Below are 144,179 nucleotides of genomic sequence, written 5' to 3'. Positions count from 1 at the left end.
TGAATTTCGGGAGTCTCCTGGAAAATCCAGGAGGCTTGGCAAGTATGCCTAAACTACACATAAAAATGGCTAATAATGCCTGAAATAAGGCATTCTTGTGAGTTTTACTCGAAACATATGCTTTTTTAAGGCTTGCAAACACAAAAAGTATTTGTTTTCCTCAGTATGACAGTAAAGATCTTAAAATCCTGATATAATGCGAAATAAGCAATAACAATGTATTCCATCATAATTCCTACACCAAATAAGCAAAATGTCTAAAAATTCCTGTAATATTGAATCTGTGTGAGTTTTACTAAAATCAGTTGTTTTGGTAAGGTTTACAAATACAAAAATGAGGTTTTACTCTTTATGACAGTTATTTAAACATAACTCCATCCATCCATCCATCCATTTTCTTCCGCTTATCCGAGGTCGGGTCGCGGGGGCTGCAGCCTAAGCAGGGAAGCCCAGACTTTTTTCTCCCCAGCCACTTCGTCCAGCTCCTCCCGGGGGATCCCGGGGCGTTCCCAGGCCAGCCGGGAGAGATAAGCTTCCCGTTTCCTGGGTCTTCCTGGGCCTCCTACCGGTCGGACGTGCCCGAAACACCTCCCTAGGGAGGCGTTCGGGTGGCATCCTGACCAGATGCCCGAACCACCTCATCTGGCTCCTCTCGAAATGGAGGAGCAATGGCTTTACTTTGAGCTCCTCCCGGATGACAGAGCTTCTCACCCTATCTCTAAGGGAGAGCCCCGCCACCCGGCGGAGGAATCTCATTTCGGCCGCTTGTACCCGTGATTTTGTCCTTTCGGCCATGACACAAAGCTCATGACCATAGGTGAGGATGGGAACGTAGATCGACCGGTAAATCGAGAGCTTTGCCTTCCGGCTCAGCTCCTTCTTCACCACAACGGATCAATACAGCGTCCGCATTACTGAAGACGCCGCACCGTTCCGCCTGTCGATCTCACGATCCACCCTTCCCTCACTCGTGAAGAAGACTCTGAGGTCCTTGAACTCCTCCACTTGGGGCAAGATCTCCTCCACCCTTTTCCGGGTGAGAACCATGGACTCGGACTTGGAGGTGCTGATTCACATCCCAGTCACTTCACACTCGTCTGCGAACCGCTACAGTGAGGGCTGAAGATCTTGGCCAGATGAAGCCATCAGGACCACATCATCTGCAAATAGCAGAGACCTAATCCTGCAGACACCAAACCGGATCCCCTCAACGCCCTGACTGCGCCTAGAAATTCTGTCCATAAAGGTTATGAACAGAATCGGTGACAAAGGGCAGCCTTGGCGGAGTCCAACCCTCACTGGAAACGGGTCCGACTTACTGCCGGCAATGCGGACCAAGCTCTGACTCTTGCAAAGGGAGCGAACCGCCACAATAAGACAGTCGTTACCCCATACTCTCTGAGCACTCCCCACAGGACTTCCCGGGGTAAATGGTCAAATGCCTTCTCCAAGTCCATAAAGCACATGTAGACTGGTTGGGCAAACTCCCATGCACCCTCAAGGACCCTGCCGAGAGTATAAAGCTGGTCCGCAGTTCCACGACCAGGACGTAAACCACACTGTTACTCCTGAATCTGAGGTTCGACTATCCGGCGTAGCCTCTTCTCCAGTACACATGAATAGACCTTACCGGGAAGACTGAGGAGTGTGATCTCACGATAGTTGAAACATACCCTCTGGTTCCCCTTCTTAAAGAGAAGAACCACCACCCAGGTCTCCCAATCCAGAAGTACCACCCCCGATGTCCACGCGATGTTGCAGAGTGTTGTCAACCAAGACAGCCCCACAGCATCCAGAGCCTTAAGGAACTCCGGACGGATCTCATCCACCCCCAGGGCGTTGCCATTGAGGAGCTTTTTGACCTCAGCCCCAGAAATAGGAGAGCCCAACACAGATTCCCCAGGCACTGCTTCCTCATAGGAAGACATGTTGGTGGGAATAAGGAGGTCTTCGAAGTACTCCCTCCACCGATCAATAACAGCTGCAGTAGAGGTCAGCAGCGCACCATCCTCACCATACACGGTGTTACAGTGCACTGCTCCCCCCCCTTGAGCCGGCGGATGGTGGTCCAGAATCGCTTCGAAGCCGTCTGGAAGTCGTTTTCCGTGGCTTCTCCAAACTCCTCCCATGTCCGAGATTTTGCCTCTGCGACCGCTGAAGCCGCACTTCGCTTGGTCTGTCGGCTGCCTCTGGAGTCCCATGAGCCAAAAGGACCCGATAGGCTCTTTCTTCAGCTTGACGGCATCCCTCACTGCTGGTGTCCACCAGCGGGTTCTAGGATTAGCGCCACGACAGGCACCAAACTCCTTGCGGCCACAGCTCCAATCAGCCGGCTCGACAAGAGAGGCACGGAACATGGTCCACTCAGACGCAATGTCCAGCGCTTCCCTCGTGACATGGTCAAAGTTCTTCCGGATGCGTTCCCAGCAAACCCTCACAATGCGTTTGGGCCTGCCAGGTCTGTCAGGCATCCTCCCCCACCATCGCAGCCAACTCACCACCATGTGGTGATCGGTAAAAAGCTCCGCCTCTCTCTTCACCCGAGTGTCCAAAACATAAGACCGCAAATCCGATGGCACAACTACAAAATCGATCATGGAACTGCGGCCTAGGGTGTCCTGGTGCCAAGTGCACATATGGACACCCTTATGTTTGAACTTGGTGTTTGTTATTGGCAATCTGTGACGGGCACAAAAGTCCAATAACAAAACACCACTCGGGTTCAGATCCGGGCGGCCATTCTTCCCAATCATGCCTCTCCAGGTTTCACTGTTGTTGCCAAGATTAGCGTTGAAAGCCCCCAGTAGAACGAGGGAATCACCCGGTGGAGCACTTTCCAGTACTCCCTCGAGTGAATCCAAAAAGGGTGGATACTCTCAGCTGCCATTTGGCGCGTAAGGCCAAACAACAGTCAGGACCCGTCCCCCCACCCGAAGGCGGAGGAAAGCTACCCACTGGTCCACTGGGTTGAACTCCAATGTGCAGGCTTTGAGCCGGGGGGCAACAAGAATTGCCACCCGAGCCCGTCGCCTCTCAACGCAAGCATTATAACTCCAAAACAACAAATGCTAATAATGCTTGGAAAAATGTATCTTTGTTAGTTTTACTAGAATAATAATCTATTGTAAGGTTTGCAGACACAAGTTTGTTTTTTTACTCAATATGACAGTATAACTGTCATACTAAATCCATCCATTTTCTTCCGCTTATCCGAGGTTGGGTTGCGGGGGCAGCAGCCTAAGCAGAGAAGCCCAGACTTCCCTCTCCCCAGCCACTTTGTCCAGCTCTTCTCGGGGGATCCCGAGGCGTTCCCAGGCCAGCCTGAGACATAGTCTTCCCAATGTGTCCTGGGTCTTCCCCGTGGCCTCCTGCCGAGCGGACTTGCCCTAACGAAAAAAGCAATAAAAATGTATTCAAACATGTGAAATGTCTAAAAATGCCTGAAATATTGAATCTATGTGAGTTTTACTAGAATCAGTTGTTTTTGTAAGGTTTGCAAATACAAAAATTTGGTTTTACACATAATAACTGTATAACTGCCACATTCAATATGACAGTTATGTAAACATATTTCCTAAACCACACATGAAAAATGTCTAATAATGCCTGGAAAAAATTATTTTTGTGAGTTTTACTGGAAAAACATAGTTTGTAATGTTTGTAAAGACACAAGTTAGTTTTACTCAAGATGGCAGTATAACTGTCACAATACATATGAAAGTTATATAAACATAATTCCAAAACCAAACATGCATTATGTCTAAAAATACCTGTAAAATTGTATCCATGTGAGTTTTACTAGAATCATTTTTTTTTGTCGTTACTAAATCCATCCATTTTCTTCCGCTTAACCGAGGTCGGGTTGCGGGGGCAGCAGCCTAAACAGAGAAGCCCAGACTTTCCTCTCCCCAGCCACTTCTTCCAGCTCTTCTCGGGGGATCCTGAGGCGTTCCCAGGCCAGCCGGGAGACATAATCTTCCCAATGTGTCCTGGGTCTTCCCCGTGGCCTCCTGCCGGTCAGATTTGCCCTAAACTTCCTTTGGGAGGCGTTCGGGTGGCATCCTGAGCAGATGCCCGAACCACCTCACCTGGCTCCTCTCAATGTGGAGGAGCAGCGCTTTACTCTGAGTTCCTCCCGGGTGACAGAGCTTCTTATCCTATCTCTAAGGGAGGGACCCGCCACCCGGCGGAGGAAACTCAATTTGGCCGCTTGTAGCCGTGATCTTGTCTTTTCGGTCAAAACCATGACCATGGGTGCAGGATGGGAATGTAGATCGACCGGTAAATTTAGAGCTTTTAATTCTTGCTCAGCTCCTTCTTCACCACAATGGATCGATATAGCGTCCTCATTACTGAAGACGCCGCACCGATCCGCCTGTGGATCTCATGATCCACTCTTCCCTCACTCGTGAACAAGACTCCTAGGTACTTGAACTCCTCCACTTGGGGCCATCTATGTATGTGCCATCGCCTCCTCAACCTGGAAATGGCACCCCACCCTTTACCGGGCGAGAACCATGGACTCGGACTTGGAGGTGCTGATTCTCATCCCAGTCGCTTCATACTCGGCCATCCAATGAGAGCTGGAGATCCTGGCCAGTTGAAGCCATCAGGACCACATCATCTGCAAAAAGCAGAGACCTAATCCTGCAACCCTCAAACCGGATCCCCTCAACGCCATGACTGCGCCTAGAAATTCTGTCCATAAAAGTTAACAACAGAATCGGTGACAAAGGGCAGCCTTGGTCCGCCAAGGCTGCCCTTTGTGTGGTTTAGTCCAACCCTCACTGGAAAGAGGTCCGACTTACTGCCGGCAATGCGGACCAAGCTCTGACACTGATCATACAGGGAGCGACCCGCCACAATCAGACAGTCCGATACCCCATACTCTTGTCTTTGAGCCGGGGGGACAACAAGAATTGCCACCCAAGCCTCTCATTGCTTGCAACGCCATAGTGGAAGAGAGTCCAGCCCCTCTCGAGAGAACAGGTTCCTGTGCGTCGAAGTGAGTCCAACTATATCTAGCCGGAACTTCTCCACCTCGCACACCAGCTCAGGCTCCTTCCCTCCCAGCGAGGTGACATTTCACGTCAGAAGAGCTAGCTTATGTAGCCGATGATCGGACCGCCAAGTGCCCTGCCTTCGGCTGCCGCTCAGCTCACACTGCACCCGACCTCTATAACCCAGCCCATGAGTGGTGAGCCCATTGGAGGAGGGAACCACGTTGCTTCATTGAGCTGATCCAGCCAACAGGCCTTCGCCATCGTGACCCACCTCTGGGCCTGGCTCCACAGGGGAGCCACGGTTACCCGCGTCCGGGCGAGGAAAAATCTAGGACCTCGATTTGTACTTTTTATAAAGGTCTTTGAGCTGCTCTTTGTCTGATCCCTCACCTAGGACCTATTTTTCTTGGGAGAGCCTACGAGGGGGCATAGAAGCCCACAGACAGCATAGCTCCTAGGATCAGTGGGACACGCAAACTCTTCTACCACGATAAGGTGGCGGCTCAGGAAGGAGGTTATATAAACATAACTCCAAAAAAAATTGCGAAAAAAGCAATAAAACTGTATTCCAACATAATTCCTAAACCAACAATGCAAATTGTCTAAAAATGCCTGTAATATTAAATCCATGTGAGTTTTACTAGATTCAGTTGTTTTTGTAAGGTTTGCAAATACAAAAATTAAGTTTTACTCTATGACAGTATACTTTAACACTCAATATGACAGTTATTTAAAAATAACTCCTAACTACTTATGCAAAATGGCTAATGATGCCTCAAATAATGCATTCTACGGAGTTTTACTCTAAACACATCCTTTTTTAAATCTTGCAAACACAAAAAGTGTTTTTTACTCAATATGACGGTAATCTTCTTAAAATCCTGAGATAATGCGAAAAAAGCAATAAAAATGTATTCCATCATAATTTCTAAACTAAACATGCAAAATGTGTAAAAATGCCTGTATTATTGAATCCATGTGAGTTTTACTAGAATCAGTTGTTTTTGTAAGGTTTGCAAATAAAAAAAATAGTTTTTTTTCACCATGACAATGTACACTCAATATGACAGTAAATTAAACATAACTCCTAAACTACACATAAAAATGAGCTGATATTGCCTGAAATAATGCATTTTTGTGAGTTTTACTCGAAACATATGCTTTTTTAAGGCTTGCAAACACAAAAAGTAGTTTTTTACTCAATATGACAGTAATGTTCTTAAAATCCTGAGCTAATGCGAAAAAAGCAATAAAAATGTATTCCAACATAATTCCTAAACCAACAATGTAAAATGTCTAAAAATGCCTGTAATATTAAATCCATGTAAGTTTTACTAGAATCAGTTGTTTTAGTAAGGTTTGCAAATACAAAAATTAGGTTTTACTCTGTCAAACTCAATATGACAGTTATTTAATCATAACTCCTAAACTACACATGCAATATGGCTAATAATGCTTGAAATAATGCATCCTTGTGAGTTTTACTCGAAACATATGCTTTTTTAAGGCTTGCAAACACAAAAAGTAGTTTTTTACTCAATATGACAGTAATGTTCTTAAAATCCTGAGATAATGCGAAATAAGCAATAAAAATGTATTCTAACATAATTCCTTAACTAACAATGCAAAATGTCTAAAAATGCCTGTAATAATAAATCCATGTGAGTTTTACTAGAATCAGTTGTTTTTGTAAGGTTTGCAAATACAAAAATTAAGTTTTACTCACTATGACAGTATACTGTCACACTCAATATGACAGTTATTTAAAAAAAACTCCTAACTACACTTGCAAAAAGGCTAATGATGCCTCAAATAATGCATTCTACGGAGTTTTACTCTAAACACATGCTTTTTTAAATCTTGCAAACACAAAAAGTAGTTTTTTACTAAATGGACAGTTATATTCCTAATATCCTGAGATAATGCGAAAAAAGCAATAAAAATGTATTCAATCATATTTCCTAATTTAAAAATGCAATATGTGTAAAAATGCCTGTAATATTGAATCCATGTGAGTTTTACTAGAATCAGCTGTGTTTGAAATTTTTGCAAATACAAAAATTAGTTTTTTTTCACCATGACAATGTACACTCAATATGACAGTAAATTAAACATTACTCCTAAACTACACATAAAAATGAGCTAATATTGCCTGAAATAATGCATTCTTGTGAGTTTTACTCGAAACATATGCTTTTTTAAGGCTTGCAAACACAAAAAGTAGTTTTACTCAATATGACAGTTTAATTCCTAAAATCCTGAGATAATGTGAAAAAAGCAATAAAAAATGTATTCCATCATAATTTCTAAACCAAACAGGCAAATTGTCTATATTATATATATATATATATATTGAATGCATGTGAGTTTTACTAGAATCAGTTGTTTTTGTAAGGTTTGCAAATATAAAAAATAGGTTTTACTTACTATGACAGTTATTTAAACTATATGTATCTTGAGTTTTACTAGAAAAAATATATTTTGAATGTTTACCAAAACAAAAGTTAGTTTTTTTTTACTCAATATGGTAGTATAACTGTCATACTAAATCCATCCATTTTCTTCCGCTTATCCGAGGTCGTGTTGCGGGGGCTGCAGCCTAAGCAGAGAAGCCCAGATTTCCCTATCCCCAACTACTTCTTCCAGCTCTTCTCGGGGGATCCCGAGGCGTTCCCAGGCCAGCCAGCTGATATAATCTTCCCAATGTGTCCTGTGTCTTCCCCGTGGCCTCCTGCCGTTTGGACTTGCCTTAACAAAAAAAGCAATACAAATGTATTCAAACACAACTCCTAAACAAAACATGTAAAATGTCTAAAATGCCTTTAATATTGAATCTATGTGAGTTTTACTAGAATCAGTTGTTTTTGTAAGGTTTGCAAATACAAAAATTAGGTTTTACACTTAACTTTATAACTCAATATGTGTGGCAGTTATACTACCACACTCAATATGACAGTTATTTAAACATAACTCCTCAACTACACATGACCATTTTCTAATAATGCATGAAGAAATGTATCTTTATGAGTTTTACTAGTAACATTTTCTTTTGTAAGGTTTGCAAAGACACAAGTTAGTTTTTTTACTCACTTTGACAGTATACTGTCACACTCAATTTCAGTTATTTAAACATAACTCCTAAACCAAACATGCAAAATGGCTAATAATGCCTGTAAAATAGTATCTCTGTGAGTTTTACTGGGAAAACATATTTTGTAAGGTTTGTAAAGACAAGTTTTTTTGTTTTTTTTTACTGAATAAGACAGTATTACTGTAATACTAAATATGAAAGTTGTATAAACACAACTCCAAAACCAAACATGCATTATGTCTAAAAATGCCTGTGATATTGTATCTGTGAGATTTACTAGAATCAATTGTTTTTGTAAGATTTGCAAATACAAAATTTAGGTTTTACTCACTATGACAGTTATTTAAACATAAATCCTAAACAACAAATGCAAATAGCTAATAATGCTTGGAGAACTGTATCTTTGTTATTGAGAGCCTGCTGACCAACCATCTCTGTCTGGACTGGAGCCTGCAGTGCCTCAGACTGGAAGTCTCTCCAGAGAGTGGTGAGGACGGCGGAAAAGATATTCAGGAATCCTCTTTCTCCTATCCAGGAGATCGCAAAAAGCGCTGCCTGACCAGGGCTCAGAAAATTTGCAAAGACTCCTCCCACCCCCACCGAGGACTGTTTTCACTGCTGGACTCTAGAAAGAGGTTCCGCAGCCTCCGAAGCAGAACCTCCAGCTTCTGTAACAGCTTCTTCCCTCAGGCCGTAAGACTCTTGAACGCATTATAATTAAATTATCCCCTCAATTCCCCTCAAAATGGATTAACTTGCTGGAATAAAAAAACACAATATAACATACACCCATAAACGTGGGCGCATGTGGAAAAAGTGCAATATATTTATCTGCACAGTAATCTTTTTATTTATTTATTTATATATATTTAAGTATATTTATTTATTTTATATATATATATTTATATTTATTTATTTATATATGCACCTTATTGCTTTTTTATCCTGCACTACCATGAGCTTATGTAACGAAATTTTGTTATCTGTGCTGTAAAGTTAAAATTTGAATGACAATAAAAAGAAAGTCTAAGTCTTTACCAGAATAATGATCTTTTGTAAGGTTTGCAAAGACACGTTAGTTTTTTTTTTTACCCAATATGACAGTATAACTGTCATACTAAATATGAAAGTTGTAAAAACATAACTCCAAAACCAAACAAGCAATCCGTCTAAAAATGCATGTAATATTGAATCTATGTGAGTTTTACCAGAATCAGGTATTTTGGTAAGGTTTAAAATGACAAAAATTAGGTCATAATGACAGTATTACTGCCACATTCAATATGACAGTTATTTAAACATAACTCCTAAACCACACATGCAAAATGGCTAATAATGCCTGTAGATATGTATCTTTGTGAGTTTTACTATAAAAAAATATATTTTGTAAGGTGTGCAAAGACACAAGTTAGTTTTTTTTACTTAATATGACAGTATAACTGTCATACTAAATCCATCCATTTTCTTCCGCTTATCCGAGGTCGGGTTGCGGGGGCAGCAGCTTACGCAGAGAAGCCCGGACTTCCCTCTCCCAACCACTTCGTCCAGCTCTTCTCGGGGGATCCCGAGGCGTTCCCAGCCCAGCCGGGAGACATAGTCTTCCCAATGTGTCCTGGGTCTTCCCTGTGGCCTCCTGCCCGTCGGACTTGCCCTAATGAAAAAAAACAATAAAAATGTATTCAAACACAACTCTAAACCAAACATGTAAAATGTCTAAAAATGCCTGTAATATTGAATCGATGTGATGTGTATTGTGGTAAGGTTAACATTTACAAAAATTAGGTTTTACTCATAATAACAGTATAACTGCCTTATTCAATTTAACATTTATTTAAACATAACTCCTAAACCACCTTTGTGAGTTTTACTGGAAAAAAATATTTTTTAAGGTTTGTACAGATACAAGTTAGTTTTTTTTATTCAATATGACAGTATTACTGTCATACTAAATATGAAAGTTATATAAACATTACTCCAAAACCAAACATGCATTATGTTTAAAAATGCCTGTAATATTGTATCCATGTGAGTTTTACTAGAATCAGTTTTTTTTTTTTAAGGTTTTCAAATACCAAAATTAGGTTTTATTTACTTTGACAGTTATTTAAACATAACTCCTAAACAACAAATGCAAAATGGCTAATAATGCTTGGAGAAATGTATCTTTGTTTGTTTTACTAGAATGATTATATTTTGTAAAGTTTGCAAAGACACAAGTTAGTTTTTTTTACTTAATATGACAGTATAACTGTCATACTAAATCCATCCATTTTCTTCCGCTTATCCAAGGTCGGGTTGCGGGGGCAGCAGCCGAAGCAGAGAAGCCCAGACTTCCCTCTCCCAAGCCACTTCGTCCAGCTCTTCTCGGGGGATCCTGAGGCGTTCCCAGGCCAGCCGGCTTACATAGTCTTCCCAATGTGTCCTCTGTCTTCCCCGTGGCCTCCTGCTGTTCGGACTTGCCCTAACGAAGAAAGCAATAAAAATGGATTCAAACACAACTCCTAAACCAAATATGTATAATGTCTAAAATGCCTGTAATATTGAATCAATGTGAGTTTTACTAGAAGTGAAGTGAATTATATTTATATAGCGCTTTTCTCTAGTGACTCAAAGCGCTTTACATAATGAAACCCAATATCTAAGTTACATTTAAACCAGTGCGGGTGGCACTGGGAGCAGGTGGGTAAAGTGTCTTGCCCAAGGACACAACAGCAGTGACTAGGATGGCGGAAGCGGGGATCGAACCTGCAACCCTAAAGTTGCTGGCACGGCCGCTCTACCAACCGAGCTATACCGCCCCCTATACAAGTTAGTTTTTTTTATTCAATATGACAGTATTACTGTCATACTAAATATGAAAGTTATATAAACATTACTCCAAAACCAAACATGCATTATGTTTAAAAATGCCTGTAATATTGTATCCATGTGAGTTTTACTAGAATCAGTTGTTTTTGTAAGGTTTGCAAAAACAAAAATTAGGTTTAACACTTAATGACTGTATGACTGCCACACTCAATATGACAGTTATTTAAACATAACTCCTAAACTACACATGAACATTTTCTAATAATGCATGAAGAAATGTATCTTTGTGAGTTTTACTAGAAAAAATATATTTTGTAATGTTTGCAAAGACACAAGTTAGTTTTTTACTTAATATGACAGTATAACTGTCATACTAAATCCATCCATTTTCTTCCTGCTTATCCGAGGTCAGGTTGCGGGGGCAGCAGCCGAAGCAGAGAAGCCCAGACTTTCTTCTCCCCAGCCACTTCGTCCAGCTCTTCTCGGGGGATCCCAGGCGTTTTCAGGCCAGCCAGGAGACATAAATAGATAGATAGATAGATAGATAGATAGATAGATAGATAGATAGATAGATAGATAGATGGATAGATAGATAGTACTTAATTGATTCCTTCAGGAGAGTTCCCTCAGGAAAATTTAAATTCCAGCAGTAGTGTACAAAATTTTAAAAAGTGAAGAGTAAATAATGGGGGTATAAATTGAAACAAAATAGAAACATATTACAATAGAATAAAAATAAAAAGCAACAATGAGAATAAAAATATAACAGTAAAATAAGAATATAACATGAGAAACTAGGCAGTAGTGACCATGTTTTGAAAAAATATTGCACTCTTATTGATTTGCATCCCCTGTCATCCTAGTAGCCCCCTCCCCCCAGAGGAGAGTTGTACAGTCTAATGGCGTGTGGGACAAAGGACAGCCGCCTCAGGAAGTACAGCTCTGTCCTTTCCTGTACAAGTGGTCTGTGCTAACAGTCCAGTCCAGCTTATTGTCCACCCACATCCCAAGGTACTTGAATGATAGTCTTCCCAATGTGTCCTGGGTCTTCCCCCTGGTCTCCTGCCGGTCGGCCTTGCCCTAACGAAAATAGCAATACAAAATGTATTCAAACACAACTCCTAAACCAAACATGTAAAATGTCTAAAAATGCCTGTAAAATTGAATCCATGTTTTACTAGAATCAGTTGTTTTTATTAGGTTTGCAAATACAAAATTAGGTTTTACACATAATGACAGTATAACTGCCACACTCAATATGACAGTTATTTAAACATAACTCCTAAACCACACATGAAAAATGTCTAATAATGCGTGAAGAAATGTATCTTTGTGATTTTTATTAGAAACGTTTTCTTTTGTGAGGTTTGCAAAGACACAAGTTAGTTTGTTTTACTCAATATGACAGTGTAACTGCCACACTCACTATGACAGTTATTTAAACATAACTCCTAAACTCATACTTGCCAACAATGAGACCTCCGATTTCAGGAGGTGGGGGTGGGGAAGGCGTGGTCGGGGGTGGGGTGGGGGCGTGGTTGGGGGTGTGGTTAAGAGGGGAGGAGTATATTTAGAGATAAAATTCACCAAGTCAAGTATTTCATATATATATATATATATATATATATATATATATATATATATATATATATATATATATATATATATATATATATATATATATATATATTAAATATATATATATATATATATATATATATATATATTAAAAAAAAAAAAAAAAAATATATATATATATATATATATATATATATATATATATATACACACACACATGTATAAGAAAAACTTGACTTTCAGTGAATTCTAGCTATATATATATATATATATATATATATATATATATATATATATATATATATATATAAAATAAATACTTGAATTTCAGTTTTCATTTATTTACACATATACACACACATAACACTCATCTACTCATTGTTGAGTTAAGTGTTGAATTGTCCATCCTTGTTCTATTCTCTGTCACTATTTTTCTAACCATGCTGAACACCCTCTCTGATGATGCATTGCTGTGTGGCACGCACAAAAGTGCTTTCATCAAATGCACGAGAGTCTGGAATTTTCCACCCCTCCTGAGCATGGCCAAAAACCGGTCAATCTTTGCTTCCTGAGGAAGATCTTCACTGCCAAGCACTTGGTACTCCACTACTTCTTCCCGGAGGCTATCCAGGTCCAATCGCAGCTGCGGCTTGGAACTTATAAGCGTGTTTCTTCATCTTACTCGTCGTCGGCGTCGCCATGGCTGTATCTTCCGCGTTCTTCTGCTCCGTCTCCTTGTTGTGTGCGCAGTTGTGCACTGCACTCTCTAAAAGCCCTGGATGTTATTGTCACATATGCATGTACAGTAGATGGCAGTATTGCCCTGTTTAAAGAGTGTCACAACATTGCTGTTTACGGCAGACAAACTGCTTTACGGTAGACGAAAACGTGACTGCTGTTGTTTAGTGTTGTTACCGCGCTAGGAGGACGTTAATGAAACTACCTAACAATAAACCCACATAAGAAACCAAGAACTCGCCCTCGATCATTCTACAGTTATAACGTGATTGGGCAGGCATGCTGTTTATATCGTGGGAAAGCAGACGTGAATACAGGCTGTCCTCACTCAGGTCAGCCTGAATTTCGGGAGATTTTCGGGAGAAAATTTGTCCCGGGAGGTTTTCGGGAAAGGCGCTGAATTTCGGGAGTCTCCTGGAAAATCCAGGAGGCTTGGCAAGTATGCCTAAACTACACATAAAAATGGCTAATAATGCCTGAAATAAGGCATTCTTGTGTGTTTTACTCGAAACATATGCTTTTTTAAGGCTTGCAAACACAAAAAGTATTTGTTTTCCTCAGTATGACAGTAAAGATCTTAAAATCCTGATATAATGCGAAATAAGCAATAACAATGTATTCCATCATAATTCCTACACCAAATAAGCAAAATGTCTAAAAATTCCTGTAATATTGAATCTGTGTGAGTTTTACTAAAATCAGTTGTTTTGGTAAGGTTTACAAATACAAAAATGAGGTTTTACTCTTTATGACAGTTATTTAAACATAACTCCATCCATCCATCCATCCATCCATTTTCTTCCGCTTATCCGAGGTCGGGTCGCGGGGGCTGCAGCCTAAGCAGGGAAGCCCAGACTTTTTTCTCCCCAGCCACTTCGTCCAGCTCCTCCCGGGGGATCCCGGGGCGTTCCCAGGCCAGCCGGGAGAGATAAGCTTCCCGTTTCCTGGGTCTTCCTGGGCCTCCTACCGGTCGGACGTGCCCGAAACACCTCCCTAGGGAGGCGTTCGGGTGGCATCCTGACCAGATGCCCGAACCACCTCATCTGGCTCCTCTCGAAATGGAGGAGCAATGGCTTTACTTTGAGCTCCTCCCGGATGACAGAGCTTCTCACCCTATCTCTAAGGGAGAGCCCCGCCACCCGGCGGAGGAATCTCATTTCGGCCGCTTGTACCCGTGATTTTGTCCTTTCGGCCATGACACAAAGCTCATGACCATAGGTGAGGATGGGAACGTAGATCGACCGGTAAATCGAGAGCTTTGCCTTCCGGCTCAGCTCCTTCTTCACCACAACGGATCAATACAGCGTCCGCATTACTGAAGACGCCGCACCGTTCCGCCTGTCGATCTCACGATCCACCCTTCCCTCACTCGTGAAGAAGACTCTGAGGTCCTTGAACTCCTCCACTTGGGGCAAGATCTCCTCCACCCTTTTCCGGGCGAGAACCATGGACTCGGACTTGGAGGTGCTGATTCACATCCCAGTCACTTCACACTCGTCTGCGAACCGCTACAGTGAGGGCTGAAGATCTTGGCCAGATGAAGCCATCAGGACCACATCATCTGCAAATAGCAGAGACCTAATCCTGCAGACACCAAACCGGATCCCCTCAACGCCCTGACTGCGCCTAGAAATTCTGTCCATAAAGGTTATGAACAGAATCGGTGACAAAGGGCAGCCTTGGCGGAGTCCAACCCTCACTGGAAACGGGTCCGACTTACTGCCGGCAATGCGGACCAAGCTCTGACTCTTGCAAAGGGAGCGAACCGCCACAATAAGACAGTCGTTACCCCATACTCTCTGAGCACTCCCCACAGGACAGAAATGGTCGAATGCCTTCTCCAAGTCCATAAAGCACATGTAGACTGGTTGGGCAAACTCCCATGCACCCTCAAGGACCCTGCCGAGAGTATAAAGCTGGTCCGCAGTTCCACGACCAGGACGTAAACCACACTGTTCCTCCTGAATCTGAGGTTCGACTATCCGGCGTAGCCTCTTCTCCAGTACACATGAATAGACCTTACCGGGAAGACTGAGGAGTGTGATCTCACGATAGTTGAAACACACCCTCTGGTTCCCCTTCTTAAAGAGAAGAACCACCACCCAGGTCTCCCAATCCAGAAGTACCGCCCCCGATGTCCACGCGATGTTGCAGAGTGTTGTCAACCAAGACAGCCCCACAGCATCCAGAGCCTTAAGGAACTCCGGACGGATCTCATCCACCCCCAGGGCGTTGCCATTGAGGAGCTTTTTGACCTCAGCCCCAGAAATAGGAGAGCCCACCACAGATTCCCCAGGCACTGCTTCCTCATAGGAAGACATGTTGGTGGGAATAAGGAGGTCTTCGAAGTACTCCCTCCACCGATCAATAACAGCACCAGTAGAGGTCAGCAGCGCACCATCCTCACCATACACGGTGTTACAGTGCACTGCTCCCCCCCCTTGAGCCGGCGGATGGTGGTCCAGAATCGCTTCGAAGCCGTCTGGAAGTCGTTTTCCGTGGCTTCTCCAAACTCCTCTCATGTCCGAGTTTTTGCCTCTGCGACCGCTGAAGCCGCACTTCGCTTGGTCTGTCGGCTGCCTCTGGAGTCCCATGAGCCAAAAGGACCCGATAGGCTCTTTCTTCAGCTTGACGGCATCCCTCACTGCTGGTGTCCACCAGCGGGTTCTAGGATTAGCGCCACGACAGGCACCAAACTCCTTGCGGCCACAGCTCCAATCAGCCGGCTCGACAAGAGAGGCACGGAACATGGTCCACTCAGACGCAATGTCCAGCGCTTCCCTCGTGACATGGTCAAAGTTCTTCCGGATGCGTTCCCAGCAAACCGTCACAATGCGTTTGGGCCTGCCAGGTCTGTCAGGCATCCTCCCCCACCATCGCAGCCAACTCACCACCATGTGGTGATCGGTAAAAAGCTCCGCCTCTCTCTTCACCCGAGTGTCCAAAACATAAGACCGCAAATCCGATGGCACAACTACAAAATCGATCATGGAACTGCGGCCTAGGGTGTCCTGGTGCCAAGTGCACATATGGACACCCTTATGTTTGAACTTGGTGTTTGTTATTGGCAATCTGTGACGGGCACAAAAGTCCAATAACAAAACACCACTCGGGTTCAGATCCGGGCGGCCATTCTTCCCAATCATGCCTCTCCAGGTTTCACTGTTGTTGCCAAGATTAGCGTTGAAGGCCCCCAGTAGAACGAGGGAATCACCCGGTGGAGCACTTTCCAGTACTCCCTCGAGTGAATCCAAAAAGGGTGGATACTCTGAGCTGCCATTTGGCGCGTAAGGTCAAACAACAGTCAGGACCCGTCCCCCCACCCGAAGGCGGAGGAAAGCTACCCACTGGTCCACTGGGTTGAACTCCAATGTGCAGGCTTTGAGCCGGGGGGCAACAAGAATTGCCACCCGAGCCCGTCGCCTCTCAACGCAAGCATTATAACTCCAAAACAACAAATGCTAATAATGCTTGGAAAAATTTATCTTTGTTAGTTTTACTAGAATAATAATCTATTGTAAGGTTTGCAGACACAAGTTTGTTTTTTTACTCAATATGACAGTATAACTGTCATACTAAATCCATCCATTTTCTTCCGCTTATCCGAGGTTGGGTTGCGGGGGCAGCAGCCTAAGCAGAGAAGCCCAGACTTCCCTCTCCCCAGCCACTTTGTCCAGCTCTTCTCGGGGGATCCCGAGGCGTTCCCAGGCCAGCCTGAGACATAGTCTTCCCAATGTGTCCTGGGTCTTCCCCGTGGCCTCCTGCCGAGCGGACTTGCCCTAACGAAAAAAGCAATAAAAATGTATTCAAACATGTGAAATGTCTAAAAATGCCTGAAATATTGAATCTATGTGAGTTTTACTAGAATCAGTTGTTTTTGTAAGGTTTGCAAATACAAAAATTTGGTTTTACACATAATAACTGTATAACTGCCACATTCAATATGACAGTTATGTAAACTTATTTCCTAAACCACACATGAAAAATGTCTAATAATGCCTGGAAAAAAATATTTTTGTGAGTTTTACTGGAAAAACATAGTTTGTAATGTTTGTAAAGACACAAGTTAGTTTTACTCAAGATGACAGTATAACTGTCACAATACATATGAAAGTTATATAAACATAATTCCAAAACCAAACATGCATTATGTCTAAAAATACCTGTAAAATTGTATCCATGTGAGTTTTACTAGAATCATTTTTTTTTGTCGTTACTAAATCCATCCATTTTCTTCCGCTTAACCGAGGTCGGGTTGCGGGGGCAGCAGCCTAAACAGAGAAGCCCAGACTTTCCTCTCCCCAGCCACTTCTTCCAGCTCTTCTCGGGGGATCCTGAGGCGTTCCCAGGCCAGCCGGGAGACATAATCTTCCCAATGTGTCCTGGGTCTTCCCCGTGGCCTCCTGCCGGTCAGATTTGCCCTAAACTTCCTTTGGGAGGCGTTCGGGTGGCATCCTGAGCAGATGCCCGAACCACCTCACCTGGCTCCTCTCAATGTGGAGGAGCAGCGCTTTACTCTGAGTTCCTCCCGGGTGACAGAGCTTCTTATCCTATCTCTAAGGGAGGGACCCGCCACCCGTCGGAGGAAACTCAATTTGGCCGCTTGTAGCCGTGATCTTGTCTTTTCGGTCAAAACCATGACCATGGGTGCAGGATGGGAATGTAGATCGACCGGTAAATTTAGAGCTTTTAATTCTTGCTCAGCTCCTTCTTCACCACAATGGATCGATATAGCGTCCTCATTACTGAAGACGCCGCACCGATCCGCCTGTGGATCTCATGATCCACTCTTCCCTCACTCGTGAACAAGACTCCTAGGTACTTTAACTCCTCCACTTGGGGCCATCTATGTATGTGCCATCGCCTCCTCAACCTGGAAATGGCACCCCACCCTTTACCGGGCGAGAACCATGGACTCGGACTTGGAGGTGCTGATTCTCATCCCAGTCGCTTCATACTCGGCCATCCAATGAGAGCTGGAGATCCTGGCCAGTTGAAGCCATCAGGACCACATCATCTGCAAAAAGCAGAGACCTAATCCTGCAACCCTCAAACCGGACCCCTCAACGCCATGACTGCGCCTAGAAATTCTGTCCATAAAAGTTAACAACAGAATCGGTGACAAAGGGCAGCCTTGGTCCGACAAGGCTGCCCTTTGTTTGGTTTAGTCCAACCCTCACTGGAAAGAGGTCCGACTTACTGCCGGCAATGCGGACCAAGCTCTGACACTGATCATACAGGGAGCGACCCGCCACAATCAGACAGTCCGATACCCCATACTCTTGTCTTTGAGCCGGGGGGACAACAAGAATTGCCACCCAAGCCTCTCATTGATTGCAACGCCATAGTGGAAGAGAGTCCAGCCCCTCTCGAGAGAACAGGTTCCTGTGCGTCGAAGTGAGTCCAACTATATCTAGCCGGAACTTCTCCACCTCGCACACCAGCTCAGGCTCCTTCCCTCCCAGCGAGGTGACATTTCACGTCAGAAGAGCTAGCTTATGTAGCCGATGATCGGACCGCCAAGTGCCCTGCCTTCGGCTGCCGCTCCGCTCACACTGCACCCGACCTCTATAACCCAGCCCATGAGTGGTGAGCCCATTGGAGGAGGGAACCACGTTGCTTCATTGAGCTGAGCCAGCCAACAGGCCCTCGCCATCGTGCCCCACCTCTGGGCCTGGCTCCACAGGGGAGCCACGGTTACCCGCGTCCGGGCGAAGAAAAATCTAGGACCTCGATTTGTACTTTTTATAAAGGTCTTTGAGCTGCTCTTTGTCTGATCCCTCACCTAGGACCTATTTTTCTTGGGAGAGCCTACGAGGGGGCATAGAAGCCCACAGACAGCATAGCTCCTAGGATCAGTGGGACACGCAAACTCCTCTACCACGATAAGGTGGCGGCTCAGAAAGGAGGTTATATAAACATAACTCCAAAACCAAACATGCATTATGTCTAAAAATGCCTAAAATATTGTATCTGTGTGACTTTTACTAGAATCGGTTGTTTTTGTAAGGTTTGTAAATACAAACATTTGGTTTTACTCACTATGGTAAATGGGTTATACTTGCATAGCGCTTTTCTACCTTCAAGGTACACAAAGCGCTTTGACACTATTCACACACACATTCACACACAGATGGCGGGAGCTGGCATGCAAGGCCCTAACCACAACCCATCAGGAGCAAGGGTAAAGTGTCTCCCTCAAGGACACAACGGACGTGACGAGGTTGGTAGAAGGTGGGGATCGAACCAAAAACCCTCAAGTTGCTGGAACGGCCACTCTCCCAACTGCGCCACGCCTTCCCCATGTATACTGTCTCTGTCTCTGTATCTGACAGTTATTTAAACATAACTCCGAAACCACACATGCAAAATGGCTAATAAGAGAAATGTATCTTTGTGAGTTTTACTGGAAAAAAATATTTTGTAAGGTTTGCAAAGACACAAGTCATACTAAATATGAAAAGTTATAAACCTAACTCCAAAACCAAACCTGCATTATGTCTAAAAATGCCTGTAATATTGTATCTTTGTGAATTTTACTAGAATCAGAAGGTTTATAAGGTTTAAAAATACAACAATTATGTTTACTCATGACAGTGTAACTGCCACACGCAATATGACAGTTATTTAAAAACTCCTAATCCACACAAGCAAAATGGCTATTGATGCCTGGAATAATGCATCCTTGGGAGTTTTACTCAAAACATATGCTTTTTTAAATCTTGCAAACACAAAAAGTAGTTTTTTACTCAATATGACAGTATCCATCCATCCATTTCCTACCGCTTATTCCCTTTGGGGTCGCGGGGGGCGCTGGAGCCTATCAAATGTTCTTAAAATCCTGAGATAATGCGAAAAAAGCAAAGAAAAATGTATTCCATTATAATTCCTAAACCAAACATGCAAAATGTGTAAAAATGCCTGTAATCTTGAATCAATCCATGTGAGTTTTACTAGAATCAGTTGTGTTTGAAAGGTTTGCAAATAGAAAAATTAGGTTTTTTTCACCATGACAAAGTACACTCAATATGACAGTAAATTAAACATAACACCTAAACTACACATAAAAATGAGCTAATATTGCCTGAAATAATGCATTCTTGTGAGTTTTACTCGAAACATATGCTTTTTTAAGGCTTGCAAACACAAAAAGTATTTTTTTACTCAATATGACAGTAATGTTCTTAAAATCCTGAGCTAATGCGAAAAAAGCAATAAAAATGTATTCCAACATAATTCCTAAACCAACAATGTAAAATGTCTAAAAATGCCTGTAATATTAAATCCATGTAAGTTTTACTAGAATCAGTTGTTTTAGTAAGGTTTGCAAATACAAAAATTAGGTTTTACTCTGTCAAACTCAATATGACAGTTATTTAATCAAAATTCCTAAACTACACATGTAATACGGCTAATAATGCTTGAAATAATGCATCCTTGGGAGTTTTCCTCGAAAACTATGCTTTTTTTTAAGGCTTGCAAACACAAAAAGTAGTTTTTTACTCAATATGACAGTAATGTTCTTAAAATCCTGAGCTAATGCGAAAAAAGCAATAAAAATGTATTCCAACAAAATTCCTAAACCAACAATGCAAAATGTCTAAAAATGCCTGTAATATTAAATCCATGTAAGTTTTACTAGAATCAGTTGTTTTAGTAAGGTTTGCAAATACAAAAATTAGGTTTTACTCTGTCAAACTCAATATGACAGTTATTTAATCATAATTCCTAAACTACACATGTAATACGGCTAATAATGCTTGAAATAATGCATCCTTGGGAGTTTTCCTCGAAACCTATGCTTTTTTTAAGGCTTGCAAACACAAAAAGTGTTTTTTACTCAATATGACGGTAATCTTCTTAAAATCCTGAGATAATGCGAAAAAAGCAATAAAAATGTATTCCATCATAATTTCTAAACTAAACATGCAAAATGTGTAAAAATGCCTGTATTATTGACTCCATGTGAGTTTTACTAGAATCAGTTGTTTTTGTAAGGTTTGCAAATAAAAAAAATAGTTTTTTTTCACCATGACAATGTACACTCAATAGGACAGTAAATTAAACATAACTCCTAAACTACACATAAAAATGAGCTAATATTGCCTGAAATAATGCATTCTTGTGAGTTTTACTCGAAACATATGCTTTTTTAAGGCTTGCAAACACAAAAAGTAGTTTTTTACTCAATATGACAGAAATGTTCTTAAAATCCTGAGATAATGCGAAAAAAGCAATAAAAATGTTTTCCAACAAAATTCCTAAACCAACAATGCAAAATGTCTAAAAATACCTGTAATATTAAATCCATGTGAGTTTTACAAAAATCAATTGTTTTTGTAAGGCTTACAAATACAAAAATTAAGTTTTACTCACTATGACAAGTATACTGTCACACTCAATATGACACTTATTTAAAAATAACTCCTAACTACACTTGCAAAAAGGCTAATGATGCCTCAAATAATGCATTCTACGGAGTTTTACTCTAAACACATGCTTTTTTAAATCTTGCAAACACAAAAAAATAGTTTTTTACTCAATGGACAGTTATATTCCTAATATCCTGAGATAATGCAAAAAAAGCAATAAAAATGTATTTAATCATATTTCCTAATTTAAAAATGCAATATGTGTAAAAATGCCTGTAATATTGAATCCATGTGAGTTTTACTAGAATCAGCTGTGTTTGAAATTTTTGCAAATACAAAAATTAGTTTTTTTTCACCATGACAATGTACACTCAATATGACAGTAAAATAAACATTACTCCTAAACTACAAAGAAAAATCAGCTAATATTGCCTGAAATAATGCATTCTTATGAGTTTTACTCGAAACATATGCTTTTGTAATGCTTGCAAACACAAAAAGTAGTTTTTTACTCAATATGACAGTAATGTTCTTAAAATCCTGAGATAATGCGAAAAAAAGCAATAAAAATGTATTCCAACATAATTCCTAAACCAACAATGCAAATTGTCTAAAAATACCTGTAATATTAAATCTATGTGAGTTTTACTAGAATCAGTTGTTTTTGTAAGGTTTGCAAATACAAAAATTAAGTTTTACTCTTTGACAGTATACTTTCACACTCAATATGACAGTTATTTAAAAATAACTCCTAACTACAGATGCAAAAAGGCTAATGATGCCTCAAATAATGCATTCTACGGAGTTTTACTCTAAACACATCCTTTTTTAAATCTTGCAAACACAAAAAGTGTTTTTTACTCAATATGACGGTAATCTTCTTAAAATCCTGAGATAATGCGAAAAAAGCAATAAAAATGTATTCCATCATAATTTCTAAACTAAACATGCAAAATGTGTAAAAATGCCTGTATTATTGAATCCATGTGAGTTTTACTAGAATCAGTTGTTTTTGTAAGGTTTGCAAATAAAAAAAAATTTTTTTTTCCACCATGACAATGTACACTCAATATGACAGTATATTAAACATAACTCCTAAACTACACATACAAAAGAGCTGATATTGCCTGAAATAATGCATTCTTGTGAGTTTTACTCGAAACATATGCTTTTTTAAGGCTTGCAAACACAAAAAGTAGTTTTTTACTCAATATGACAGTAATGTTCTTAAAATCCTGAGATAATGCGAAACAAGCAATAAAAATGTATTCTAACATAATTCCTTAACCAACAATGCAAAATGTCTAAAAATGCCTGTAATAATAAATCCATGTGAGTTTTACTAGAATCAGTTGTTTTTGTAAGGTTTTCAAATACAAAAATTAAGTTTTACTCACTATGACAGTATACTGTCACACTCAATATGACAGTTATTTAAAAATAACTCCTAACTACACTTGCAAAAAGGCTAATGATGCCTCAAATAATGCATTCTACGGAGTTTTACTCTAAACACATGCTTTTTTAAATCTTGCAAACACAAAAAGTAGTTTTTTACTCAATGGATTAAAAAAAATTAGTTTTTTTTCACCATGACAATGTACACTCAATATGACAGTAAATTAAACATTACTCCTAAACTACACATAAAAATGAGCTAATATTGCCTGAAATAATGCATTCTTGTGAGTTTTACTCGAAACATATGCTTTTTTAAGGCTTGCAAACACAAAAAGTAGTTTTACTCAATATGACAATTTAATTCCTAAAATCCTGAGATAATGTGAAAAAAGCAATAAAAAATGTATTCCATCATAATTTCTAAACCAAACAGGCAAATTGTCTAAAAATAACTGTAATATTGAATGCATGTGAGTTTTACTAGAATCGGTTGTTTTTGTAAGGTTTGCAAATAAAAAAATAGGTTTTACTTACTATGACAGTTATTTAAACTATATGTATCGTTGTGAGTTTTACTAGAAAAAATATATTTTGAATGTTTACAAAAACAAAAGTTAGTTTTTTTTTACTCAATATGGTAGTATAACTGTCATACTAAATCCATCCATTTTCTTCCGCTTATCCGAGGTCGTGTTGCGGGGGCTGCAGCCTAAGCAGAGAAGCCCAGACTTCCCTATCCCCAGCTACTTCGTCCAGCTCTTCTCGGGGGATCCCGAGGCGTTCCCAGGCCAGCCAGCTGATATAAACTTCCCAATGTGTCCTGTGTCTTCCCCGTGGCTTCCTGCCGTTTGGACTTGCCTTAACAAAAAAAGCAATACAAATGTATTCAAACACAACTCCTAAACAAAACATGTAAAATGTCTAAAATGCCTTTAATATTGAATCTATGTGAGTTTTACTAGAATCAGTTGTTTTTGTAAGGTTTGCAATTACAAAAATTAGGTTTTACACTTAACTTTATAACTCAATATGTGTGGCAGTTATACTACCACACTCAATATGACAGTTATTAAACATAACTCCTCAACTACACATGACCATTTTCTAATAATGCATGAAGAAATGTATCTTTATGAGTTTTACTAGTAACATTTTCTTTTGTATGGTTTGCAAAGACACAAGTTAGTTTTTTTTCCTCACTTTGACAGTATACTGTCACACTCAATTTCAGTTATTTAAACATAACTCCTAAACCACACATACAAAATGGCTAATAATGCCTGTAGAAATGTATCTTTGTGAGTTTTAATGGAAAACAATATTTTGTAAGGTTTGTAAAGACACAAGTTAGGTTTTTTTTACTCAATATAACAGTATAACTGTCGAACTATATATGAAAGTTATATAAACATAACTTCAAAACTACACATGAACATTTTCTAATAATGCATGAAGAAATGTATCTCTGAGTTTTACTCGTAACATTTTCTTTTGTAAGGTTTGCAAACACACAAGTTAGTTTTTTTTACTCACTTTGACAGTATACTGTCACACTCAATATCAGTTATTTAAACATAACTCCTAAACCAAACATGCAAAATGGCTAATAATGCCTGTAAAAATGTATCTCTGTGAGTTTTACTGGGAAAACATATTTTGTAAGGTTTGTAAAGACACGTTAGTTGTTTTTTTTACTGAATAAGACAGTATTACTGTAATACTAAATATGAAAGTTGTATAAACACAACTCCAAAACCAAACATGCATTATGTCTAAAAATGCCTGTGATATTGTATCTGTGAGTTTTACTAGAATCAATTGTTTTTGTAAGATTTGCAAATACAAAATTTAGGTTTTACTCACTATGACAGTTATTTAAACATAAATCCTAAACAACAAATGCAAATAGCTAATAATGCTTGGAGAACTGTATCTTTGTTATAGAGAGCCTGCTGACCAACCATCTCTGTCTGGACTGGAGCCTGCAGTGCCTCAGACTGGAAGTCTCTCCAGAGAGTGGTGAGGACGGCGGAAAAGATATTCAGGAATCCTCTTCCTCCTATCCAGGAGATCGCAAAAAGTGTTGCCTGACCAGGGCTCAGAAAATGTGCAAAGACTCCTCCCACCCCCACCAAGGACAGTTTTCACTGCTGGACTCTAGAAAGAGGTTCCGCAGCCTCCGAAGCAGAACCTCCAGCTTCTGTTACAGCTTCTTCCCTCAGGCCGTTAGACTCTTGAACGCATCATAATTAAATTATCTCCTCAACTCCCCTCAAAATGAATTAACTCGCTGGAATGAAAAAAACAATGTAACATACACCCATAAACGTGGGCGCATGTGGTAAAAGTGCAATATATTTATCTGCACAGTAATCTATTTATCTATTTATATCTATTTATATTTATTTATTTATTATATATATATATTTATATATTATTTATATTTATTTATTTATATATGCACCTTAATGCTTTTTTATCCTGCACTACCATGAGCTTATGTAACGACATTTTGTTATTTGTGCTGTAAAGTTCAAATTTGAATTAAATAAAAAGAAAGTCTAAGTCTTTACCAGAATAATGATCTTTTGTATGGTTTGCAAAGACACAAGTTAGTTTTTTTTTACTCAATATGACAGTATAACTGTCATACTAAATATGAAAGTTGTAAAAACATAACTCCAAAACCAAACAAGCAATCCGTCTAAAATTGCATGTAATATTGAATCTATGTGAGTTTTACCAGAATCAGGTATTTTGGTAAGGTTTACAATTACAAAAATTAGGTTTTACTCACAGTATACCTGCCACATTCAATTTGACATTTATTTAAACATAACTCCTAAACCACACATGCACAATGGCTAATAATACCTGGGGAAATGTCTCTTTGTGAGTTTTACTAGAAAAAATATATTTTGTAAGGTTTGTAAAGACACGTTAGTTTTTTTTTACTCATTATATCTAAAAATGCCAGCAATATCTGTGTGAGTTTTACTAGAATCAGTTGTTTTTGAAAGGTTTGAAAATACAAAATGTAGGTTTTACTCACTATGACAGTTATTTAAACATAACTCCTAAACAACAAATGCAAAATATCTAATAATGCTTGGAGAGATGTATCTTTGTTATAGAGAGCCTGCTGACCAACAACATCTCTGTCTGGACTGGAGCCTGCAGTGCCTCAGACTGGAAGTATCTCCAGAGAGTGGTGTGGACGGCAGAAAAGATCATCAGGACTCCTCTTCCTCCTATCCAGGAGATCGCAAAAAGTGTTGCCTGACCAGGGCTCAGAAAATGTGCAAAGACTCCTCCCACCCCCACCAAGGACAGTTTTCACTGCTGGACTCTAGAAAGAGGTTCCGCAGCCTCCGAAGCAGAACCTCCAGCTTCTGTTACAGCTTCTTCCCTCAGGCCGTTAGACTCTTGAACGCATCATAATTAAATTATCTCCTCAACTCCCCTCAAAATGAATTAACTCGCTGGAATGAAAAAAACAATGTAACATACACCCATAAACGTGGGCGCATGTGGAAAAAGTGCAATATATTTATCTGCACAGTAATCTATTTATCTATTTATATCTATTTATATTTATTTATTTATTATATATATATATTTATATATTATTTATATTTATTTATTTATATATGCACCTTAATGCTTTTTTATCCTGCACTACCATGAGCTTATGTAACGACATTTTGTTATCTTTGCTGTAAAGTTCAAATTTGAATTAAATAAAAAGAAAGTCTAAGTCTTTACCAGAATAATGATCTTTTGTAAGGTTTGCAAAGACACAAGTTAGTTTTTTTTACTCAATATGACAGTATAACTGTCATACTAAATATGAAAGTTGTAAAAACATAACTCCAAAACCAAACAAGCAATCCGTCTAAAAATGCATGTAATATTGAATTTATTTGAGTTTTACCAGAATCAGGTATTTTGGTAAGGTTTACAATTACAAAAATTAGGTTTTACTCATGACAGTATACCTGCCACATTCAATTTGACATTTATTTAAACATAACTCCTAAACCACACATGCACAATAGCTAATAATACCTGGGGAAATGTCTCTTTGTGAGTTTTACTAGAAAAAATATATTTTATAAGGTTTTTAAAGACACAAGTTAGTTTTTTTTACTCAATATAACAGTATAGCTGTCATACTATATATGAAAGTTATATAAACATTACTCCAAAACCAAACATGTATTATGTCTAAAAATGCCTGTAATATTGTATCTGTGTGAGTTTTACTAGAATCAGTTGTTTTTGTAAGGTTTTCAAATACCAAAATTATTTAAACATAACTCCTAAACAACAAATGCAAAACAGCTAATAATGCTTGGAGAGATGTATCTTTGTTATAGAGAGCCTGTTGACCAACAGCATCTCTGTCTGGACTGGAGCCTGCAGTGCCTCAGACTGGAAGTATCTCCAGAGAGTGGTGAGGACGGCGGAAAAGATCATCAGGACTCCTCTTCCTCCTATCCAGGAGATCGCAAAAAGTGCTGCCTGACCAGGGCTCAGAAAATTTGCAAAGACTCCTCCCACCCCCACCAAGGACAGTTTTCACTGCTGGACTCTAGAAAGAGGTTCCGCAGCTTCCGAAGCAGAACCTCCAGGTTCTGTAACAGCTTCTCCCTCAGGCCGTAAGACTCTTGAACGCATCATAATTAAATTATCTCCTCAACTCCCCTGAATTAACTCGCTGGAATAAAAAAAAACAAGACAACATTCATCCATAAACTTGGGTGCATGTAAAAAAGTGCAATATATTTATTTGCACAGTAATCTATTTATCTATTTATATATATGTATTATATATATATATATATATATATATATATAGATAGATATATATATATATATATATATATATATATATATATATATATATATATATATATATATATATATATATATATATATATATATAGATATATATATATTATTTATATATTATTTATATATATTTATTTATCGAAATATGCACCTTATTGCTTTTTTATCCTGCACTACGACATTTCGTTCTTATCTGTGCTGTAAAGTTCAAATTTGAATGACAATAAAAAGAAAGTCGAAGTCTTTACTAGAATAACGATCTTTTGTAAGGTTTGCAAAGACACAAGTTAGTTTTTTTTTTACTCAATGGTAATATACAGTATAACTGTCATACTAAATATGAAAGTTGTATAAACATAACTCCAAAACCAAACATGCAATCCGTCTAAAAATGCATGTAATATTGAATCTATGTGAGTTTTACCAGAATCAGGTATTTTGGTAAGGTTTACAATTACAAAAAACTCATAATGACAGTATAACTGCCACATTCAATTTGACATTTATTTAAACATAACTCCTAAACCACACATGCACAATGGCTAATAATGCCTGGAAAAATGTCTCTTTGTGAGTTTTACTGGAAAAAAAATATTTCGTAATGTTTGTACCGACACAAGTTAGTTTTTTTAACTCAATATCACAGTGTTACTGTCATACTAAATATGAAAGTTATATAAACATAACTCCAAAACCAGAGGTGGGTAGTAACGCGCTACATTTACTCCGTTACATCTACTTGAGTAACTTTTGGGATAAATTGTACTTCTAAGAGTAGTTTTAATGCAACATACTTTTACTTTTACTTGAGTATATTTATAGAGAAGAAACGCTACTTTTACTCCGCTACTTTTATCTACATTCAGCTCGCTACTCGCTACTAATTTTAATCGATCTGTTAATGCACGCTTTGTTTGTTTTGGTCTGTCATAGTGCCTGCGTTTCAACAAATACAGTCACTGGTGACGTTCACTCCGTTCCACCAATCAGATGCAGTCACTGGTGACGTTGGACCAATCAAACAGAGCCAGGTGGTCACATGACCTGACTTAAACAAGTTGAAAAACTTATTGGTGTGTTACCATTTAGTGGTCAATTGTACGGAATATATACTGTACTGTGCAATCTACTAATAAAAGTTTCAATCAATCAATCAAAAGTGTGAAGGAAAAAAGACCCTTTTTTATTTCAACCGTATATCCCGTCAAAAGCCTAAAGACTGACTGCACAGTTCCTGTCTTCACAATAAAAGTGCCGCTCCATCACGCCTGCGCTTTCAAAACAAGAGTCTCCGAAAGCCAGCGCAAACAAGCTAGCAAGCTACGGAGTGTGCCGCCAATGTATTTCTTGTAAAGTGTATAAAAACGAATATGGAAGCTGGACAAATAAGATGCCAAAAACCAACCACTTTCATGTGGTATTAGACAGCAAGGAGGAACTTTATTTCTCCTCCATTTGAAAACGTGGACGCTATCAGCACTACTGTCTGATTACAGTCAATGCAAGTCATCAGAATCAGGTAATACACCAACTTATATTCTTGTCTTCATGAAAGAAAGGAATCTATATGTGTTAAACATGCATGTATATTCATTAAAACACCTTTAACATGTAAACAAAAACGGCAAAATAAATAAATATAAATTATATACTGTATATATATATATATATATATATATATATATATATATATATATATATATATATATATATATATGTATATATGTATATATATATATATATATATATATGTGTATATATATATATATATATATAAATGTATGACCCTGGATTTCAGGAAACAGAGTGGACCGACACCAGCAGATGACATGGCACCCCAAACCATCACCCAACCATGCAAATTTTGCATTTCCTTTGGAAATCGAGGTCCCAGAGTCTGGAGGAAGACAGGAGAGGCACAGGATCCACATTGCCTGAAGTCTAGTGTAAAGTTTCCACCATCAGTGATGGTTTGGGGTGCCATGTCATCTGCTGGTGTCGGTCCACTCTGTTTCCTGAGATCCAGGGTCAACGCAGCCGTCTACCAGCAAGTTTTAGAGCACTTCATGCTTCCTGCTGCTGACCTGCTCTATGGAGATGGAGATTTCAAGTTCCAACACGACTTGGCGCCTGCACACAGCGCAAAATCTACCCGTGCCTGGTTTAAGGACCATGGTATTTCTGTTCTAAATTGGCCCGCCAACTCCCCTGACCTTAGCCCCATAGAAAATCTGTGGGGTATTGTGAAAAGGAAGATGCAGAATGCCAGACCCAAAAACGCAGAAGAGTTGAAGGCCACTATCAGAGCAACCTGGGCTCTCATAACACCTGAGCAGTGCCAGAAACTCTTCGACTCCATGCCACGCCGCATTAACGCAGTAATTGAGGCAAAAGGAGCTCCAACCAAGTATTGAGTATTGTACAAGCTCATATTTTTCATTTTCATACTTTTCAGTTGGCCAACATTTCTAAAAATCCCTTTTTTGTATTAGCCTTAAGTAATATTCTAATTTTGTGACACACGGAATTTTGGATTTTCATTTGTTGCCACTTCAAATCATCAAAATTAAATGAATTAAACATTTGAATGCATCAGTCTGTGTGCAATGAATAAATATAATGTACAAGTTACACCTTTTGAATGCAATTACTGAAATAAATCAAGTTTTTCAAAATATTCTAATTTACTGGCTTTTACCTGTATGTGTGTATGTATATATATATATATATATATATATATATATATATATATATATGTGTGTGTGTGTGTGTGTGTGTGTGTGTGTGTGTATATATATATATATATATATATATATATATATATATATATATATATATATATATATATATATATATATATATATATGATATGTGTGTGTATGTTACTCATCAGTTACTCAGTACTTGAGTAGTTTTTTCACAACATACTTTTTACTTTTACTCAAGTAAATATTTGGGTGACTACTCCTTACTTTTACTTGAGTAATACATCTCTAAAGTAACAGTACTCTTACTTGAGTACAATTTCTGGCTACTCTACCCACCTCTGTCCAAAACCAAACATGCATTATCTCTAAAAATGCCTGTAATTTTGTATCCATGTGAGTTTTGCTAGAATCAGTTGTTTTTGTAAGGTTTGCAAATACAAAATATGGGTTTTACTCACAGTATACTGTCACAGTCAATCAGACACTTATTTAAACATAACTCCTAAACCACACATGCAAAATGGCTAATAATGCCTGGAGAAATATCTCTTCGTGAGTTTTGCAGGAAAAAAAATATTTTGTAAGGTTTGTAAAGACACAAGTTAGTTTTTATTACTCAATATGACAGTATTACTGTAATACTAAATATAAAAGTTATATAAACACAACTCCACAATCAAAGATGCATTATGTCTAAAAATGCCTGCAATATTATATCCATGTGAGTTTTACTAGAATCAGTTGTTTTTGTAAGGTTTGCAAATACAAAAAATAGGTTTTACTCACTATGACAGTTATTTAAACATAACTCCTAAACAACAAATGCAAAATGGCTAATAATGCTTAGAGAAATGTATCTTTGTTAGATTTACTAAAACAATGATCTTTTGTATGGTTTGCAAAGACACAAGTTTGTTTTTTGTACTCAATATGATAGTATAACTGTTATACTAAATATGAAAGTTGTATAAACATAACCCCAAAACCAAACATGTAATCTGTCTAAAAATGCCTGTAATATTGAATCTTTGTGAGTTTTACCAGAATCAGGTATTTTGGTAAGGTTTACAATTACAAAAATTAGGTCATAATGACAGTTTTACTGCCACATTCAATATGACAGTTATTTAAACATAACTCCTAAACCACACATGTAAAATGGCTAATAATGCCTGTAGATATGTATCTTTATGAGTTTTACTAGAAACAATATATTTTGTAAGGTGTGCAAAGACACAAGATAGTTTTTTTTACTTAATATGACAGTATAACTGTCATACTAAATCCATCCATTTTCTTCCGCTTATCCGAGGTCGGGTTGCGGGGGCAGCAGCCTAAGCAGAGAAGCCCGGACTTCGCTCTCCCCAACCACTTCGTCCAGCTCTTCTCGGGGGATCCCGAGGCGTTCCCAGCCCAGCCGGAAGACATAGTCTTCCCAATGTGTCCTGGGTCTTCCCCGCGGCCTTCTGCCCGTCGGACATGCCCTAATGAAAAAAGCAATAAAAATGTATTCAAACACAACTCTAAACCAAACATGTAAAATGTCTAAAAATGCCTGTAATATTGAATCTATGTGAGTTTTACCAGAATCAGGTATTGTGGTAAGGTTAACATTTACAAAAAATAGGTTTTACTCATAATAACAGTATAACTGCCACATTCAATTTGACATTTATTTAAACATAACTCCTAAACCACATGTGCACAATGGCTTATAATGCCTGGAGAAATGTCTCTTTGTGAGTTTTACTGGAAAAAAATATTTTTTAAGGTTTGTACAGATACAAGTTAGTTTTTTTTATTCAATATGACAGTATTACTGTCATACTAAATATGAAAGTTATATAAACATTACTCCAAAACCAAACATGCATTATGTCTAAAATGCCTGTGATATTGTATCCATGTGAGTTTTAGTAGAATCATTTGTTTTCATAAGGTTTGCAATTACAAAATATGGGTTTTACTCACTATGACAGTATACTGTCAAACTCAATCTGACGGTTCTTTAAACATAAGTCCTAAACCACACATCCAAATGGCTAATAATGCCTTAGTTATGTATCTTTGTGAGCTTTACTAGAAAAAATATATTTTTTAATGTTTGCAATGACACAAGTTAGTTTTTTACTTAATATGACAGTATAACTGGCATACTAAATCCATCCATTTTCTTCCTGCTTATCCGAGGTCAGGTTGCAGGGGCAGCAGCCTAAGCAGAGAAGCCCAGACTTTCCTCTCCCCAGCCACTTTGTCCAGCTCTTCTCGGGGGATCCCAAGGCGTTTTCAGGCCAGCCAGGAGACATAAATAGATAGATAGATAGATAGATAGATAGTACTTTATTGATTCCTTCAGGAGAGTTCCCTCAGGAAAATTTAAATTCCAGCAGTAGTGTACAAAATTGTAAAAAGTGAAAAGTAAATAATGGGGGTATAAATTTAAACAAAATAGAAACATATTACAATAGAATAAAAATAAAAAGCAACAATGAGAATAAAAATATAACAGTAAAATAAGAATATAACAAGAGAAACTAGGCAGTAGTGACCATGTTTTGAAAAAATATTGCACTCTTATTGATTTGCATCCCCTGTCATCCTAGTAGCCCCCCTCCCCCCAGAGAAGAGTTGTACAGTCTAATGGCGTGTGGGACAAAGGACAACCGCCTCAGGAAGTACAGCTCTGTCCTTTCCTGTACAAGCGGTCTGTGTTAACAGTCCAGTCCAGCTTATTGTCCACCCACACCCCAAGGTACTTGAATGATCGTCTTCCCAATGTGTCCTGGGTCTTCCCCGTGGCCTCCTGCCGGTCGGCCTTGCCCTAACGAAAATAGCAATAAAAAATGTATTCAAACACAACTCCTAAACCAAACATGTAAAATGTCTAAAAATGCCTGTAAAATTGAATCTATGTTTTACTAGAATGAGTTGTTTTTATAAGGTTTGCAAATACAAAATTAGGTTTTACACATAATGACAGTATAACTGCCACACTCAATATGACAGTTATTTAAACATAACTCCTAAACCACACATGAAAAATGTCTAATAATGCGTGAAGAAATGTATCTTTGTGATTTTTATTAGAAACGTTTTGTTTTGTGAGGTTTGCAAAGACACAAGTTAGTTTTTTTTACTCAATATCTGTGACGAGCACAAAAGTCCAATAACAAAACACCACTCGGGTTCAGATCCGGGCGGCCATTCTTCCCAATCACCCCTCTCCAGGTTTCACTGTTGTTGCCAAGATGAGCGTTGAAGGTCCCCAGTAGAACGAGGGAATCACCCGGTGGAGCACTTTCCAGTACTCCCTCCAGTGAATCCAAAAAGGGTGGGTACTCTGAGCTGCAGTTTGGCGCGTAAGGCCAAACAACAGTCAGGACCCGTCCCCCCACCCGAAGGCGGAGGAAAGCTACCCACTGGTCCACTGGGTTGAACTCCAACGTGCAGGCTTTGAGCCGGGGGGCAACAAGAATTGCCACCCGAGCCCGTCGCCTCTCAACGCAAGCATTATAACTCCAAAACAAGAAATGCTAATAATGCTTGGAAAAATGTATCTTTGTTAGTTTTACTAGAATAATAATCTTTTGTAAGGTTTGCAGACACAAGTTGTTTTTTTTTTAACTCAATATGACAGTATAACTGTCATACTAAATATGAAAGTTGTATAAACATATCTCCAAAACCAAACATGCAATCCATCTAAAGATGCCTGTAATATTGAATCTATGAAAAATAGTTTTTTTTACTCATTATGACAGTATAACTGTCATACTAAATCCATCCATTTTCTTCCGCTTATCCGAGGTCGGGTTGCGGGGGCAGCAGCCTAAGCAGAGAAGCCCAGACTTCCCTCTCCCCAGCCACTTTGTCCAGCTCTTTTCGGGGGATCCCGAGGTGTTCCCAGGCCAGCCTGAGACATAGTCTTCCCAATGTGTCCTGGGTCTTCCCCGTGGCCTCCTGCCGATCGGACTTGCCGTAACGAAAAAAGCAATAAAAATGTATTCAAACATGTGAAATGGCTAAAAATGCCTGTAATATTGAATCGATGTGAGTTTTACTAGAATCAGTTGTTTTTGTAAGGTTTGCAAATACAAAAATTTGGTTTTACACATAATAACAGTGCAACTGCCACAATCAATATGACAGTTATTTAAACATATTTCCTAAACCACACATGAAAAATGTCTAATAATGCCTGGAAAAAATTATTTTTGTGAGTTTTACTGGAAAAACATAGTTTGTAATGTTTGTAAAGACACAAGTTAGTTGTACTCAAGATGACAGTATAACTGTCATAATACATATGAAAGTTATATAAACATAATTCCAAACATGCATTATGTCTAAAAATACCTGTAAAATTGTATCCATGTGAGTTTTACTAGAATCTTTTTTTTTTGTCGTTACTAAATCCATCCATTTTCTTCCGCTTAACCGAGGTCGGGTTGCGGGGGCAGCAGCCTAAACAGAGAAGCCCAGACTTCCCTCTCCCCAGCCACTTCTTCCAGCTCTTCTCGGGGGATCCTGAGGCGTTCCCAGGCCAGCCGGGAGACATAATCTTCCCAATGTGTCCTGGGTCTTCCCCGTGGCCTCCTGCCGGTCGGACTTGCCCTAAACACCTCCCTCGGGAGGCGTTCGGGTGGCATCCTGAGCAGATGCCCGAACCACCTCATCTGGCTCCTCTCAATGTGGAGGAGCAGCGCTTTACTTTGAGTTCCTCCCGGATGACAGAGCTTCTTATCCTATCTCTAAGGGAGAGACCCGCCACCCGGCGGAGGAAACTCAATTTGGCCGCTTGTACCCGTGATCTTGTATTTTCGGTCAAAACCATGACCATGGGTGCAGGATGGGAATGTAGATCGACCGGTAAATTTAGAGCTTTTAATTCTGGCTCAGCTCCTTCTTCACCACAATGGATCGATATAGCGTCCTCATTACTGAAGACGCCGCACCGATCCGCCTCACTCGTGAACAAGACTCCTAGGTACTTGAACTCCTCCACTTGGGGCCATCTACTATGTGCCATCGCCTCCTCAACCTGGAAATGGCACCCCACCCTTTACCGGGCGAGAACCATGGAGGTGCTGATTCTCATCCCAGTCGCTTCATACTCGGCCATCCAATGAGAGCTGGAGATCCTGGCCACTTAAGCCATCAGGACCACATCAACTGCAAAAAGCAGAGACCTAATCCTGCAACCACCAAACCGGATCCCCTCAACGCCATGACTGCAATTCTGTCCATAAAAGTTAATAACAGAATCGGTGACAAAGGGCAGCCTTGGTCCGCCAAGGCTGCCCTTTGTGTGGTTTAGTCCAACCCTCACTGGAAAGAGGTCCGACTTACTGCCGGCAATGCGGACCAAGCTCTGACACTGATCATACAGGGAGCGACCCGCCACAATCAGACAGTCCGATACCCCATACTCTTGTCTTTGAGCCGGGGGGACAACAAGAATTGCCACCCCAGCCTCTCATTGCTTGCAACGCCATAGTGGAAGAGAGTCCAGCCCCTCTCGAGAGAACAGGTTCCTGTGCGTCGAAGTGAGTCCAACTTTATCGAGCCGGAACTTCTCCACCTCGCACACCAGCGCAGGCTCCTTTCCTCCCAGCGAGGTGACATTTCACGTCAGAAGAGCTAGCTTATGTAGCCGATGATCGGACCGCCAAGTGCCCTGCCTTCGGCTGCCGCTCAGCTCACACTGCACCCGACCTCTATAACCCAGCCCATGAGTGGTGAGCCCATTGGAGGAGGGAACCACGTTGCTTCATTGAGCTGAGCCAGCCAACAGGCGCTCGCCATCGTGCCCCACCTCTGGGCCTGGCTCCACAGGGGAGCCACGGTGACCCGCGTCCGGGCGAGGAAAAATCTAGGACCTCGATTTGTACTTTTCATAAAGGTCTTTGAGCTGCTCTTTGTCTGATCCCTCACCTAGGACCTATTTGTCTTGGGAGAGCCTACGAGGGCCCACAGAAGCCCACAGACAGCATAGCTCCTAGGATCAGTGGGACACGCAAACTCCTCTACCACGATAAGGTGGCGGCTCAGAAAGGAGGTTATATAAACATAACTCCAAAACCAAACATGCATTATGTCTAAAAATGCCTAAAATATTGTATCTGTGTGACTTTTACTAGAATCGGTTGTTTTTGTAAGGTTTGTAAATACAAACATTTGGTTTTACTCACTATGGTAAATGGGTTATACTTGTATAGCGCTTTTCTACCTTCAAGGTAGCGCTTTGACACTATTTTTACATTCATTCATTCACACACACATTCACACACTGATGGCGGGAGCTGACATGCAAGGCCCTAACCATAACCCATCAGGAGCAAGGGTAAAGTGTCTCCCTCAAGGACACAACGGACGTGACGAGGTTGGTAGAAGGTGGGAATCGAACCAAGAACCCTCAAGTTGCTGGAACGGCCACTCTCCCAACCGCGCCACGCCTTCCCCATGTATACTGTCTCTGTCTCTGTATCTGACAGTTATTTAAACATAACTCCGAAACCACACATGCAAAATGGCTAATAAAAGAAATGTATCTTTGTGAGTTTTACTGGAAAAAAATATTTTGTAAGGTTTGCAAAGACACAAATCTTTTTTTTTTTTTTTTACTTAATATGACAGTATAACTGTCATACTAAATATGAAAAGTTATAAACCTAACTCCAAAACCAAACCTGCATTATGTCTAAAAATACCTGTAATAGTGTATATTTGTGAATTTTACTAGAATCAGGAGGTTTATAAGGTTTACAAATATAAAAATTAGGTTTTACTCATAATGACAGTATAACTGCCACACGCAATATGACAGTTATTTAAAAACTCCTAATCCACACAAGCAAAATGAGCTAATATTGCCTGAAATATTGCATTCGTGTGAGTTTTACTCGAAACATATGCTTTTTTAAGGCTTGCAAACACAAACAGTAGTTTTTTACTCAAAATGACAGTAATGTTCCTAAAATTCTGAGATAATGCGAAAAAAGCAAAAAAAAACGTATTCCAACATAATTCCTAAACCAACAATGCAAAATGTCTAAAAATGCCTGTAATATTAAATCCATGTGAGTTTTACTGGAATCAGCTGTTTTAGTAAGGTTTGCAAAAACAAAAATTAGGTTTTACTCTTTATGAATGTAAACTGTCACACTCAATATGACAGTCGTTTAATCATAACTCCTAAACTACTCATGCAAAATGGCTAACAATGTTTGAAATAATGGATCCTTGGGAGTTTTCCTCGAAACATATGCTTTTTTAAGGCTTGCAAAAACAAAACGTTTTTTTTTACTCAATATGACAGTAATAAATGATAAATGATAAATGGGTTGTACTTGTATAGCGCTTTTCTACCTTCAAGGTACTCAAAGCGCTTTAACACTACTTCCACATTTACCCATTCACACACACATTCACACACTGATGGAGGGAGCTGCCATGCAAGGCGCTACCAGCACCCATCAGGAGCAAGGGTGAATTGTCTTGCTCAGGACACAACGGACATGACGAGGTTGGGGATTGAACCAGGGACCCTTGGGTTGCGCACGGCCACTCCTCCACTGCGCCACGCCATCCCTAATGTTCTTAAAATCCTGAGATAATGCGAAAAAAAGCAATAAAAATGTATTCAATCATAATTTCTAAACTAAACATGCACAATGTGTAAAAATGCCTGTAATATTGAATCCATGTGAGTTTTACTAGAATCAGTTGTTTTAGTAAGGTTTGCAAAAACAAAAATTAGGTTTTACACTTTATGAAAGTAAACTGTCGCACTCAATATAACATTTATTTAATCATAACTCCTAAACTACAAATGCAAAATGTATAATGATGCCTCAAATAATGCATTCTACGCAGTTTTTTTTCGAAACATTTGCTTTTTCAAATCTTGCAAACACAAAAAGTAGTTTTTTTACTCAATATGACAGTAATACTCCTAAAATCCTGAGATAATGCGAAAAAAGCAATGAAAATATATTCAATCATATTTCCTAAATCAAACATGCAAAATGTGTAAAAATGCCACTCTCCCACTGCGCCACGCCGTCCCTAATGTTCTTAAAATCCTGAGATAATGCGAAAAAAAGCAATAAAAATGTATTCAATCATAATTTCTAAACTAAACATGCACAATGTGTAAAAATGCCTGTAATATTGAATCCATGTGAGTTTTACTAGAATCAGTTGTTTTAGTAAGGTTTGCAAAAACAAAAATTAGGTTTTACACTTTATGAAAGTAAACTGTCGCACTCAATATGACATTTATTTAATCATAAATCCTAAACTACACATGCAAAATGGCTAATAATGCTGGAAATAATGCATCCTTGGGAGTTTTACTTGAAACCTATGCTTTTTTAAGGCTTGCAAACACAAAAAGTGTTTTTTACTCAATATGACGGTAATCTTCTTAAAATCCTGAGATAATGCGAAAAAAGCAATAAAAATGTATTCCATCATAATTTCTAAACTAAACATGCAAAATGTGTAAAAATGCCTGTATTATTGAATCCATGTGCGTTTTACTAGAATCTGTTGTTTTTGTAAGGTTTGCAAATACAAAAATTAAGTTTTACTCACTATGACAGTATACTTTCACACTTATTTAAAAAAAACTCCTAACTACTTATGCAAAATGGCTAATGATGCCTCAAATAATGCATTCTACGGAGTTTTACTCTAAACACATGCTTTTTTAAATCTTGCAAACACAAAAAGTAGTTTTTTACTCAATTTGACAGTTATATTCCTAAAATCCTGAGATAATGCGAAAAAAGCAATAAAAATGTATTCAATCATATTTCCTAAATCAAACATGCAATATGTGTAAAAAAGCCTGTAATATTGAATCCATGTGAGTTTTACTAGAATCAGCTGTGTTTGAAATTTTTGCAAATACAAAAATTAGTTTTTTTTTCACCTTGACAATGTACACTCAATATGACAGTAAATTAAACATACTCCTAATCTACACATAAAAATGAGCTAATATTGCCTGAAATAATGCATTCTTGTGTTTTACTCGAAACATATGCTTTTTTAAGGCTTGCAAACACAAAAAGTAGTTTTTTACTCAATATGACAGTAATGTTCTTAAAATCCTGATATAATACGAAAAAAGCAATAAAAATGTATTACAACATAATTCCTAAACCAACAATGCAAAATGTCTAAAAATGCCTGTAATATTAAATCCATGTAAGTTTTACTAGAATCAGTTGTTTTAGTAAGGTTTACAAATACAAAAATTAGGTTTTACTCTGTCAAACTCAATATGACAGTTATTTAGTTATAACTCCTAAACTACACATGCAAAATGGCTAATAATGCTTGAAATAATGCATCCTTGGGAGTTTTCCTCGAAACCTATGCTTTGTTAAGGCTTGCAAACACAATTAGTGTTTTTTACTCAATATGACGGTAATCTTCTTAAAATCCTGAGATAATGCGAAAAAAGCAATAAAAATGTATTCCATCCTAATTTCTAAACTAAACATGCAAAATGTGTAAAAATGCCTGTATTATTGAATCCATGTGAGTTTTACTAGAATCAGTTGTTTTTGTAAGGTTTGCAAAAAAAAAAAAAGATTTTTTTCACCATGACAATGTACACTCAATATGACAGTAAATTAAACATTACCTCTAAACTACACATAAAAATGAGCTAATATTGCCTGAAATAATGCATTCTTGTGAGTTTTACGAAACATATGCTTTTTTAAGGCTTGCAAACACAAAAAGTAGTATTTTACTCAATATGACTTTAATGTTCCTAAAATCCTGAGCTAATGCGAAAAAAGCAATAAAAATGTATTCCAACATAATTTCTAAACCAACAATGCAAATTTTCTAAAAATGCCTGTAATATTAAATCCATGTGAGTTTTAGTAGAATCAGTTATTTTTGTAAGGTTTGCAAATACAAAAACTAAGTTTTACTCACTATGACAGTATACTTTCACACTCAATATGACAGTTATTTAAAAATAACTCCTAACTACTTATGCAAAATGGTTAATGATGCCTCAAATAATACATTCTACGGAGTTTTACTCTAAACATATGCTTTTTTAAATCTTGCAAACACAAAAAGTATTTTTTTACTCAATAGACAGTTATATCCCTAAAATCCTGAGATAATGCGAAAAAAGCAATAAAAATGTATTCAAACATAATTTCTAAACTAAACATGCAAAATGTGTAAAACTGCCTGTATTATTGAATCCATGTGAGTTTTACTAGAATCAGTTGTTTTTGTAAGGTTTGCAAAAAAAAAAAAAAAGATTTTTTTCACCATGACAATCTACACTCAAAATGACAGTAAATTAAACATTACTCCTAAACTACACATAAAAATGAGCTAATATTGCCTGAAACAATGCATTCTTGTGAGTTTTACTCGAAACATATGCTTTTTTAAGGCTTGCAAACACAAAAAGTAGTTTTTTACTCAATATGACAGTAATGTTCTTAAAATCCTGAGATAATACGGAAAAAGCAATAAAAATGTATTCCAACATAATTCCTAAACCAACAATGCAAATTGTCTAAAAATGCTTGTAATATTAAATCCATGTGAGTTTTACTAGAATCAGTTGTTTTTGTAAGGTTTGCAAATACAAAAATAAAATTTTACTCACTATGACAGTATACTTTCACACTCAATATGACAGTAATTTAAAAATAACTCCTAACTACACATGCAAAATGGCTAATGATGCCTCAAATAATGCATTCTACTGAGTTTTACTCCAAACACATGCTCTTTTAAATCTTGCAAACACAAAAAGTAGTTTTTTACTCAATATGACAGTTATATTCCTAAAATCCTGAGATAATGCGAAAAAAGCAATAAAAATGTATTCAATCATATTTCCTAAATCTAACATGCAATATGTGTAAAAATGCCTGTAATATTGAATCTATGTGAGTTTTACTAGAATCAGCTGTGTTTGAAATTTTTGCAAATACAAAAATTAGTGTTTATTCACCATGACAATGTACACTCAATATGACAGTAAATTAAACATTACTCTTAAACTACACATAAAAATGAGCTAATATTGCCTGAAATAATGCATTCTTGTGAGTTTTACTCGAAACATATGCTTTTTTAAGGCTTGCAAACACAAAAAGTAGTATTTTACTCAATATGACTTTAATGTTCCTAAAATCCTGAGCTAATGCAAAAAAAGCAATAAAAATGTATTCCAACATAATTCCTAAACCAACAATGCAAATGTTCTAAAAATGCCTGTAATATTAAATCCATGTGAGTTTTAGTAGAATCAGTTATTTTTGTAAGGTTTGCAAATACAAAAACTAAGTTTTACTCACTATGACAGTATACTTTCACACTCAATATGACAGTTATTTAAAAATAACTCCTAACTACTTATGCAAAATGGTTAATGATGCCTCAAATAATACATTCTACGGAGTTTTACTCTAAACATATGCTTTTTAAAATCTTGCAAACACAAAAAGTATTTTTTTACTCAATAGACAGTTATATCCCTAAAATCCTGAGATAATGCGAAAAAAGCAATAAAAATGTATTCAAACATATTTCCTAAGTCAAACATGCAATATGTGTAAAAATGCCTGTAATATTGAATCCATGTGAATTTTACTAGAATCAGCTGTGTTTGAAATTTTTGCAAATAAAAAAAAATTTTTTTTCACCAGGACAATGTACACTCAATATGACAGTAAATTAAACATAACTCCTAACATACACATACAAATGAGCTAATATTGCCTGAAATAATGCATTTTTGTGAGTTTTACTCGAAACATATGCTTTTTTAAGGCTTGCAAACACAAAAAGTGTTTTACTCAATATGACAGTTTAATTCCTAAAATCCTGAGATAATGCGAAAAAAGCAATAAAAAATGTATTCCATCATAATTTCTTAACCAAACAGGCAAATTGTCTAAAAATAACTGTAATATTGAATGCATGTGAGTTTTATTAGAATCAGTTGTTTTTGTAAGGTTTGTAAATACAAAAAATAGGTTTTACTTACTATGACAGTTATTTAAACTATGTGTACCTTTGTGAGTTTTACTAGAAAAAATATATTTTGAATGTTTACAAAAACAAAAGTTAGTTTTTTTTTACTCAATATGATAGTATAACTGTCATACTAAATCCATCCATTTTCTTCCGCTTATCCGAGGTCGTGTTGCGGGGGCTGCAGCCTAAGCAGAGAAGCCCAGACTTCCCTATCCCCAGCTACTTCGTCCAGCTCTTCTCGGGGGATCCCGAGGCGTTCCCAAGCCAGCCAGCTGATATAATCTTCCCAATGTGTCCTGTGTCTTCCCCGTGGCCTCCTGCCGTTTGGACTTGCCTTAACAAAAAAAGCAATACAAATGTATTCAAACACAACTCCTAAACAAAACATGTAAAATGTCTAAAATGCCTTTTATATTGAATCTATGTGAGTTTTACTAGAATCAGTTGTTTTTGTAAGGTTTGCAAATACAAAAAATAGGTTTAACACTTAATGACAGTATAACTGCCACACTCAATTTGAAAGTTATTAAAACGTAACTCCTAAACTACACAAGAACATTTTCTAATAATGCATGAAGAAATGCATCTTTTGTGAGTTTTACTAGTAACATTTTCTTTTGTAAGCATTGCAAAGACACAAGTTAGTTTGTTTTACTCACTATGACTTTACTGTCACACTCAATATGACAGTTATTTAAACATAACTCCTAAACCGCACATACAAAATGGCTAATAATGCCTGTAGAAATGTATCTTTGAGTTTTCTGGGAAAAATATTTTGTAAGGTTTGTAAAGACACAAGTTAGTTTTTGTTTTTTTTACTCAATATGACAGTAAATGATAAATGGGTTGTACTTGTATAGCGCTTTTCTACCTTCAAGGTACTCAAAGCGCTTTGACACTACTTCCACATTTACCCATTCACACACACATTCACACACTGATGGAGGGAGCTGCCATGCAAGGCGCTAACCAGCACCCATCAGGAGCAAGGGTGAAGTGTCTTGCTCAGGACACAACGGACATGACGAGGTTGGTACTAGGTGGGGATTGAACCAGGGACCCTCGGGTTGCGCACGGCCACTCTGCCACTGCGCCATGCCATAATTAGTATTACTGTAATACTAATTATGAAAGTTATATAAACACAACTCCAAAACCAAACCATTATGTCTAAAAATGCCTGTGATATTGTATCTGAGTTTTACTAGAATCAATTGTTTTTGTAAGGTTTGCAAATACAAAATTTAGGTTTTACTCACTATGACAGTTATTTAAACATAAATCCTAAACCTCACATGCAAAATGGCTAATAATGCCTGTAGAAATGTATCTTTGTGAGTTTTACAGGGAAAAATATTTTGTAAGGTTTGTAAAGACACAAGTTAGTTTTTTTTTTTTTACTCAATATGACAGTATTACTGTAATACTAAATATGAAAGTTATATAAACAGAACTCCAAAACCAAATATGCATTATGTCTAAAAATGCCTGTGATATTGTATCTGTGTGAGTTTTATAGAATCAATTGTTTTTGAAAGGTTTGCAAATACAAAATTTAGGTTTTACTCACTATGACAGTTATTTAAACATAAATCCTAAACAACAAATGCAAATAGCTAATAATGCTTGGAGAACTGTATCTTTGTTATAGAGAGCCTGCTGACCAACAGCATCTCTGTCTGGACTGGAGCCTGCAGTGCCTCAGACTGGAAGTCTCTCCAGAGAGTGGTGAGGACGGCGGAAAAGATCTTCAGGAATCCTCTTCCTCCTATCCAGGAGATCGCAAAAAGCGCTGCCTGACCAGGTCTCAGAAAATGTGCAAAGACTCCTCCCACCCCCACCAAGGACTGTTTTCACTGCTTGACTGTAGAAAGAGGTTCCGCAGCCTCCGAAGCAGAACCTCCAGCTTCTGTAACAGCCTCTTCCCTCAAGCCGTAAGACTCTTGAACGCATTATAATTAAATTATCCCCTCAACTCCCCTCGAAATGGATTAACTCGCTGGAATAAAAAAACAAACAATATAACATACACCCATAAACGTGGGCGCATGTGGAAAAAGTGCAATATATTTATCTGCACAGTAATCTTTTTATTTATTTATTTATATATATTTAAGTATATTTATTTTATATATATATTTATATATTTATATTTATTATTTATATATGCACTTTATTGCTTTTTTATCCTGCACTACCATGAGTTTATGTAACGACATTTTGTTATCTGTGCTGTAAAGTTCAAATTTGAATGACAATAAAAAGAAAGTCTAAGTCTTTACTAGAATAATGATCTTTTGTAAGGTTTGCAAAGACGCAAATTAGGTTTTTTTTACTCAATATGACAGTATAACTGAAAGTTGTAAAAACATAACTCCAAAACCAAACAGGCAATCCGTCTAAAAATGCATGTAATATTGAATCTATGTGAGTTTTACCAGAAATAGGTATTTTGGTAAGGTTTACAATTACAAAAATTAGGTTTTACTAATGACAGTATACCTGCCACATTCAATTTGACATTTATTTAAACATAACTCCTAAAACACACATGCACTATGGCTAATAATACCTGGGGAAATGTCTCTTTGTGAGTTTTACTAGAAAAAATATATTTTGTAAGGTTTGTAAAGACACAAGTTAGTTTTTTTTACTCAATATAACAGTATAGCTGTCATACTATATATGAAAGTTATATAAACATTACTCCAAAATCAAACATGTATTATGTCTAAAATGCCTGTAATATTGTATCTGTGTGAGTTTTACTAGAATCAGTTGTTTTTGTAAGGTTTTCAAATACCAAAATTAGGTTTTATTTACTTTGACAGTTATTTAAACATAACTCCTAAACAACAAATGCAAAATGGCTAATAATGCTTGGAGAAATGTATCTTTGTTGGTTTTACTAGAATGATTATATTTTGTAAAGTTTGCAAAGACACAAGTTTTTTTTTTTTTTTACTTAATATGACAGTATAACTGTCATACTAAATCCATCCATTTTCTTCCGCTTATCCGAGGTCGGGTTGCGGGGGCAGCAGCCTAAGCAGAGAAGCCCAGACTTCCCTCTCCCAAGCCACTTCGTCCAGCTCTTCTCAGGGGATCCTGAGGCGTTCCCAGGCCAGCCGGCTTACATAGTCTTCCCAATGTGTCCTCTGTCTTCCCCGTGGCCTCCTGCCGGTCGGACTTGCCCTAACGAAAAAAGCAATAAAAATAGATTCAAACACAACTCTTAAACCAAATATGTATAATGTCTAAAATGCCTGTAATATTGAATCAATGTGAGTTTTACTAGAATCAGTTGTTTTTGTAAGGTTTGCAAAAACTAAAATTAGGTTTAACACTTAATGACTGTATTACTGCCACACTCAATATGACAGTTATTTAAACATAACTCCTAAACTACACATGAACATTTTCTAATTATTCATGAAGAAATGTATCTTTGAGTTTTCCTAGTAACATTTTCTTTTGTAAGGTTTGCAAAGACACAAGTTAGTTTGTTTTACTCACTATGACTTTACGGTCACACTCCATATGACAGTTATTTAAACATAACTTCTAAACCACACATGCAAAATGGCTAATAATGCCTGTTGAAATGTATCTTTGTGAGTTTTACTGGGAAAAAATATTTTCTAAGGTTTGTAAAGACACAAGTTTTTTTTTTTTAATTAAATATAACAGTATAGCGGTCATACATATAAAAGTTATAGAAACATAACTCCAAAACCAAACATGACTTATGTCTAAAAATGCCTGCAATATTGTATCTGTATGAGTTTTACTACAATCAGTTGTTTTTGAAAGGTGTGCAAATACAAAATTTAGGTTTTACTCACTATGAAAGTTATTTAAACATAACTCCTAAACAACAAATGCAAAATAGCTAATAATGCTTGGAGAGATGTATCTTTGTTATAGAGAGCCTGCTGACCAACAGCATCTCTGTCTGGACTGGAGCCTGCAGTGCCTCAGACTGGAAGTATCTCCAGAGAGTGGTGAGGACGGCGGAAAAGATCATCAGGACTCCTCTTCCTCCTATCCAGGAGATCGCAAAAAGTGCTGCCTGACCAGGGCTCAGAAAATTTGCAAAGACTCCTCCCACCCCCACCAAGGACAGTTTTCACTGCTGGACTCTAGAAAGAAGTTCCGCAGCCTCCAGCTTCTGTAACAGCTTCTTCCCTCAGGCGGTAAGACTCTTAAACGCATCATAATTAAATCATCTCCTCAACTCCCCTCAAAATGAATTAACTCGCTGGAATAAAAAAAACAATATAACATACACCCATAAACATGGGCGCATGTGGAAAAAGTGCAATATATTTATCTGCACAGTACTCTATTTATCTATTTATATATATCTATATATATGTATTTATATATATCTATATATATATATATATATATATATATATATATATATATATATATATATATATATATATATATATATATATATATATATATATATATATAAATATATATACATATATATATATATATATATATATATATATATATATTTATATATTTATTTATTATTTATATGTATTTATTTATATATGCACCTTATTGCTTTTTTATCCTGCACTACCATGAGCTTATGTAACGAAATTTTGTTATCTGTGCTGTAAAGTTCAAATTTAAATGACAATAAAAAGAATGTCTAGGTCTTTACCGGAATAATGATCTTTTGTAAGGTTTGCAAAGACAAAAGTTAGTTTTTTTTTTACTCAATGTGACAGTATAACAGTCATACTAAATATGAAAGTTGTAAAAACATAACTCCAAAACCAAACAAGCAATCCGTCTAAAAATGCATGTAATATTGAATCTATGTGAGTTTTACCAGATTCAGGTATTTTGGTAAGGTTTACAATTACAACAATTAGGTTTTACTCATGACAGTATACCTGCCACATTCAATTTGACATTTATTTAAACATAACTCCTAAACCACACATGCACAATGGCTAATAATACCCTGGGGAAATGTCTCTTTGTGAGTTTTACTAGAAAAAATATATTTTGTAAGGTTTGTAAGGACACAAGTTAGTTTTTTTTACTCAATATAACAGTATAGCTGTCATACTATATATGAAAGTTATATAAACATTACTCCAAAACCAAACATGTATTATGTCTAAAAATGCCTGTAATATTGTATCTGTGTGAGTTTTACTAGAATCAGTTGTTTTTGTAAGGTTTTCAAATACCAAAATTAGGTTTTATTTACTTTGACAGTTATTTGAATATAACTCCTAAACAACAAATGCGAAATGGCTAATAATGCTTGGAGAAATGGATCTTTGTTTGTTTTACTAGAATGATTATATTTTGTAAAGTTTGCAAAGACACAAGTTAGTTTTTTTTACTTAATATGACAGTATAACTGTCATACTAAATCCATCCATTTTCTTCCGCTTATCCGAGGTCGGGTTGCGGGGGCAGCAGCCTAAGCAGAGAAGCCCAGACTTCCCTCTCCCAAGCCACTTCGTAAGGCTCTTCTCGGGGGGATCCTGAGGCGTTCCCAGGCCAGCCGGCTTACATAGTCTTCCCAATGTGTCCTCTGTCTTCCCCGTGGCCTCCTGCCGGTCGGACTTGCCCTAACGAAAAAAGCAATAAAAATGGATTCAAACACAACTCCTAAACCAAATATGTATAATGTCTAAAATGCCTGTAATATTGAATCAATGTGAGTTTTACTAGAATCAGTTGTTTTTGTAAGGTTTGCAAAAACAAAAATTAGGTTTAACACTTAATGACTGTATGACTGCCACACTCAATATGACAGTTATTTAAACATAACTCCTAAACTACACATGAGCATTTTCTAATAATGCATGAAGAAATGTATCTTTGTGAGTTTTACTAGTAACATTTTCTTTTGTAAGGTTTGCAAAGACACAAGTTAGTTTGTTTTACTCACTGTGACTTTACGGTCACACTCCATATGGCAGTTATTTAAACATAACTTCTAAACCACACATGCAAAATGGCTAATAATGCCTGTTGAAATGTATCTTTGAGAGTTTTACTGGGAAAAAATATTTTGTAAGGTTTGTAAAGACACAAGTTAGTTTTTTTAATTAAATATAACAGTATAGCTGTCATACATATGAAAGTTATAAAAACATAACTCCAAAACCAAACATGCATTATGTTTAAAAATGCCTGCAATATTGTATCTGTGTGAGTTTTACTACAATCAGTTGTTTTTGAAAGGTTTGCAAATACAAAATTTAGGTTTAAATCACTATGACAGTTATTTAAACATAACTCCTAAACAACAAATGCAAAATAGCTAATAATGCTTGGAGAGATGTATCTTTGTTATAGAGAGCCTGCTGACCAACAGCATCTCTGTCTGGACTGGAGCCTGCAGTGCCTCAGACTGGAAGTATCTCCAGAGAGTGGTGAGGACGGCGGAAAAGATCATCAGGACTCCTCTTCCTCCTATCCAGGAGATCGCAAAAAGTGCTGCCTGACCAGGGCTCAGAAAATTTGCAAAGACTCCTCCCACCCCCACCAAGGACCGTTTTCACTGCTGGACTCTAGAAAGAGGTTCCGCAGCTTCCGAAGCAGAACCTCCATGTTCTGTAACAGCTTCTCCCTCAGGCCGTAAGACTCTTGAACGCATCATAATTAAAATATCTCCTCAACTCCCCTCAAAATGAATTAACTCGCTGGAATGAAAAAGACAAGATAACATACATCCATAAACGTGGGTGCATGTAAAAAAGGGCAATATATTTATCTGCACAGTAATCTATTTATCTATTTATATATATTTATTATATATATATATATATATATATATATATATATATATATATATATATATATATATATATATATATATATATAGTATTTATATATTATTTATATATATTTATTTATCGAAATATGCACCTTATTGCTTTTTTATCCTGCACTACATTTCGTTCTTATCTGTGCTGTGACAAAAATTAGGTTTAACACTTAATGACTGTATGACTGCCACACTCAATATGACAGTTATTTAAACATAACTCCTAAACTACACATGAACATTTTCTAATAATGCATGAAGAAATGTATCTTTGTGAGTTTTACTAGTAATATTTTCTTTTGTAAGGTTTGCAAAGACACAAGTTAGTTTGTTTTACTCACTATGACTTTACGGTATCACTCCATATGACAGTTATTTAAACATAACTTCTAAACCACACATGAAAAATGGCTAATAATGCCTGTTGAAATGTATCTTTGAGAGTTTTACTGGGAAAAAATATTTTGTAAGGTTTGTAAAGACACAAGTTAGTTTTTTATATTAAATATTACAGTATAGCTGTCATACATATGAAAGTTATAGAAACATAACTCCAAAACCAAACATGCATTATGTCTAAAAATGCCTGCAATATTGTATCTGTGTGAGTTTTACTACAATCAGTTGTTTTTGAAAGGTGTGCAAATACAAAATTTAGGTTTAAATCACTATGACAGTTATTTAAACATAACTCCTAAACAACAAATGCAAAATAGCTAATAATGCTTGGAGAGATGTATCTTTGTTATAGAGAGCCTGCTGACCAACAGCATCTCTGTCTGGACTGGCGCCTGCAGTGCCTCAGACTGGAAGTATCTCCAGAGAGTGGTGAGGACGGCGGAAAAGATCATCAGGACTCCTCTTCCTCCTATCCAGGAGATCGCAAAAAGTGGTGCCTGACCAGGGCTCAGAAAATTTGCAAAGACTCCTCCCACCCCCACCAAGGACCGTTTTCACTGCTGGACTCTAGAAAGAGGTTCCGCAGCTTCCGAAGCAGAACCTCCATGTTCTGTAACAGCTTCTCCCTCAGGCCGTAAGACTCTTGAACGCATCATAATTAAATTTTCTCCTCAACTCCCCTCAAAATGAATTAACTCGCTGGAATGAAAAAGACAAGATAACATACATCCATAAACGTGGGTGTATGTAAAAAAGGGCAATATATTTATCTGCACAGTAATCTATTCATCTATTTATATATATTTATTTTATATATATATATATATATATATATATATATATATATATATATATATATATATATATATATATATATATATATATATATATATATATAGTATTTATATATTATTTATATATATTTATTTATCGAAATATGCACCTTATTGCTTTTTTATCCTGCACTACATTTCGTTCTTATCTGTGCTGTAAAGTTCAAATTTGAATCACAATAAAAAGAAAGTCGAAGTCGAAGTCTTTACTAGAATAACGATCTTTTGTAAGGTTTGCAAAGACACAAGTTAGTTTTTTTTTTACTCAATGGTAATATACAGTATAACTGTAAAGAAAACTGGCAATGATTACCTAATTTTAGTGAGTAATGTAAAGTAATGCAACCAAAATGTCAAGCAAAAGAAAATAATTAAAATCTACTGAATTACTTCATAACAGCAAATACTACAGATATATAAAATTTACTTAAAATTTTGAGTAAAATGATGTTCCTGCCGATGAAAAACAAGTAGACTTTACTTAATTTGTTTAAATAAATATAACTTAAAACTTGGATGTAATTAAGTAACTGTTACTTAATATTTTCACAACTGTTATGTTATATGGTAAGTAGAATTTACTTGATACTGGCAAGTGAGTGTTACTTGATATTGCAGCATTACATTTTACTTAATTCATTTGCGTGCAAATAATACAATAATTTTTTTAAGTAAATCTTAGGAGTTATTTTTTTCAGTGTACTGCCACATTCAATATGACAGTTATTTAATTATAACTCCTAAACCACACATGTAAAATGGCTAATAATGCCTGTAGATATGTATCTTTATGAGTTTTACTAGAAAAAATATATTTTGTAAGGTGTGCAAAGACACAAGTTTGTTTTTTTTACTTAATATGACAGTATAACTGTCATACTAAATCCATCCATTTTCTTCCGCTTATCCGAGGTCGGGTTGCGGGGGCAGCAGCTTAAGCAGAGAGGCGTTCCCAGCCCAGCCGGGAGACATAGTCTTCCCAATGTGTCCTGGGTCTTCCCCGTGGCCTCCTGCCCGTCGGACTTGCCCTAATGAAAAAAACAATAAAAATGTATTCAAACACAACTCTAAACCAAACATGTAAAATGTCTAAAAATGCCTGTAATATTGAATCGATGTGATGTGTATTGTGGTAAGGTTAACATTTACAAAAATTAGGTTTTACTCATAATAACAGTATAACTGCCTTATTCAATTTAACATTTATTTAAACATAACTCCTAAACCACCTTTGTGAGTTTTACTGGAAAAAAATATTTTTTAAGGTTTGTACAGATACAAGTTAGTTTTTTTTATTCAATATGACAGTATTACTGTCATACTAAATATGAAAGTTATATAAACATTACTCCAAAACCAAACATGCATTATGTTTAAAAATGCCTGTAATATTGTATCCATGTGAGTTTTACTAGAATCAGTTTTTTTTTTTTAAGGTTTTCAAATACCAAAATTAGGTTTTATTTATTTTGACAGTTATTTAAACATAACTCCTAAACAACAAATGCAAAATGGCTAATAATGCTTGGAGAAATGTATCTTTGTTTGTTTTACTAGAATGATTATATTTTGTAAAGTTTGCAAAGACACAAGTTAGTTTTTTTTACTTAATATGACAGTATAACTGTCATACTAAATCCATCCATTTTCTTCCGCTTATCCAAGGTCGGGTTGCGGGGGCAGCAGCCGAAGCAGAGAAGCCCAGACTTCCCTCTCCCAAGCCACTTCGTCCAGCTCTTCTCGGGGGATCCTGAGGCGTTCCCAGGCCAGCCAGCTTACATAGTCTTCCCAATGTGTCCTCTGTCTTCCCCGTGGCCTCCTGCTGTTCGGACTTGCCCTAACGAAGAAAGCAATAAAAATGGATTCAAACACAACTTCTAAACCAAATATGTATAATGTCTAAAATGCCTGTAATATTGAATCAATGTGAGTTTTACTAGAAGTGAAGTGAATTATATTTATATAGCGCTTTTCTCTAGTGACTCAAAGCACTTTACATAATGAAACCCAATATCTAAGTTACATTTAAACCAGTGTGGGTGGCACTGGGAGCAGGTGCCCAAGGACACAACAGCAGTGACTAGAATGGCGGAAGCGGGGATCGAACCTGCAACCCTAAAGTTGCTGGCACGGCCGCTCTACCAACCGAGCTATACCGCCCCCTATACAAGTTAGTTTTTTTTATTCAATATGACAGTATTACTGTCATACTAAATATGAAAGTTATATAAACATTACTCCAAAACCAAACATGCATTATGTTTAAAAATGCCTGTAATATTGTATCCATGTGAGTTTTACTAGAATCAGTTGTTTTTGTAAGGTTTGCAAAAACAAAAATTAGGTTTAACACTTAATGACTGTATGACTGCCACACTCAATATGACAGTTATTTAAACATAACTCCTAAACTACACATGAACATTTTCTAATAATGCATGAAGAAATGTATCTTTGTGAGTTTTACTAGAAAAAATATATTTTGTAATGTTTGCAAAGACACGAGTTAGTTTTTTATTTAATATGACAGTATAACTGTCATACTAAATCCATCCATTTTCTTCCTGCTTATCCGAGGTCAGGTTGCGGGGGCAGCAGCCGAAGCAGAGAAGCCCAGACTTTCTTCTCCCCAGCCACTTCGTCCAGCTCTTCTCGGGGGATCCCAGGCGTTTTCAGGCCAGCCAGGAGACATAAATAGATAGATAGATAGATAGATAGATAGATAGATAGATAGATAGATAGATAGATAGATAGATAGATAGATGGATAGATAGTACTTAATTGATTCCTTCAGGAGAGTTCCCTCAGGAAAATTTAAATTCCAGCAGTAGTGTACAAAATTTTAAAAAGTGAAAAGTAAATAATGGGGGTATAAATTGAAACAAAATAGAAACATATTACAATAGAATAAAAATAAAAAGCAACAATGAGAATAAAAATATAACAGTAAAATAAGAATATAACATGAGAAACTAGGCAGTAGTGACCATGTTTTGAAAAAATATTGCACTCTTATTGATTTGCATCCCCTGTCATCCTAGTAGCCCCCTCCCCCCAGAGGAGAGTTGTACAGTCTAATGGCGTGTGGGACAAAGGACAGCCGCCTCAGGAAGTACAGCTCTGTCCTTTCCTGTACAAGTGGTCTGTGCTAACAGTCCAGTCCAGCTTATTGTCCACCCACATCCCAAGGTACTTGAATGATAGTCTTCCCAATGTGTCCTGGGTCTTCCCCCTGGTCTCCTGCCGGTCGGCCTTGCCCTAACGAAAATAGCAATACAAAATGTATTCAAACACAACTCCTAAACCAAACATGTAAAATGTCTAAAAATGCCTGTAAAATTGAATCCATGTTTTACTAGAATCAGTTGTTTTTATTAGGTTTGCAAATACAAAATTAGGTTTTACACATAATGACAGTATAACTGCCACACTCAATATGACAGTTATTTAAACATAACTCCTAAACCACACATGAAAAATGTCTAATAATGCGTGAAGAAATGTATCTTTGTGATTTTTATTAGAAACGTTTTCTTTTGTGAGGTTTGCAAAGACACAAGTTAGTTTTTTTTACTCAATATGACAGTGTAACTGCCACACTCACTATGACAGTTATTTAAACATAACTCCTAAACTCATACTTGCCAACAATGAGACCTCCAATTTCAGGAGGTGGGGGTGGGGAAGGCGTGGTCGGGGGTGGGGTGGGGGCGTGGTTGGGGGTGTGGTTAAGAGGGGAGGAGTATATTTAGAGATAAAATTCACCAAGTCAAGTATTTCATATATATATACATATATATATATATATATATATATATATATATATATATATATATATATATATATATATATATATATATATTAAATATATATATATATATATATATATTAAAAAAAAAAAAAAGAAAGAAAAAAAAAAATATATATATATATATATATACACACACATGTATAAGAAAAACTTGACTTTCAGTGAATTCTAGCTATATATATATATATATATATATATATATATAAATAAAATAAATACTTGAATTTCAGTTTTCATTTATTTACACATATACACACACATAACACTCATCTACTCATTGTTGAGTTAAGTGTTGAATTGTCCATCCTTGTTCTATTCTCTGTCACTATTTTTCTAACCATGCTGAACACCCTCTCTGATGATGCATTGCTGTGTGGCACGCACAAAAGTGCTTTCATCAAATGCACGAGAGTCTGGAATTTTCCACCCCTCCTGAGCATGGCCAAAAACCGGTCAATCTTTGCTTCCTGAGGAAGATCTTCACTGCCAAGCACTTGGTACTCCACTACTTCTTCCCGGAGGCTATCCAGGTCCAATCGCAGCTGCGGCTTGGAACTTATAAGCGTGTTTCTTCATCTTACTCGTCGTCGGCGTCGCCATGGCTGTATCTTCCGCGTTCTTCTGCTCCGTCTCCTTGTTGTGTGCGCAGTTGTGCACTGCACTCTCTAAAAGCACTGGATGTTATTGTCACATATGCATGTACAGTAGATGGCAGTATTGCCCTGTTTAAAGAGTGTCACAACATTGCTGTTTACGGCAGACAAACTGCTTTACGGTAGACGAAAACGTGACTGCTGTTGTTTAGTGTTGTTACCGCGCTGGGAGGACGTTAATGAAACTACCTAACAATAAACCCACATAAGAAACCAAGAACTCGCCCTCGATCATTCTACAGTTATAACGTGATTGGGCAGGCATGCTGTTTATATCGTGGGAAAGCAGACGTGAATACAGGCTGTCCTCACTCAGGTCAGCCTGAATTTCGGGAGATTTTCGGGAGAAAATTTGTCCCGGGAGGTTTTCGGGAAAGGCGCTGAATTTCGGGAGTCTCCTGGAAAATCCAGGAGGCTTGGCAAGTATGCCTAAACTACACATAAAAATGGCTAATAATGCCTGAAATAAGGCATTCTTGTGAGTTTTACTCGAAACATATGCTTTTTTAAGGCTTGCAAACACAAAAAGTATTTGTTGTCCTCAGTATGACAGTAAAGATCTTAAAATCCTGATATAATGCGAAATAAGCAATAACAATGTATTCCATCATAATTTCTACACCAAATAAGCAAAATGTCTAAAAATTCCTGTAATATTGAATCTGTGTGAGTTTTACTAAAATCAGTTGTTTTGGTAAGGTTTACAAATACAAAAATGAGGTTTTACTCTTTATGACAGTTATTTAAACATAACTCCATCCATCCATCCATCCATTTTCTTCCGCTTATCCGAGGTCGGGTCGCGGGGGCTGCAGCCTAAGCAGGGAAGCCCAGACTTTTTTCTCCCCAGCCACTTCGTCCAGCTCCTCCCGGGGGATCCCGGGGCGTTCCCAGGCCAGCCGGGAGAGATAAGCTTCCCGTTTCCTGGGTCTTCCTGGGCCTCCTACCGGTCGGACGTGCCCGAAACACCTCCCTAGGGAGGCGTTCGGGTGGCATCCTGACCAGATGCCCGAACCACCTCATCTGGCTCCTCTCGAAATGGAGGAGCAATGGCTTTACTTTGAGCTCCTCCCGGATGACAGAGCTTCTCACCCTATCTCTAAGGGAGAGCCCCGCCACCCGGCGGAGGAATCTCATTTCGGCCGCTTGTACCCGTGATTTTGTCCTTTCGGCCATGACACAAAGCTCATGACCATAGGTGAGGATGGGAACGTAGATCGACCGGTAAATCGAGAGCTTTGCCTTCCGGCTCAGCTCCTTCTTCACCACAACGGATCAATACAGCGTCCGTATTACTGAAGACGCCGCACCGTTCCGCCTGTCGATCTCACGATCCACCCTTCCCTCACTCGTGAAGAAGACTCTGAGGTCCTTGAACTCCTCCACTTGGGGCAAGATCTCCTCCACCCTTTTCCGGGCGAGAACCATGGACTCGGACTTGGAGGTGCTGATTCACATCCCAGTCACTTCACACTCGTCTGCGAACCGCTACAGTGAGGGCTGAAGATCTTGGCCAGATGAAGCCATCAGGACCACATCATCTGCAAATAGCAGAGACCTAATCCTGCAGACACCAAACCGGATCCCCTCAACGCCCTGACTGCGCCTAGAAATTCTGTCCATAAAGGTTATGAACAGAATCGGTGACAAAGGGCAGCCTTGGCGGAGTCCAACCCTCACTGGAAACGGGTCCGACTTACTGCCGGCAATGCGGACCAAGCTCTGACTCTTGCAAAGGGAGCGAACCGCCACAATAAGACAGTCGTTACCCCATACTCTCTGAGCACTCCCCACAGGACTTCCCGGGGTAAATGGTCGAATGCCTTCTCCAAGTCCATAAAGCACATGTAGACTGGTTGGGCAAACTCCCATGCACCCTCAAGGACCCTGCCGAGAGTATAAAGCTGGTCCGCAGTTCCACGACCAGGACGTAAACCACACTGTTCCTCCTGAATCTGAGGTTCGACTATCCGGCGTAGCCTCTTCTCCAGTACACATGAATAGACCTTACCGGGAAGACTGAGGAGTGTGATCTCACGATAGTTGAAACATACCCTCTGGTTCCCCTTCTTAAAGAGAAGAACCACCACCCAGGTCTCCCAATCCAGAAGTACCGCCCCCGATGTCCACGCGATGTTGCAGAGTGTTGTCAACCAAGACAGCCCCACAGCATCCAGAGCCTTAAGGAACTCCGGACGGATCTCATCCACCCCCAGGGCGTTGCCATTGAGGAGCTTTTTGACCTCAGCCCCAGAAATAGGAGAGCCCACCACAGATTCCCCAGGCACTGCTTCCTCATAGGAAGACATGTTGGTGGGAATAAGGAGGTCTTCAAAGTACTCCCTCCACCGATCAATAACAGCTGCAGTAGAGGTCAGCAGCGCACCATCCTCACCATACACGGTGTTACAGTGCACTGCTCCCCCCTCTTGAGCCGGCGGATGGTGGTCCAGAATCGCTTCGAAGCCGTCTGGAAGTCGTTTTCCGTGGCTTCTCCAAACTCCTCCCATGTCCGAGTTTTTGCCTCTGCGACCGCTGAAGCCGCACTTCGCTTGGTCTGTCGGCTGCCTCTGGAGTCCCATGAGCCAAAAGGACCCGATAGGCTCTTTCTTCAGCTTGACGGCATCCCTCACTGCTGGTGTCCACCAGCGGGTTCTAGGATTAGCGCCACGACAGGCAGCAAACTCCTTGCGGCCACAGCTCCAATCAGCCGGCTCGACAAGAGAGGCACGGAACATGGTCCACTCAGACGCAATGTCCAGCGCTTCCCTCGTGACATGGTCAAAGTTCTTCCGGATGCGTTCCCAGCAAACCCTCACAATGCGTTTGGGCCTGCCAGGTCTGTCAGGCATCCTCCCCCACCATTGCAGCCAACTCACCACCATGTGGTGATCGGTAGAAAGCTCCGCCCCTCTCTTCACCCGAGCGTCCAAAACATGAGAACGCAAATCCGATGGCACAACTACAAAATCGATCATGGAACTGCGGCCTAGGGTGTCCTGGTGCCAAGTGCACATATGGACACCCTTATGTTTGAACTTGGTGTTTGTTATTGACAATCTGTGACGGGCACAAAAGTCCAATAACAAAACACCACTCGGGTTCAGATCCGGGCGGCCATTCTTCCCAATCATGCCTCTCCAGGTTTCACTGTTGTTGCCAAGATGAGCGTTGAAGGCCCCCAGTAGAACGAGGGAATCACCCGGTGGAGCACTTTCCAGTACTCCCTCGAGTGAATCCAAAAAGGGTGGATACTCTGAGCTGCCATTTGGCGCGTAAGACCAAACAACAGTCAGGACCCGTCCCCCCACCCGAAGGCGGAGGAAAGCTACCCACTGGTCCACTGGGTTGAACTCCAATGTGCAGGCTTTGAGCCGGGGGGCAACAAGAATTGCCACCCGAGCCCGTCGCCTCTCAACGCAAGCATTATAACTCCAAAACAACAAATGCTAATAATGCTTGGAAAAATGTATCTTTGTTAGTTTTACTAGAATAATAATCTATTGTAAGGTTTGCAGACACAAGTTTGTTTTTTTACTCAATATGACAGTATAACTGTCATACTAAATCCATCCATTTTCTTCCGCTTATCCGAGGTTGGGTTGCGGGGGCAGCAGCCTAAGCAGAGAAGCCCAGACTTCCCTCTCCCCAGCCACTTTGTCCAGCTCTTCTCGGGGGATCCCGAGGCGTTCCCAGGCCAGCCTGAGACATAGTCTTCCCAATGTGTCCTGGGTCTTCCCCGTGGCCTCCTGCCGAGCGGACTTGCCCTAACGAAAAAAGCAATAAAAATGTATTCAAACATGTGAAATGTCTAAAAATGCCTGAAATATTGAATCTATGTGAGTTTTACTAGAATCAGTTGTTTTTGTAAGGTTTGCAAATACAAAAATTTGGTTTTACACATAATAACTGTATAACTGCCACATTCAATATGACAGTTATGTAAACATATTTCCTAAACCACACATGAAAAATGTCCAATAATGCCTGGAAAAAATTATTTTTGTGAGTTTTACTGGAAAAACATAGTTTGTAATGTTTGTAAAGACACAAGTTAGTTTTACTCAAGATGACAGTATAACTGTCACAATACATATGAAAGTTATATAAACATAATTCCAAAACCAAACATGCATTATGTCTAAAAATACCTGTAAAATTGTATCCATGTGAGTTTTACTAGAATCATTTTTTTTTGTCGTTACTAAATCCATCCATTTTCTTCCGCTTAACCGAGGTCGGTTTGCGGGGGCAGCAGCCTAAACAGAGAAGCCCAGACTTTCCTCTCCCCAGCCACTTCTTCCAGCTCTTCTCGGGGGATCCTGAGGCGTTCCCAGGCCAGCCGGGAGACATAATCTTCCCAATGTGTCCTGGGTCTTCCCCGTGGCCTCCTGCCGGTCAGATTTGCCCTAAACTTCCTTTGGGAGGCGTTCGGGTGGCATCCTGAGCAGATGCCCGAACCACCTCACCTGGCTCCTCTCAATGTGGAGGAGCAGCGCTTTACTCTGAGTTCCTCCCGGGTGACAGAGCTTCTTATCCTATCTCTAAGGGAGGGACCCGCCACCCGGCGGAGGAAACTCAATTTGGCCGCTTGTAGCCGTGATCTTATCTTTTCGGTCAAAACCATGACCACGGGTGCAGGATGGGAATGTAGATCGACCGGTAAATTTAGAGCTTTTAATTCTTGCTCAGCTCCTTCTTCACCACAGTGGATCGATATAGCGTCCTCATTACTGAAGACGCCGCACCGATCCGCCTGTGGATCTCATGATCCACTCTTCCCTCACTCGTGAACAAGACTCCTAGGTACTTGAACTCCTCCACTTGGGGCCATCTATGTATGTGCCATCGCCTCCTCAACCTGGAAATGGCACCCCACCCTTTACCGGGCGAGAACCATGGACTCGGACTTGGAGGTGCTGATTCTCATCCCAGTCGCTTCATACTCGGCCATCCAATGAGAGCTGGAGATCCTGGCCAGTTGAAGCCATCAGGACCACATCATCTGCAAAAAGCAGAGACCTAATCCTGCAACCCTCAAACCGGATCCCCTCAACGCCATGACTGCGCCTAGAAATTCTGTCCATAAAAGTTAACAACAGAATCGGTGACAAAGGGCAGCCTTGGTCCGCCAAGGCTGCCCTTTGTGTGGTTTAGTCCAACCCTCACTGGAAAGAGGTCCGACTTACTGCCGGCAATGCGGACCAAGCTCTGACACTGATCATACAGGGAGCGACCCGCCACAATCAGACAGTCCGATACCCCATACTCTTGTCTTTGAGCCGGGGGGACAACAAGAATTGCCACCCAAGCCTCTCATTGCTTGCAACGCCATATAGTGGAAGAGAGTCCAGCCCCTCTCGAGAGAACAGGTTCCTGTGCGTCGAAGTGAGTCCAACTTGTCTAGCCGGAATTTCTCCACCTCGCACACCAGCTCAGGCTCCTTCCCTCCCAGCGAGGTGACATTTCACGTCAGAAGAGCTAGCTTATGTAGCCGATGATCGGACCGCCAAGTGCCCTGCCTTCGGCTGCCGCTCAGCTCACACTGCACCCGACCTCTATAACCCAGCCCATGAGTGGTGAGCCCATTGGAGGAGGGAACCACGTTGCTTCATTGAGCTGAGCCAGCCAACAGGCCCTCGCCATCGTGACCCACCTCTGGGCCTGGCTCCACAGGGGAGCCACGGTTACCCGCGTCCGGGCGAGGAAAAATCTAGGACCTCGATTTGTACTTTTTATAAAGGTCTTTGAGCTGCTCTTTGTCTGATCCCTCACCTAGGACCTATTTTTCTTGGGAGAGCCTACGAGGGGGCATAGAAGCCCACAGACAGCATAGCTCCTAGGATCAGTGGGACACGCAAACTCTTCTACCACGATAAGGTGGCGGCTCAGAAAGGAGGTTATATAAACATAACTCCAAAACCAAACATGCATTATGTCTAAAAATGCCTAAAATATTGTATCTGTGTGACTTTTACTAGAATCGGTTGTTTTTGTAAGGTTTGTAAATACAAACATTTGGTTTTACTCACTATGGTAAATGGGTTATACTTGCATAGCACTTTTCTACCTTCAAGGTACACAAAGCGCTTTGACACTATTCACACACACATTCACACACAGATGACGGGAGCTGGCATGCAAGGCCCTAACCACAACCCATCAGGAGCAAGGGTAAAGTGTCTCCCTCAAGGACACAACGGACGTGACGAGGTTGGTAGAAGGTGGGGATCGAACCAAAAACCCTCAAGTTGCTGGAACGGCCACTCTCCCAACTGCGCCACGCCTTCCCCATGTATACTGTCTCTGTCTCTGTATCTGACAGTTATTTAAACATAACTCCGAAACCACACATGCAAAATGGCTAATAAGAGAAATGTATCTTTGTGAGTTTTACTGGAAAAAAATATTTTGTAAGGTTTGCAAAGACACAAGTCATACTAAATATGAAACGTTATAAACCTAACTCCAAAACCAAACCTGCATTATGTCTAAAAATGCCTGTAATATTGTATCTTTGTGAATTTTACTAGAATCACAAGGTTTATAAGGTTTAAAAATACAACATTTATGTTTACTCATGACAGTATAACTGCCACACGCAATATGACAGTTATTTAAAAACTCCTAATCCACACAAGCAAAATGGCTATTGATGCCTGAAATAATGCATCCTTGGGAGTTTTACTCAAAACATATGCTTTTTTAAATCTTGCAAACACAAAAAGTAGTTTTTTTTACTCAATATGACAGTAATGTTCTTAAAATCCTGAGATAATACGAAAAAAGCAAAAAAAAATGTATTCCATTATAATTCCTAAACCAAACATGCAAAATGTGTAAAAATGCCTGTAATCTTGAATCAATGTATGTTTTACTAGAATCAGTTGTGTTTGAAAGGTTTGCAAATAGAAAAATTAGGTTTTTTTCACCATGACAAAGTACACTCAATATGACAGTAAATTAAACATAACACCTAAACTACACATAAAAATTAGCTAATATTGCCTGAAATAATGCGTTCTTGTGAGTTTTACTCGAAACATATGCTTTTTTAAGGCTTGCAAACACAAAAAGTATTTTTTTACTCAATATGACAGTAATGTTCTTAAAATCCTGAGCTAATGCGAAAAAAGCAATAAAAATGTATTCCAACATAATTCCTAAACCAACAATGTAAAATGTCTAAAAATGCCTGTAATATTAAATCCATGTAAGTTTTACTAGAATCAGTTGTTTTTGTAAGGTTTGCAAATAAAAAAATTAAGTTTGACTCACTATGACAGCTTTCACACTCATAATGACAGTTATTTAAAAAAAACTCCTAACTACTTCTGCAAAAAGGCTAATGATGCCTCAAATAATGCATTGTAGGGAGTTTTACTCTAAACACATGCTTTTTTAAATTTTGCAAACACAAAAAGTAGTTTTTTACTCAATATGACAGTTATATTCCTAAAATCCTGAGATAATGCGAAAAAAGCAATAAAAATGTATTCAATCATATTTCCTAAATCAAACATGCAATATGTGTAAAAATGCCTGTAATATTGAATCCATGTGAGTTTTACTAGAATCAGCTGTGTTTGAAATGTTTGGAAATAGAAAAATTGGTTTTTTTTCACCATGACAATGTACACTCAATATGACAGCAAATTAAACATTACTCCTAAACTACACATAAAAATTAGCTAATATTGCCTGAAATAATGCATTCTTGTGAGTTTTACTCGAAACATATGCTTTTTTAAGGCTTGCAAACACAAAAAGTAGTTTCTTACTCAATATGACAGTAATGTACTTAAAGACTGAGATAATACGAAAAAAGCAATAAAAATGTATTCCAACATAATTCCTAAACCAACAATGCAAATTGTCTAAAATTGCCTGTAATATTAAATCCATGTGAGTTTTACTAGAGTCAGTTGTTTTTGTAAGGTTTGCAAATACAAAAATTAAGTTTTACTCACTATGACAGTATACTTTCACACTCAATTTTACAGTTATTTAAACATAACTCCTAACTACTTATGCAAAATGGCTAATGATACCTCAAATAATGCATTCTACGGAGTTTTACTCTAAACACATCCTTTTTTAAATCTTGCAAACACAAAAAGTAGTTTTTTACTCAATATGACAGTTATTTTCCTAAAATCCTGAGATAATGCGAAAAAAGCAATAAAAATGTATTCAATCATATTTCCTAAATCAAACATGCAATATGTGTAAAAATGCCTGTAATATTGAATACATGTGAAATTTACTAGAATCAGCTGTTTGAAATTTTTGCAAATAAAAAAAATTAGTTTTTTTTCACCATGACAATGTACACTCAATTTGACAGTAAATTAAACATTACTCCTAAACTACACATAAAAATCAGCTAATATTGCCTGAAATAATGCATTCTTGTGTTTTACTCGAAACATATGCTTTTTTAAGGCTTGCAAACACAAAAAGTAGTTTTTTACTCAATATGACAGTAATGTTCTTAAAGTCCTGAGTTAATACGAAAAAAGCAATAAAAATGTATTCCAACATAATTCCTAAACCAACAATGCAAAATGTCTAAAAATGCCTGTTTTAGTAAGGTTTGCAAATACAAAAATTAGGTTTTACTCTGTCAAACTCAATATGACAGTTATTTAATCATAACTCCTAAACTACACATGCAAAATGGCTAATAATGCTTGAAATAATGCATCCTTGGGAGTTTTTCTCGAAACCTATGCTTTTTTAAGGCTTGCAAACACAAAAAGTGTTTTTTACTCAATATGACGGTAATCTTCTTAAAATGCTGAGATAATGCGAAAAAAGCAATAAATTATGTTTTCCATCATAATTTCTAAACTAAACATGCAAAATGTGTAAAAATGCCTGTATTATTGAATCCATGTGCGTTTTACTATAATCAGTTGTTTTTGTAAGGTTTTCAAATACAAAAATTAAGTTTTACTCACTATGACAGTATACTTTCACACTCAAAATGCCTGTATTATTGAATCCATGTGAGTTTTACTATCATTCCTAAAGCAACAATGCAAAATGTCTAAAAATGCCTGTAATATTAAATCCATGTAAGTTTTACTAGAATCAATTGTTTTAGTAAGGTTTGCAAATACAAAAATTTTGTTTTACTCTGTCAAACTCAATATGACAGTTATTTAATCATAACTCCTAAACTACACATGCAAAATGGCTAATAATGCTTGAAATAATGCATCCTTGGGAGTTTTTCCTCGAAACCTATGCTCTTTTAAGGCTTGCAAACACAAAAAACTGTTTTTTACTCAATATGACGGTAATCTTCTTAAAATCCTGAGATAATGCGAAAAAAGCAATAAAAATGTATTCCATCATAATTTCAAACAAAACATGCAAAATGTGTAAAAATGCCTGTATTATTGACTCCATGTGAGTTTTACTAGAATCAGTTGTTTTTGTAAGGTTTGCAAATACAAAAATTAAGTTTTACTCACTATGACAGTATACTTTCACACTCAATTTTACAGTTATTTAAACATAACTCCTAACTACTTATGCAAAATGGCTAATGATACCTCAAATAATGCATTCTACGGAGTTTTACTCTAAACACATCCTTTTTTAAATCTTGCAAACACAAAAAGTAGTTTTTTACTCAATATGACAGTTATTTTCCTAAAATCCTGAGATAATGCGAAAAAAGCAATAAAAATGTATTCAATCATATTTCCTAAATCAAACATGCACTATGTGTAAAAATGCCTGTAATATTGAATACATGTGAAATTTACTAGAATCAGCTGTTTGAAATTTTTGCAAATAAAAAAAATTAGTTTTTTTTCACCATGACAATGTACACTCAATTTGACAGTAAATTAAACATTACTCCTAAACTACACATAAAAATCAGCTAATATTGCCTGAAATAATGCATTCTTGTGTTTTACTCGAAACATATGCTTTTTTAAGGCTTGCAAACACAAAAAGTAGTTTTTTACTCAATATGACAGTAATGTTCTTAAAGTCCTGAGTTAATACGAAAAAAGCAATAAAAATGTATTCCAACATAATTCCTAAACCAACAATGCAAAATGTCTAAAAATGCCTGTTTTAGTAAGGTTTGCAAATACAAAAATTAGGTTTTACTCTGTCAAACTCAATATGACAGTTATTTAATCATAACTCCTAAACTACACATGCAAAATGGCTAATAATGCTTGAAATAATGCATCCTTGGGAGTTTTTCTCGAAACCTATGCTTTTTTAAGGCTTGCAAACACAAAAAGTGTTTTTTACTCAATATGACGGTAATCTTCTTAAAATGCTGAGATAATGCGAAAAAAGCAATAAATTATGTTTTCCATCATAATTTCTAAACTAAACATGCAAAATGTGTAAAAATGCCTGTATTATTGAATCCATGTGCGTTTTACTATAATCAGTTGTTTTTGTAAGGTTTTCAAATACAAAAATTAAGTTTTACTCACTATGACAGTATACTTTCACACTCAAAATGCCTGTATTATTGAATCCATGTGAGTTTTACTATCATTCCTAAAGCAACAATGCAAAATGTCTAAAAATGCCTGTAATATTAAATCCATGTAAGTTTTACTAGAATCAATTGTTTTAGTAAGGTTTGCAAATACAAAAATTTTGTTTTACTCTGTCAAACTCAATATGACAGTTATTTAATCATAACTCCTAAACTACACATGCAAAATGGCTAATAATGCTTGAAATAATGCATCCTTGGGAGTTTTTCCTCGAAACCTATGCTCTTTTAAGGCTTGCAAACACAAAAAACTGTTTTTTACTCAATATGACGGTAATCTTCTTAAAATCCTGAGATAATGCGAAAAAAGCAATAAAAATGTATTCCATCATAATTTCAAACAAAACATGCAAAATGTGTAAAAATGCCTGTATTATTGACTCCATGTGAGTTTTACTAGAATCAGTTGTTTTTGTAAGGTTTGCAAATAAAAAAAAAAAAGTTTTTTTTCACCATGACAATGTACACTCAATAGGACAGTAAATTAAACATAACTCCTAAACTACACATAAAAATGAGCTGATATTACCTGAAATAATGCATTCTTGTGAGTTTTACTCGAAACATCTGCTTTTTTAAGGCTTGCAAACACAAAAAGTAGTTTTTTACTCAATATGACAGTAATGTTCTTAAAATCCTGAGATAATGCGAAAAAAGCAATAAAAATGTTTTCCAACATAATTCCTAAACCAAAATGTCTAAAAATACCTGTAATATTAAATCCATGTGAGTTTTACCAAAATCAATTGTTTTTGTAAGGTTTACAAATACAAAAATTAAGTTTTACTCACTATGACAGTATACTGTCACACTCAATATGACAGTTATTTAAAAATAACTCCTAACTACACTTGCAAAAAGGCTAATGATGCCTCAAATAATGCATTCTACGGAGTTTTACTCTAAACACATGCTTTTTTAAATCTTGCAAACACAAAAAGTAGTTTTTTACTTAATGGACAGTTATATACCTAATATCCTGAGATAATGCAAAAAAAGCAATAAAAATGTATTCAATCATATTTCCTAAATCAAACATGCAATATGTGTAAAAATGCATGTAATATTGAATCCATGTGAGTTTTACTAGAATCAGATGTGTTTGAAATTTTTGCAAATACAAAAATTAGTTTTTTTTCACCATGACAATTTACACTCAATATGACAGTAAATTAAACATTACTCCTAAACTACACATAAAAATGAGCTAATATTGCCTGAAATAATGCATTCTTGTGAGTTTTACTCGAAACATATGCTTTTTTTAAGGCTTGCAAACACAAAAAGTATTTTTTTTACTCAATATGACAGTAATGTTCTTAAAATCCTGAGATAATGCGAAAAAAGCAATAAAACTGTATTCCAACATAATTCCTAAACCAACAATGCAAATTGTCTAAAAATGCCTGTAATATTAAATCCATGTGAGTTTTACTAGAATCAGTTGTTTTTGTAAGGTTTGCAAATACAAAAATTAAGTTTTACTCAATGACAGTATACTTTCACACTCAATATGACAGTTATTTAAAAATAACTCCTAACTACTTATGCAAAATTGCTAATGATGCCTCAAATAATGCATTCTACGGAGTTTTACTCTAAACACATCCTTTTTTAAATCTTGCAAACACAAAAAGTGTTTTTAGTCAATATGACGGTAATCTTCTTAAAATCCTGAGATAATGCGAAAAAAGCAATAAAAATGTATTCATCATAATTTCTAAACTAAACATGCAAAATGTGTAAAAATGCCTGTATTATTGAATCCATGTGAGTTTTGCTAGAATCAGTTGTTTTTGTAAGGTTTGCAAATAAAAAAAATAGTTTTTTTTCACCATGACAATGTATACTCAATATGACAGTAAATTAAACATAACTCCTAAACTACACATAAAAATGAGCTGATATTGCCTGAAATAATGCATTTTTGTGAGTTTTACTCGAAACATATGCTTTTTTAAGGCTTGCAAACACAAAAAGTAGTTTTTTACTCAATATGACAGTAATGTTCTTAAAATCCTGAGATAATGCGAAATAAGCAATAAAAATGTATTCTAACATAATTCCTTAACTAACAATGCAAAATGTCTAAAAATGCCTGTAATAATAAATCCATGTGAGTTTTACTAGAATCAGTTGTTTTTGTAAGGTTTGCAAATACAAAAATTAAGTTTTACTCACTATGACAGTATACTGTCACACTCAATATGACAGTTATTTAAAAAAAACTCCTAACTACACTTGCAAAAAGGCTAATGATGCCTCAAATAATGCATTCTACGGAGTTTTACTCTAAACACATGCTTTTTTAAATCTTGCAAACACAAAAAGTAGTTTTTTACTCAATGGACAGTTATATTCCTAATATCCTGAGATAATGCGAAAAAAGCAATAAAAATGTATTCCAACATAATTCCTAAACCAAAATGTCTAAAAATACCTGTAATATTAAATCCATGTGAGTTTTACCAAAATCAATTGTTTTTGTAAGGTTTACAAATACAAAAATTAAGTTTTACTCACTATGACAGTATACTGTCACACTCAATATGACAGTTATTTAAAAATAACTCCTAACTACACTTGCAAAAAGGCTAATGATGCCTCAAATAATGCATTCTACGGAGTTTTACTCTAAACACATGCTTTTTTAAATCTTGCAAACACAAAAAGTAGTTTTTTACTTAATGGACAGTTATATACCTAATATCCTGAGATAATGCAAAAAAAGCAATAAAAATGTATTCAATCATATTTCCTAAATCAAACATGCAATATGTGTAAAAATGCATGTAATATTGAATCCATGTGAGTTTTACTAGAATCAGATGTGTTTGAAATTTTTGCAAATACAAAAATTAGTTTTTTTTCACCATGACAATTTACACTCAATATGACAGTAAATTAAACATTACTCCTAAACTACACATAAAAATGAGCTAATATTGCCTGAAATAATGCATTCTTGTGAGTTTTACTCGAAACATATGCTTTTTTTAAGGCTTGCAAACACAAAAAGTATTTTTTTTACTCAATATGACAGTAATGTTCTTAAAATCCTGAGATAATGCGAAAAAAGCAATAAAACTGTATTCCAACATAATTCCTAAACCAACAATGCAAATTGTCTAAAAATGCCTGTAATATTAAATCCATGTGAGTTTTACTAGAATCAGTTGTTTTTGTAAGGTTTGCAAATACAAAAATTAAGTTTTACTCAATGACAGTATACTTTCACACTCAATATGACAGTTATTTAAAAATAACTCCTAACTACTTATGCAAAATTGCTAATGATGCCTCAAATAATGCATTCTACGGAGTTTTACTCTAAACACATCCTTTTTTAAATCTTGCAAACACAAAAAGTGTTTTTACTCAATATGACGGTAATCTTCTTAAAATCCTGAGATAATGCGAAAAAAGCAATAAAAATGTATTCATCATAATTTCTAAACTAAACATGCAAAATGTGTAAAAATGCCTGTATTATTGAATCCATGTGAGTTTTGCTAGAATCAGTTGTTTTTGTAAGGTTTGCAAATAAAAAAAATAGTTTTTTTTCACCATGACAATGTATACTCAATATGACAGTAAATTAAACATAACTCCTAAACTACACATAAAAATGAGCTGATATTGCCTGAAATAATGCATTTTTGTGAGTTTTACTCGAAACATATGCTTTTTTAAGGCTTGCAAACACAAAAAGTAGTTTTTTACTCAATATGACAGTAATGTTCTTAAAATCCTGAGATAATGCGAAATAAGCAATAAAAATGTATTCTAACATAATTCCTTAACTAACAATGCAAAATGTCTAAAAATGCCTGTAATAATAAATCCATGTGAGTTTTACTAGAATCAGTTGTTTTTGTAAGGTTTGCAAATACAAAAATTAAGTTTTACTCACTAGGACAGTATACTGTCACACTCAATATGACAGTTATTTAAAAAAAACTCCTAACTACACTTGCAAAAAGGCTAATGATGCCTCAAATAATGCATTCTACGGAGTTTTACTCTAAACACATGCTTTTTTAAATCTTGCAAACACAAAAAGTAGTTTTTTACTCAATGGACAGTTATATTCCTAATATCCTGAGATAATGCGAAAAAAGCAATAAAAATGTATTCAATCATATTTCCTAATTTAAACATGCAATATGTGTAAAAATGCCTGTAATATTGAATCCATGTGAGTTTTACTAGAATCAGCTGTGTTTGAAATTTTTGCAAATACAAAAATTAGTTTTTTTTCACCATGACAATGTACACTCATTATGACAGTAATTTAAACATTACTCCTAAACTACACATAAAAATGAGCTAATATTGCCTGAAATAATGCATTCTTGTGAGTTTTACTCGAAACATATGCTTTTTTAAGGCTTGCAAACACAAAAAGTAGTTTTACTCAATTTGACAGTTTAATTCCTAAAATCCTGAGATAATGTGAAAAAAGCAATAAAAAATGTATTCCATCATAATTTCTAAACCAAACAGGCAAATTGTCTAAAAATAACTGTAATATTGAATGCATGTGAGTTTTACTAGAATCAGTTGTTTTTGTAAGGTTTGCAAATACAAAAAATAGGTTTTACTTACTATGACAGTTATTAAACTATATGTATCGTGAGTTTTACTAGAAAAAATATATTTTGAATGTTTACAAAAACAAAAGTTAGTTTTTTTTTTACTCAATATGGTAGTATAACTGTCATACTAAATCCATCCATTTTCTTCCGCTTATCCGAGGTCGTGTTGCGGGGGCTGCAGCCTAAGCAGAGAAGCCCAGACTTCCCTATCCCCAACTACTTCGTCCAGCTCTTCTCGGGGGATCCCGAGGCGTTCCCAGGCCAGCCAGCTGATATAATCTTCCCAATGTGTCCTGTGTCTTCCCCGTGGCCTCCTGCCGTTTGGACTTGCCTTAACAAAAAAAGCAATACAAATGTATTCAAACACAACTCCTAAACAAAACATGTAAAATGTCTAAAATGCCTTTAATATTGAATCTATGTGAGTTTTACTAGAATCAGTTGTTTTTGTAAGGTTTGCAAATACAAAAATTAGGTTTTACACTTAACTTTATAACTCAATATGTGTGGCAGTTATACTACCACACTCAATATGACAGTTATTTAAACATAACTCCTCAACTACACATGACCACTTTCTAATAATGCATGAAGAAATGTATCTTTATGAGTTTTACTAGTAACATTTTCTTTTGTAAGGTTTGCAAAGACACAAGTTAGTTTTTTTTACTCACTTTGACAGTATACTGTCACACTCAATTTCAGTTATTTAAACATAACTCCTAAACCACACATACAAAATGGCTAATAATGCCTGTAGAAATGTATCTTTGTGAGTTTTAATGGAAAACAATATTTTGTAAGGTTTGTAAAGACAAAAGTTAGGTTTTTTTTTACTCAACATAACAGTATAACTGTCATACTATATATGAAAGTTATATAAACATAACTTCAAAACTACACATGAACATTTTCTAATAATGCATGAAGAAATGTATCTCTGTGAGTTTTACTCATAACATTTTCTTTTGTAAGGTTTGCAAAGACACAAGTTAGTTTTTTTTACTCACTTTGACAGTATACTGTCACACTCAATATCAGTTATTTAAACATAACTCCTAAACCAAACATGCAAATGGCTAATAATGCCTGTAAAAATGTACCTCTGTGAGTTTTACTGGGAAAACATATTTTGTAAGGTTTGTAGACAAGTTTGTTTTTTGTTTTTTACTGAATAAGACAGTATTACTGTAATACTAAATATGAAAGTTGTATAAACACAACTCCAAAACCAAACATGCATTATGTCTAAAAATGCCTGTGATATTGTATCTGTGAGATTTACTAGAATCAATTGTTTTTGTAAGATTTGCAAATACAAAATTTAGGTTTTACTCACTATGACAGTTATTTAAACATAAATCCTAAACAACAAATGCAAATAGCTAATAATGCTTGGAGAACTGTATCTTTGTTATTGAGAGCCTGCTGACCAACCATCTCTGTCTGGACTGGAGCCTGCAGTGCCTCAGACTGGAAGTCTCCCCAGAGAGTGGTGAGGACGGCGGAAAAAATATTCAGGAATCCTCTTCCTCCTATCCAGGAGATCGCAAAAAGCGCTGCCTGACCAGGGCTCAGAAAATTTGCAAAGACTCCTCCCACCCCACCGAGGACTGTTTTCACTGCTGGACTCTAGAAAGAGGTTCCGCAGCCTCCGAAGCAGAACCTCCAGCTTCTGTAACAGCTTCTTCCCTCAGGCCGTAAGACTCTTGAACGCATTATAATTAAATTATCCCCTCAATTCCCCTCAAAATGGATTAACTTGCTGGAATAAAAAAACACAATATAACATACACCCATAAACGTGGGCGCATGTGGAAAAAGTGCAATATATTTATCTGCACAGTAATCTTTTTATTTATTTATTTATATATATTTAAGTATATTTATTCATTTTATATATATATTTATATTTATTTATTTATATATGCACCTTATTGCTTTTTTATCCTGCACTACCATGAGCTTATGTAACGAAATTTTGTTATCTGTGCTGTAAAGTTAAAATTTGAATGACAATAAAAAGAAAGTCTAAGTCTTTACCAGAATAATGATCTTTTGTAAGGTTTGCAAAGACACGTTAGTTGTTTTTTTTTACCCAATATGACAGTATAACTGTCATACTAAATATGAAAGTTGTAAAAACATAACTCCAAAACCAAACAAGCAATCCGTCTAAAAATGCATGTAATATTGAATCTATGTGAGTTTTACCAGAATCAGGTATTTTGGTAAGGTTTAAAATGACAAAAATTAGGTCATAATGACAGTATTACTGCCACATTCAATATGACAGTTATTTAAACATAACTCCTAAACCACACATGCAAAATGGCTAATAATGCCTGTAGATATGTATCTTTGTGAGTTTTACTACAAAAAAATATATTTTGTAAGGTGTGCAAAGACACAAGTTAGTTTTTTTTACTTAATATGACAGTATAACTGTCATACTAAATCCATCCATTTTCTTCCGCTTATCCGAGGTCGGGTTGCGGGGGCAGCAGCTTAAGCAGAGAAGCCCGGACTTCCCTCTCCCAACCACTTCGTCCAGCTCTTCTCGGGGGATCCCGAGGCGTTCCCAGGCCAGCCGGGAGACATAGTCTTCCCAATGTGTCCTGGGTCTTCCCCGTGGCCTCCTGCCCGTCGGACTTGCCCTAATGAAAAAAACAATAAAAAAGTATTCAAACACAACTCTAAACCAAACATGTAAAATGTCTAAAAATGCCTGTAATATTGAATCGATGTGATGTGTATTGTGGTAAGGTTAACATTTACAAAAATTAGGTTTTACTCATAATAACAGTATAACTGCCTTATTCAATTTAACATTTATTTAAACATAACTCCTAAACCACCTTTGTGAGTTTTACTGGAAAAAAATATTTTTTAAGGTTTGTACAGATACAAGTTAGTTTTTTTTATTCAATATGACAGTATTACTGTCATACTAAATATGAAAGTTATATAAACATTACTCCAAAACCAAACATGCATTATGTTTAAAAATGCCTGTAATATTGTATCCTTGCGAGTTTTACTAGAATCTTTTTTTTTTTTTAAGGTTTTCAAATACCAAAATTAGGTTTTATTTACTTTGACAGTTATTTAAACATAACTCCTAAACAACAAATGCAAAATGGCTAATAATGCTTGGAGAAATGTATCTTTGTTTGTTTTACTAGAATGATTATATTTTGTAAAGTTTGCAAAGACACAAGTTAGTTTTTTTTACTTAATATGACAGTATAACTGTCATACTAAATCCATCCATTTTCTTCCGCTTATCCAAGGTCGGGTTGCGGGGGCAGCAGCCGAAGCAGAGAAGCCCAGACTTCCCTCTCCCAAGCCACTTCGTCCAGCTCTTCTCGGGGGATCCTGAGGCGTTCCCAGGCCAGCCGGCTTACATAGTCTTCCCAATGTGTCCTCTGTCTTCCCCGTGGCCTCCTGCTGTTCGGACTTGCCCTAACGAAGAAAGCAATAAAAATGGATTCAAACACAACTCCTAAACCAAATATGTATAATGTCTAAAATGCCTGTAATATTGAATCAATGTGAGTTTTACTAGAAGTGAAGTGAATTATATTTATATAGCGCTTTTCTCTAGTGACTCAAAGCGCTTTACATAATGAAACCCAATATCTAAGTTACATTTAAACCAGTGTGGGTGGCACTGGGAGCAGGTGGGTAAAGTGTCTTGCCCAAGGACACAACAGCAGTGACTAGGATGGCGGAAGCGGGGATCGAACCTGCAACCCTAAATTTGCTGGCACGGCCGCTCTACCAACCGAGCTATACCGCCCCCTATACAAGTTAGTTTTTTTTATTCAATATGACAGTATTACTGTCATACTAAATATGAAAGTTATATAAACATTACTCCAAAACCAAACATGCATTATGTTTAAAAATGCCTGTAATATTGTATCCATGTGAGTTTTACTAGAATCAGTTGTTTTTGTAAGGTTTGCAAAAACAAAAATTAGGTTTAACACTTAATGACTGTATGACTGCCACACTCAATATGACAGTTATTTAAATATAACTCCTAAACTACACATGAACATTTTCTAATAATGCATGAAGAAATGTATCTTTGTGAGTTTTACTAGAAAAAATATATTTTGTAATGTTTGCAAAGACACAAGTTAGTTTTTTACTTAATATGACAGTATAACTGTCATACTAAATCCATCCATTTTCTTCCTGCTTATCCGAGGTCAGGTTGCGGGGGCAGCAGCCGAAGCAGAGAAGCCCAGACTTTCTTCTCCCCAGCCACTTCGTCCAGCTCTTCTCGGGGGATCCCAGGCGTTTTCAGGCCAGCCAGGAGACATAAATAGATAGATAGATAGATAGATAGATAGATAGATAGATAGATAGATAGATAGATAGATAGATAGATAGTACTTAATTGATTCCTTCAGGAGAGTTCCCTCAGGAAAATTTAAATTCCAGCAGTAGTGTACAAAATTTTAAAAAGTGAAAAGTAAATAATGGGGGTATAAATTGAAACAAAATAGAAACATATTACAATAGAATAAAAATAAAAAGCAACAATGAGAATAAAAATATAACAGTAAAATAAGAATATAACATGAGAAACTAGGCAGTAGTGACCATGTTTTGAAAAAATATTGCACTCTTATTGATTTGCATCCCCTGTCATCCTAGTAGCCCCCTCCCCCCAGAGGAGAGTTGTACAGTCTAATGGCGTGTGGGACAAAGGACAGCCGCCTCAGGAAGTACAGCTCTGTCCTTTCCTGTACAAGTGGTCTGTGCTAACAGTCCAGTCCAGCTTATTGTCCACCCACATCCCAAGGTACTTGAATGATAGTCTTCCCAATGTGTCCTGGGTCTTCCCCCTGGTCTCCTGCCGGTCGGCCTTGCCCTAACGAAAATAGCAATACAAAATGTATTCAAACACAACTCCTAAACCAAACATGTAAAATGTCTAAAAATGCCTGTAAAATTGAATCCATGTTTTACTAGAATCAGTTGTTTTTATTAGGTTTGCAAATACAAAATTAGGTTTTACACATAATGACAGTATAACTGCCACACTCAATATGACAGTTATTTAAACATAACTCCTAAACCACACATGAAAAATGTCTAATAATGCGTGAAGAAATGTATCTTTGTGATTTTTATTAGAAACGTTTTCTTTTGTGAGGTTTGCAAAGACACAAGTTAGTTTTTTTTACTCAATATGACAGTGTAACTGCCACACTCACTATGACAGTTATTTAAACATAACTCCTAAACTCATACTTGCCAACAATGAGACCTCCGATTTCAGGAGGTGGGGGTGGGGAAGGCGTGGTGGGGGGTGGGGTGGGGGCGTGGTTGGGGGTGTGGTTAAGAGGGGAGGAGTATATTTAGAGATAAAATTCACCAAGTCAAGTATTTCATATATATATATATATATATATATATATATATATATATATATATATATATATATATATATATATATATATATATATATATATATAAAATATATATATATATATATATATATATATATATTAAAAAAAAAAAAAAAAAAGAAAATATATATATATATATATATATATATATATACACACATGTATAAGAAAAACTTGACTTTCAGTGAATTCTAGCTATATATATATATATATAAATAAAATAAATACTTGAATTTCAGTTTTCATTTATTTACACATATACACACACATAACACTCATCTACTCATTGTTGAGTTAAGTGTTGAATTGTCCATCCTTGTTCTATTCTCTGTCACTATTTTTCTAACCATGCTGAACACCCTCTATGATGATGCATTGCTGTGTGGCACGCACAAAAGTGCTTTCATCAAATGCACGAGAGTCTGGAATTTTCCACCCCTCCTGAGCATGGCCAAAAACCGGTCAATCTTTGCTTCCTGAGGAAGATCTTCACTGCCAAGCACTTGGTACTCCACTACTTCTTCCCGGAGGCTATCCAGGTCCAATCGCAGCTGCGGCTTGGAACTTATAAGCGTGTTTCTTCATCTTACTCGTCGTCGGCGTCGCCATGGCTGTATCTTCCGCGTTCTTCTGCTCCGTCTCCTTGTTGTGTGCGCAGTTGTGCACTGCACTCTCTAAAAGCCCTGGATGTTATTGTCACATATGCATGTACAGTAGATGGCAGTATTGCCCTGTTTAAAGAGTGTCACAACATTGCTGTTTACGGCAGACAAACTGCTTTACGGTCGACGAAAACGTGACTGCTGTTGTTTAGTGTTGTTACCGCGCTGGGAGGACGTTAATGAAACTACCTAACAATAAACCCACATAAGAAACCAAGAACTCGCCCTCGATCATTCTACAGTTATAACGTGATTGGGCAGGCATGCTGTTTATATCGTGGGAAAGCAGACGTGAATACAGGCTGTCCTCACTCAGGTCAGCCTGAATTTCGGGAGATTTTCGGGAGAAAATTTGTCCCGGGAGGTTTTCGGGAAAGGCGCTGAATTTCGGGAGTCTCCTGGAAAATCCAGGAGGCTTGGAAAGTATGCCTAAACTACACATAAAAATGGCTAATAATGCCTGAAATAAGGCATTCTTGTGAGTTTTACTCGAAACATATGCTTTTTTAAGGCTTGCAAACACAAAAAGTATTTGTTTTCCTCAGTATGACAGTAAAGATCTTAAAATCCTGATATAATGTGAAATAAGCAATAACAATGTATTCCATCATAATTCCTACACCAAATAAGCAAAATGTCTAAAAATTCCTGTAATATTGAATCTGTGTGAGTTTTACTAAAATCAGTTGTTTTGGTAAGGTTTACAAATACAAAAATGAGGTTTTACTCTTTATGACAGTTATTTAAACATAACTCCATCCATCCATCCATCCATCCATTTTCTTCCGCTTATCCGAGGTCGGGTCGCGGGGGCTGCAGCCTAAGCAGGGAAGCCCAGACTTTTTTCTCCCCAGCCACTTCGTCCAGCTCCTCCCGGGGGATCCCGGGGCGTTCCCAGGCCAGCCAGGAGAGATAAGCTTCCCGTTTCCTGGGTCTTCCTGGGCCTCCTACCGGTCGGACGTGCCCGAAACACCTCCCTAGGGAGGCGTTCGGGTGGCATCCTGACCAGATGCCCGAACCACCTCATCTGGCTCCTCTCGAAATGGAGGAGCAATGGCTTTACTTTGAGCTCCTCCCGGATGACAGAGCTTCTCACCCTATCTCTAAGGGAGAGCCCCGCCACCCGGCGGAGGAATCTCATTTCGGCCGCTTGTACCCGTGATTTTGTCCTTTCGGCCATGACACAAAGCTCATGACCATAGGTGAGGATGGGAACGTAGATCGACCGGTAAATCGAGAGCTTTGCCTTCCGGCTCAGCTCCTTCTTCACCACAACGGATCAATACAGCGTCCGCATTACTGAAGACGCCGCACCGTTCCGCCTGTCGATCTCACGATCCACCCTTCCCTCACTCGTGAAGAAGACTCTGAGGTCCTTGAACTCCTCCACTTGGGTCAAGATCTCCTCCACCCTTTTCCGGGCGAGAACCATGGACTCGGACTTGGAGGTGCTGATTCACATCCCAGTCACTTCACACTCGTCTGCGAACCGCTACAGTGAGGGCTGAAGATCTTGGCCAGATGAAGCCATCAGGACCACATCATCTGCAAATAGCAGAGACCTAATCCTGCAGACACCAAACCGGATCCCCTCAACGCCCTGACTGCGCCTAGAAATTCTGTCCATAAAGGTTATGAACAGAATCGGTGACAAAGGGCAGCCTTGGCGGAGTCCAACCCTCACTGGAAACGGGTCCGACTTACTGCCGGCAATGCGGACCAAGCTCTGACTCTTGCAAAGGGAGCGAACCGCCACAATAAGACAGTCGTTACCTCATACTCTCTGAGCACTCCCCACAGGACAGAAATGGTCGAATGCCTTCTCCAAGTCCATAAAGCACATGTAGACTGGTTGGGCAAACTCCCATGCACCCTCAAGGACCCTGCCGAGAGTATAAAGCTGGTCCGCAGTTCCACGACCAGGACGTAAACCACACTGTTCCTCCTGAATCTGAGGTTCGACTATCCGGCGTAGCCTCTTCTTCAGTACACATGAATAGACCTTACCGGGAAGACTGAGGAGTGTGATCTCACGATAGTTGAAACACACCCTCTGGTTCCCCTTCTTAAAGAGAAGAACCACCACCCAGGTCTCCCAATCCAGAAGTACCGCCCCCGATGTCCACGCGATGTTGCAGAGTGTTGTCAACCAAGACAGCCCCACAGCATCCAGAGCCTTAAGGAACTCCGGACGGATCTCATCCACCCCCAGGGCGTTGCCATTGAGGAGCTTTTTGACCTCAGCCCCAGAAATAGGAGAGCCCACCACAGATTCCCCAGGCACTGCTTCCTCATAGGAAGACATGTTGGTGGGAATAAGGAGGTCTTCGAAGTACTCCCTCCACCGATCAATAACAGCTGCAGTAGAGGTCAGCAGCGCACCATCCTCACCATACACGGTGTTACAGTGCACTGCTCCCCCCTCTTGAGCCGGCGGATGGTGGTACAGAATCGCTTCGAAGCCGTCTGGAAGTCGTTTTCCGTGGCTTCTCCAAACTCCTCCCATGTCCGATTTTTTGCCTCTGCGACCGCTGAATCCGCACTTCGCTTGGTCTGTCGGCTGCCTCTGGAGTCCCATGAGCCAAAAGGACCCGATAGGCTCTTTCTTCAGCTTGACGGCATCCCTCACTGCTGGTGTCCACCAGCGGGTTCTAGGATTAGCGCCACGACAGGCACCAAACTCCTTGCGGCCACAGCTCCAATCAGCCGGCTCGACAAGAGAGGCACGGAACATGGTCCACTCAGACGCAATGTCCAGCGCTTCCCTCGTGACATGGTCAAAGTTCTTCCGGATGCGTTCCCAGCAAACCCTCACAATGCGTTTGGGCCTGCCAGGTCTGTCAGGCATCCTCCCCCACCATCGCAGCCAACTCACCACCATGTGGTGATCGGTAGAAAGCTCCGCCCCTCTCTTCACCCGAGCGTCCAAAACATGAGACCGCAAATCCGATGGCACAACTACAAAATCGATCATGGAACTGCGGCCTAGGGTGTCCTGGTGCCAAGTGCACATATGGACACCCTTATGTTTGAACTTGGTGTTTGTTATTGACAATCTGTGACGGGGACAAAAGTCCAATAACAAAACACCACTCGGGTTCAGATCCGGGCGGCCATTCTTCCCAATCATGCCTCTCCAGGTTTCACTGTTGTTGCCAAGATGAGCGTTGAAGGCCCCCAGTAGAACGAGGGAATCACCCGGTGGAGCACTTTCCAGTACTCCCTCGAGTGAATCCAAAAAGGGTGGATACTCTGAGCTGCCATTTGGCGCGTAAGGCCAAACAACAGTCAGGACCCGTCCCCCCACCCGAAGGCGGAGGAAAGCTACCCACTGGTCCACTGGGTTGAACTCCAATGTGCAGGCTTTGAGCCGGGGGGCAACAAGAATTGCCACCCGAGCCCGTCGCCTCTCAACGCAAGCATTATAACTCCAAAACAACATATGCTAATAATGCTTGGAAAAATGTATCTTTGTTAGTTTTACTAGAATAATAATCTATTGTAAGGTTTGCAGACACAAGTTTGTTTTTTTACTCAATATGACAGTATAACTGTCATACTAAATCCATCCATTTTCTTCCGCTTATCCGAGGTTGGGTTGCGGGGGCAGCAGTCTAAGCAGAGAAGCCCAGACTTCCCTCTCCCCAGCCACTTTGTCCAGCTCTTCTCGGGGGATCCCGAGGCGTTCCCAGGCCAGCCTGAGACATAGTCTTCCCAATGTGTCCTGGGTCTTCCCCGTGGCCTCCTGCCGAGCGGACTTGCCCTAACGAAAAAAGCAATAAAAATGTATTCAAACATGTGAAATGTCTAAAAATGCCTGAAATATTGAATCTATGTGAGTTTTACTAGAATCAGTTGTTTTTGTAAGGTTTGCAAATACAAAAATTTGGTTTTACACATAATAACTGTATAACTGCCACATTCAATATGACAGTTATGTAAACTTATTTCCTAAACCACACATGAAAAATGTCTAATAATGCCTGGAAAAAATTATTTTTGTGAGTTTTACTGGAAAAACATAGTTTGTAATGTTTGTAAAGACACAAGTTAGTTTTACTCAAGATGACAGTATAACTGTCACAATACATATGAAAGTTATATAAACATAATTCCAAAACCAAACATGCATTATGTCTAAAAATACCTGTAAAATTGTATCCATGTGAGTTTTACTAGAATCATTTTTTTTTTGTCGTTACTAAATCCATCCATTTTCTTCCGCTTAACCGAGGTCGGGTTGCGGGGGCAGCAGCCTAAACAGAGAAGCCCAGACTTTCCTCTCCCCAGCCACTTCTTCCAGCTCTTCTCGGGGGATCCTGAGGCGTTCCCAGGCCAGCCGGGAGACATAATCTTCCCAATGTGTCCTGGGTCTTCCCCGTGGCCTCCTGCCGGTCAGACTTGCCCTAAACTTCCTTTGGGAGGCGTTCGGGTGGCATCCTGAGCAGATGCCCGAACCACCTCACCTGGCTCCTCTCAGTGTGGAGGAGCAGCGCTTTACTCTGAGTTCCTCCCGGGTGACAGAGCTTCTTATCCTATCTCTAAGGGAGGGACCCGCCACCCGGCGGAGGAAACTCAATTTGGCCGCTTGTAGCCGTGATCTTGTCTTTTCGGTCAAAACCATGACCATGGGTGCAGGATGGGAATGTAGATCGACCGGTAAATTTAGAGCTTTTAATTCTTGCTCAGCTCCGTCTTCACCACAATGGATCGATATAGCGTCCTCATTACTGAAGACGCCGCACCGATCCGCCTGTGGATCTCATGATCCACTCTTCCCTCACTCGTGAACAAGACTCCTAGGTACTTGAACTCCTCCACTTGGGGCCATCTATGTATGTGCCATCGCCTCCTCAACCTGGAAATGGCACCCCACCCTTTACCGGGCAAGAACCATGGACTCGGACTTGGAGGTGCTGATTCTCATCCCAGTCGCTTAATACTCGGCCATCCAATGAGAGCTGGAGATCCTGGCCAGTTGAAGCCATCAGGACCACATCATCTGCAAAAAGCAGAGACCTAATCCTGCAACCCTCAAACCGGACCCCTCAACGCCATGACTGCGCCTAGAAATTCTGTCCATAAAAGTTAACAACAGAATCGGTGACAAAGGGCAGCCTTGGTCCGCCAAGGCTGCCCTTTGTTTGGTTTAGTCCAACCCTCACTGGAAAGAGGTCCGACTTACTGCCGGCAATGCGGACCAAGCTCTGACACTGATCATACAGGGAGCGACCCGCCACAATCAGACAGTCCGATACCCCATACTCTTGTCTTTGAGCCGGGGGGACAACAAGAATTGCCACCCAAGCCTCTCATTGCTTGCAACGCCATAGTGGAAGAGAGTCCAGCCCCTCTCGAGAGAACAGGTTCCTGTGCGTCGAAGTGAGTCCAACTATATCTAGCCGGAACTTCTCCACCTCGCACACCAGCTCAGGCTCCTTCCCTCCCAGCGAGGTGACATTTCACGTCAGAAGAGCTAGCTTATGTAGCCGATGATCGGACCGCCAAGTGCCCTGCCTTCGGCTGTCGCTCAGCTCACACTGCACCCGACCTCTATAACCCAGCCCATGAGTGGTGAGCCCATTGGAGGAGGGAACCACGTTGCTTCATTGAGCTGAGCCAGCCAACAGGCCCTCGCCATCGTGACCCACCTCTGGGCCTGGCTCCACAGGGGAGCCACGGTTACCCGCGTCCGGGCGAGGAAACATCTAGGACCTCGATTTGTACTTTTTATAAAGGTCTTTGAGCTGCTCTTTGTCTGATCCCTCACCTAGGACCTATTTTTCTTGGGAGAGCCTACGAGGGGGCATAGAAGCCCACAGACAGCATAGCTCCTAGGATCAGTGGGACACGCAAACTCCTCTACCACGATAAGGTGGTGGCTCAGAAAGGAGGTTATATAAACATAACTCCAAAACCAAACATGCATTATGTCTAAAAATGCCTAAAATATTTTATCTGTGTGACTTTTACTAGAATCGGTTGTTTTTGTAAGGTTTGTAAATACAAACATTTGGTTTTACTCACTATGGTAAATGGGTTATACTTGCATAGCGCTTTTCTACCTTCAAGGTACACAAAGCGCTTTGACACTATTCACACACACATTCACACACAGGTGGCGGGAGCTGGCATGCAAGTCCCTAACCACAACCCATCAGGAGCAAGGGTAAAGTGTCTCCCTCAAGGACACAACGGACGTGACGAGGTTGGTAGAAGGTGGGGATCGAACCAAAAACCCTCAAGTTGCTAGAATCAGAAGGTTTATAAGGTTTAAAAATACAACAATTATGTTTACTCATGACAGTATAACTGCCACACGCAATATGACAGTTATTTAAAAACTCCTAATCCACACAAGCAAAATGGCTATTGATGCCTGAAATAATGCATCCTTGGGAGTTTTACTCAAAACATATGCTTTTTTAAATCTTGCAAACACAAAAAGTAGTTTTTTACTCAATATGACAGTAATGTTCTTAAAATCCTGAGATAATACGAAAAAAGCAAAAAAAAATGTATTCCATTATAATTCCTAAACCAAACATGCAAAATGTGTAAAAATGCCTGTAATCTTGAATCAATGTATGTTTTACTAGAATCAGTTGTGTTTGAAAGGTTTGCAAATAGAAAAATTAGGTTTTTTTCACCATGACAAAGTACACTCAATATGACAGTAAATTAAACATAACACCTAAACTACACATAAAAATGAGCTAATATTGCCTGAAATAATGCATTCTTGTGAGTTTTACTCGAAACATATGCTTTTTTAAGGCTTGCAAACACAAAAAGTATTTTTTTACTCAATATGACAGTAATGTTCTTAAAATCCTGAGCTAATGCGAAAAAAGCAATAAAAATGTATTCCAACATAATTCCTAAACCAACAATGTAAAATGTCTAAAAATGCCTGTAATATTAAATCCATGTAAGTTTTACTAGAATCAGTTGTTTTAGTAAAGTTTGCAAATACAAAAATTAGGTTTTACTCTGTCAAACTCAATATGACAGTTATTTAATCATAACTCCTAAACTACACATGCAATATGGCTAATAATGCTTGAAATAATGCATCATTGGGAGTTTTCCTCGAAACCTATGCTTTTTTAAGGCTTGCAAACACAAAAAGTGTTTTTTACTCAATATGACGGTAATCTTCTTAAAATCCTGAGATAATGCGAAAAAAGCAATAAAAATGTATTCCATCATAATTTCTAAACTAAACATGCAAAATGTGTAAAAATGCCTGTATTATTAAATCCATGTGAGTTTTACTATAATTCCTAAACCAACAATGCAAAATGTCTAAAAATGCCTGTAATATTAAATCCATGTAAGTTTTACTAGAATCAGTTGTTTTAGTAAGGTTTGCAAATACAAAAATTAGGTTTTACTCTGTCAAACTCAATATGACAGTTATTTAATCATAATTCCTAAACTACACATGTAATACGGCTAATAATGCTTGAAATAATGCATCCTTGGGAGTTTTCCTCGAAACCTATGCTTTTTTTAAGGCCTGCAAACACAAAAAGTGTTTTTTACTCAATATGACGGTAATCTTCTTAAAATCCTGAGATAATGCGAAAAAAGCAATAAAAATGTATTCCATCATAATTTCTAAACTAAACATGCAAAATGTGTAAAAATGCCTGTATTATTGACTCCATGTGAGTTTTACTAGAATCAGTTGTTTTTGTAAGGTTTGCAAATAAAAAAAATAGTTTTTTTTCACCATGACAATGTACACTCAATAGGACAGTAAATTAAACATAACTCCTAAACTACACATAAAAATCAGCTGATATTGCCTGAAATAATGCATTTTTGTGAGTTTTACTCGAAACATATGGTTTTTTAAGGCTTGCAAACACAAAAAGTAGTTTTTTACTCAATATGACAGTAATGTTCTTAAAATCCTGAGATAATGCGAAATAAGCAATAAAAATGTATTCTAACATAATTCCTTAACTAACAATGCAAAATGTCTAAAAATGCCTGTAATAATAAATCCATGTGAGTTTTACTAGAATCAGTTGTTTTTGTAAGGTTTGCAAATACAAAAATTAAGTTTTACTCACTATGACAGTATACTGTCACACTCAATATGACAGTTATTTAAAAAAAACTCCTAACTACACTTGCAAAAAGGCTAATGATGCCTCAAATAATGCATTCTACGGAGTTTTACTCTAAACACATGCTTTTTTAAATCTTGCAAACACAAAAAGTAGTTTTTTACTCAATGGACAGTTATATTCCTAATATCCTGAGATAATGCGAAAAAAGCAATAAAAATGTATTCAATCATATTTCCTAATTTAAACATGCAATATGTGTAAAAAATGCCTGTAATATTGAATCCATGTGAGTTTTACTAGAATCAGCTGTGTTTGAAATTTTTGCAAATACAAAAATTAGTTTTTTTTCACCATGACAATACACTCAATATGACAGTAAATTAAACATTACTCCTAAACTACACACAAAAATGAGCTAATATTGCCTGAAATAATGCATTCTTGTGAGTTTTACTCGAAACATATGCTTTTTTAAGGCTTGCAAACACAAAAAGTAGTTTTACTCAATATGACAGTTTAATTCCTAAAATCCTGAGATAATGTGAAAAAAGCAATAAAAAATGTATTCCATCATAATTTCTAAACCAAACAGGCAAATTGTCTAAAAATAACTGTAATATTGAATGCATGTGAGTTTTACTAGAATCAGTTGTTTTTGTAAGGTTTGCAAATAAAAAAATAGGTTTTACTTACTATGACAGTTATTTAAACTATATGTATCGTGAGTTTTACTAGAAAAAATATATTTTGAATGTTTACAAAAACAAAAGTTAGTTTTTTTTTACTCAATATGGTAGTATAACTGTCATACTAAATCCATCCATTTTCTTCCGCTTATCCGAGGTCGTGTTGCGGGGGCTGCAGCCTAAGCAGAGAAGCCCAGACTTCCCTATCCCCAACTACTTCTTCCAGCTCTTCTCGGGGGATCCCGAGGCGTTCCCAGGCCAGCCAGCTGATATAATCTTCCCAATGTGTCCTGTGTCTTCCCCGTGGCCTCCTGCCGTTTGGACTTGCCTTAACAAAAAAAGCAATACAAATGTATTCAAACACAACTCCTAAACAAAACATGTAAAATGTCTAAAATGCCTTTAATATTGAATCTATGTGAGTTTTACTAGAATCAGTTGTTTTTGTAAGGTTTGCAAATACAAAAATTAGGTTTTACACTTAACTTTATAACTCAATATGTGTGGCAGTTATACTACCACACTCAATATGACAGTTATTTAAACATAACTCCTCAACTACACATGACCATTTTCTAATAATGCATGAAGAAATGTATCTCTGTGAGTTTTACTCGTAACATTTTCTTTTGTAAGGTTTGCAAAGACACAAGTTAGTTTTTTTTACTCACTTTGACAGTATACTGTCACACTCAATATCAGTTATTTAAACATAACTCCTAAACCAAACATGCAAAATGGCTAATAATGCCTGTAAAAATGTATCTGTGAGTTTTGCTGGGAAAACATATTTTGTAAGGTTTGTAAAGACAAGATTTTTATGTTTTTTTTTACTGAATAAGACAGTATTACTGTAATACTAAATATGAAAGTTGTATAAACACAACTCCAAAACCAAACATGCATTATGTCTAAAAATGCCTGTGATATTGTATCTGTGAGATTTACTAGAATCAATTGTTTTTGTAAGATTTGCAAATACAAAATTTAGGTTTTACTCACTATGACAGTTATTTAAACATAAATCCTAAACAACAAATGCAAATAGCTAATAATGCTTGGAGAACTGTATCTTTGTTATTGAGAGCCTGCTGACCAACCATCTCTGTCTGGACTGGAGCCTGCAGTGCCTCAGACTGGAAGTCTCTCCAGAGAGTGGTGAGGACGGCGGAAAAGATATTCAGGAATCCTCTTCCTCCTATCCAGGAGATCGCAAAAAGCGCTGCCTGACCAGGGCTCAGAAAATTTGCAAAGACTCCTCCCACCCCCACCGAGGACTGTTTTCACTGCTGGACTCTAGAAAGAGGTTCCGCAGCCTCCGAAGCAGAACTTCCAGCTTCTGTAACAGCTTCTTCCCTCAGGCCGTAAGACTCTTGAACGCATTATAATTAAATTATCCCCTCAATTCCCCTCAAAATGGATTAACTTGCTGGAATAAAAAAACACAATATAACATACACCCATAAACGTGGGCGCATGTGGAAAAAGTGCAATATATTTATCTGCACAGTAATCTTTTAATTTATTTATTTATATATATTTAAGTATATTTATTTATTTTATATATATATTTATATTTATTTATTTATATATGCACCTTATTGCTTTTTTATCCTGCACTACCATGAGCTTATGTAACGAAATTTTGTTATCTGTGCTGTAAAGTTAAAATTTGAATGACAATAAAAAGAAAGTCTAAGTCTTTACCAGAATAATGATCTTTTGTAAGGTTTGCAAGGACACGTTAGTTTTTTTTTTTTACCCAATATGACAGTATAACTGTCATACTAAATATGAAAATTGTAAAAACATAACTCCAAAACCAAACAAGCAATCCGTCTAAAAATGCATGTAATATTGAATCTATGTGAGTTTTACCAGAATCAGGTATTTTGGTAAGGTTTAAAATTACAAAAATTAGGTCATAATGACAGTATTACTGCCACATTCAATATGACAGTTATTTAAACATAACTCCTAAACCACACATGCAAAATGGCTAATAATGCCTGTAGATATGTATCTTTATGAGTTTTACTACAAAAAATATATTTTGTAAGGTGTGCAAAGACACAAGTTAGTTTTTTTTTAATTAATATGACAGTATAACTGTCATACTAAATCCATCCATTTTCTTCCGCTTATCCGAGGTCGGGTTGCGGGGGCAGCAGCTTAAGCAGAGAAGCCCGGACTTCCCTCTCCCAACCACTTCGTCCAGCTCTTCTCGGGGGATCCCGAGGCGTTCCCAGCCCAGCCGGGAGACATAGTCTTCCCAATGTGTCCTGGGTCTTCCCTGTGGCCTCCTGCCCGTCGGACTTGCCCTAATGAAAAAAACAATAAAAATGTATTCAAACACAACTCTAAACCAAACATGTAAAATGTCTAAAAATGCCTGTAATATTGAATCGATGTGATGTGTATTGTGGTAAGGTTAACATTTACAAAAATTAGGTTTTACTCATAATAACATAATAACTGCCTTATTCAATTTAACATTTATTTAAACATAACTCCTAAACCACCTTTGTGAGTTTTACTGGAAAAAAATATTTTTTAAGGTTTGTACAGATACAAGTTAGTTTTTTTTATTCAATATGACAGTATTACTGTCATACTAAATATGAAAGTTATATAAACATTACTCCAAAACCAAACATGCATTATGTTTAAAAATGCCTGTAATATTGTATCCATGTGAGTTTTACTAGAATCAGTTTTTTTTTTTAAGGTTTTCAAATACCAAAATTAGGTTTTATTTACTTTGACAGTTATTTAAACATAACTCCTAAACAACAAATGCAAAATGGCTAATAATGCTTGGAGAAATGTATCTTTGTTTGTTTTACTAGAATGATTATATTTTGTAAAGTTTGCAAAGACACAAGTTAGTTTTTTTTACTTAATATGACAGTATAACTGTCATACTAAATCCATCCATTTTCTTCCGCTTATCCAAGGTCTGGTTGCGGGGGCAGCAGCCGAAGCAGAGAAGCCCAGACTTCCCTCTCCCAAGCCACTTCGTCCAGCTCTTCTCGGGGGATCCTGAGGCGTTCCCAGGCCAGCCGGCTTACATAGTCTTCCCAATGTGTCCTCTGTCTTCCCCGTGGCCTCCTGCTGTTCGGACTTGCCCTAACGAAGAAAGCAATAAAAATGGATTCAAACACAACTCCTAAACCAAATATGTATAATGTCTAAAATGCCTGTAATATTGAATCAATGTGAGTTTTACTAGAAGTGAAGTGAATTATATTTATATAGCGCTTATCTCTAGTGACTCAAAGCGCTTTACATAATGAAACCCAATATCTAAGTTACATTTAAACCAGTGTGGGTGGCACTGGGAGCAGGTGGGTAAAGTGTCTTGCCCAAGGACACAACAGCAGTGACTAGGATGGCGGAAGCGGGGATCGAACCTGCAACCCTAAAGTTGCTGGCACGGCCGCTCTACCAACCGAGCTATACCGCCCCCTATACAAGTTAGTTTTTTTTATTCAATATGACAGTATTACTGTCATACTAAATATGAAAGTTATATAAACATTACTCCAAAACCAAACATGCATTATGTTTAAAAATGCCTGTAATATTGTATCCATGTGAGTTTTACTAGAATCAGTTGTTTTTGTAAGGTTTGCAAAAACAAAAATTAGGTTTAACACTTAATGACTGTATGACTGCCACACTCAATATGACAGTTATTTAAACATAACTCCTAAACTACACATGAACATTTTCTAATAATGCATGAAGAAATGTATCTTTGTGAGTTTTACTAGAAAAAATATATTTTGTAATGTTTGCAAAGACACAAGTTAGTTTTTTACTTAATATGACAGTATAACTGTCATACTAAATCCATCCATTTTCTTCCTGCTTATCCGAGGTCAGGTTGCGGGGGCAGCAGCCGAAGCAGAGAAGCCCAGACTTTCTTCTCCCCAGCCACTTCGTCCAGCTCTTCTCGGGGGATCCCAGGCGTTTTCAGGCCAGCCAGGAGACATAAATAGATAGATAGATAGATAGATAGATAGATAGATAGATAGATAGATAGATAGATAGATAGATAGATAGATAGATAGATAGTACTTAATTGATTCCTTCAGGAGAGTTCCCTCAGGAAAATTTAAATTCCAGCAGTAGTGTACAAAATTTTAAAAAGTGAAAAGTAAATAATGGGGGTATAAATTGAAACAAAATAGAAACATATTACAATAGAATAAAAATAAAAAGCAACAATGAGAATAAAAATATAACAGTAAAATAAGAATATAACATGAGAAACTAGGCAGTAGTGACCATGTTTTGAAAAAATATTGCACTCTTATTGATTTGCATCCCCTGTCATCCTAGTAGCCCCCTCCCCCCAGAGGAGAGTTGTACAGTCTAATGGCGTGTGGGACAAAGGACAGCCGCCTCAGGAAGTACAGCTCTGTCCTTTCCTGTACAAGTGGTCTGTGCTAACAGTCCAGTCCAGCTTATTGTCCACCCACATCCCAAGGTACTTGAATGATAGTCTTCCCAATGTGTCCTGGGTCTTCCCCCTGGTCTCCTGCCGGTCGGCCTTGCCCTAACGAAAATAGCAATACAAAATGTATTCAAACACAACTCCTAAACCAAACATGTAAAATGTCTAAAAATGCCTGTAAAATTGAATCCATGTTTTACTAGAATCAGTTGTTTTTATTAGGTTTGCAAATACAAAATTAGGTTTTACACATAATGACAGTATAACTGCCACACTCAATATGACAGTTATTTAAACATAACTCCTAAACCACACATGAAAAATGTCTAATAATGCGTGAAGAAATGTATCTTTGTGATTTTTATTAGAAACGTTTTCTTTTGTGAGGTTTGCAAAGACACAAGTTAGTTTTTTTTACTCAATATGACAGTGTAACTGCCACACTCACTATGACAGTTATTTAAACATAACTCCTAAACTCATACTTGCCAACAATGAGACCTCCGATTTCAGGAGGTGGGGGTGGGGAAGGCGTGGTCGGGGGTGGGGTGGGGGCGTGGTTGGGGGTGTGGTTAAGAGGGGAGGAGTATATTTAGAGATAAAATTCACCAAGTCAAGTATTTCATATATATATACATATATATATATATATATATATATATATATATGTATATATATATATATATATATATATATATATATATATATATATATATATATATATATATATATATATATATTAAATACATATATATATATATATATATATATTAAAAAAAAATAAATAAATAAAAAAAAAATATATATATATATATATACACACATGTATAAGAAAAACTTGACTTTCAGTGAATTCTAGCTATATATATATATATATATATATATATACATATATATATATATAAATAAAATAAATACTTGAATTTCAGTTTTCATTTATTTACACATATACACACACATAACACTCATCTACTCATTGTTGAGTTAAGTGTTGAATTGTCCATCCTTGTTCTATTCTCTGTCACTATTTTTCTAACCATGCTGAACACCCCTCTGATGATGCATTGCTGTGTGGCACGCACAAAAGTGCTTTCATCAAATGCACGAGAGTCTGGGATTTTCCACCCCTCCTGAGCATGGCCAAAAACCGGTCAATCTTTGCTTCCTGAGGAAGATCTTCACTGCCAAGCACTTGGTACTCCACTACTTCTTCCCGGAGGCTATCCAGGTCCAATCGCAGCTGCGGCTTGGAACTTATAAGCGTGTTTCTTCATCTTACTCGTCGTCGGCGTCGCCATGGCTGTATCTTCCGCGTTCTTCTGCTCCGTCTCCTTGTTGTGTGCGCAGTTGTGCACTGCACTCTCTAAAAGCCCTGGATGTTATTGTCACATATGCATGTACAGTAGATGGCAGTATTGCCCTGTTTAAAGAGTGTCACAACATTGCTGTTTACGGCAGACAAACTGCTTTACGGTCGACGAAAACGTGACTGCTGTTGTTTAGTGTTGTTACCGCGCTGGGAGGACGTTAATGAAACTACCTAACAATAAACCCACATAAGAAACCAAGAACTCGCCCTCGATCATTCTACAGTTATAACGTGATTGGGCAGGCATGCTGTTTATATCGTGGGAAAGCAGACGTGAATACAGGCTGTCCTCACTCAGGTCAGCCTGAATTTCGGGAGATTTTCGGGAGAAAATTTGTCCCGGGAGGTTTTCGGGAAAGGCGCTGAATTTCGGGAGTCTCCTGGAAAATCCAGGAGGCTTGGAAAGTATGCCTAAACTACACATAAAAATGGCTAATAATGCCTGAAATAAGGCATTCTTGTGAGTTTTACTCGAAACATATGCTTTTTTAAGGCTTGCAAACACAAAAAGTATTTGTTTTCCTCAGTATGACAGTAAAGATCTTAAAATCCTGATATAATGCGAAATAAGCAATAACAATGTATTCCATCATAATTCCTACACCAAATAAGCAAAATGTCTAAAAATTCCTGTAATATTGAATCTGTGTGAGTTTTACTAAAATCAGTTGTTTTGGTAAGGTTTACAAATACAAAAATGAGGTTTTACTCTTTATGACAGTTATTTAAACATAACTCCATCCATCCATCCATCCATTTTCTTCCGCTTATCCGAGGTCGGGTCGCGGGGGCTGCAGCCTAAGCAGGGAAGCCCAGACTTTTTTCTCCCCAGCCACTTCGTCCAGCTCCTCCCGGGGGATCCCGGGGCGTTCCCAGGCCAGCCGGGAGAGATAAGCTTCCCGTTTCCTGGGTCTTCCTGGGCCTCCTACCGGTCGGACGTGCCCGAAACACCTCCCTAGGGAGGCGTTCGGGTGGCATCCTGACCAGATGCCCGAACCACCTCATCTGGCTCCTCTCGAAATGGAGGAGCAATGGCTTTACTTTGAGCTCCTCCCGGATGACAGAGCTTCTCACCCTATCTCTAAGGGAGAGCCCCGCCACCCGGCGGAGGAATCTCATTTCGGCCGCTTGTACCCGTGATTTTGTCCTTTCGGCCATGACACAAAGCTCATGACCATAGGTGAGGATGGGAACGTAGATCGACCGGTAAATCGAGAGCTTTGCCTTCCGGCTCAGCTCCTTCTTCACCACAACGGATCAATACAGCGTCCGCATTACTGAAGACGCCGCACCGTTCCGCCTGTCGATCTCACGATCCACCCTTCCCTCACTCGTGAAGAAGACTCTGAGGTCCTTGAACTCCTCCACTTGGGGCAAGATCTCCTCCATCCTTTTCCGGGCGAGAACCATGGACTCGGACTTGGAGGTGCTGATTCACATCCCAGTCACTTCACACTCGTCTGCGAACCGCTACAGTGAGGGCTGAAGATCTTGGCCAGATGAAGCCATCAGGACCACATCATCTGCAAATAGCAGAGACCTAATCCTGCAGACACCAAACCGGATCCCCTCAACGCCCTGACTGCGCCTAGAAATTCTGTCCATAAAGGTTATGAACAGAATCGGTGACAAAGGGCAGCCTTGGCGGAGTCCAACCCTCACTGGAAACGGGTCCGACTTACTGCCGGCAATGCGGACCAAGCTCTGACTCTTGCAAAGGGAGCGAACCGCCACAATAAGACAGTCGTTACCCCATACTCTCTGAGCACTCCCCACAGGACTTCCCGGGGTAAATGGTCGAATGCCTTCTCCAAGTCCATAAAGCACATGTAGACTGGTTGGGCAAACTCCCATGCACCCTCAAGGACCCTGCCGAGAGTATAAAGCTGGTCCGCAGTTCCACGACCAGGACGTAAACCACACTGTTCCTCCTGAATCTGAGGTTCGACTATCCGGCGTAGCCTCTTCTCCAGTACACATGAATAGACCTTACCGGGAAGACTGAGGAGTGTGATCTCACGATAGTTGAAACATACCCTCTGGTTCCCCTTCTTAAAGAGAAGAACCACCACCCAGGTCTCCCAATCCAGAAGTACCGCCCCCGATGTCCACGCGATGTTGCAGAGTGTTGTCAACCAAGACAGCCCCACAGCATCCAGAGCCTTAAGGAACTCCGGACGGATCTCATCCACCCCCAGGGCGTTGCCATTGAGGAGCTTTTTGACCTCAGCCCCAGAAATAGGAGAGCCCACCACAGATTCCCCAGGCACTGCTTCCTCATAGGAAGACATGTTGGTGGGAATAAGGAGGTCTTCGAAGTACTCCCTCCACCGATCAATAACAGCTGCAGTAGAGGTCAGCAGCGCACCATCCTCACCATACACGGTGTTACAGTGCACTGCTCCCCCCCCTTGAGCCGGCGGATGGTGGTCCAGAATCGCTTCGAAGCCGTCTGGAAGTCGTTTTCCGTGGCTTCTCCAAACTCCTCCCATGTCCGAGTTTTTGCCTCTGCGACCGCTGAATCCGCACTTCGCTTGGTCTGTCGGCTGCCTCTGGAGTCCCATGAGCCAAAAGGACCCGATAGGCTCTTTCTTCAGCTTGACGGCATCCCTCACTGCTGGTGTCCACCAGCGGGTTCTAGGATTAGCGCCACGACAGGCAGCAAACTCCTTGCGGCCACAGCTCCAATCAGCCGGCTCGACAAGAGAGGCACGGAACATGGTCCACTCAGACGCAATGTCCAGCGCTTCCCTCGTGACATGGTCAAAGTTCTTCCGGATGCGTTCCCAGCAAACCCTCACAATGCGTTTGGGCCTGCCAGGTCTGTCAGGCATCCTCCCCCACCATCGCAGCCAACTCACCACCATGTGGTGATCGGTAGAAAGCTCCGCCCCTCTCTTCACCCGAGCGTCCAAAACATGAGACCGCAAATCCGATGGCACAACTACAAAATCGATCATGGAACTGCGGCCTAGGGTGTCCTGGTGCCAAGTGCACATATGGACACCCTTATGTTTGAACTTGGTGTTTGTTATTGACAATCTGTGACGGGCACAAAAGTCCAATAACAAAACACCACTCGGGTTCAGATCCGGGCGGCCATTCTTCCCAATCATGCCTCTCCAGGTTTCACTGTTGTTGCCAAGATGAGCGTTGAAGGCCCCCAGTAGAACGAGGGAATCACCCGGTGGAGCACTTTCCAGTACTCCCTCGAGTGAATCCAAAAAGGGTGGATACTCTGAGCTGCCATTTGGCGTGTAAGACCAAACAACAGTCAGGACCCGTCCCCCCACCCGAAGGCGGAGGAAAGCTACCCACTGGTCCACTGGGTTGAACTCCAATGTGCAGGCTTTGAGCCGGGGGGCAACAAGAATTGCCACCCGAGCCCGTCGCCTCTCAACGCAAGCATTATAACTCCAAAACAACAAATGCTAATAATGCTTGGAAAAATGTATCTTTGTTAGTTTTACTAGAATAATAATCTATTGTAAGGTTTGCAGACACAAGTTTGTTTTTTTACTCAATATGACAGTATAACTGTCATACTAAATCCATCCATTTTCTTCCGCTTATCCGAGGTTGGGTTGCGGGGGCAGCAGCCTAAGCAGAGAAGCCCAGACTTCCCTCTCCCCAGCCACTTTGTCCAGCTCTTCTCGGGGGATCCCGAGGCGTTCCCAGGCCAGCCTGAGACATAGTCTTCCCAATGTGTCCTGGGTCTTCCCCGTGGCCTCCTGCCGAGCGGACTTGCCCTAACGAAAAAAGCAATAAAAATGTATTCAAACATGTGAAATGTCTAAAAATGCCTGAAATATTGAATCTATGTGAGTTTTACTAGAATCAGTTGTTTTTGTAAGGTTTGCAAATACAAAAATTTGGTTTTACACATAATAACTGTATAACTGCCACATTCAATATGACAGTTATGTAAACATATTTCCTAAACCACACATGAAAAATGTCTAATAATGCCTGGAAAAAATTATTTTTGTGAGTTTTACTGGAAAAACATAGTTTGTAATGTTTGTAAAGACACAAGTTAGTTTTACTCAAGATGACAGTATAACTGTCACAATACATATGAAAGTTATATAAACATAATTCCAAAACCAAACATGCATTATGTCTAAAAATACCTGTAAAATTGTATCCATGTGAGTTTTACTAGAATCATTTTTTTTTGTCGTTACTAAATCCATCCATTTTCTTCCGCTTAACCGAGGTCGGGTTGCGGGGGCAGCAGCCTAAACAGAGAAGCCCAGACTTTCCTCTCCCCAGCCACTTCTTCCAGCTCTTCTCGGGGGATCCTGAGGCGTTCCCAGGCCAGCAGGGAGACATAATCTTCCCAATGTGTCCTGGGTCTTCCCCGTGGCCTCCTGCCGGTCAGATTTGCCCTAAACTTCCTTTGGGAGGCGTTCGGGTGGCATCCTGAGCAGATGCCCGAACCACCTCACCTGGCTCCTCTCAATGTGGAGGAGCAGCGCTTTACTCTGAGTTCCTCCCGGGTGACAGAGCTTCTTATCCTATCTCTAAGGGAGGGACCCGCCACCCGGCGGAGGAAACTCAATTTGGCCGCTTGTAGCCGTGATCTTGTCTTTTCGGTCAAAACCATGACCACGGGTGCAGGATGGGAATGTAGATCGACCGGTAAATTTAGAGCTTTTAATTCTTGCTCAGCTCCTTCTTCACCACAATGGATCGATATAGCGTCCTCATTACAGAAGACGCCGCACCGATCCGCCTGTGGATCTCATGATCCACTCTTCCCTCACTCGTGAACAAGACTCCTAGGTACTTGAACTCCTCCACTTGGGGCCATCTATGTATGTGCCATCGCCTCCTCAACCTGGAAATGGCACCCCACCCTTTACCGGGCGAGAACCATGGACTCGGACTTGGAGGTGCTGATTCTCATCCCAGTCGCTTCATACTCGGCCATCCAATGAGAGCTGGAGATCCTGGCCAGTTGAAGCCATCAGGACTACATCATCTGCAAAAAGCAGAGACCTAATCCTGCAACCCTCAAACCAGACCCCTCAACGCCATGACTGCGCCTAGAAATTCTGTCCATAAAAGTTAACAACAGAATCGGTGACAAAGGGCAGCCTTGGTCCGCCAAGGCTGCCCTTTGTGTGGTTTAGTCCAACCCTCACTGGAAAGAGGTCCGACTTACTGCCGGCAATGCGGACCAAGCTCTGACACTGATCATACAGGGAGCGACCCGCCACAATCAGACAGTCCGATACCCCATACTCTTGTCTTTGAGCCGGGGGGACAACAAGAATTGCCACCCAAGCCTCTCATTGCTTGCAACGTCATAGTGGAAGAGAGTCCAGCCCCTCTCGAGAGAACAGGTTCCTGTGCGTCGAAGTGAGTCCAACTATATCTAGCCGGAACTTCTCCACCTCGCACACCAGCTCAGGCTCCTTCCCTCCCAGCGAGGTGACATTTCACGTCAGAAGAGCTAGCTTATGTAGCCGATGATCGGACCGCCAAGTGCCCTGCCTTCGGCTGCCGCTCAGCTCACACTGCACCCGACCTCTATAACCCAGCCCATGAGTGGTGAGCCCATTGGAGGAGGGAACCACGTTGCTTCATTGAGCTGAGCCAGCCAACAGGCCCTCGCCATCGTGACCCACCTCTGGGCCTGGCTCCACAGGGGAGCCACGGTTACCCGCGTCCGGGCGAGGAAAAATCTAGGACCTCGATTTGTACTTTTTATAAAGGTCTTTGAGCTGCTCTTTGTCTGATCCCTCACCTAGGACCTATTTTTCTTGGGAGAGCCTACGAGGGGGCATAGAAGCCCACAGACAGCATAGCTCCTAGGATCAGTGGGACACGCAAACTCCTCTACCACGATAAGGTGGCGGCTCAGAAAGGAGGTTATATAAACATAACTCCAAAACCAAACATGCATTATGTCTAAAAATGCCTAAAATATTGTATCTGTGTGACTTTTACTAGAATCGGTTGTTTTTGTAAGGTTTGTAAATACAAACATTTGGTTTTACTCACTATGGTAAATGGGTTATACTTGCATAGCGCTTTTCTACCTTCAAGGTACACAAAGCGCTTTGACACTATTCACACACACATTCACACACAGATGGCGGGAGCTGGCATGCAAGGCCCTAACCACAACCCATCAGGAGCAAGGGTAAAGTGTCGAGGTTGGTAGAAGGTGGGGATCGAACCAAAAACCCTCAAGTTGCTGGAACGGCCACTCTCCCAACTGCGCCACGCCTTCCCCATGTATACTGTCTCTGTCTCTGTATCTGACAGTTATTTAAACATAACTCCGAAACCACACATGCAAAATGGCTAATAAGAGAAATGTATCTTTGTGAGTTTTACTGGAAAAAAAATATTTTGTAAGGTTTGCAAAGACACAAGTCATACTAAATATGAAAAGTTATAAACCTAACTCCAAAACCAAACCTGCATTATGTCTAAAAATGCCTGTAATATTGTATCTTTGTGAATTTTACTAGAATCAGAAGGTTTATAAGGTTTAAAAATACAACAATTATGTTTACTCATGACAGTATAACTGCCACACGCAATATGACAGTTATTTAAAAACTCCTAATCCACACAAGCAAAATGGCTATTGATGCCTGAAATAATGCATCCTTGGGAGTTTTACTCAAAACATATGCTTTTTTAAATCTTGCAAACACAAAAAGTAGTTTTTTACTCAATATGACAGTAATGTTCTTAAAATCCTGAGATAATAACAACAATGTAAAATGTCTAAAAATGCCTGTAATATTAAATCCATGTAAGTTTTACTAGAATCAGTTGTTTTAGTAAGGTTTGCAAATACAAAAATTAGGTTTTACTCTGTCAAACTCAATATGACAGTTATTTAATCATAACTCCTAAACTACACATGCAATATGGCTAATAATGCTTGAAATAATGCATCCTTGGGAGTTTTCCTCGAAACCTATGCTTTTTTAAGGCTTGCAAACACAAAAAGTGTTTTTTACTCAATATGACGGTAATCTTCTTAAAATCCTGAGATAATGCGAAAAAAGCAATAAAAATGTATTCCATCATAATTTCTAAACTAAACATGCAAAATGTGTAAAAATGCCTGTATTATTGAATCCATGTGAGTTTTACTATAATTCCTAAACCAACCATGCAAAATGTCTAAAAATGCCTGTAATATTAAATCCATGTAAGTTTTACTAGAATCAGTTGTTTTAGTAAGGTTTGCAAATACAAAAATTAGGTTTTACTCTGTCAAACTCAATATGACAGTTATTTAATCATAATTCCTAAACTACACATGTAATACGGCTAATAATGCTTGAAATAATGCATCCTTGGGAGTTTTCCTCGAAACCTACCCTTTATTAAGGCTTGCAAACACAAAAAGTGTTTTTTACTCAATATGACGGTAATCTTCTTAAAATCCTGAGATAATGCGAAAAAAGCAATAAAAATGTATTCCATCATAATTTCTAAACTAAACATGCAAAATGTGTAAAAATGCCTGTATTATTGACTCCATGTGAGTTTTACTAGAATCAGTTGTTTTTGTAAGGTTTGCAAATAAAAAAAATAGTTTTTTTTCACCATGACAATGTACACTCAATAGGACAGTAAATTAAACATAACTCCTAAACTACACATAAAAATGAACTAATATTGCCTGAAATAATGCATTCTTGTGAGTTTTACTCGAAACATATGCTTTTTTAAGGCTTGCAAACACAAAAAGTAGTTTTTTTACTCAATATGACAGTAATGTTCTTAAAATCCTGAGATAATGCGAAAAAAGCAATAAAACTGTATTCTAACATAATTCCTAAACCAACAATGCAAATTGTCTAAAAATGCCTGTAATATTAAAACCATGTGAGTTTCACTAGAATCAGTTGTTTTTGTAAGGTTTGCAAATACAAAAATTAAGTTTTACTCTATGACAGTATACTTTCACACTCAATATGACAGTTATTTAAAAATAACTCCTAACTACTTATGCAAAATGGCTAATGATGCCTCAAATAATGCATTCTACGGAGTTTTACTCTAAACACATCCTTTTTTAAATCTTGCAAACACAAAAAGTGTTTTTTACTCAATATGACGGTAATCTTCTTAAAATCCTGACATATTGCGAAAAGAGCAATAAAAATGTATTCCATCATAATTTTTAAACTAAACATGCAAAATGTGTAAAAATGCCTGTATTATTGAATCCATGTGAGTTTTACTAGAATCAGTTGTTTTTGTAAGGTTTGCAAATAAAAAAAATAGTTTTTTTCACCATGACAATGTACACTCAATATGACAGTAAATTAAACATAACTCCTAAACTACACATAAAAATGAGCTGATATTGCCTGAAATAATGCATTTTTGTGAGTTTTACTCGAAACATATGCTTTTTTAAGGCTTGCAAACACAAAAAGTAGTTTTTTACTCAATATGACAGTAATGTTCTTAGAATCCTGAGCTAATGCGAAAAAAGCAATAAAAATGTATTCCAACATAATTCCTAAACCAACAATGTAAAATGTCTAAAAATGCCTGTAATATTAAATCCATGTAAGTTTTACTAGAATCAGTTGTTTTAGTAAGGTTTGCAAATACAAAAATTAGGTTTTACTCTGTCAAACTCAATATGACAGTTATTTAATCATAACTCCTAAACTACACATGCAATATGGCTAATAATGCTTGAAATAATGCATCCTTGGGAGTTTTCCTCGAAACCTATACTTTTTTAAGGCTTGCAAACACAAAAAGTGTTTTTTACTCAATATGACGGTAATCTTCTTAAAATCCTGAGATAATGCGAAAAAAGCAATAAAAATGTATTCCATCATAATTTCTAAACTAAACATGCAAAATGTGTAAAAATGCCTGTATTATTGAATCCATGTGAGTTTTGCTAGAATCAGTTGTTTTTGTAAGTTTTGCAAATAAAAAAAATAGTTTTTTTTTTACCATGACAATGTACACTCAATATGACAGTAAATTAAACATAACTCCTAAACTACACATAAAAATGAGCTGATATTGCCTGAAATAATGCATTTTTGTGAGTTTTACTCGAAACATATGCTTTTTTAAGGCTTGCAAACACAAAAAGTAGTTTTTTACTTAATATGACAGTAATGTTCTTAAAATCCTGAGATAATGCGAAATAAGCAATAAAAATGTATTCTAACATAATTCTTTAACTAACAATGCAAAATGTCTAAAAATGCCTGTAATAATAAATCCATGTGAGTTTTACTAGAATCAGTTGTTTTTGTAAGGTTTTCAAATACAAAAATTAAGTTTTACTCACTATGACAGTATACTGTCACACTCAATATGACAGTTATTTAAAAAAAACTCCTAACTACACTTGCAAAAAGGCTAATGATGCCTCAAATAATGCATTCTACGGAGTTTACTCTAAACACATGCTTTTTAAAATCTTGCAAACACAAAAAGTAGTTTTTTACTAAATGGACAGTTATATTCCTAATATCCTGAGATAATGCGAAAAAAGCAATAAAAATGTATTCAATCATATTTCCTAATTTAAACATGCAATATGTGTAAAAATGCCTGTAATATTGAATCCATGTGAGTTTTACTAGAATCAGCTGTGTTTGAAATTTTTGCAAATACAAAAATTAGTTTTTTTTCACCATGACAATGTACCTCAATATGACAGTAAATTAAACATTACTCCTAAACTACACATAAAAATGAGCTAATATTGCCTGAAATAATGCATTCTTGTGAGTTTTACTCGAAACATATGCTTTTTTAAGGCTTGCAAACACAAAAAGTAGTTTTTTACTCAATATGACAGTCATGTTCCTAAAATCCTGAGATAATACGAAAAAAGAAAAAAAAAAAATGTATTCCATTATAATTCCTAAACCAAACATGCAAAATGTGTTAAAATGCCTGTAATATTGAATCAATGTATGTTTTACTAGAATCAGTTGAGTTTGAAAGGTTTGCAAATAGAAAAATTCGGTTTTTTTCACCATGACAAAGTACACTCAATATGACAGTAAATTAAACATAACACCTAAACTACACATAAAAAAGAGCTAATATTGCCTGAAATAATGCATTCTTGTGAGTTTTACTCGAAACATATGCTTTTTTAAGGCTTGCAAACTCAAAAAGTAGTTTTTTACTCAATATGACAGTAATGTTCTTAAAATCCTGAGATAATGCGAAAAAAGCAATAAAAATTTTTTCCAACAAAATTCCTAAACCAACAATGCAAAATGTCTAAAAATACCTGTAATATTAAATCCATGTGAGTTTTACAAAAATCAATTGTTTTTGTAAGGCTTACAAATACAAAAATTAAGTTTTACTCACTATGACAGTATACTGTCACACTCAATATGACAGTTATTTAAAAATAACTCCTAACTACACTTGCAAAAAGGCTAATGATGCCTCAAATAATGCATTCTACGGAGTTTTACTCTAAACACATGCTTTTTTAAATCTTGCAAACACAAAAAATAGTGTTTTACTCAATGGACAGTTATATTCCTAATATCCTGAGATAATGCGAAAAAAGCAATAAAAATGTATTCAATCATATATCCTAAATAAAACATGCAATAAGTGTAAAAATGCCTGTAATATTGAATCCATGTGAGTTTTACTAGAATCAGCTGTGTTTGAAATTTTTGCAAATACAAAAATTAGTTTTTTTTCACCATAAAAATGTACACTCAATATGACAGTAAAATAAACATTACTCCTAAACTACACAGAAAAATCAGCTAATATTGCCTGAAATAATGCATTCTTATGAGTTTTACTCGAAACATATGCTTTTGTAATGCTTGCAAACACAAAAAGTAGTTTTTTACTCAATATGACAGTAATGTTCTTAAAATCCTGAGATAATGCGAAAAAAAGCAATAAAAATGTATTCCAACATAATTCCTAAACCAACAATGCAAATTGTCTAAAAAGACCTGTAATATTAAATCTATGTGAGTTTTACTAGAATCAGTTGTTTTTGTAAGGTTTACAAATACAAAAATTAAGTTTTACTCTATGACAGTATACTTTCACACTCAATATGACAGTTATTTAAAAATAACTCCTAACTACAGATGCAAAAAGGCTAATGATGCCTCAAATAATGCATTCTACGGAGTTTTACTCTAAACACATCCTTTTTTAAATCTTGCAAACACAAAAAGTGTTTTTTACTCAATATGACGGTAATCTTCTTAAAATCCTGAGATAATGCGAAAAAAGCAATAAAAATGTATTCCATCTAAATTTCTAAACTAAACATGCAAAATGTGTAAAAATGCCTGTATTATTGAATCCATGTGAGTTTTACTAGAATCAGTTGTTTTTGTAAGGTTTGCAAATAAAAAAAAATAGTTTTTTTTCCACAATGACAATGTACACTCAATATGACAGTAAATTAAACATAACTCCTAAACTACACACACAAATGAGCTGATATTGCCTGAAATAATGCATTCTTGTGAGTTTTACTCGAAACATATGCTTTTTTAAGGCTTGCAAACACAAAAAGTAGTTTTTTACTCAATATGACAGTAATGTTCTTAAAATACTGAGATAATGCGAAACAAGCAATAAAAATGTATTCTAACATAATTCCTTAACCAACAATGCAAATTGTCTAAAAATGCCTGTAATAATAAATCCATGTGAGTTTTACTAGAATCAGTTGTTTTTGTAAGGTTTTCAAATACAAAAATTAAATTTTACTCACTATGACAGTATACTGTCACACTCAATATGACAGTTATTTAAAAATAACTCCTAACTACACTTGCAAAAAGGCTAATGATGCCTCAAATAATGCATTGTACGGAGTTTTACTCTAAACACATGCTTTTTTAAATCTTGCAAACACAAAAAGTAGTTTTTTACTCAATGGACAGTTATATTCCTAATATCCTGAGATAATGCGAATAAAGCAATAAAAATGTATTCAATCATATTTCCTAAATCAAACATGCAATATGTGTAAAAATGCCTGTAATATTGAATCCATGTGAGTTTTACTAGAATCAGCTGTGTTTGGAATTTTTGCAAATACAAAAATTAGTTTTTTTTCAATATGACAGTAAATTAAACATAACTCCTAAACTACACATACAAATGAGCTGATATTGCCTGAAATAATGCATTCTTATGAGTTTTACTCGAAGCATATGCTTTTTTAAATCTTGCAAACACAAAAAGTGTTTTTTACTCAATATGACGGTAATCTTCTTAAAATCCTGAGATAATGCGAAAAAAGCAATAAAAATGTATTCCATCATAATTTCTAAACTAAACATGCAAAATGTTTAGTTTTGCATGTTCGGGGGATCCCGAGGCGTTCCCAGTTTTACTAGAATCAGTTGTTTTTGTAAGGTTTGCAAATAAAAAAAAAAGTTTTTTTTCACCATGACAATTTACACTCAATATGACAGTAAATTAAACATAACTACTAAACTACACATACAAATGAGCTGATATTGCCTGAAATAATGCATTCTTGTGAGTTTTACTCGAAACATATGCTTTTTTAAGGTTTGCAAACACAAAAAGTAGTTTTTTACTCAATATGACAGTAATGTTCTTAAAATCCTGAGATAATGCGAAACAAGCAATAAAAATGTATTCTAACATAATTCCTTAACCAACAACGCAAAATGTCTAAAAATGCCTGTAATAATAAATCCATGTGAGTTTTACTAGAATCAGTTGTTTTTGTAAGGTTTTCAAATACAAAAATTAAGTTTTACTCACTATGACAGTATACTGTCACACTCAATATGACAGTTATTTAAAAATAACTCCTAACTACACTTGCAAAAAGGCTAATGATGCCTCAAATAATGCATTCTACGGAGTTTTACTCCAAACACATGCTTTTTTAAATCTTGCAAACACAAAAAGTAGTTTTTTACTCAATGGACGGTTATATTCCTAATATCCTGAGATAATGCGAAAAAAGCAATAAAAATGTATTCAATCATATTTCCTAAATCACACATGCAATATGTGTAAAAATGCCTGTATTATTGAATCCATGTGAGTTTTACTAGAATCAGCTGTGTTTGAAATTTTTGCAAATACAAAAATTAGTTTTTTTTCACCATGACAATGTACACTCAATATGACAGTAAATTAAACATTACTCCTAAACTACACATAAAAATGAGCTAATATTGCCTGAAATAATGCATTCTTGTGAGTTTTACTCGAAACAAAAGCTTTTTAAGGCTTGCAAACACAAAAAGTAGTTTTACTCAATATGACAGTTTAATTCCTAAAATCCTGAGATAATGTGAAAAAAGCAATAAAAAAATGTATTCCATCATAATTTCTAAACCAAACAGGCAAATTGTCTAAAAATAACTGTAATATTGAATGCATGTGAGTTTTACTAGAATCAGTTGTTTTTGTAAGGTTTGCAAATACAAAAAATAAGTTTTACTTACTATGACAGTTATTTAAACTATATGTATCGTTGTGAGTTTTACTAGAAAAAATATATTTTGAATGTTTACAAAAACAAAAGTTAGTTTTTTTTTACTCAATATGGTAGTATAACTGTCATACTAAATCCATCCATTTTCTTCCGCTTATCCGAGGTCGTGTTGCGGGGGCTGCAGCCTAAGCAGAGAAGCCCAGACTTCCCTATCCCCAGCTACTTCGTCCAGCTCTTCTCGGGGGATCCCGAGGCGTTCCCAGGCCAGCCAGCTGATATAAACTTCCCAATGTGTCCTGTGTCTTCCCCGTGGCTTCCTGCCGTTTGGACTTGCCTTAACAAAAAAAAGCAATACAAATGTATTCAAACACAACTCCTAAACAAAACATGTAAAATGTCTAAAATGCCTTTAATATTGAATCTATGTGAGTTTTACTAGAATCAGTTGTTTTTGTAAGGTTTGCAAATACAAAAATTAGGTTTTACACTTAACTTTATAACTCAATATGTGTGGCAGTTATACTACCACACTCAATATGACAGTTATTTAAACATAACTCCTCAACTACACATGACCATTTTCTAATAATGCATGAAGAAATGTATCTTTATGAGTTTTACTAGTAATATTTTCTTTTGTATGGTTTGAAAGACACAAGTTAGTTTTTTTACTCACTTTGACAGTATACTGTCACACTCAATTTCAGTCATTTAAACATAACTCCTAAACCACACATACAAAATGGCTAATAATGCCTGTAGAAATGTATCTTTGTGAGTTTTAATGGAAAACAATATTTTGTAAGGTTTGTAAAGACACAAGTTAGTTTTTTTTTACTCAATATAACAGTATAACTGTCATACTATATATGAAAGTTATATAAACATAACTTCAAAACTACACATGAACATTTTCTAATAATGCATGAAGAAATGTATCTCTGAGTTTTACTTGTAACATTTTCTTTTGTAAGGTTTGCAAACACACAAGTTAGTTTTTTTTACTCACTTTGACAGTATACTGTCACACTCAATATCAGTTATTTAAACATAACTCCTAAACCAAACATGCAAAATGGCTAATAATGCCTGTAAAAATGTATCTCTGTGAGTTTTACTGGGAAAACATATTTTGTAAGGTTTGTAAAGACACAAGTTAGTTTTTTTTTTTACTGAATAAGACAGTATTACTGTAATACTAAATATGAAAGTTGTATAAACACAACTCCAAAACCAAACATGCATTATGTCTAAAAATGCCTGTGATATTGTATCTGTGAGTTTTACTAGAATCAATTGTTTTTGTATTTGCAAATACAAAATTTAGGTTTTACTCACTATGACAGTTATTTAAACATAAATCCTAAACAACAAATGCAAATAGCTAATAATGCTTGGAGAACTGTATCTTTGTTATAGAGAGCCTGCTGACCAACCATCTCTGTCTGGACTGGAGCCTGCAGTGCCTCAGACTGGAAGTCTCTCCAGAGAGTGGTGAGGACGGCGGAAAAGATATTCAGGAATCCTCTTCCTCCTATCCAGGAGATCGCAAAAAGTGTTGCCTGACCAGGGCTCAGAAAATGTGCAAAGACTCCTCCCACCCCCACCAAGGACAGTTTTCACTGCTGGACTCTAGAAAGAGGTTCCGCAGCCTCCGAAGCAGAACCTCCAGCTTCTGTTACAGCTTCTTCCCTCAGGCCGTTAGACTCTTGAACGCATCATAATTAAATTATCTCCTCAACTCCCCTCAAAATGAATTAACTCGCTGGAATGAAAAAAACAATGTAACATACACCCATAAACGTGGGCGCATGTGGAAAAAGTGCAATATATTTATCTGCACAGTAATCTATTTATCTATTTATATCTATTTATATTTATTTATTTATTATATATATATATTTATATATTATTTATATTTATTTATTTATATATGCACCTTAATGCTTTTTTTATCCTGCACTACCATGAGCTTATGTAACGACATTTTGTTATCTGTGCTGTAAAGTTCAAATTTGAATTAAATAAAAAGAAAGTCTAAGTCTTTACCAGAATAATGATCTTTTGTAAGGTTTGCAAAGACACAAGTTAGTTTTTTTTTACTCAATATGACAGTATAACTGTCATACTAAATATGAAAGTTGTAAAAACATAACTCCAAAACCAAACAAGCAATCCGTCTAAAAATGCATGTAATATTGAATTTATATGAGTTTTACCAGAATCAGGTATTTTGGTAAGGTTTACAATTACAAAAATTAGGTTTTACTCATGACAGTATACCTGCCACATTCAATTTGACATTTATTTAAACATAACTCCTAAACCACACATGCACAATAGCTAATAATACCTGGGGAAATGTCTCTTTGTGAGTTTTACTAGAAAAAATATATTTTATAAGGTTTTTAAAGACACAAGTTAGTTTTTTTTACTCAATATAACAGTATAGCTGTCATACTATATATGAAAGTTATATAAACATTACTCCAAAACCAAACATGTATTATGTCTAAAAATGCCTGTAATATTGTATCTGTGTGAGTTTTACTAGAATCAGTTGTTTTTGTAAGGTTTTCAAATACCAAAATTATTTAAACATAACTCCTAAACAACAAATGCAAAACAGCTAATAATGCTTGGAGAGATGTATCTTTGTTATAGAGAGCCTGCTGACCAACAGCATCTCTGTCTGGACTGGAGCCTGCAGTGCCTCAGACTGGAAGTATCTCCAGAGAGTGGTGAGGACGGAGGAAAAGATCATCAGGACTCCTCTTCCTCCTATCCAGGAGATCGCAAAAAGTGCTGCCTTACCAGGGCTCAGAAAATTTGCAAAGACTCCTCCCACCCCCACCAAGGACAGTTTTCACTGCTGGACTCTAGAAAGAGGTTCCGCAGCTTCCGAAGCAGAACCTCCAGGTTCTGTAACAGCTTCTCCCTCAGGCCGTAAGACTCTTGAACGCATCATAATTAAATTATCTCCTCAACTCCCCTCAAAATGAATTAACTCGCTGGAATAAAAAAAAACAAGACAACATTCATCCATTAACTTGGGTGCATGTAAAAAAGTGCAATATATTTATTTGCACAGTAATCTATTTATCTATTTATATATATGTATTATATATATATATATATATATATATATATATATATATATATATATATATATATATTATTTATATATTATTTATATATATTTATTTATCGAAATATGCACCTTATTGCTTTTTTATCCTGCACTACGACATTTCGTTCTTATCTGTGCTGTAAAGTTCAAATTTGAATGACAATAAAAAGAAAGTCGAAGTCTTTACTAGAATAACGATCTTTTGTAAGGTTTGCAAAGACACAAGTTAGTTTTTTTTTTACTCAATGGTAATATACAGTATAACTGTCATACTAAATATGAAAGTTGTATAAACATAACTCCAAAACCAAACATGCAATCCGTCTAAAAATGCATGTAATATTGAATCTATGTGAGTTTTACCAGAATCAGGTATTTTGGTAGGTTCAAAAAACTCATAATGACAGTATAACTGCCACATTCAATTTGACATTTATTTAAACATAACTCCTAAACCACACATGCACAATGGCTAATAATGCCTGGAAAAATGTCTCTTTGTGAGTTTTACTGGAAAAAAAATATTTCGTAATGTTTGTACCGACACAAGTTAGTTTTTTTAACTCAATATCACAGTGTTACTGTCATACTAAATATGAAAGTTATATAAACATAACTCCAAAACCAGAGGTGGGTAGTAACGCGCTACATTTACTCCGTTACATCTACTTGAGTAACTTTTGGGATAAATTGTACTTCTAAGAGTAGTTTTAATGCAACATACTTTTGTTTTTACTTGAGTATATTTATAGAGAAGAAACGCTACTTTTACTCCGCTACTTTTATCTACATTCAGCTCGCTACTCGCTACTAATTTTAATCGATCTGTTAATGCACGCTTTGTTTGTTTTGGTCTGTCATAGTGCCTGCGTTTCAACAAATACAGTCACTGGTGACGTTCACTCCGTTCCACCAATCAGATGCAGTCACTGGTGACGTTGGACCAATCAAACAGAGCCAGGTGGTCACATGACCTGACTTAAACAAGTTGAAAAACTTATTGGGGTGTTACCATTTAGTGGTCAATTGTACGGAATATATACTGTACTGTGCAATCTACTAATAAAAGTTTCAATCAATCAATCAAAAGTGTGAAGGAAAAAAGACCCTATTTTATTTCAACCGTATATCCCGTCAAAAGCCTAAAGACTGACTGCACAGTTCCTGTCTTCACAATAAAAGTGCCGCTCCATCACACCTGCGCTTTCAAAACAAGAGTCTCCGAAAGCCAGCGCAAACAAGCTAGCAAGCTACGGAGTTTGCCGCCAATGTATTTCTTGTAAAGTGTATAAAAACGAATATGGAAGCTGGACAAATAAGATGCCAAAAACCAACCACTTTCATGTGGTATTAGACAGCAAGGAGGAACTTTATTTCTCCTCCATTTGAAAACGTGGACGCTATCAGCACTACTGTCTGATTACAGTCAATGCAAGTCATCAGAATCAGGTAATACACCAACTTATATTCTTGTCTTCATGAAAGAAAGGAATCTATATGTGTTAAACATGCATGTATATTCATTAAAACACCTTTAACATGTAAACAAAAACGGCAAAATAAATAAATATAAATTATATACTGTATGTATATATATATATATATATATATATATATATATATATATATATATATATATATATATATATATGTATATATATATATATATATGTGTATATATATATATATATATATATATAAATGTATGACCCTGGATTTCAGGAAACAGAGTGGACCGACACCAGCAGATGACATGGCACCCCAAACCATCACCCAACCATGCAAATTTTGCATTTCCTTTGGAAATCGAGGTCCCAGAGTCTGGAGGAAGACAGGGGAGGCACAGGATCCACGTTGCCTGAAGTCTAGTGTAAAGTTTCCACCATCAGTGATGGTTTGGGGTGCCATGTCATCTGCTGGTGTCGGTCCACTCTGTTTCCTGAGATCCAGGGTCAACGCAGCCGTCTACCAGCAAGTTTTAGAGCACTTCATGCTTCCTGCTGCTGACCTGCTCTATGGAGATGGAGATTTCAAGTTCCAACACGACTTGGCGCCTGCACACAGCGCAAAATCTACCCGTGCCTGGTTTAAGGACCATGGTATTTCTGTTCTAAATTGGCCCGCCAACTCCCCTGACCTTAGCCCCATAGAAAATCTGTGGGGTATTGTGAAAAGGAAGATGCAGAATGCCAGACCCAAAAACGCAGAAGAGTTGAAGGCCACTATCAGAGCAACCTGGGCTCTCATAACACCTGAGCAGTGCCAGAAACTCTTCGACTCCATGCCACGCCGCATTAACGCAGTAATTGAGGCAAAAGGAGCTCCAACCAAGTATTGAGTATTGTACAAGCTCATATTTTTCATTTTCATACTTTTCAGTTGGCCAACATTTCTAAAAATCCCTTTTTTGTATTAGCCTTAAGTAATATTCTAATTTTGTGACACACGGAATTTTGGATTTTCATTTGTTGCCACTTCAAATCATCAAAATTAAATGAATTAAACATTTGAATGCATCAGTCTGTGTGCAATGAATAAATATAATGTACAAGTTACACCTTTTGAATGCAATTACTGAAATAAATCAAGTTTTTCAAAATATTCTAATTTACTGGCTTTTACCTGTATGTGTGTATGTATATATATATATATATATATATATATATATATATATATATATATATATATATATATATGTGTGTGTGTGTGTGTGTGTGTGTGTGTGTGTATGTATATATATATATATATATATATATATATATATATATATATATATATGATATGTGTGTGTATGTTACTCATCAGTTACTCAGTACTTGAGTAGTTTTTTCACAACATACTTTTTACTTTTACTCAAGTAAATATTTGGGTGACTACTCCTTACTTTTACTTGAGTAATAAATCTCTAAAGTAACAGTACTCTTACTTGAGTACAATTTCTGGCTACTCTACCCACCTCTGTCCAAAACCAAACATGCATTATCTCTAAAAATGCCTGTAATTTTGTATCCATGTGAGTTTTGCTAGAATCAGTTGTTTTTGTAAGGTTTGCAAATACAAAATATGGGTTTTACTCACAGTATACTGTCACAGTCAATCAGACACTTATTTAAACATAACTCCTAAACCACACATGCAAAATGGCTAATAATGCCTGGAGAAATATCTCTTCGTGAGTTTTGCAGGAAAAAAAATATTTTGTAAGGTTTGTAAAGACACAAGTTAATTTTTATTACTCAATATGACAGTATTACTGTAATACTAAATATAAAAGTTATATAAACACAACTCCACAATCAAAGATGCATTATGTCTAAAAATGCCTGCAATATTATATCCATGTGAGTTTTACTAGAATCAGTTGTTTTTGTAAGGTTTGCAAATACAAAAAATAGGTTTTACTCACTATGACAGTTATTTAAACATAACTCCTAAACAACAAATGCAAAATGGCTAATAATGCTTAGAGAAATGTATCTTTGTTAGATTTACTAAAACAATGATCTTTTGTATGGTTTGCAAAGACACAAGTTTGTTTTTTGTACTCAATATGATAGTATAACTGTTATACTAAATATGAAAGTTGTATAAACATAACCCCAAAACCAAACATGTAATCCGTCTAAAAATGCCTGTAATATTGAATCTTTGTGAGTTTTACCAGAATCAGGTATTTTGGTAAGGTTTACAATTACAAAAATTAGGTCATAATGACAGTTTTACTGCCACATTCAATATGACAGTTATTTAAACATAACTCCTAAACCACACATGTAAAATGGCTAATAATGCCTGTAGATATGTATCTTTATGAGTTTTACTAGAAACAATATATTTTGTAAGGTGTGCAAAGACACAAGATAGTTTTTTTTACTTAATATGACAGTATAACTGTCATACTAAATCCATCCATTTTCTTCCGCTTATCCGAGGTCGGGTTGCGGGGGCAGCAGCCTAAGCAGAGAAGCCCGGACTTCGCTCTCCCCAACCACTTCGTCCAGCTCTTCTCGGGGGATCCCGAGGCGTTCCCAGCCCAGCCGGAAGACATAGTCTTCCCAATGTGTCCTGGGTCTTCCCCGCGGCCTCCTGCCCGTCGGACATGCCCTAATGAAAAAAGCAATAAAAATTTATTCAAACACAACTCTAAACCAAACATGTAAAATGTCTAAAAATGCCTGTAATATTGAATCTATGTGAGTTTTACCAGAATCAGGTATTGTGGTAAGGTTAACATTTACAAAAAATAGGTTTTACTCATAATAACAGTATAACTGCCACATTCAATTTGACATTTATTTAAACATAACTCCTAAACCACATGTGCACAATGGCTAATAATGCCTGGAGAAATGTCTCTTTGTGAGTTTTACTGGAAAAAAATATTTTTTAAGGTTTGTACAGATACAAGTTAGTTTTTTTTATTCAATGACAGTATTACTGTCATACTAAATATGAAAGTTATATAAACATTACTCCAAAACCAAACATGCATTATGTCTAAAATGCCTGTGATATTGTATCCATGTGAGTTTTAGTAGAATCATTTGTTTTCATAAGGTTTGCAATTACAAAATATGGGTTTTACTCACTATGACAGTATACTGTCAAACTCAATCTGACGGTTATTTAAACATAAGTCCTAAACCACACATCCAAATGGCTAATAATGCCTTAGTTATGTATCTTTGTGAGCTTTACTAGAAAAAATATATTTTTTTAATGTTTGCAATGACACAAGTTAGTTTTTTACTTAATATGACAGTATAACTGGCATACTAAATCCATCCATTTTCTTCCTGCTTATCCGAGGTCAGGTTGCAGGGGCAGCAGCCTAAGCAGAGAAGCCCAGACTTTCCTCTCCCCAGCCACTTTGTCCAGCTCTTCTCGGGGGATCCCAAGGCGTTTTCAGGCCAGCCAGGAGACATAAATAGATAGATAGATAGATAGATAGATAGTACTTTATTGATTCCTTCAGGAGAGTTCCCTCAGGAAAATTTAAATTCCAGCAGTAGTGTACAAAATTGTAAAAAGTGAAAAGTAAATAATGGGGGTATAAATTTAAACAAAATAGAAACATATTACAATAGAATAAAAATAAAAAGCAACAATGAGAATAAAAATATAACAGTAAAATAAGAATATAACAAGAGAAACTAGGCAGTAGTGACCATGTTTTGAAAAAATATTGCACTCTTATTGATTTGCATCCCCTGTCATCCTAGTAGCCCCCCTCCCCCAGAGAAGAGTTGTACAGTCTGCTGGCGTGTGGGACAAAGGACAGCCGCCTCAGGAAGTACAGCTCTGTCCTTTCCTGTACAAGTGGTCTGTGTTAACAGTCCAGTCCAGCTTATTGTCCACCCACACCCCAAGGTACTTCAATGATCGTCTTCCCAATGTGTCCTGGGTCTTCCCCGTGGCCTCCTGCCGGTCGGCCTTGCCCTAACGAAAATAGCAATAAAAAATGTATTCAAACACAACTCCTAAACCAAACATGTAAAATGTCTAAAAATGCCTGTAAAATTGAATCTATGTTTTACTAGAATGAGTTGTTTTTATAAGGTTTGCAAATACAAAATTAGGTTTTACACATAATGACAGTATAACTGCCACACTCAATATGACAGTTATTTAAACATAACTCCTAAACCACACATGAAAAATGTCTAATAATGCGTGAAGAAATGTATCTTTGTGATTTTTATTAGAAACGTTTTGTTTTGTGAGGTTTGCAAAGACACAAGTTAGTTTTTTTTACTCAATATCTGTGACGAGCACAAAAGTCCAATAACAAAACACCACTCGGGTTCAGATCCGGGCGGCCATTCTTCCCAATCACCCCTCTCCAGGTTTCACTGTTGTTGCCAGGATGAGCGTTGAAGGTCCCCAGTAGACCGAGGGAATCACCCGGTGGAGCACTTTCCAGTACTCCCTCCAGTGAATCCAAAAAGGGTGGGTACTCTGAGCTGCAGTTTGGCGCGTAAGGCCAAACAACAGTCAGGACCCGTCCCCACCCGAAGGCGGAGGAAAGCTACCCACTGGTCCACTGGGTTGAACTCCAACGTGCAGGCTTTGAGCCGGGGGGCAACAAGAATTGCCACCCGAGCCCGTCGCCTCTCAACGCAAGCATTATAACTCCAAAACAAGAAATGCTAATAATGCTTGGAAAAATGTATCTTTGTAAGTTTTACTAGAATAATAATCTTTTGTAAGGTTTGCAGACACAAGTTTTTTTTTTTTTTTACTCAATATGACAGTATAACTGTCATACTAAATATGAAAGTTGTATAAACATATCTCCAAAACCAAACATGCAATCCATCTAAAGATGCCTGTAATATTGAATCTATGAAAAATAGTTTTTTTTACTCATTATGACAGTATAACTGTCATACTAAATCCATCCATTTTCTTCCGCTTATCCGAGGTCGGGTTGCGGGGGCAGCAGCCTAAGCAGAGAAGCCCAGACTTCCCTCTCCCCAGCCACTTTGTCCAGCTCTTTTCGGGGGATCCCGAGGTGTTCCCAGGCCAGCCTGAGACATAGTCTTCCCAATGTGTCCTGGGTCTTCCCCGTGGCCTCCTGCCGATCGGACTTGCCGTAACGAAAAAAGCAATAAAAATGTATTCAAACATGTGAAATGGCTAAAAATGCCTGTAATATTGAATCGATGTGAGTTTTACTAGAATCAGTTGTTTTTGTAAGGTTTGCAAATACAAAAATTTGGTTTTACACATAATAACAGTGCAACTGCCACAATCAATATGACAGTTATTTAAACATATTTCCTAAACCACACATGAAAAATGTCTAATAATGCTTGGAAAAAATTATTTTTGTGAGTTTTACTGGAAAAACATAGTTTGTAATGTTTGTAAAGACACAAGTTAGTTGTACTCAAGATGACAGTATAACTGTCATAATACATATGAAAGTTATATAAACATAATTCCAAACATGCATTATGTCTAAAAATACCTGTAAAATTGTATCCATGTGAGTTTTACTAGAATAATTTTTTTTTGTCGTTACTAAATCCATCCATTTTCTTCCGCTTAACCGAGGTCGGGTTGCGGGGGCAGCAGCCTAAACAGAGAAGCCCAGACTTCCCTCTCCCAAGCCACTTCTTCCAGCTCTTCTCGGGGGATCCTGAGGCGTTCCCAGGCCAGCCGGGAGACATAATCTTCCCAATGTGTCCTGGGTCTTCCCCGTGGCCTCCTGCCGGTCGGACTTGCCCTAAACACCTCCCTCGGGAGGCGTTCGGGTGGCATCCTGAGCAGATGCCCGAACCACCTCATCTGGCTCCTCTCAATGTGGAGGAGCAGCGCCTTACTTTGAGTTCCTCCCGGATGACAGAGCTTCTTATCCTATCTCTAAGGGAGAGACCCGCCACCCGGCGGAAGAAACTCAATTTGGCCGCTTGTACCCGTGATCTTGTATTTTCGGTCAAAACCATGACCATGGGTGCAGGATGGGAATGTAGATCGACCGGTAAATTTAGAGCTTTTAATTCTGGCTCAGCTCCTTCTTCACCACAATGGATCGATATAGCGTCCTCATTAATGAAGACGCCGCACCGATCCGCCTCACTCGTGAACAAGACTCCTAGGTACTTGAACTCCTCCACTTGGGGCCATCTAGTATGTGCCATCGCCTCCTCAACCTGGAAATGGCACCCCACCCTTTACCGGGCGAGAACCATGGAGGTGCTGATTCTCATCCCAGTCGCTTCATACTCGGCCATCCAATGAGAGCTGGAGATCCTGGCCACTTAAGCCATCAGGACCACATCAACTGCAAAAAGCAGAGACCTAATCCTGCAACCACCAAACCGGATCCCCTCAACGCCATGACTGCAATTCTGTCCATAAAAGTTAATAACAGAATCGGTGACAAAGGGCAGCCTTGGTCCGCCAAGGCTGCCCTTTGTGTGGTTTAGTCCAACCCTCACTGGAAAGAGGTCCGACTTACTGCCGGCAATGCGGACCAAGCTCTGACACTGATCATACAGGGAGCGACCCGCCACAATCAGACAGTCCGATACCCCATACTCTTGTCTTTGAGCCGGGGGGACAACAAGAATTGCCACCCCAGCCTCTCATTGCTTGCAACGCCATAGTGGAAGAGAGTCCAGCCCCTCTCGAGAGAACAGGTTCCTGTGCGTCGAAGTGAGTCCAACTTTATCGAGCCGGAACTTCTCCACCTCGCACACCAGCGCAGGCTCCTTTCCTCCCAGCGAGGTGACATTTCACGTCAGAAGAGCTAGCTTATGTAGCCGATGATCGGACCGCCAAGTGCCCTGCCTTCGGCTGCCGCTCAGCTCACACTGCACCCGACCTCTATAACCCAGCCCATGAGTGGTGAGCCCATTGGAGGAGGGAACCACGTTGCTTCATTGAGCTGAGCCAGCCAACAGGCGCTCGCCATCGTGCCCCACCTCTGGGCCTGGCTCCACAGGGGAGCCACGGTGACCCGCGTCCGGGCGAGGAAAAATCTAGGACCTCGATTTGTACTTTTCATAAAGGTCTTTGAGCTGCTCTTTGTCTGATCCCTCACCTAGGACCTATTTGTCTTGGGAGAGCCTACGAGGGCCCACAGAAGCCCACAGACAGCATAGCTCCTAGGATCAGTGGGACACGCAAACTCCTCTACCACGATAAGGTGGCGGCTCAGAAAGGAGGTTATATAAACATAACTCCAAAACCAAACATGCATTATGTCTAAAAATGCCTAAAATATTGTATCTGTGTGACTTTTACTAGAATCGGTTGTTTTTGTAAGGTTTGTAAATACAAACATTTGGTTTTACTCACTATGGTAAATGGGTTATACTTGTATAGCGCTTTTCTACCTTCAAGGTACACAAAGCGCTTTGACACTATTTTTACATTCATCCATTCACACACACATTCACACACTGATGGCGGGAGCTGGCATGCAAGGCCCTAACCACAACCCATCAGGAGCAAGGGTAAAGTGTCTCCCTCAAGGACACAACGGACGTGACGAGGTTGGTAGAAGGTGGGGATCGAACCAAAAACCCTCAAGTTGCTGGAACGGCCACTCTCCCAACTGCGCCACGCCTTCCCCATGTATACTGTCTCTGTCTCTGTATCTGACAGTTATTTAAACATAACTCCGAAACCACACATGCAAAATGGCTAATAAGAGAAATGTATCTTTGTGAGTTTTACTGGAAAAAAATATTTTGTAAGGTTTGCAAAGACACAAGTCATACTAAATATGAAAAGTTATAAACCTAACTCCAAAACCAAACCTGCATTATGTCTAAAAATGCCTGTAATATTGTATCTTTGTGAATTTTACTAGAATCAGAAGGTTTATAAGGTTTAAAAATACAACATTTATGTTTACTCATGACAGTATAACTGCCACACGCAATATGACAGTTATTTAAAAACTCCTAATCCACACAAGCAAAATGGCTATTGATGCCTGAAATAATGCATCCTTGGGAGTTTTACTCAAAACATATGCTTTTTTAAATCTTGCAAACACAAAAAGTAGTTTTTTTACTCAATATGACTGTAATGTTCTTAAAATCCTGAGATAATACGAAAAAAGCAAAAAAAAATGTATTCCATTATAATTCCTAAACCAAACATGCAAAATGTGTAAAAATGCCTGTAATCTTGAATCAATGTATGTTTTACTAGAATCAGTTGTGTTTGAAAGGTTTGCAAATAGAAAAATTAGGTTTTTTTCACCATGACAAAGTCCACTCAATATGACAGTAAATTAAACATAACACCTAAACTACACATTAAAATGAGCTAATATTGCCTGAAATAATGCATTCTTGTGAGTTTTACTCGAAACATATGCTTTTTTAAGGCTTGCAAACACAAAAAGTATTTTTTTACTCAATATGACAGTAATGTTCTTAAAATCCTGAGCTAATGCGAAAAAAGCAATAAAAATGTATTCCAACATAATTCCTAAACCAACAATGTAAAATGTCTAAAAATGCCTGTAATATTAAATCCATGTAAGTTTTACTAGAATCAGTTGTTTTAGTAAGGTTTGCAAATACAAAAATTAGGTTTTACTCTGTCAAACTCAATATGACAGTTATTTAATCATAACTCCTAAACTACACATGCAATATGGCTAAAAATGCTTTGAAATAATGCATCCTTGGGAGTTTTCCTCGAAACCTATGCTTTTTTAAGGCTTGCAAACACAAAAAGTGTTTTTTACTTAATATGACGGTAATCTTCATAAAATCCTGAGATAATGCGAAAAAAGCAATAAAAATGTATTCCATCATAATTTCTAAACTAAACATGCAAAATGTGTAAAAATGCCTGTATTATTGAAGCCATGTGAGTTTTACTATAATTCCTAAACCAACAATGCAAAATGTCTAAAAATGCCTGTAATATTAAATCCATGTAAGTTTTACTAGAATCAGTTGTTTTAGTAAGGTTTGCAAATACAAAAATTAGGTTTTACTCTGTCAACTCAATATGACCGTTTTTTATTCAGAACTCCTAAACTACACATGCAAAATAGCTAATAATGCTTGAAATAATGCATTCTTGGGAGTTTTTCTCGAAACCTATGCTTTTTTAAGGCTTGCAAACACAAAAAGTGTTTTTTATTCAATATGACGGTAATCTTCTTAAAATCCTGAGATAATGCGAAAAAAGCAATAAAAATGTATTCCATCATAATTTCTAAACTAAACATTCAAAATGTGTAAAAATGCCTGTATTATTGAATCCATGTGAGTTTTACTAGAATCAGTTGTTTTTGTAGGGTTTGCAATAAAAAAAATAGTTTTTTTTCACTATGACAATTTACACTCAATATGACAGTAAATTAAACATAACTCCTAAACTACACATAAAAATGAGCTAATATTGCCTGAAAAAAATGCATTTTTGTGAGTTTTACTCAAACCATATGCTTTTTTAAGGCTTGCAAACAAAAAAAAGTAGTTTTTTACAAAATAAACAGTAATGTTCTTAAAATCCTGAGATAATGCGAAATAAGCAATAAAAACGTATTCCAACATAATTCCTAAACCAACAATGCAAATTTTCCAAAAAATCCTGTAATATTAAATCCATGTGAGTTTTACTAGAATCAGTTGTTTTTGTAAGGTTTGCAAATAAAAAAAATAAGTTTTACTCACTATGACAGCTTTCACACTCAATATGACAGTTATTTAAAAATAACTCCTAACTACTTCTGCAAAAAGGCTAATGATGCCTCAAATAATGCATTGTAGGGAGTTTTACTCTAAACACATGCTTTTTTAAATCTTGCAAACACAAAAAGTAGTTTTTTACTCAATGGACAGTTATATTCCTAATATCCTGAGATAATGCGAAAAAAGCAATAAAAATGTATTCAATCATATTTCCTAATTTAAACATGCAATATGTGTAAAAATGCCTGTAATATTGAATCCATGTGAGTTTTACTAGAATCAGCTGTGTTTGAAATGTTTGGAAATAGAAAAATTGGTTTTTTTTCACCATGACAATGTACACTCAATATGACAGCAAATTAAACATTACTCCTAAACTACACATAAAAATTAGCTAATATTGCCTGAAATAATGCATTCTTGTGAGTTTTACTCGAAACATATGCTTTTTTAAGGCTTGCAAACACAAAAAGTAGTTTTTTACTCAATATGACAGTAATGTACTTAAAGACTGAGATAATACGAAAAAAGCAATAAAAGTTTATTCCAACATAATTCCTAAACCAACAATGCAAATTGTCTAAAATTGCCTGTAATATTAAATCCATGTGAGTTTTACTAGAGTCAGTTGTTTTTGTAAGGTTTGCAAATACAATAATTACGTTTTACTCACTATGACAGTATACTTTCACACTCAATTTTACAGTTATTTAAACATAACTCCTAACTACTTATGCAAAATGGCTAATGATACCTCAAATAATGCATTCTACGGAGTTTTACTCTAAACACATCCTTTTTTAAATCTTGCAAACACAAAAAGTAGTTTTTTACTCAATATGACAGTTATATTCCTAAAATCCTGAGATAATGCGAAAAAAGCAATAAAAATGTATTCAATCATATTTCCTAAATCAAACATGCAATATGTGTAAAAATGCCTGTAATATTGAATACATGTTAAATTTACTAGAATCAGCTGTGTTTGAAATTTTTGCAAATAAAAAAATTAGTTTTTTTTCACCATGACAATGTACACTCAATTTGACAGTAAATTAAACATTACTCCTAAACTACACATAAAAATCAGCTAATATTGCCTGAAATAATGCATTCTTGTGTTTTACTCGAAACATATGCTTTTTTAAGGCTTGCAAACACAAAAAGTAGTTTTTTACTCAATATGACAGTAATGTTCTTAAAGTCCTGAGTTAATACGAAAAAAGCAATAAAAATGTATTCCAACATAATTCCTAAACCAACAATGCAAAATGTCTAAAAATGCCTGTTTTAGTATGGTTTGCAAATACAAAAATTAGGTTTTACTCTGTCAAACTCAATATGACAGTTATTTAATCATAACTCCTAAACTACACATGCAAAATGGCTAATAATGCTTGAAATAATGCATCCTTGGGAGTTTTTCTCGAAACCTATGCTTTTTTAAGGCTTGCAAACACAAAAAGTGTTTTTTTACTCAATATGACGGTAATCTTCTTAAAATCCTGAGATAATGCGAAAAAAGCAATAAATTATGTTTTCCATCATAATTTCTAAACTAAACATGCAAAATGTGTAAAAATGCCTGTATTATTGAATCCATGTGCGTTTTACTATAATCAGTTGTTTTTGTAAGGTTTGCAAATACAAAAATTAAGTTTTACTCACTATGACAGTATCTTTCACACTCAAAATGCCTGTATTATTGAATCCATGTGAGTTTTACTATAATTCCTAAAGCAACAATGCAAAATGTCTGAAAATGCCTGTAATATTAAATCCATGTAAGTTTTACAAGAATCAGTTGTTTTAGTAAGGTTTGCAAATACAAAAATTTTGTTTTACTCTGTCAAACTCAATATGACAGTTATTTAATCATAACTCCTAAACTACACATGCAAAATGGCTAATAATGCTTGAAATAATGCATCCTTGGGGGTTTTTCTCGAAACCTATGCTCTTTTAAGGCTTGCAAACACAAAAAACGGTTTTTTACTCAATATGACGGTAATCTTCTTAAAATCCTGAGGTAATGCGAAAAAAGCAAAAAAAATGTATTCCATCATAATTTCTAAACTAAACATGCAAAATGTGTAAAAATGCCTGTATTATTGACTCCATGTGAGTTTTACTAGAATCAGTTGTTTTTGTAAGGTTTGCAAATAAAAAAAAAATAGTTTTTTTTCACCATGACAATGTACACTCAATAGGACAGTAAAGTAAACATAACTCCTAAACTACACATAAAAATGAGCTGATATTACCTGAAATAATGCATTCTTGTTAGTTTTACTCGAAACATCTGCTTTTTTAAGGCTTGCAAACACAAAAAGTAGTTTTTTACTCAATATGACAGTAATGTTCTTAAAATCCTGAGATAATGCGAAAAAAGCAATAAAAATGTTTTCCAACATAATTCCTAAACCAAAATGTCTAAAAATACCTGTAATATTAAATCCATGTGAGTTTTACCAAAATCAATTGTTTTTGTAAGGTTTACAAATACAAAAATTAAGTTTTACTCACTATGACAGTATACTGTCACACTCAACATGACAGTTATTTAAAAATAACTCCTAACTACACTTGCAAAAAGGCTAATGATGCCTCAAATAATGCATTCTACGGAGTTTTACTCTAAACACATGCTTTTTTAAATCTTGCAAACACAAAAAGTAGTTTTTTACTCAATGGACAGTTATATTCCTAATATCCTGAGATAATGCAAAAAAAGCAATAAAAATGTATTCAATCATATTTCCTAAATCAAACATGCAATATGTGTAAAAATGCATGTAATATTGAATCCATGTGAGTTTTACTAGAATCAGATGTGTTTGAAATTTTTGCAAATACAAAAATTAGTTTTTTTTCACCATGACAATTTACACTCAATATGACAGTAAATTCAACATTACTCCTAAACTACACATAAAAATGAGCTAATATTGCCTGAAATAATGCATTCTTGTGAGTTTTACTCGAAACATATGCTTTTTTAAGGCTTGCAAACACAAAAAGCAGTTTTTTTACTCAATATGACAGTAATGTTCTTAAAATCCTGAGATAATGCGAAAAAAGCAATAAAACTGTATTCCAACATAATTCCTAAACCAACAATGCAAATTGTCTAAAAATGCCTGTAATATTAAATCCATGTGAGTTATACTAGAATCAGTTGTTTTTGTAAGGTTTGCAAATACAAAAATTAAGTTTTACTCTATGACAGTATACTTTCACACTCAATATGACAGTTATTTAAAAATAACTCCTAACTACTTATGCAAAATTGCTAATGATGCCTCAAATAATGCATTCTAAGGAGTTTTACTCTAAACACATCCTTTTTTAAATCTTGCAAACACAAAAAGTGTTTTTACTCAATATGACGGTAATCTTCTTAAAATCCTGAGATAATGCGAAAAAAGCAATAAAAATGTATTCATCATAATTTCTAAACTAAACATGCAAAATGTGTAAAAATGCCTGTATTATTGAATCCATGTGAGTTTTGCTAGAATCAGTTGTTTTTGTAAGGTTTGCAAATAAAAAAAATAGTTTTTTTTCACCATGACAATGTACACTCAATATGACAGTAAATTAAACATAACTCCTAAACTACACATAAAAATGAGCTGATATTGCCTGAAATAATGCATTTTTGTGAGTTTTACTCGAAACATATGCTTTTTTAAGGCTTGCAAACACAAAAAGTAGTTTTTTACTCAATATGACAGTAATGTTCTTAAAATCCTGAGATAATGCGAAACAAGCAATAAAAATGTATTCTAACATAATTCCTTAACCAACAATGCGAAATGTCTAAAAATGCCTGTAATAATAAATCCATGTGAGTTTTACTAGAATCAGTTGTTTTTGTAAGGTTTTCAAATACAAAAATTAAGTTTTACTCACTATGACAGTATACTGTCACACTCAATATGACAGTTATTTAAAAATAACTCCTAACTACACTTGCAAAAAGGCTAATGATGCCTCAAATAATGCATTCAACGGAGTTTTACTCTAAACACATGCTTTTTTAAATCTTGCAAACACAAAAAGTAGTTTTTTACTCAATGGACAGTTATATTCCTAATATCCTGAGATAATGCGAAAAAAGCAATAAAAATGTATTCAATCATATTTCCTAATTTAAACATGCAATATGTGTAAAAATGCCTGTAATATTGAATCCATGTGAGTTTTACTAGAATCAGCTGTGTTTGAAATTTTTGCAAATACAAAAATTAGTTTTTTTTCACCATGACAATGTACACTCAATATGACAGTAAGTTAAACATTACTCCTAAACTACACATAAAAATGAGCTAATATTGCCTGAAATAATGCATTCTTGTGAGTTTTACTCGAAACATGTGCTTTTTTAAGGCTTGCAAACACAAAAAGTAGTTTTACTCAATATGACAGTTTAATTCCTAAAATCCTGAGATAATGTGAAAAAAGCAATAAAAAATGTATTCCATCATAATTTCTAAACCAAACAGGCAAATTGTCTAAAAATAACTGTAATATTGAATGCATGTGAGTTTTACTAGAATCAGTTGTTTTTGTAAGGTTTGCAAATACAAAAAATAGGTTTTACTTACTATGACAGTTATTTAAACTATATGTATCGTGAGTTTTACTAGAAAAAATATATTTTGAATGTTTACAAAAACAAAAGTTAGTTTTTTTTTACTCAATATGGTAGTATAACTGTCATACTAAATCCATCCATTTTCTTCCGCTTATCTGAGGTCGTGTTGCGGGGGCTGCAGCCTAAGCAGAGAAGCCCAGACTTCCCTATCCCCAACTACTTCGTCCAGCTCTTCTCGGGGGATCCCGAAGCGTTCCTAGGCCAGCCAGCTGATATAATCTTCCCAATGTGTCCTGTGTCTTCCCCGTGTCCTCCTGCCGTTTGGACTTGCCTTAACCAAAAAAGCAATACAAATGTATTCAAACACAACTCCTAAACAAAACATGTAAAATGTCTAAAATGCCTTTAATATTGAATCTATGTGAGTTTTACTAGAATCAGTTGTTTTTGTAAGGTTTGCAAATACAAAAATTAGGTTTTACACTTAACTTTATAACTCAATATGTGTGGCAGTTATACTACCACACTCAATATGACAGTTATTTAAACATAACTCCTCAACTACACATGACCACTTTCTAATAATGCATGAAGAAATGTATCTTTATGAGTTTTACTAGTAACATTTTCTTTTGTAAGGTTTGCAAAGACACAAGTTAGTTTTTTTTACTCACTTTGACAGTATACTGTCACACTCAGATTCAGTTATTTAAACATAACTCCTAAACCACACATACAAAATGGCTAATAATGCCTGTAGAAATGTATCTTTGTGAGTTTTAATGGAAAACAATATTTTGTAAGGTTTGTAAAGACAAAAGTTAGTTTTTTTTTTACTCAACATAACAGTATAACTGTCATACTATATATGAAAGTTATATAAACATAACTTCAAAACTACACATGAACATTTTCTAATAATGCATGAATAAATGTAGCTCTGTGAGTTTTACTCGTAACATTTTCTTTTGTAAGGTTTGCAAAGACACAAGTTAGTTTTTTTCACTCACTTTGACAGTATACTGTCACACTCAATATCAGTTATTTAAACATAACTCCTAAACCAAACATGCAAATGGCTAATAATGCCTGTAAAAATGTACCTCTGTGAGTTTTACTGGGAAAACATATTTTGTAAGGTTTGTAAAGACAAGTTTGTTTTTTGTTTTTTACTGAATAAGACAGTATTACTGTAATACTAAATATGAAAGTTGTATAAACACAACTCCAAAACCAAACATGCATTATGTCTAAAAATGCCTGTGATATTGTATCTGTGAGATTTACTAGAATCAATTGTTTTTGTAAGATTTGCAAATACAAAATTTAGGTTTTACTCACTATGACAGTTATTTAAACATAAATCCTAAACAACAAATGCAAATAGCTAGTAATGCTTGAGAACTGTATCTTTGTTATTGAGAGCCTGCTGACCAACCATCTCTGTCTGGACTGGAGCCTGCAGTGCCTCAGACTGGAAGTCTCTCCAGAGAGTGGTGAGGACGGCGGAAAAGATATTCAGGAATCCTCTTCCTCCTATCCAGGAGATCGCAAAAAGCGCTGCCTGACCAGGGCTCAGAAAATTTGCAAAGACTCCTCCCACCCCCACCGAGGACTGTTTTCACTGCTGGACTCTAGAAAGAGGTTCCGCAGCCTCCGAAGCAGAACCTCCAGCTTCTGTAACAGCTTCTTCCCTCAGGCCGTAAGACTCTTGAAAAATGGCTAATAATGCCTGTAGATATGTATCTTTGTGAGTTTTACTACAAAAAAATATATTTTGTAAGGTGTGCAAAGACACAAGTTAGTTTTTTTTACTTAATATGACAGTATAACTGTCATACTAAATCCATCCATTTTCTTCCGCTTATCCGAGGTCGGGTTGCGGGGGCAGCAGCTTAAGCAGAGAAGCCCGGACTTCCCTCTCCCAACCACTTCGTCCAGCTCTTCTCGGGGGATCCCGAGGCGTTCCCAGCCCAGCCGGGAGACATAGTCTTCCCAATGTGTCCTGGGTCTTCCCCGTGGCCTCCTGCCCGTCGGACTTGCCCTAATGAAAAAAACAATAAAAAAGTATTCAAACACAACTCTAAACCAAACATGTAAAATGTCTAAAAATGCCTGTAATATTGAATCGATGTGATGTGTATTGTGGTAAGGTTAACATTTACAAAAATTAGGTTTTACTCATAATAACAGTATAACTGCCTTATTCAATTTAACATTTATTTAAACATAACTCCTAAACCACCTTTGTGAGTTTTACTGGAAAAAAATATTTTTTAAGGTTTGTACAGATACAAGTTAGTTTTTTTTATTCAATATGACAGTATTACTGTCATACTAAATATGAAAGTTATATAAACATTACTCCAAAACCAAACATGCATTATGTTTAAAAATGCCTGTAATATTGTATCCTTGCAAGTTTTACTAGAATCAGTTTTTTTTTTTGAAGGTTTTCAAATACCAAAATTAGGTTTTATTTACTTTGACAGTTATTTAAACATAACTCCTAAACAACAAATGCAAAATGGCTAATAATGCTTGGAGAAATGTATCTTTGTTTGTTTTACTAGAATGATTATATTTTGTAAAGTTTGCAAAGACACAAGTTAGTTTTTTTTACTTAATATGACAGTATAACTGTCATACTAAATCCATCCATTTTCTTCCGCTTATCCAAGGTCGGGTTGCGGGGGCAGCAGCCGAAGCAGAGAAGCCCAGACTTCCCTCTCCCAAGCCACTTCGTCCAGCTCTTCTCGGGGGATCCTGAGGCGTTCCCAGGCCAGCCGGCTTACATAGTCTTCCCAATGTGTCCTCTGTCTTCCCCGTGGCCTCCTGCTGTTCGGACTTGCCCTAACGAAGAAAGCAATAAAAATGGATTCAAACACAACTCCTAAACCAAATATGTATAATGTCTAAAATGCCTGTAATATTGAATCAATGTGAGTTTTACTAGAAGTGAAGTGAATTATATTTATATAGCGCTTTTCTCTAGTGACTCAAAGCGCTTTACATAATGAAACCCAATATATAAGTTACATTTAAACCAGTGTGGGTGGCACTGGGAGCAGGTGGGTAAAGTGTCTTGCCCAAGGACACAACAGCAGTGACTAGGATGGCGGAAGCGGGGATCGAACCTGCAACCCTAAAGTTGCTGGCACGGCCGCTCTACCAACCGAGCTATACCGCCCCCTATACAAGTTAGTTTTTCTTTTTCAATATGACAGTATTACTGTCATACTAAATATGAAAGTTATATAAACATTACTCCAAAACCAAACATGCATTATGTTTAAAAATGCCTGTAATATTGTATCCATGTGAGTTTTACTAGAATCAGTTGTTTTTGTAAGGTTTGCAAAAACAAAAATTAGGTTTAACACTTAATAGTATGACTGCCACACTCAATATGACAGTTATTTAAACATAACTCCTAAACTACACATGAACATTTTCTAATAATGCATGAAGAAATGTATCTTTGTGAGTTTTACTAGAATCAGTTGTTTTTATTAGGTTTGCAAATACAAAATTAGGTTTTACACATAATGACAGTATAACTGCCACACTCAATATGACAGTTATTTAAACATAACTCCTAAACCACATATAAAAAATGTCTAATAATTGTCAGGTTCAAATACAGGACATCTGTTACACAAGACAAAAGGCAAGGAATCAAACAGAGACAGAATTCAATTTGGACTCAATTGAGGAGAGACGGCTTCAACCTGTAACCTCTTACAGTGTCTTAGCACGCTCTGACGAAGAAGGTTCTCGTCTCCTCTTTTAATTCAGATGTTCCATGTTCACGCACCAACATATGTCACAATAGGAATGGGGAGGTATGTAAAACAGTCATTGTTTTTGGTCGCTTTGAAGTCCAAGAAGAGGACTTCTCGGGCTTGGCTCTTCCTGGATCCAGCTGGGGCAGGTGTTGGAGGACAATGGACAACCCCTCCCGTCTCCTGTCCACAGTGACTTCAAGAGGGCAGCGTGTCGTAAATAGCGTTGACCAAATAGTTGGAAGAGAGTTTGTGTATTACTTCAAAGAGAGTTCGTTTAACACTTCAAAGAGAGTTCCTCCAGGAGTTGAGCACATCCTGCCATCTGTCCGTGCTGAAATCACAGTGGCATTTCACGAGCCTTCATCCTTTTGTTAGGCCTCGAAATACAGCATTCATAATACAACATTTCTTTTGTGATAACTTACAAACAATTATTCCAACATTTCCCCCCTGTTTATCGCAAAAACTTTCCCACAATCTCCTTATCCCTAATAACTTCTTCTTGCAATTTTCAGTTAATGGTTAATTTCCTGACGACAAAGTTATGTTTACACTAAGAGTTCAACATCAATTTTTCTCATCGTTACTCGTGTCTGGAAACAGATCAGGAACACCATCCAGGTAGGTATCCCCATCATCAGATTCATCTTCCTTATTGTCCGCCAGGAAGTGCATCTGAACAGCTTTATCATCTGCTGGGCTAATCGCTGTGGTAATGAGACGGTTAAGCAGAGAACGCAGACAGGGAATACAACAACATCCACACAACGTCAGTATTGATACCAAAGACTTGTATTTGCCGAAACCGTCCATCCACCCATCCCACATAGATGTATCTATGCCTGAGTGCTCTTTCATTTTACCGTTGAGGGTGCGAAGGCCTTCCAGTGCTTTGGTCAGGCTACCTTCTGCATCGGTGTTGTTTGGTATGAACGTGCAACACTGTTCACCAAATATTGCGCACACACCCCCTCTTTCCGCTAACAACATGTCCAGCGCCATACGGTTTTGAAAGTCCATAAGGGAGGTGGCGGCGAGTTGATCAGCGACTGCTTCAAGTCCGGCCTGTGTCCAATTTCCCAATCTCTGTACGTTGTAGTGGACATAGTTTATTCTGTCAACATTCTTGTTAATCGTACACCACCAGTAGACGGATGATTCAAATTCAGCTGCAACTTGATTTACCAATTTATAGTCGTCAGATACACCTCTTGGACACCCATCAATATAAGTTGGATCTACAACCCTTTGCCAGTTTACATCATGTCTAATTATTTTCCAATGTTCAGATATCAAACTGTTCAGGCGTGTTAACAATTCTTGTACAAATATTGATACTTTTACTATGTGTATGCAGTTATCTGATGATACGTTTCCTAACTGTTGTACAGAGTCTTGCATGTTAATGCAGGTATAATTAGCTTTTTTCACATATTTATCAAATATTGGTTTCTGTTTTGTCTCTTTAGCTACAGGGTCAATTTTGTTTTGCTCATTACTTCAATTAAACTTTTTTTGACTCATCTTGAGTAATTGTCTGGGCTTATACATACAACACAATCAGTTTTTGTAGCCTTTCCCACTTGCTCCGCCATAAGGAACAAATTAATTACCAAAACAGGAACCAATTATTATCAAACTTTGACACACCATCAAATGGTATGCTTACAACTTTGTCACAGTGGAATTTGTAGTGTGCTAGTTAACATGTCCCTTTGATAACACAAATACAATTCCAAATACTTTTTTTCCATTATATGACCTTTTTAAATACAATCCCAAATACTTTTTCCCATTACTGTTTTTCTGGCATGGGTTTTCTGGCATTTTTTCCACTAATGGGGTTACTCCGAATCCTCCCATTGCCCGTCTTCTAATACGACCTCCCCTGTGAGTGTATTTTACTTCTTGATTCTGCCAGTGGTTTGGGTTTACTATGGGTGCAGTATCATTTTGTTTCCTGAGTTCTACATTTTACTCAGATTCCCAAGTGAACCATATTAGGGGGGCAGGGCCGACCAGTACCAATATCGTTAACCCATATGTTATGGACCGTCTGAGCCATTGGGGTGTCATTTCTGCTGATTCACTCCTCTACCAAGGTCAGTGGTTTGGCTCAACTCTAGTCATCGTGTGCGTCCACACTATTACCAGACTTTGCTTCCCTTTCCTTATTGGATGATTCAACAGAAATGACCTTTTTACAATGTACTAAGTGTACCCAGGTTGGTCTTTCCACTATCTTTCAAATGGTGTTAGTCCTGTTGTACTTGTAATGTTAATGTACATTTTTACTAAATATTTGCATAATGCTTTTGCTACTGTCAGCACATCTGCTTTTCCTTTAGGAAATATTTCTAACTACTTTGAAAATGCATCTACTATGACCAGACAATAATGTTTTCCTTCACTCTTATTTAGTTAATTGCATAGATGTTTTATACAATTTTTTTTATAAGAATTAAACTATAGGAAGTATAGTACTTCTGTATAAGGGCATTCATATCCCTCCTGTTGAGCCATGAGTTCAACCTTGGCTCAATATTGCTGCTCACTTATACCGATTTTTCTTTGTAAGATTGGTTTATTGTCTGGACATACATAGATGTCTTTTTTGTTCAACATCATCCTCATAATTTCTTTGTATTCCTTTCATTGCTTGTCTCAATATATTGGTCAACTTGTTTTTGTAGTTCTTACAGCGTTTTTCAGCATTCTCTGTTCTTGATTTGATAAACGCCTTACAAAGTCTATTTTTCTTTTTACATGCATTTTTCAAACTGTTTATCATCCAAGGTGCATTATTTTGCCTTTGTTTAGATCTGCATGGAACCTCAGGACAATGCTTGTTATACAGAGTAATATAATGTTTACGAAAAGAATCATAGACCGTGTTTATATCGTCTGTATACACCTCTTCCCACTCTTGTTTTAATAGGTCATACCTGAAGTTGTTAATATGATTGACACTTCTTTTCCTCTTAAGTATTTGATGATATGCTCTTTTAGGGAATTGATAGTCAAATATTGCAAATATAGGCAGATGATCACTTATGTCATTTATCACTAACCCAGCAGTGATGTGAATCCCTAAAACATTTGTAAAGATTTTGTCTATTAAGGTTGCACTAGTTGTGGTTATTCTACTAGGCTTTGTAATTAATGGGTACAGCCCTTTTTCATATAATATCTCTATCTTATCTTAGCTCAACACTCAGATGTATGGTGTTGCAAATGTCTGAAACATAATCTAACTTAAGAATGTTATACTACTACACTTCAAAGTTAAACCTACTTTAAATTTACATGTAATAAATTCACTTTCACACCTCCCCCACTGCGCCACGCACACACACACACACACACACACACACAAGGTGGTGTGTGAGGGCGTGAGTGCACTTCTTAGGGCAAAGGTCAGCAACACTTGAGCTTCTCTCCTTTTTTTTTTTCTTTCTTCCCTCAGCTAATAAACATGTAACCCACTTTATCATTTTATCATACTATACATCTCAACTCTTATTATAGTTATTAATCTAGGTTTTTATTTGTTCCATTATTTAATTATACATATATATATTTGTATATATAAAAGCGCTCTTTATATATCCAAACATACATGTATATCTTCAGTCTACCTTTTCTTCATCTCTTATTTCAATACCCCCATTATCTCTCTCTCGCATTAGTTTATTTCATTTTGCATTAATTCTTATTATTGATTTTTCCCTATTTCTTCATCTATTTTTACTTTTATCTCATTTTAGCACTTTGAGATTTTTCTCCTATTTGCTTTTTCTTTTAACCTATTTTTATTTTTATTTGAACCTCCAGGGTTTTTACACAATTTGTACCTGGAAAGATACACACTTAAACACACACTAACAAACAAACAAACAAACACGTTTGCAGTGATCTTACCACCAATGGCATACGCTGACAACATGACTAATTGGTGTCGTCTTTTAACAGTCATGCTGAGTTACTTAGATTTTTTTTTTTTCCCCAGGACAGTTTCTTGCAAAATGTCCTTCTCTGCTTCAACTCCAACATGCAGTCGGGTGTAACCGCTGACGTTGTGATTGTTGTCTTCTATTTTGGTTTAAATAGATTGTAATAGACCATATTAGATCTGCGTTTCTTTGTGTCCCTCTTTCCATTTTGAGAATTTGGAGTAATCCGTCGCCTCCTACAGAGCCGAAACTTATAAGGATTACTTTTGTCTTTGTTGTAAGATAGTGGTTTAATTTATTATTGTGGTACACGTCGCTTCTACTGGAGATGGTTCCCCAGTGGAGGTGTCTTGCCTAGAGCATCCACAATAACCCACTATTTACTTCTCACAACTTTCATATGGAGTGATAGCCTAATGGCGATTACTCCCACACACTCTCACATTCACACCTTTCAGTATATTGATCTACGGAAATTTCAATGTATATTACATGCGGACTCCGTCGCCCTCCAGGTTATTGTTTTTTCACGGACAAAATTCAGTTTTTTATTCTGAATAGACCATTTTAGGTCTGTTGGACTCCGACGTCCCCAGGATTATGGTTCACGGATATTTCAAATTATTGTGGGCTCCGACACCCCCTAGTATGTTTGTTTATGGATATTACGGATTCCAGTTTTCGCGGTTCCGTTTACCTGCAGTCTTTTGGCCTCTTCAGTTTTTATCTTAATTCAGTTTTTATTTAAAATTTTAATACTCACGGACGTTGGACTCCGACGTCCCTCTAATTTGGCCTTTTTACCTGTTAGAGCCTAGGATTTACAGGGTTTGTCTATGCGTCGTAACCCTCAGTCACACGCTTCTTCTTAGTCGTTTCTCTCTTCGTCAATTTAAAACGTACTCACTGCTCTCTGCGTTCCTTCCTGTTGTCCTCGGATTTTCCGTCAGTCTTTCAATTCCAGCCCGAAATGAAGAAAAAGCAGTTCCTCAATCAGGATTTGGTTGCCATGGTCCTCTGGTTTCACTCACTCATGCTGGAATCGTCAGACGTGTTGGAATCCGGCTCGAAGGACCAATTAGATGTCAGGTTCAAATACAGGACATCTGTTACACAAGACAAAAGGCAAGGAATCAAACAGAGACAGAATTCAATTTGGACTCAATTGAGGAGAGACGGCTTCAACCTGTAACCTCTTACAGTGTCTTAGCACGCTCTGACGAAGAAGGTTCTCGTCTCCTCTTTTAATTCAGATGTTCCATGTTCACGCACCAACATATGTCACAATAGGAATGGGGAGGTATGTAAAACAGTCATTGTTTTTGGTCGCTTTGAAGTCCAAGAAGAGGACTTCTCGGGCTTGGCTCTTCCTGGATCCAGCTGGGGCAGGTGTTGGAGGACAATGGACAACCCCTCCCGTCTCCTGTCCACAGTGACTTCAAGAGGGCAGCGTGTCGTAAATAGCGTTGACCAAATAGTTGGAAGAGAGTTTGTGAATTACTTCAAAGAGAGTTCGTTTAACACTTCAAAGAGAGTTCCTCCAGGAGTTGAGCACATCCTGCCATCTGTCCGTGCTGAAATCACAGTGGCATTTCACGAGCCTTCATCCTTTTGTTAGGCCTCGAAATACAGCATTCATAATACAACATTTCTTTTGTGATAACTTACAAACAATTATTCCAACAATAATGCGTGAAGAAATGTATCTTTGTGATTTTTATTAGAAACGTTTTCTTTTGTGAGGTTTGCAAAGACACAAGTTAGTTTTTTTTACTCAATATGACAGTGTAACTGCCACACTCACTATGACAGTTATTTAAACATAACTCCTAAACTCATACTTGCCAACAATGAGACCTCCGATTTCAGGAGGTGGGGGTGGGGAAGGCGTGGTCGGGGGCGGGGTGGGGGCGTGGTTGGGGGTGTGGTTAAGAGGGGAGGAGTATATTTAGAGATAAAATTAACCAAGTCAAGTATTTCATATATATATACATATATATATATATATATATATATATATATATATATATAAATAAATGATAAATGGGTTGTACTTGTATAGCGCTTTTCTACTTTCAAGGTACTCAAAGCGCTTTGACACTACTTCCACATTTACCCATTCACACACACATTCACACACTGATGGAGGGAGCTGCCATGCAAGGCGCTAACCAGCACCCATCAGGAGCAAGGGTGAAGTGTCTTGCTCAGGACACAACGGACATGACGAGGTTGGTACTAGGTGGGGATTGAACCAGTGACCCTCGGGTTGCGCACGGCCACTCTTCCACTGCGCCACGCCGTCCCTACATATATATATATATATATATATATATATATATATATATATATATATATATATATATATATATATATAAAATAAATACTTGAATTTCAGTTTTCATTTATTTACACATATACACACACATAACACTCATCTACTCATTGTTGAGTTAAGTGTTGAATTGTCCATCCTTGTTCTATTCTCTGTCACTATTTTTCTAACCATGCTGAACACCCTCTCTGATGATGCATTGCTGTGTGGCACGCACAAAAGTGCTTTCATCAAATGCACGAGAGTCTGGAATTTTCCACCCCTCCTGAGCATGGCCAAAAACCGGTCAATCTTTGCTTCCTGAGGAAGATCTTCACTGCCAAGCACTTGGTACTCCACTACTTCTTCCCGGAGGCTATCCAGGTCCAATCGCAGCTGCGGCTTGGAACTTATAAGCGTGTTTCTTCATCTTACTCGTCGTCGGCGTCGCCATGGCTGTATCTTCCGCGTTCTTCTGCTCCGTCTCCTTGTTGTGTGCGCAGTTGTGCACTGCACTCTCTAAAAGCCCTGGATGTTATTGTCACATATGCATGTACAGTAGATGGCAGTATTGCCCTGTTTAAAGAGTGTCACAACATTGCTGTTTAAGGCAGACAAACTGCTTTACGGTAGACGAAAACGTGACTGCTGTTGTTTAGTGTTGTTACCGCGCTGGGAGGACGTTAATGAAACTACCTAACAATAAACCCACATAAGAAACCAAGAACTCGCCCTCGATCATTCTACAGTTATAACGTGATTGGGCAGGCATGCTGTTTATATCGTGGGAAAGCAGACGTGAATACAGGCTGTCCTCACTCAGGTCAGCCTGAATTTCGGGAGATTTTCGGGAGAAAATTTGTCCCGGGAGGTTTTCGGGAAAGGCGCTGAATTTCGGGAGTCTCCTGGAAAATCCAGGAGGCTTGGCAAGTATGCCTAAACTACACATAAAAATGGCTAATAATGCCTGAAATAAGGCATTCTTGTGAGTTTTACTCGAAACATATGCTTTTTTAAGGCTTGCAAACACAAAAAGTATTTGTTTTCCTCAGTATGACAGTAAAGATCTTAAAATCCTGATATAATGCGAAATAAGCAATAACAATGTATTCCATCATAATTCCTACACCAAATAAGCAAAATGTCTAAAAATTCCTGTAATATTGAATCTGTGTGAGTTTTACTAAAATCAGTTGTTTTGGTAAGGTTTACAAATACAAAAATGAGGTTTTACTCTTTATGACAGTTATTTAAACATAACTCCATCCATCCATCCATCCATTTTCTTCCGCTTATCCGAGGTCGGGTCGCGGGGGCTGCAGCCTAAGCAGGGAAGCCCAGACTTTTTTCTCCCCAGCCACTTCGTCCAGCTCCTCCCGGGGGATCCCGGGGCGTTCCCAGGCCAGCCGGGAGAGATAAGCTTCCCGTTTCCTGGGTCTTCCTGGGCCTCCTACCGGTCGGACGTGCCCGAAACACCTCCCTAGGGAGGCGTTCGGGTGGCATCCTGACCAGATGCCCGAACCACCTCATCTGGCTCCTCTCGAAATGGAGGAGCAATGGCTTTACTTTGAGCTCCTCCCGGATGACAGAGCTTCTCACCCTATCTCTAAGGGAGAGCCCCGCCACCCGGCGGAGGAATCTCATTTCGGCCGCTTGTACCCGTGATTTTGTCCTTTCGGCCATGACACAAAGCTCATGACCATAGGTGAGGATGGGAACGTAGATCGACCGGTAAATCGAGAGCTTTGCCTTCCGGCTCCGCTCCTTCTTCACCACAACGGATCAATACAGCGTCCGCATTACTGAAGACGCCGCACCGTTCCGCCTGTCGATCTCACGATCCACCCTTCCCTCACTCGTGAAGAAGACTCTGAGGTCCTTGAACTCCTCCACTTGGGGCAAGATCTCCTCCACCCTTTTCCGGGCGAGAACCATGGACTCGGACTTGGAGGTGCTGATTCACATCCCAGTCACTTCACACTCGTCTGCGAACCGCTACAGTGAGGGCTGAAGATCTTGGCCAGATGAAGCCATCAGGACCACATCATCTGCAAATAGCAGAGACCTAATCCTGCAGACACCAAACCGGATCCCCTCAACGCCCTGACTGCGCCTAGAAATTCTGTCCATAAAGGTTATGAACAGAATCGGTGACAAAGGGCAGCCTTGGCGGAGTCCAACCCTCACTGGAAACGGGTCCGACTTACTGCCGGCAATGCGGACCAAGCTCTGACTCTTGCAAAGGGAGCGAACCGCCACAATAAGACAGTCGTTACCCCATACTCTCTGAGCACTCCCCACAGGACAGAAATGGTCGAATGCCTTCTCCAAGTCCATAAAGCACATGTAGACTGGTTGGGCAAACTCCCATGCACCCTCAAGGACCCTGCCGAGAGTATAAAGCTGGTCCGCAGTTCCACGACCAGGACGTAAACCACACTGTTCCTCCTGAATCTGAGGTTCGACTATCCGGCGTAGCCTCTTCTCCAGTGCACATGAATAGACCTTACCGGGAAGACTGAGGAGTGTGATCTCACGATAGTTGAAACACACCCTCTGGTTCCCCTTCTTAAAGAGAAGAACCACCACCCAGGTCTCCCAATCCAGAAGTACCGCCCCCGATGTCCACGCGATGTTGCAGAGTGTTGTCAACCAAGACAGCCCCACAGCATCCAGAGCCTTAAGGAACTCCGGACGGATCTCATCCACCCCCAGGGCGTTGCCATTGAGGAGCTTTTTGACCTCAGCCCCAGAAATAGGAGAGCCCACCACAGATTCCCCAGGCACTGCTTCCTCATAGGAAGACATGTTGGTGGGAATAAGGAGGTCTTCGAAGTACTCCCTCCACCGATCAATAACAGCTGCAGTAGAGGTCAGCAGCGCACCATCCTCACCATACACGGTGTTACAGTGCACTGCTCCCCCCCCTTGAGCCGGCGGATGGTGGTCCAGAATCGCTTCGAAGCCGTCTGGAAGTCGTTTTCCATGGCTTCTCCAAACTCCTCTCATGTCCGAGTTTTTGCCTCTGCGACCGCTGAAGCCGCACTTCGCTTGGTCTGTCGGCTGCCTCTGGAGTCCCATGAGCCAAAAGGACCCGATAGGCTCTTTCTTCAGCTTGACGGCATCCCTCACTGCTGGTGTCCACCAGCGGGTTCTAGGATTAGCGCCACGACAGGCACCAAACTCCTTGCGGCCACAGCTCCAATCAGCCGGCTCGACAAGAGAGGCACGGAACATGGTCCACTCAGACGCAATGTCCAGCGCTTCCCTCGTGACATGGTCAAAGTTCTTCCGGATGCGTTCCCAGCAAACCCTCACAATGCGTTTGGGCCTGCCAGGTCTGTCAGGCATCCTCCCCCACCATCGCAGCCAACTCACCACCATGTGGTGATCGGTAAAAAGCTCCGCCTCTCTCTTCACCCGAGTGTCCAAAACATAAGACCGCAAATCCGATGGCACAACTACAAAATCGATCATGGAACTGCGGCCTAGGGTGTCCTGGTGCCAAGTGCACATATGGACACCCTTATGTTTGAACTTGGTGTTTGTTATTGGCAATCTGTGACGGGCACAAAAGTCCAATAACAATACACCACTCGGGTTCAGATCCGGGCGGCCATTCTTCCCAATCATGCCTCTCCAGGTTTCACTGTTGTTGCCAAGATTAGCGTTGAAGGCCCCCAGTAGAACGAGGGAATCACCCGGTGGAGCACTTTCCAGTACTCCCTCGAGTGAATCCAAAAAGGGTGGATACTCTGAGCTGCCATTTGGCGCGTAAGGTCAAACAACAGTCAGGACCCGTCCCCCCACCCGAAGGCGGAGGAAAGCTACCCACTGGTCCACTGGGTTGAACTCCAATGTGCAGGCTTTGAGCCGGGGCGCAACAAGAATTGCCACCCGAGCCCGTCGCCTCTCAACGCAAGCATTATAACTCCAAAACAACAAATGCTAATAATGCTTGGAAAAATGTATCTTTGTTAGTTTTACTAGAATAATAATCTATTGTAAGGTTTGCAGACACAAGTTTGTTTTTTTACTCAATATGACAGTATAACTGTCATACTAAATCCATCCATTTTCTTCCGCTTATCCGAGGTTGGGTTGCGGGGGCAGCAGCCTAAGCAGAGAAGCCCAGACTTCCCTCTCCCCAGCCACTTTGTCCAGCTCTTCTCGGGGGATCCCGAGGCGTTCCCAGGCCAGCCTGAGACATAGTCTTCCCAATGTGTCCTGGGTCTTCCCCGTGGCCTCCTGCCGAGCGGACTTGCCCTAACGAAAAAAGCAATAAAAATGTATTCAAACATGTGAAATGTCTAAAAATGCCTGAAATATTGAATCTATGTGAGTTTTACTAGAATCAGTTGTTTTTGTAAGGTTTGCAAATACAAAAATTTGGTTTTACACATAATAACTGTATAACTACCACATTCAATATGACAGTTATGTAAACTTATTTCCTAAACCACACATGAAAAATGTCTAATAATGCCTGGAAAAAAATATTTTTGTGAGTTTTACTGGAAAAACATAGTTTGTAATGTTTGTAAAGACACAAGTTAGTTTTACTCAAGATGACAGTATAACTGTCACAATACATATGAAAGTTATATAAACATAATTCCAAAACCAAACATGCATTATGTCTAAAAATACCTGTAAAATTGTATCCATGTGAGTTTTACTAGAATCATTTTTTTTTGTCGTTACTAAATCCATCCATTTTCTTCCGCTTAACCGAGGTCGGGTTGCGGGGGCAGCAGCCTAAACAGAGAAGCCCAGACTTTCCTCTCCCCAGCCACTTCTTCCAGCTCTTCTCGGGGGATACTGAGGCGTTCCCAGGCCAGCCGGGAGACATAATCTTCCCAATGTGTCCTGGGTCTTCCCCGTGGCCTCCTGCCGGTCAGATTTGCCCTAAACTTCCTTTGGGAGGCGTTCGGGTGGCATCCTGAGCAGATGCCCGAACCACCTCACCTGGCTCCTCTCAATGTGGAGGAGCAGCGCTTTACTCTGAGTTCCTCCCGGGTGACAGAGCTTCTTATCCTATCTCTAAGGGAGGGACCCGCCACCCGTCGGAGGAAACTCAATTTGGCCGCTTGTAGCCGTGATCTTGTCTTTTCGGTCAAAACCATGACCATGGGTGCAGGATGGGAATGTAGATCGACCGGTAAATTTAGAGCTTTTAATTCTTGCTCAGCTCCTTCTTCACCACAATGGATCGATATAGCGTCCTCATTACTGAAGACGCCGCACCGATCCGCCTGTGGATCTCATGATCCACTCTTCCCTCACTCGTGAACAAGACTCCTAGGTACTTGAACTCCTCCACTTGGGGCCATCTATGTATGTGCCATCGCCTCCTCAACCTGGAAATGGCACCCCACCCTTTACCGGGCGAGAACCATGGACTCGGACTTGGAGGTGCTGATTCTCATCCCAGTCGCTTCATACTCGGCCATCCAATGAGAGCTGGGGATCCTGGCCAGTTGAAGCCATCAGGACCACATCATCTGCAAAAAGCAGAGACCTAATCCTGCAACCCTCAAACCGGACCCCTCAACGCCATGACTGCGCCTAGAAATTCTGTCCATAAAAGTTAACAACAGAATCGGTGACAAAGGGCAGCCTTGGTCCGCCAAGGCTGCCCTTTGTTTGGTTTAGTCCAACCCTCACTGGAAAGAGGTCCGACTTACTGCCGGCAATGCGGACCAAGCTCTGACACTGATCATACAGGGAGCGACCCGCCACAATCAGACAGTCCGATACCCCATACTCTTGTCTTTGAGCCGGGGGGACAACAAGAATTGCCACCCAAGCCTCTCATTGCTTGCAACGCCATAGTGGAAGAGAGTCCAGCCCCTCTCGAGAGAACAGGTTCCTGTGCGTCGAAGTGAGTCCAACTATATCTAGCCGGAACTTCTCCACCTCGCACACCAGCTCAGGCTCCTTCCCTCCCAGCGAGGTGACATTTCACGTCAGAAGAGCTAGCTTATGTAGCCGATGATCGGACCGCCAAGTGCCCTGCCTTCGGCTGCCGCTCCGCTCACACTGCACCCGACCTCTATAACCCAGCCCATGAGTGGTGAGCCCATTGGAGGAGGGAACCACGTTGCTTCATTGAGCTGAGCCAGCCAACAGGCCCTCGCCATCGTGCCCCACCTCTGGGCCTGGCTCCACAGGGGAGCCACGGTTACCCGCGTCCGGGCGAGGAAAAATCTAGGACCTCGATTTGTACTTTTTATAAAGGTCTTTGAGCTGCTCTTTGTCTGATCCCTCACCTAGAACCTATTTTTCTTGGGAGAGCCTACGAGGGGGCATAGAAGCCCACAGACAGCATAGCTCCTAGGATCAGTGGGACACGCAAACTCCTCTACCACGATAAGGTGGCGGCTCAGAAAGGAGGTTATATAAACATAACTCCAAAACCAAACATGCATTATGTCTAAAAATGCCTAAAATATTGTATCTGTGTGACTTTTACTAGAATCGGTTGTTTTTGTAAGGTTTGTAAATACAAACATTTGGTTTTACTCACTATGGTAAATGGGTTATACTTGCATAGCGCTTTTCTACCTTCAAAGTACACAAAGCGCTTTGACACTATTCACACACACATTCACACACAGATGGCGGGAGCTGGCATGCAAGGCCCTAACCACAACCCATCAGGAGCAAGGGTAAAGTGTCTCCCTCAAGGACACAACGGACGTGACGAGGTTGGTAGAAGGTGGGGATCGAACCAAAAACCCTCAAGTTGCTGGAACGCCACTCTCCCAACTGCGCCACGCCTTCCCCATGTATACTGTCTCTGTCTCTGTATCTGACAGTTATTTAAACATAACTCCGAAACCACACATGCAAAATGGCTAATAAGAGAAATGTATCTTTGTGAGTTTTACTGGAAAAAAATATTTTGTAAGGTTTGCAAAGACACAAGTCATACTAAATATGAAAAGTTATAAACCTAACTCCAAAACCAAACCTGCATTATGTCTAAAAATGCCTGTAATATTGTATCTTTGTGAATTTTACTAGAATCAGAAGGTTTATAAGGTTTAAAAATACAACAATTATGTTTACTCATGACAGTATAACTGCCACACGCAATATGACAGTTATTTAAAAACTCCTAATACACACAAGCAAAATGGCTATTGATGCCTGAAATAATGCATCCTTGGGAGTTTTACTCAAAACATATGCTTTTTTAAATCTTGCAAACACAAAAAGTAGTTTTTACTCAATATGACAGTAATGTTCTTAAAATCCTGAGATAATGCGAAAAAAGCAAAAAAAAATGTATTCCATTATAATTCCTAAACCAAACATGCAAAATGTGTAAAAATGCCTGTAATCTTGAATCGATGTATGTTTTACTAGAATCAGTTGTGTTTGAAAGGTTTGCAAATAGAAAAATTAGGTTTTTTTCACCATGACAAAGTACACTCAATATGACAGTAAATTAAACATAACACCTAAACTACACATAAAAATGAGCTAATATTGCCTGAAATAATGCATTCTTGTGAGTTTTACTCGAAACATATGCTTTTTTAAGGCTTGCAAACACAAAAAGTATTTTTTTACTCAATATGACAGTAATGTTCTTAAAATCCTGAGCTAATGCGATAAAAGCAATAAAAATGTATTCCAACATAATTCCTAAACCAACAATGTAAAATGTCTAAAAATGCCTGTAATATTAAATCCATGTAAGTTTTACTAGAATCAGTTGTTTTAGTAAGGTTTGCAAATACAAAAATTAGGTTTTACTCTGTCAAACTCAATATGACAGTTATTTAATCATAACTGCTAAACTACACATGCAATATGGCTAATAATGCTTGAAATAATGCATCCTTGGGAGTTTTTCTCGAAACCTATGCTTTTTTAAGGCTTGCAAACACAAAAAGTGTTTTTTACTCAATATGACGGTAATCTTCTTAAAATCCTGAGATAATGCGAAAAAAGCAATAAAAATGTATTCCATCATAATTTCTAAACTAAACATGCAAAATGTGTAAAAATGCCTGTATTATTGACTCCATGTGAGTTTTACTAGAATCAGTTGTTTTTGTAAGGTTTGCAAATAAAAAAAATAGTTTTTTTCACCATGACAATGTACACTCAATAGGACAGTAAATTAAACATAACTCCTAAACTACACATAAAAATGAGCTAATATTGACTGAAATAATGCATTCTTGTGAGTTTTACTCGAAACATATGCTTTTTTAAGGCTTGCAAACACAAAAAGTAGTTTTTTTACTCGATATGACAGTAATGTTCTTAAAATCCTGAGATAATGCGAAAAAAGCAATAAAACTGTATTCCAACATAATTCCTAAACCAACAATGCAAATTGTCTAAAAATGCCTGTAATATTAAATCCATGTGAGTTTTACTAGAATCAGTTGTTTTTGTAAGGTTTGCAAATACAAAAATTAAGTTTTACTCAATGACAGTATACTTTCACACTCAATATGACAGTTATTTAAAAATAACTCCTAACTACTTATGCAAAATGGCTAATGATGCCTCAAATAATGCATTCTACGGAGTTTTACTCTAAACACATCCTTTTTTAAATCTTGCAAACACAAAAAGTGTTTTTTACTCAATATGACGGTAATCTTCTTAAAATCCTGAGATAATGCGAAAAAAGCAATAAAAATGTATTCCATCATAATTTCTAAACTAAACATGCAAAATGTGTAAAAATGCCTGTATTATTGAATCCATGTGAGTTTTGCTAGAATCAGTTGTTTTTGTAAGGTTTGCAAATAAAAAAAATAGTTTTTTTTCACCATGACAATGTACACTCAATATGACAGTAAATTAAACATAATTCCTAAACTACACATAAAAATGAGCTGATATTGCCTGAAATAATGCATTTTTGTGAGTTTTACTCGAAACATGCTTTTTTAAGGCTTGCAAACACAAAAAGTAGTTTTTTACTCAATATGACAGTAATGTTCTTAAAATCCTGAGATAATGCGAAATAAGCAATAAAAATGTATTCTAACATAATTCCTTAACTAACAATGCAAAATGTCTAAAAATGCCTGTAATAATAAATCCATGTGAGTTTTACTAGAATCAGTTGTTTTTGTAAGGTTTGCAAATACAAAAATTAAGTTTTACTCACTATGACAGTATACTGTCACACTCAATATGACAGTTATTTTTAAAAAACTCCTAACTACACTTGCAAAAAGGCTAATGATGCCTCAAATAATGCATTCTACGGAGTTTTTCTCTAAACACATGCTTTTTTAAATCTTGCAAACACAAAAAGTAGTTTTTTACTAAATGGACAGTTATATTCTTAATATCCTGAGATAATGCGAAAAAAGCAATAAAAATGTATTCAATCATATTTCCTAATTTAAACATGCAATATGTGTAAATAATGCCTGTAATATTGAATCCATGTGAGTTTTACTAGAATCAGATGTGTTTGAAATTTTTGCAAATACAAAAATTAGTTTTTTTTCACCATGACAATGTACCTCAATATGACAGTAAATTAAACATTACTCCTAAACTACACATAAAAATGAGCTAATATTGCCTGAAATAATGCATTCTTGTGAGTTTTACTCGAAACATATGCTTTTTTAAGGCTTGCTAAAACAAAAAGGAGTTTTTTACTCAATATGACAGTCATGTTCCTAAAATCCTGGGATAATACGAAAAAAGCAAAAAAAAAAATGTATTCCATTATAATTCTTAAACCAAACATGCAAAATGTGTTAAAATGCCTGTAATATTGAATCAATGTATGTTCTACTAGAATCAGTTGTGTTTGAAAGGTTTGTAAATAGAAAAATTAGGTTTTTTTCACCATGACAAAGTACACTCAATATGACAGTAAATTAAACATAACACCTAAACTACACAAAAAAAGAGCTAATATTGCCTGAAATAATGCATTCTTGTGAGTTTTACTCGAAACATATGCTTTTTTAAGTCTTGCAAACACAAAAAGTAGTTTTTTACTCAATATGACAGTAATGTTCTTAAAATCCTGAGATAATGCGAAAAAAGCAATAAAAAATTTTTCCAACAAAATTCCTAAACCAACAATGCAAAATGTCTAAAAATACCTGTAATATTAAATCCATGTGAGTTTTACAAAAATCAATTGTTTTTGTAAGGCTTACAAATACAAAAATTAAGTTTTACTCACTATGACAGTATACTGTCACACTCAATATGACAGTTATTTAAAAATAACTCCTAACTACACTTGCAAAAAGGCTAGTGATGCCTCAAATAATGCATTCTACGGAGTTTTACTCTAAACACATGCTTTTTTAAATCTTGCAAACACAAAAAATAGTGTTTTACTCAATGGACAGTTATATTCCTAATATCCTGAGATAATGCGAAAAAAGCAATAAAAATGTATTCAATCATATATCCTAAATAAAACATGCAATATGTGTAAAAATGCCTGTAATATTGAATCCATGTGAGTTTTACTAGAATCAGCTGTGTTTGAAATTTTTGCAAATACAAAAATTAGTTTTTTTTCACCATGACAATGTACACTCAATATGACAGTAAATTAAACATTACTCCTAAACTACACAGAAAAATCAGCTAATATTGCCTGAAATAATGCATTCTTATGAGTTTTACTCGAAACATATGCTTTTGTAATGCTTGCAAACACAAAAAGTAGTTTTTTACTCAATATGACAGTAATGTTCTTAAAATCCTGAGATAATGCGAAAAAAAGCAATAAAAAGGTATTTCAACATAATTCCTAAACCAACAATGCAAATTGTCTAAAAATACCTGTAATATTAAATCTATGTGAG

This window comes from Nerophis lumbriciformis, linkage group LG02 (genome assembly GCF_033978685.3).
Source record: "Nerophis lumbriciformis linkage group LG02, RoL_Nlum_v2.1, whole genome shotgun sequence".
In the NCBI taxonomy this organism is placed as follows: domain Eukaryota; kingdom Metazoa; phylum Chordata; class Actinopteri; order Syngnathiformes; family Syngnathidae; genus Nerophis; species Nerophis lumbriciformis.
Note: the sequence above shows the minus strand (reverse complement) of the source record.